The 121,896-nt window shown below is 37.0% G+C and overlaps 2 protein-coding genes across 3 annotated transcripts in view; both read left to right on the top strand.

The window, feature by feature from the left end:
* Positions 1-22,141, top strand: part of IFIH1 (interferon induced with helicase C domain 1) — a 52,431-nt gene extending 30,290 nt beyond the window's left edge. Inside the window, exons 5-16 of the mRNA XM_032755559.2 lie at positions 490-710; positions 6,304-6,514; positions 7,345-7,562; positions 8,769-8,885; positions 10,529-10,652; positions 11,183-11,461; positions 11,929-12,188; positions 14,951-15,100; positions 16,512-16,673; positions 20,941-21,131; positions 21,649-21,739; positions 21,839-22,141. Coding sequence (XP_032611450.1) covers positions 490-710; positions 6,304-6,514; positions 7,345-7,562; positions 8,769-8,885; positions 10,529-10,652; positions 11,183-11,461; positions 11,929-12,188; positions 14,951-15,100; positions 16,512-16,673; positions 20,941-21,131; positions 21,649-21,739; positions 21,839-22,018 — 2,204 coding nt within the window. The 3' untranslated portion in view covers positions 22,019-22,141. The remainder of the gene's footprint in view (positions 1-489; positions 711-6,303; positions 6,515-7,344; positions 7,563-8,768; positions 8,886-10,528; positions 10,653-11,182; positions 11,462-11,928; positions 12,189-14,950; positions 15,101-16,511; positions 16,674-20,940; positions 21,132-21,648; positions 21,740-21,838) is intronic.
* Positions 22,142-46,059: 23,918 nt separating this feature from the next.
* FAP (fibroblast activation protein alpha) lies at positions 46,060-119,298 on the top strand. 2 transcript variants are annotated; one of them, XM_032755561.2, is made up of 26 exons: positions 46,060-46,183; positions 46,513-46,597; positions 63,192-63,290; positions 64,223-64,317; positions 65,260-65,334; positions 66,146-66,198; positions 69,910-69,982; positions 70,653-70,773; positions 71,718-71,872; positions 73,863-73,966; positions 75,787-75,922; positions 79,846-79,890; positions 86,763-86,867; positions 86,966-87,036; positions 89,296-89,349; positions 91,047-91,171; positions 95,176-95,223; positions 100,156-100,254; positions 100,735-100,804; positions 101,537-101,731; positions 106,459-106,513; positions 115,005-115,104; positions 116,183-116,247; positions 116,749-116,821; positions 117,084-117,157; positions 118,906-119,298. In XM_032755561.2, exons 1-26 carry the CDS (start codon positions 46,178-46,180, stop codon positions 119,005-119,007), a joined length of 2,283 nt encoding a protein of 760 aa, XP_032611452.1. In that variant the 5' UTR covers positions 46,060-46,177; the 3' UTR covers positions 119,008-119,298. The 2 variants fall into 2 exon arrangements, with proteins under 2 accessions (XP_032611452.1, XP_032611453.1); XM_032755562.2 differs by lacking the exon at positions 65,260-65,334.
* The last annotated feature ends 2,598 nt before the right edge of the window (positions 119,299-121,896 follow it).

A 121,896-nucleotide genomic window follows, 5' to 3' on the forward strand; every position in this document is an offset into this window, starting at 1 on the left:
CAAAAAAAAAAAAGGGAAATACGGAACTGGGAGGACTAATGATTCCAACTTTCTCAGCTCCTCTTGATTTTGTAGGTGGAAGGGCTAAGTGAAACAAGCAAGGCATAATGGCTCCACAAAAAAATGGGAAGTCTGATGCCTTAACAACTATACCTGCAAATCCCGCACCACAGCCCTTTCCACAAATTCGCCTTGGCTTCACCCGCTCTGTGAAAACACTCCACCATGTTGCTCCTTCCCAGTCCTCTTAATTAGTTGACTCCCTCTGCACCCCCACACCCCCAGACTCCTCCTGTGAGAGGGAGCCGGGGTTGTATTCTGCAAATGCAGAGAGCAGACATTCATTGGTACAGAAAAGAGAAAATGAATTGGTTTGGACCACACGTGAAAAGGAGTTTAAAGCACAAGAGGCCTACGTTCAGTTTCAGGCTTCCTAAGCTCTGTTATTTTGTTGTCCCTTCTCTTATTTTTCTTTTCAACCTTCTTCAGATGAAGAGAATGTGGCAGCAAGAGCATCCCCAGAGCCAGAACTCCATCTCAGGCCTTACCAAATGGAAGTTGCCCAGCCAGCCTTGGAAGGGAAGAATATCATCATCTGCCTTCCTACAGGGAGTGGAAAAACCAGAGTGGCCGTTTACATTGCCAAGGATCACTTAGACAAGAAGAAAAAAGCATCTGAGCCTGGAAAAGTTATAGTTCTTGTCAATAAGGTATTCAAAGAACATATAACATTAGTTGATCATTTTCACTGTATTGTTCTGAAACTTTTATATGATGGCATTTGTGTAAGTTGGTCATTTTCATTGTATTATTCTGAAACTTTTATATGATGGCATTTGTGTCATTGACTCACACATGTTTAGTTTAATTAAGAGTAATGTCAAAATAAGCTCTTTATTTTATTTTTAATCTTTTTTAAGTATATGTAATATCTAAGTTATAAACCTGAAAATAGAAATTTTCCAATAAAACTAGAACATTATACCAAATAGCTATAACTTATGCAGCCCCAAAACCTAGGAGTTAGTTTTGATTCATCTGCTTCCTTTATTTCCCTTATCTGGTCACAGGTTATATTCACCCAGATATACTTTAAGGTTAACTAGCTAATTTATCATTGCAAATGAATATGAATGACCCCAAAATATCACTGGAATCAAGGATCAAATATTGTTTTTTACTTTCTCTTTAGCTATTGACCCTTAGTCAAAGATGGCAAGTCCTCTTTCTCCAGAATACATATAATGTGGTTTGGAGATAAAATTAAGTGAATGTTTGGTATCTACGTCAAGTTAAATAGATTTTAAAATCCTCAAGAAGTATATATACACACACACACACACACACATATTACATTAAATGCAACTGAAGTTTTCCTTCAATAATTTGTATCTTAGGGTATTTGAAGGCCATCTTTGTAAGTAAATATGTCTGCTTCACCTTAAAACAAAATCTAGTCATTTGAGCTTTATTCAGATAAATGAGTTTATTAATTTATAAATATACAAATTGGGGATATGAATATTTACTATTTTATGGAATAAAAATGAGTATACTTTTCCTTGATCAGAAAGTCTTTTTTCCATTCTTATCTATTCCTTTATAAAAAAAGCAGTAGATTGTAAAACATTCTATTTTTTATTTCTATTATGCTAAAAGTTTTAGTTACATCCTGTTTTTCAGTACTTAGAATCCATGATTTGAATGATTCCTATCATGTAGTTCCAAATGCATTTTGTGTGCATCTGCTAAGTCCAAAGAGCTCTCCTTTATACTTGTATACTCACTATTAAAACACTTATTTCTTTTGCTGGTAATGGTGACACATTCAAATTTGTTTGCCCATAGCCTTGCATATATTCCTTTTGTACAGGATATTATTTTTTTTTAATGAAATAGGTTTGAATCCTATTTCTACCTACTGGTAGTTTGAATTAGACAAATTAGTAACTTCTCTAACTTTAATTTCTTTATCTGTGAAATGAACAAAATAATAACTACTCTGCTCTGAAATTTCAGTTGGATAATATATGGCCTAGTAATGACTCTTTCTTTTACTCTTAAATACTGGCTTTCTCCTGCTCCTTTCTCTTCACCTTCGTAACTCATGAAACTAAGTAACATAACCAGGGAGGCTCTTAAGTGCCAAATCCAAAGAAAAGAACCAAGTTAACTGGATTCAAAGCTACTTAAACTGATAATTTTGAAACCATTTGAGTATCTGCCATTTTCTCAAACTCAGCCTCACCATCTGCCCTCCCAAAGGCTCCTCTTCCCCATTTACTTGTTTCTTTGTGAGTAATACCACCTCCTCCAAAGCATGCAGCCCCCACACCTAGGAGTTAGTTTTAATTCATCTACTTCCTTTATTTCCCTTATCTGGTCACAGGGACATAGGCTAATAGAGTTGAAAAGGGGCTTCGAGATTCAGCTTTCTTCCTTTGCAGAGTGGTTCTCTGATTTCTGCAGGGTAACTTCCTAATATCAAGGAGGTCCCCCTGCTAACAAGACATCGACACTGTTAGAAAGCCCTATTTGTATTCATCCAAATCTGTTTATCTGGAATCCCAGAATCACCAGTTAGAGTTCCTTCCTCTGCAACAACACAAAGTCTTAATTCTCCAGCCTAATGACAGCCCTTCACATAGACAAGGCAGCATTATGTGGCTCCTATTTTTTTTTTTTTGTCCCTTGGAATAAATGTCCACAGTTCCTTTAACTGTTTTCCATATAACATGGTTTCTAAACCTGTCATCATTCCTAGTGCTTATACTCCTTCAGACATTTTTCTAGGACACTCTTAAATGCGGTGTCCAGAGTTGGGCAAAATACTACAGATAAGATCTTACCAGTGCAGAGTGTAGGAGAGATGAGATGTGACACCCAGCTTATGACCGCATTTGCCTCTGGCATCCACAGACTTATCTGGACCTTGTCATAAACTCAAAATCCTCAGTTCCTTTTTATCTGAAAATCTCTTAAACTAGAACATTCTTAATTTATTTTTGTGCAGTCAATTTTTGAGCCTAAATTCAAATACTTATTTCTTTAACTATTGATCTTTTCAAGTCTCATATTTTTGTATGTGTCTGTTGCATCTTCCTTTCTATAATATTCCATTCTCTACTCAATGCTATATTCTAGCCAGGAATCTTTCATTGCATTGGATCTACGTGATTCTTCGGAATGCACATTTATGGCTATGTTTAAATATTAATTTATCCTCATTAATTATTCACATTCACTGCATTGTTGTGTGGACACCTGGGGACTTGACTCTAATTACTTATTGCTTTTCTATTGTTTTTCTCCTTAGAATTACTAGAAATCCCTCCACTAATTCTTCCATCTATGTCATAATTGTTTACTATACCATCTTTTTGAATTTTAAATTAATTTCAGCTTTAATTATTTTTGACTGAGTCAGAACACCTCTGGCCCAGTAAGTCTACGTAACCTGAATCTTGTGTTTGGCCCGACAACAAGGTATTGTTACCCTCAATCTAGAAAAGAGAAATCCTGTTCTCTAACACCATTTACTTTCATCTCCCTTCCTCCGTCCTTTCCAAAGTTATAGCCTTCAAATGCAGAGAGAAATGAAAACACCACCTGCGTTCCCAGACTTTCCATTTCCTATCTAGGGCTTCAACATCATGAGAGATAAATCCCAGGTTCCTTCAGATGCTGCAATGCAGCCCCATATGATTCAGCAGAAGTGGGTAGCAGTTGGGTTTGATTAGTCTTGGCAGGCACTCTGTCACATCTCAGGAAAAGGCTCCAAGAGGACCACACACCTCCCAATTAGCCATGTCAGACTTGCATCTGGCTTTCTCTGTGTCCTTCAGTAGGAAGTCAACACCACCCAGAGCGAGTATCAGGATTTCCAGCACCTGCTATCTCCTGTGACAACTTCTTTTTGTTCTGTACATCAGAAGGTGCTGCTTCTTTTGAAGATTTTTGACTCACCTTTTATGGGCAGAATTTTGTGGTGCGATGTCACTCCATAATACAGAGATTCTTAATTAAATCATTCAGCATGAGTGTATTTAAAGATAAATCAAATGCAGATCTTGTCCTTAAGAAATATACAGTCTAGAAGAAAGATTAGGGATATATGTTGATAATATGATAATTAATACTTTATTGCACTTTATAAAGCACTCTCAGATATATTATCTCATTAAATCTACACAGCAACCCCATAAGGTAGTCTTCATTATTCTCATTTTTTCCCCATCAGAAAACTGAAGTTCCAAGACTTTAATTGGTAATTCAGGGATCATCCAGCCAAGAAACAGCAGAAATGAGACATGAACTTTTATCTTCTGGGTCCGCTGGTCTTCCTTTGCCACTGCACCCTCCTTCTAGAATAAAAGGATGGGTGAAATATCATGGAAGTTTTAGTACTGACAATATGGCATCCTCTTTTTCATTTAATTTTCACAACCCTATAATAGGTTAACATTACCCTCATTTTATTAATCTGGAAATTGAGAGCATTAAGATGATTGAGACCTTGTACAAGGCACACAAGAAGTAAGTGGCTGGAGTAGCTGTTTTCAGGGCTTTCTTCCCTCTGCATCATGCTGTCTCTTTCCACTAAACTTAATTTCCATTCTTTTCCTCAGAAGCCTTCCGTCTTGCATAGATGGAATGGTAAGAATACTTCTAGAAAATGACTCAGGAATGGCTTTGTGGAAGAGAGAGAGAAGAGCAGAGCCATGGCTCTCAAATTTTAAAGGCTTAAATGCCATTAAAGTGAAGGTTTCAAGCCTCTGTCCCCAGAGATGGTCCCTAGATTCAGTAATTCTTGAGTGGGTCTTAGGAGTCTGAATTTTCTAAGCTTCTCAAGTGTTTTTGTAACAGGTAGATGAGAGAGAGTTTACTTTGGAAAAAAAAAAAGAACTAAATGAAAGTTTCTCTTCTTACTCTTTCTACCCTTTCCACCTTGTGGTAAGGAAATGTTCTTTCACTCACCAACTTGATTACTGATTTTAAGTCCACTTTGCTTCCTTAGAATTTACGGATTTCATTTTAACTCTTCCCCACCCCTTCTTCCAGCCCCCCAGACATCTACTTTTGGAAGCCTCCATCATTTCCACTAAATAGTAATGTAAACCAGTATTCTTCATAAGGTAGGTGTTCCCCTTAGCCGGGGGATCAGCCATTCCTTATTTAACACCGAAGTGGGGCTACCTCAAGTAAAAAGACGAATAATGCAAACCCTACAGACTAGGAGAAAGGTAACCACTGATTGCATTTCCGGTAGAATTATGGAGAGTGAAGAATATAATGGGCATTCTTTGAAGCTCGCCCTTGAAACTCTTCCTGCCAACTTTCTGTTTCCCATATTGTACACTGCTGGGCTTCCATTGCATAAATCTTCCTAGGATATGACCTTCAAGATGGCTTTATATTTTTTCCCCTAATCCAGAAGGTATTTTGAGTGACTAGTAATGTGTAGCATTGAGGTGTCAACCCAGCTACCTTCAGCAGATGTTACAACATACAGAATCAGCTGAAAAGGACCCGAAGTTTCCCTTCTTTTGCCAGGTCTACTTGCAGGTTTGTTCTTGGTCAGCCACCACAGCTATTCCAGCAGCTTATTTCTTCACTTCACATCTGTTCTCCTAGTCAATGCCCTAACTCCTCACTTGTGGTTCCCTGATTCTTCCGGTCCTGTGGGCCTGCTGCTTCTGGTCTAATCCAAAACAAATAACAGGAATAAATCACTTCAACAGTACAACTTGTAGAGATCCTGTAAACTGTTATACTACATGTAAAATACTCTGCTTGATGTTTACAGCCCTTTATAACCTGGCCCTGCTCTACAAATTTAAAAATGTACTTCTTATTCAACCTTAGCTTCAGTTTATCTTTTCACTGACTCATGGCTTACTAGATTCAACTTCCTTCAAATTCCCCTTTTTTGAGTGGTCAGTTGCTTCTTCTCTTAACTGTCACTTGGTGTGTGTTTCTAGCTGAGCATTATTACATTGTGTTGTAATAATTTGTCTTGCTTTGTTTAGTCTTGGTCTGTATGCTCAGCTAGACAGAATTCCTCAAAGTTGTCAACCATATGTAAACACCTTTGTGTACCAGACATAAATGCCTACACCTAACAAGGGTATAATAAGTGCTTATTGACAGATGAGTGAAAGGAATGATGGGAAAGTTGTTATGCCTGATTCACTGATAATGTAAACATCTCTTTTAATGCTGGATGCCGAACAGGCCTTTGATCAACACTCCTTTGGTCTTGACTAACTTTCTCTCTTTTAAAAAATCTTCACATTTTTCCAGGTACTGCTAGTTGAACAGCTCTTCCGCAAGGAGTTCAAACCATTTTTGAAGAAATGGTATCGTGTTATTGGATTAAGTGGTGATACCCAACTGAAAATATCATTTCCAGAAGTTGTCAAGTCCTGTGATATTATTATCAGTACAGCTCAAATCCTTGAAAACTCCCTCTTAAACTTGGAAAATGGAGAAGATGCTGGTGTTCAATTGTCAGGTCAGTTTAAGTGTTTATTTTTTTAAAAAAATTAATAGTAATATTAATGATAACAAAGGCTGTATTTGTTAATTTTTTAAATGTTTATAAAAATTAACTTTGGTTTAATTGTCTTTTATTGCTTATGGTTTTATTAAAATCCTTCTACTTCCTGGAGGAAACAGAAAAAGTGGTTTTTAATTAGACCACTTTATTCTGCATAAGAATACCATTATTAAGGCATGCACTCGCTGGACTTTCCATTCATTCTGACAAGTTCCTTTATTTGCTAGTGAATGTTGTTAGATCTGCTTCCCTTTCCCATAGAATAAAAATACAAACCTTGTCTTTTGTGGGGTATATGATGAGAAGGTAGGAGAAAAGAATGGGAAAAATGTAAAAATAATTTATAATAACTAAATGCAATGTTAAAACAAGGCAAAATTTTCCCTCTTTAAATAGTGTGATTTTCACTTGATGTAATAAAAATAAAATTCACCAACCTAAAATTAAATATTTTATTAAAGAACAAAAGTATAATCCTGAGATTTGTTTTGTAATAAGCCAGGGTGTGAATTCCACATCTAATGCTTTTTAGCTCTGTAAACTTTCTGAATCTTATTATTAAAGAAGGAGAATGTCTAACAGGGAGTTTCATGATTAGTATATATGAATGTCTGTCTGTACAGGTGCTAGTATAGTTAGATTTCCCTCTTGAAAACTGAAAGTGGACTGCTCTTGTGTCCTGCCCAAGAGAAGCCATCTCCAACGCAGCTCAATTACTGGTCTAAAGCTATTTTCTCACTGTAGTGTGCTGATATGGATAAATGAACTCTGAATTTTCTTTTAAGACTTTTCCCTCATTATCATTGATGAATGTCATCACACCAACAAAGAAGCAGTGTATAATAACATCATGAGGCGTTATTTGATGCAGAAGTTGAAAAACAATAGACTCAAGAAAGAAAACAAACCAGTGATTCCCCTTCCTCAGATACTGGGACTAACAGCTTCACCTGGTGTTGGAGGGGCCACAAAGCAAGCCAAAGCTGAAGAACACATTTTAAAAGTAAGTCATAATTTTATGTATAACCAATGAAAGCAAAGCTAAAACAAATGCCAGGACTTCTTGGTCTTATTAAATAAGATTGAGTTCAAGTGCTGTGATCATCAGTTAAATGAAATCTGTTTGCTTTAGTACAATAAATATACTCAGTCTTCTATAAAATACTAATATGCCTTAATAAATATTAATAACACAAAATGATATCATAAAAATGATGGAGAGTGATATAATTAATGGGAAGTTGAGACAACTAGAATGCCTTCTTTTGAACATCTACTCTTAAAGTTAATGATCTACCTGACATAGAAATACGCATAAACTATGAAAGTTTCTAGTTGTCACACATAATAAAGTCTTACTCCATGAGTTTCAAAACTGCATGTTTTCTGTCTTTCGTATGTGATTCTAGGAATCTAGGTAATTCAAATTAAAGGGAAATAGGGATATGAAGATCTTTAAAGATGAGCTTGTCATCTGCCCCAAAATGGTAACACCACATACAGTGCTACTGTTAATCTTGAGTGTTAAATAAATCAGAGTAGCCCAAGAAGTATTTTGGTACCAAGGCAATTGCATTTGAATTTTAAGTCCCTTACTTTAAGTTGAATTCAATACAAATTATGTAGAGTAGACACAACATTCAGAGATGCAATTATAGGCTCCAAAATATAATTCATTACTAGGATTAAGGCCTAATTCCAATCTAATAATCAAGGAACATGACTAAGGATGCTCCCAGCTTTGTGTTGCTTGCTTTATGTGTAGAAGAAGGTGGTAGTATGATCCATAGATGTCAAGATGACCTTTGGTATGCCTCATGTAACATGGTTATCTCAAAATCATTCTCTGTCAATGATGGTAAATTGTTATACTCTTTCCATGTCAGTTTTCCACCTGGAAAATGGAATTTAAGGAATGAATATCAATACACCTTTTTCTCTGTTATTATCCACCAACTTGATTTAGAAGCTCCTTTTTCCTATATTAGGTCAAATGTTACTGATTGTGGGTTAATGAGATCCATAATAAAACAATGTTAAAATGCTATATTTAGCAAGCAATGCTACATATTACTTTCATGAAATTTTATACCACATATTTATGCTACAATTTAATGTTACATATTTTTTACATGAAAAAGAATTCTACACTGAATAAAGTGAAAGGGAAAAATAATTGCATAAATATTGAAAAATGTCTCTTTTGCAGCTATGTGCCAATCTTGATGCATTTACTATTAAAACTGTTAAAGAAAACCTTGATCAACTGAAAAACCAAATACAGGAGCCATGCAAGAAGTTTGCGATTGCAGATGACACCAGAGAAGTATGTGCTTAACGTTTTATATCTATTTGATTGACAATACTACATTCAGTAGAAAGATGGCAAAGGCTATTTTATACTGACCATCTGAAAAATATTATTTAAAAATTTTAGCAAACAAATTTCAGTTTTTTTTTAAATTGATGTTAGGCAGTAAAGCACTACAGTGAATTCTCCCCTCTAGTCCTCTTTTAGTTTTCTAATTTACATGAGGAATGTACATATGAGTTATGAGGGACAGTGGGGGGCCATGGGCAGGGGGATGTATAACTAAGCTGGAGGGGTTATGACAGTTCGTTTTAGCCTTTTTAATTTTCTTCGTGAATTCCAGGATTGATTTTCTGACATTCCACAGAGCCATTTTGTTGCTATCAAATTACATTTGGCAATGATAATGGGAATCCTATCTAATTTGCATACTTGCGTATTTACTTTCTGAGGAAAACCGTGCAATGGTAAAGAAGTGAAATATTTACTTTAATGATGCTTTTCTGATGAATTTTTCGGGAATTATAAAAATAAACTGAGAGTCACTTTGGACATTATGGCCAGTAAATTATGTCAATACTTTATTTTGTAAAATTTAGAAAGCATTACAAATTCTGGCCATATGTACTTGATAATGCCATTGAAAATAAGAATGTTGGGATCAAATGATATGAAATATGCACAGTAGATAAAACAATGCTTGAAATATAGTAGGCACTAAACCAATGTTAGTAACTAGCCTCCGTATATCTCTTTTTTTTAATTCTGAAAAGGACTGCTATCTACTCCAGCTGCACTAGCACAGTTGAATATATTTTATTCACTTTCCCTTTTTTGTTACTTATTTGGTTTTACTTGATAATTTTAAATGCATATTTCTACTCATAAAGATTTTTAAAACTAAATTTCTCAGGTACATTTTTTAAAAGAATTTGCCATTTTTTAAAGTTTTTTTTTATGTACTTTGAAACATAACATACATACAGAAAAGTACAAATTCATATGTGTACTGATTGCTGAATTTTCATAAACTGAATACACATATGTAAACGAAATCCAAATCAAGAGACAGCACATTGCCGGTACCCCAAAAGCTCCTGGTTCCCCCTTCCAGTCACCATGCCCCAGGAATCACTACTATCTTGACTTCTAAAACAAAAAATGAGTTTTCACTGATTCTGAACTTTATATAAATGGAATCCTATAGCATGCACTCCTTTATTTCTGGCTTTTATTCAGACTCTACTTCAACTTTTTATTTTGGTCAAAATAATACTGAAACCAGTTTTACAAAGAAGGAATGTTTCTTAAATTACATTGTAACCTTTCTAAATAATTGTGGCATTAATGCAATATGTGTTTCCTAAGTTACCTTGAACATACAAGGTTTATATAATTCATTAACTTTACTTTGGTTAACCTTTTAAGTTGGAGATTCCAGCAGAGGCAACAGGGTGTTGGTGTGGGTGTGGCTTGATGGCAGGCTTCAAAGAGAAGCTGACAAAAATAAATGTATAGACAAGTGATGGGACACTAACCTGTTACTTTGTCTAAATGAAGATTCCAAATCAGATTTATTATAACCTAGAAATTATTCTAACAAAGATAATGTTATTCCTATAACAATAAGAATATATAAGTGTGTACTTTATTTTTAGGATCCATTTAAAGAGAAACTTCTAGAAATAATGACAAGGATTCAAACTTATTGTCAAATGAGTCCGATGTCAGATTTTGGAACTCAACCCTATGAACAATGGGCCATTCAAATGGAAAAAAAAGGTAATTTAGGTTTGGACCTAACACTTAGTTTATCCCATGCCAAGATTTCAGATAACTCTATCACAGATTCCCCAAAAACTTGAAAGCAAAAGTATTTCCAAATAGAATTTCTGTGTTCTGTGTAGGACAAGCATAATAAACATGTTCTAATTCCTTTTCTAAGGAAAGAGATTCCAATACTCTCCAATTTTCTGTTTGTCTCCAGAGTCTTGTATTTATTGTATATTTAAGATATTGAGATAAATATTAGTAGCTCTGTCTCCAAAGGCAAACTCAACTAATACATTTTCATACCATTTCTCTGTGCATCAGCTACATGTTTTTGCTGAGGCAGAACTCAAGCAGCAAGTCTAGGAGTTGGAAAACTTGCCCTGTTTCAGAGCTCAGGACACATTTTGAGCCCTACATTGCCCATTTTAAAACCAAGGTGAAGCCAGTTTTGGAGTTAGTAACATATATTCAAGTCCATGGCACAATTTTAGGGGGGTTATATGTTTATTATTTCACTTACATAATATATTTTTTCACAGCTGCAAAAGAAGGAAATCGCAAAGAACGTGTTTGTGCAGAACATTTGAGGAAGTACAATGAGGCCCTACAAATTAATGACACAATTCGAATGATAGATGCATATAATCATCTTGAAACTTTCTATAATGAAGAGAAAGATAAGAAGTTTGCAGTCATAGAAGATGATAGTGATGAGGGTGGTGATGATGAGTATTGTGATGGTGATGAAGACGAGGATGATTTAAAGAAACCTTTGAAACTGGATGAAACAGATAGATTTCTCATGACTTTATTTTTTGGTAAGATTCAAAGTAACATATACTGGTGTCATTCATTTAAATTTTCAACGTGAACTTACTGCTTCTCATAAGCTCTCCAAAAAGAGAAATATCTTTTGAAAGAAGAAATCCCACTCAGATTGGAACTATTTCTAATGATATGACCAGATTAGCTACCAGTTGTATGATCACAGTCAGTCATTTGGTCATTCAGTTTTATTGTCAAGACAATTGTAATGAATTTATTTATTAAACCATCCTAATTATTAGATATAGTGCAAGATTGTAGATGAGCCACAATTCATGAAACCTTCTAGTGTAATTCGTTGTATGTTTTACTAATTTATACTTTCAAATAGTTTTTAAATTAATTAGTTTTTAATCAACAAAACTGTATATTTTTTGGTATACAAAATGTTTGGTATATCTGTACATTGTGGAATGGCTAAATCAAGCTTGTTAACATATCATGTAATTATTTCTTAAAGAAAACAATAAAATGTTGAAAAGGCTGGCTGAAAACCCAGAATATGAAAATGAAAAGCTGACCAAATTAAGAAATACCATAATGGAGCAATATACTAGGACTGAGGAATCAGCACGAGGAATAATATTTACAAAAACACGACAGAGTGCATATGCGCTTTCCCAGTGGATTACTGAAAATGAAAAATTTGCTGAAGTAGGAGTCAAAGCCCACCATCTGATTGGAGCTGGACACAGCAGTGAGTTCAAACCCATGACACAGGTATAAATATCCTTTTGGACTTCTTTTCTTTCTCTTCTTTTCTTCCTCTCTTCTCTTCTCTTCTCTTCTCTTGTCTTCTCTTCTATTCTCTTCTTTTTTTTCAGACGAGGCCTCACTCTGTCACTCAGGCTGAAGAGCAGTGGCATGATCAAGATTCACTGCACCCTTGACCTCCTAGGCTCAAGCAATCCTCCAGCTCCAGCCTCCTGAGCAGCTGGGACTCTAGGTGTGCACCACCACACCCAACTAATTTTTTTATCTTTTTTGTAGAAAAGGTGTCCCACTATGTTGCCCTGGCTTGTCTTAAACTCCTGGGCTCAAGCCATCCTTCTGCCTCTGCCTTCAAAAGTATTGGGATTATAGGCATGAGCCACTGCGCTCAGCCTGGACTTCTTTTCTTATGCTGTTATTACTCTCCTCAAATTGTTTTTAGTCTTTTCTACCAATCCTCTCACCACCCACAAATACATTTACAGGATAAAACACTTGTTCTTGAAATAAAATCTAAGTCTAATAGCAATCAAATCTGTGGTTTTTCAGGGGTTAAGTGTTGTTTTAGGAGTCATTTTTCCCACATAATAATTGGAAGAACTTTGTAAGTTTCCCTTGCAAAAATGAGTGACATGTAAACTTAACAACAAAGTTCAGGAATGATTGCCATGTAGTATCAAGTGGAAAATTCAAACTCCAACAAAAATGTGTGCATTATAACTAGAACTATGCAAAATATGTTTACATAGAATGAGACCTATAGGGAAACTTGGAAAAACTAAGGAATTTGATACATTAGAGATTTGGGATTCTGATAAGCAGGTTTTCTGTTCCTTTTTAAGGTATTTTGTTTTATTTTGTTTACATGTTGCTTACTGTGGGCATAGTAAAAAACACTTGGTTAAGAAAAAAAGGCACTTGTAGACATTACAAGCTTGCATGAAGCAATGATGTCTTGTTAGAGTAAAATATTCTTCTGAGGGCTAAAATCATATTGACCCTGAGTCTTTCTGGACAAATGGATACTTCCTTTCTATTATAGTTATCACTATTCAAGCCAATGGAGCAAATTAATTCTGTTTCAGGGCTTGCTGGAAAAAAATTCTTGAAATGGTTCACTATAACTCTTTGTATACCCTCTACATGCACTCCTGTGAGCGTTGCCAATAAAATTAATGCCAGAGAAAGTACTGTTTTCCTTGGGTAACAAGTTTGCTTCCTTCTTTTTGATGAGATGTAGTTTGCTTTTTATGTTTTTCTTTTTGCCTTAGCTTCCAGAAAGCTAGCAGGCAAAACTCAAGTTCAGTCTCACAGCCTCTGTGTTGATTCTTATGAGTTCTGTTTTTAAATTTCTATTATATTAACTTTAGCGTTACGACTTTTATTGTAAGAGGGCTAAGCTTCTCTTTAAAAAGAGGTAGAGTGCAAATGAAAAGCCTATGTTCAAGCTACTTTCTGCTCCTTATTCATTTCAAACCTAGGGGCTGTGTGCCAAAATACAGAACATATTCCCTTCCTTCCCCACTCCTTGCATCCTCACCTTGTAAACTGGGGTGGACAAACTCCTTAGCAATGGTGTTAGGCATCTACGTGATGTGACTTGAAGATCTGACACTGTCTGGAATTTGTGTTATTAAAGTTACTCCTTCAAATTAAGACACAGGCATCTTCTGCTAAAATCCAATCCACGGACATGTAAGTTTTTATTGGGAGATGTGAGGGCAGGAGGGAGAAATTTTCAGAGAAGACTCGAGAGGCCTTTCTACAGGGTTCTCCGACGGTTAGGAGTAGGAGTCAAATAAGGACTCACGCTGCCTCTGAGAAGAAAGGGAAGGGGATGGAAGAACATATTTTTGGTCTGGCAGCTTTATTTTTGTTTAATGTATGGGGGCAATAGACAGTGTGGACGTGCACCAAATGCCAACTGGACCAACAGCTTTGATGAGAGTGGTTACGAAAATAAAACCACATTGTCCATATCAAGCTAGGTTTGTGCTCACTCATTTCTCCCATGTAAGGATGAGAGGGCATATTTTAATTTATTTATATTGACTTTCAAAATTCAGTGTTTTTTCATTTGAAAATACTTTTAATTACAGTTGTATAACCTCTTCTTTCATTTTTATTTATATTGTCTCTTTGAATCGATAATATATTTACCTCATTCAAAATTAATAAGGCACAAGGCACACCACTGACCTGTAGTCTTCCAGCTCCCCTCCCTAGATGCAGCCGATGTTTTCAGTTTCTCTTGTGTCCTTTTAGGAATATTCCATAGCTTCTCACTCAAATGATTCTTAAAGTGACCAAATGCTTATACAGTGTGCATTTTCTCTGTGACTGAAAACAATATATCAAAGCATCTCTGCATCTTATCCTCTAAATATTGAAGATTCTGAAGTTAATGTAGTGGGGGAAAAAAGCTCATTTTAGCTTCTGATTGTCATATCCTCTTCTCAACTGACAGCTCCTCCTTTCTTCCTCTGGAGTCGCCCATCAATTTATTTCCTTGGCATAAAATATGGTCTTCCCACCTCCAGACTGGATGATGGAAATATTTTTGTTATTGTGTGGTAATCCCAGATTGGAAATCAAATGTTGTCTCACCATTATGTCTTTGTTCAATGCCAAAAACAGATGGCAACAAATCCATGTATGATCTAATCCTTTGATTTACACTGACCAGTTGCAATTTATTATTTCTTCCTCTAATTAGAAGATTTTAATGTGTTTAGCATCACAAAATTTAATTTATTAAAATGTTTCTACAGAATGAACAAAAAGAAGTCATTAGTAAATTTCGCACTGGAAAAATAAATCTGCTTATCGCTACTACAGTGGCAGAAGAAGGTCTGGATATTAAAGAATGTAACATTGTTATCCGTTATGGTCTTGTCACCAATGAAATAGCCATGGTCCAGGTACATTCAGATACGTCTACTTACTATGTTAATTTTTTATTTGTGTGTTCCTATTTTAATTGCTTTCTTTTAGTTAAACAGCACAAAACATCTTTTTAGTTTTTAAAACAAAGCCTTTTTCCTGTTAAAAGAGCATTTTTAAATGCTGTGCGCTGTTGCCTTTCATATTGCTGTCAATTCATATGATAACCAGATACCTGTTGTATGTTTAAACAACAACTCCTCTTTGGCTATTTCTGTACCCTAAGGCTTTCCAGGACCATGACACTAGCCCCATTTGTAAGAGTCAAAAGCAGCCTCCTCATTCTTAGGATGTCTGTGAGCCCCCAGCTGGACCAGGAATCTAAAGTACACTGTCCCACCAATGTCTGATGAAGTAACATGCCCAAACCTGAGGGAGCCTTGCTGTTTCTGCATTTTCTTCCCTTATCCTTTCCAATTTTCTGTATGTTTAGAAGTCTTTATGATAAAATGTTGGTTGGGGGCAGACTTATAAATGAAAAATAAATAAAAGAGTGAGATGTTCTGTTTTCATTCAGATTTCACTTTATCTCTTACCCACCTATGTTAATGGCATTATTGTAACCTTCTGTTGAGTAGGCATAGGTGTTATGCTGATTAATAGATATACTATTCTTCCGATAAAATTAACTAAAGGATTTTTAAAATAATTTAAATTGCATCCTTGAATAAAATGCAAGTCATAGAAGACTAAGATAACCAGACTGCCATCAAATTAGCAAATAATTTTATTTCAGGAGTTTATTTGTAAGTCAGTGATAAACTTAGTAATAAAACTTAGAATACATTTTTCCTTGAGGATAATTTTATAGTTGATAGGCTCCTGAGCCAGGCCACAGAAGTTTCTATTAGTTAAAATATACCTGAATATCAGTTTCTTAAAGAGGCTTGTAGAAAGTTATCACCATGTTAAATATGTTCCCATGGGAAAATGTGCTAAGAATGTAATGTAGGGTGCCAGAAACTGACCTGCCCTCTCATCAGCCCTAGTGTCAAGGTCAGAGATGACCCTTCTCTCCATTCATTCCTCCCAGCTTCCTACCAAGAAAGACGACTCCTCAGTCCAAGTCATTCATCATGGTTCTCATAGTTTGAGAGAGAAGCTCTGAGAGCAAAAAGCCTGGACAGGATGATATTATGTCATTGAGGCCTAACCATCATCACTCTAGAACACTTTTTCTGTATTAAAGCATATTATAAGTTTCAAAGAGCTGACTTACAAAGAATGGATTAATAACTAACTTTACTAACTTTACCCATTTGAAGACTGGCATGCTGAACAACCCAGTATAATTTCATTCTGAGCAATGAATATCATTCCCAGAAAAAAATCAGGAGGATTTGTATCACAGCGTACCCTTTCATTTACTTGATTTATTTGTGTTTTCAGGCCCGTGGTCGAGCCAGAGCTGATGAGAGCACCTACGTCCTGGTTGCTCACAGCGGTTCAGGAGTTATCGAACGTGAGACAGTTAATGATTTCCGAGAGAAGATGATGTATAAAGCTATACATTGTGTTCAAAATATGAAACCAGAGGAGTATGCTCATAAGGTATTGTTGGCCACCTCTGAATTTGATTTTCATTTAAAAATGGCAGCATGTGGTTGCCATTGATATCTCTGTGACTCGTTCTCCAGACAAAAATTGTGCTGAATTATAAGTTTCTGTTTAGTGAACTATGCTTAATCCAGATTCACATGCAGAGAATCAAGATCTATGGTGGGCAGGAAATTATCGGGGAGCCATTGCTCATTCCAGTAAAACCAACCATAAATTTTGATAATATAAATTTAGGGTGCCTTGTTCCAGAAAGACTGCTGCAACTCACTGATTCAATCTAACATGGTTATTTTGGTTTGATCCAATTTGTTTGTAAAGGCACAGTTTTTTCATTTCAGAAATGTAGATGAAGGCCGGGTGCGGTGGCTCACGCTTGTAATCCCAGCACTTTGGGAGGCCGAGGTGGGCGGATCACGAGGTCAGGAGATCGAGACCACGGTGAAACCCCGTCTCTACTAAAAATACAAAAAATTAGCCGGGCGTGGTGGTGGGCGCCTGTAGTCCCAGCTACTCGGAGAGGCTGAGGCAGGAGAATGGCGTGAACCCGGGAGGCGGAGCTTGCAGTGAGCTGAGATCGCGCCACTGCACTCCAGCCTGGGCGACAGAGCAAGACTCCGTCTCAAAAAAAAAAAAAGAAATGTAGATGAAACGCCTACTGTGTGCCAGGTAACATTATAGGAACAGCCAACAGAGGCAAACAAAACACATAAGACTCCTGCTGCACGAAGTTTATATTTCTAGTGTGTGCCTGGTGAGGTTTGGAGGACAGAAACAGTAAACAAACATTAAAAAACAAGAAATATAATATATCTAGATAAGTAAAGAGAATTAGAATAGGATGATATGAAACAACTGACTAGATGGATACTTTCTTTTTTTGGTAGTTTTTGAAATTCTTTTTTTTTTATTATACTTTAAGTTCTAGGGTACATGTGCACAACGTGCAGGTTTGTTACATATGTATACATGTGCCATGTTGGTGTGCTGTACCCATTAACTTGTCATTTACATTAGGTATTTCTCTTAATGCTATCCCTCCCCCCTCCCCCCACTCCATGACAGGCCCTGGTGTGTAATGTTCCCTGCCCTGTGTCTAAGTGTTCTCATTGTTCAATTCCTACCTATGAGTGAGAACATGCGGTGTTTGGTGTTCTGTCCTTGTGATAGTTTGCTCAGAATGATGGTTTTCAGTTTCATCCATGTCCCTACAAAGGACATGAACTCATTCTTTTTTATGGCTGCATAGACTAGATGGATACTTTCAATTGGGTGGTTGAGGAAGGTCTCTCTTAGAAGGAGTGACACGGAAGCTGCATCTGAATGATAAGAAAATACAGAATATGTCATCTAGCTACATTTCAATTTACTAACACACAGTTATTTGAGTTGTGCAAAGGAATGCAGTGAAGAAAGAATGTATTTCTATAGTATTTCAGGAAATCCCCCATACCACTGAATTAAAAACTGTAACTACTATAATAGCAAACAATCCATTTAGAAGAAAATTCACACCCTTGCATATGGGTGTGAATGTTAGTTTCTTAACATTGGAATTGGCTCTACCTTAAATAGAGTTTCACTAAAGGGATGCTTTCAAATTGGTGTGCATTGCTATTACCAACTCCAAGGTTTCCTGACCGGGTTTCTGCACAAACCTTTATTTTAAAACCCCTTTAAATACAAGGCAAAGCAAATATTTTAGAGTATCAAATCAAACTTTTGTCACCAAATTATGCCACTGGAAAGTTACTGTCTCCCAGTTAATGTCCTAAGAGAATTAATCAACTAGATGTTTACAAAGACTGATGTTTTAAGAGTAGTTTTTTTGGGGTCAACACTAGGACCAATCTCTGGAGTTTAAGGGTCATACTCTTCCAGATTCTTTAGAATAAGACTCTGTCCCTTTGGGGGCCCCAGAATGGACTATATTTTTAGGTCTCCTTTGGCCAAGAAACCTGCCCTCCCAAAACTACTTCAGGTAGATGAACTTAGAGTAGGAGTGGCAATGGGGAAGGAGGGGTACATGCCACCAGTAATCTGTTCAAAGCCTGTAGAAAACATTGCTACTGGGAAGATGTTTACTTGCTTCTAATTTGAGCATCTTTCTCAACACAATCTTCAGACAACCACTAATGAATGATAAGAATTGACAGATAAGATGAAATCTTTCTTCCATGTCATAAACACAGTTTATGCATAACAGAGCTTCTTAAAATTAAATCAGACTTCTAGGAGCAAGTTTTTCTCTAACAGTAATGTTTCTCTAACATAAGTGTTTTTCTCTAGCATTGATTCAATTTCTTTGCTACATTATTACACTTTATTTGGACTTAGGCTGATTGTAGCTGTGCCTCCTGTATATTTATTATGAGTTTTTTTTTGTTTGTTTACCCCTCTAGTTACTTCAAATTCCTTTACTATTTTAGAGTTAGTCTTTTAGCTTCTGATGTCCCGATTACAAATCTGTACACTTACCTCGGCTTTATTTTTTTTCTGACTCATTCATACACATTTCTTAATTCCCACATGTATGTGATCCTATAATTACCTTATCAGCTCATTGAACTGTAAATGTCTTATAAAAGTAACCTATTAAAACTTTTAGGGGAAAATAATTCAATGTTTTTTTTGCTATAATTTACATAGGAAATTAATCTTGGTACTTGTCTGATTAATCTATTATATAGCCTCCAATCTTGCTTGCAAGGTTTTATTCTCTTTTCTATGCTATATATGGCTGCCTTGAAGGGAGATCTAAAATGTAGAGTTAGGAGCCAAAGAGATGGGCTTTGTTCAACTGCACTGATGACTTACTTCTACTGAAAATTTCTCCCTCGGTCTTAAAGATAACAATTAATTCCTCCATAATTTAATATAAACATATCATCTATGAGAGGTCAGTCTGGAGGTAAATTATTCAAGAACCAGATTTTTCTACCGTGAAGTTGTGTTGGTATAAACACTGGTCAGTCCCTATGTCAACTTTCATATATTACAAAAACTAGATTATTTCCATTATAAAATAAGTGTTGCTGCTAGTCACAGAGCCTAGAATAAAGAGGTTTATGGGCATATTCTCTCACATAAGGAATCTAGGCAGTATTGGCTCCTTGATGTTATGAGGAATCCAGGCCTTTTCTCTCCGTTTCATGTTGTTATAGCATTGGGCTTTCATTCGCATGGTCGAAGATGGCTTTTAGAATTTCAGCTGCCACATCCTCATTGTAGGCAGGAAGTAAGAAGAGAATGGAAAGGGCAAAAGGTACACATGCCAGCTATCTAATTTTTAAGAAGATTTTCTGAAAATTCCACTCAACAGCTTTTTACATGTCGTTGACTGCTGGTTTGGAAATGTAGTCATTTAGCTAGCATATTTCCACCCAGAATAAAATTATGGCTCTGTGAGGAAAAATGGACACTGAATGAAAAACTAGTAGTTTCTGCTACAAATGTGTAAAGAGTAGACTGATTAAGATGGTGAAGGGTCTGAAAATTATAAAGCATGAAAAAGGATTAAATGAATTTGGGTGCTTAGCATAGATTAGAGAAGACTTTGGTAATGTAATAACAGTGTTTAGTAAAGAGATTCCATGTGGAAGGAAGTTTAGACCTATTTTATGGAACAGAATTAAAACAAATGGGTAGGCCGGCGCAGTGGCTCACACCTGTAATCCCAGCAATTTGAGAGGCTGAGACAGGTGGATCACTGAGATCAAGAGTTTGAGACCAGCCTGGGCAACATTGCAAAACTCCATCTCCACTAAAAATACAAAAATTAGCTGAGCATGGTGGCAGGTGCCTGGAATCCCAGCTACTCGGGAGGCTAAGGCAGAAGAATCCCTTGAACCCAGGAGATGGAGGTTGCAGTGACCCGAGATAGTACCACCACACTCCAGCCTGGGCAGCAGAGCAAGACTCCATCTCAATAAATAAATAAATAAATAAATAAATAACAAATGGATAGGCTAGACAGAGAATTTTTGTTGAATATTGCTAAGGACTTTCTCACAATAGAACTTTTCTGAAATGGAATGGGCTACTTTTTGAACACCTGAAGATTGCACATTTTCATGGTTACAGGAGATGATTATATACCAAATTCTTTGGGGGGTCATTACCTCATTATTTTTATTTCCTAGACCATGAGCTAAGTGTGTATTTTCACAACTAAGACATCCAAATTTCAGGAGACTTACTTCTATGAAACTGAAAAAAGAAAACAAACCTGAAACCACTAACTATTCCTTTCTCTGTCCAGATTTTGGAATTACAGATGCAAAGTATAATGGAAAAGAAAATGAAAACCAAGAGAAGTATTGCCAAGCATTACAAGAATAACCCATCACTAATAACTTTCCTTTGCAAAAACTGCAGTGTGCTAGCCTGTTCTGGGGAAGATATCCACGTAATTGAGAAAATGCATCATGTCAATATGACCCCAGAATTCAAGTGAGTCCAGAAAGACCCATTTTTAAATTTTTCCACAAGGGGTGAAGCAGGTTGCATTGTAAATGTTCTTTCAAAATAGTGCAAATGAGATTCATTTATTTTACAACTTCCTCTCCTTTAGCCTCTGAATTATATTCCTATTTTAAATGTCTATGTTTTAAATAAACTGCACTGGGGCAGGAAAAGAGAAGTGTAAGAACCAAAGCCATTTTGATCCAAGGCACGTATTTTTGTATGCTCATCATTTGTTCTCAAATTTTTGAACAACTAAAGTCAAGTTAATATAACCAACAGACTTGAAGGAAGTTATGAAAGGCAACATGCCCCTTGAGAGGTATGTGTAGAAGAGAAGCATTGCCTTAGTTGCCCTAACAAGCCTGGGAAGCAGGAGGGAAGGAAGGAATGCCGTGTAGAATACCGCAGGCATGTGGATGAGCTCCAGGTCCAATAACCCATGAACCACACATTGGTATTTTGTCAGTTCTCTGTGATGATTCTTTCCCTTTGATACTTATAGGGAACTTTACATTGTAAGAGAAAACAAAGCACTGCAAAAGAAGTGTGCCGACTATCAAATAAATGGTGAAATCATCTGCAAATGTGGCCAGGTGAGTAAATTGCTATGGGCCAGATTTTACTTTAGTCAACAGGAATGTTTAATTACATGTGCATTTAATTTTCCTCTTGCTCTTTCTTTTGTTTTCCAGGCTTGGGGAACAATGATGGTGCACAAAGGCTTAGATTTGCCTTGTCTCAAAATAAGGAATTTTGTAGTGGTTTTCAAAAATAATTCAACAAAGAAACAATACAAAAAGTGGGTAGAATTACCTATCACATTTCCCAATCTTGACTATTCAGAATGCTGTTTATTTAGTGATGAGGATTAGCACTTGATTGAAGATTCTTTTAAAATACTATCTATCAGTTAAACATTTAATACAATTATGATTAATGTATTCATTATGCTACAGAACTGACATAAGAATCAATAAAATGATTGTTTTACTCTGCATTGAACTCTTTTTAAGAACACAATATATTATGCATTATCCATCTTATTGTTGGGCAGGGGTAATGAAAACCTACCAATAATTCTCATTAGTGTGGAGCATTATAGTCCTATTGAAAGAATGCTGAAGTACAAATGAGAATCCAAAGTACCAGTCTCAGGTCTGTCACTAATTTTCAGAATAAAATTAGGCAAATCAGTTCATCTTTCTGAACCAGTCTCCTTATCGATGAAATGGTCATAACATTCTCTGGTTTTACTTTTTATTAATTTTCTATTGCTCTATAACAGATTGCCACAAATGTAGTGGCTTAAAGTAACAATCATTAATATAACACATGTCCTGTTGGTCAGAAGGGCAGGGTTCTCTGCTCAGGGTCTCACAAAATTGAAATTGAGGTGTCAGCCAGGCTGTGTTCTCATCTGGAGGCACTGGGGAAAGAATCCACTTCCAAGTTCATTCAGAGTTTTGGCAGAGTTTGTTTCCTTGCAGCTAGCTGTCTGACTAGGATGGCTGTTTTGCTCTCTGTACACTGGGGATCGCTGTCAGCTCCAGCAATGCCCCTACCACACAGCATGCTCAAGGCTCTTTCCCAGCACAGGTATTTGCTTCTTCCTGGTCAGAAGAAGAATCTCTCTCTCAAGTCTGCTCAGATGGAGTCTTAGACAGGTTAACTGTAACCATAGAAGTGACTGTCTCATCATATCCGTAGGTCCTGCCCACACTCACCACAAGGGGATTATTCAGGGAATCACCCCAGCCTGTGGGAGTCGTGGGGACCGTCTTAGAGCTTTGCCTCCTACATCACTTGCCCAGTCTTTGCAACTAAATGATATCATAGGAAAGCACTTTAAAAACTATGAAGTACCATTAAAGACCGGTTAAGAAGCAGCATCAAGTAGCTTAAGGCTTCCTTCCTAGGCCTTCCCTTCCACAAACATAACACTATGTTGCATAACTACCTAATGACAGAGTAGTGGCTAAATCCAGGCTGACCATTAATGCCAACAAGATTACTCGTGTCCCTGGACAGCCGTTCACCTCCCACTCTAGGATTCACACTGGAGTTAGCAGGGAGCAGATGCTGAGTGTTGCTAGAGAATAAAGAGAAAAATGTCTGTCTCTGCCCCTCCCAGAACACTACGGACAAGTCTCCCAGTAGAAAAGCAGGCTCTTTTGACAAGGAAGAGCCGCATGATTCAGACAGAAGCCACAATTGACCATTTTAACCAAAACTTAGCAAGTCTCACAGATGGCTTGCTCCAAGGGAACAGTTACCTCCTGTGACTAAGAAGAAACAAAATGTTGGAGGGTGTGAAAAGAACATTCTTCTGAAGCTTTGATGGATTAATTGAGTTGATATTACAGTAGTTTTGAATCTTTCCTTGATAATGCCTGATCAGAGATGAATATTAACCAATGAGACATCTGGGGTATACAGGAGGACAAAAGAAGACACGCATAATTGATGGTTTTCTTAAAATACTTTTTTAAACTCCAGCTGACTCCATTTAAAGTATTGCTGTCTTCTAGAATGTTTTGGAAACTATGCAAGAAACCAAATGCATAAAATAGCTAAATGTACTACTGTAACATATGTAGACTGTTTTTGAGGTGTCAACAAATATCAGGTTTTTTCATCTATGTTTTTCAGTAACTTTTTTCAATTAAAAAAGTGTTATTTCTACTTTAAAGTTTTAAAATACATGTTTCAAATAGTGTGAAACTTAATATGTGATGGTACCTGAAAACTTGAACTATGGTGCATATGTTTCATTCAGAAAATAACGATGATTATTGTAGCATTTCAACTGATTGTTACTGAACAGTTCAATACCCATGATATTTTAGGGTCACTTACAGAATATGTTAGACATCAGCCTGTGAGTTAGAATGCCTGAGTTTTAGTCTCCATAAGACCTTCGGCCAGACCCAGTGGCTCACGCCTGTAATCCCAACACTTTGGGAGGCTGAGACGGATGGATCACTTGAGGTCTGGAGTTCAACACCAGCTGGCCAACATGGTGAAAAACCATCTCTACTAAAATACAAAAATTAGTGGTAGCAGGCACCTGTAAACCCAGCTAATCAGGAAGCTGAGGCAGAAGAATCGCTTGAACCCAGGAGGCGGAGGTGGTGGTGAGCTGAAATTGTGCCACTGCACTCCAGCCTGCGTGAAAGAAGGAGACTCCGCATCAAAAAAAAGAAAGACCTTCAACCAGTGGGTAACTTTGAGCAACCTTAGTTCACAGTGTTCCCTCTCCTGGAAAATGAGAGATTGGAAGAGATAATATCAAAGGTCCCTTACAACTATAGCATCCTCATAGTTCCATGCTTCTGGCCCACTTCCCGCTTTCATTTTGAGACCTTGTCCAATGACTTGTAGTAATATCAACCGTGGGCTAAATACCTGCTCAGTACAATACATATTGAAATGTAGCTCATGTATGTTAAAAGGCATTGTAAGGATCTCACAGAACAGGTACCCTGTCTGGAGTCATTTGTCTTAAGGCAGTTTCAAAAGGCCCAAAAGTGTCAGGAAATTATACAACAAGTATTTTCAAACCAAGAGATTATTGGCAGACCTGGTGGATAAGAAATATAAATCATAATCCTAAAAGTTTGATATCATTTCAGACCATATGAAATTAAAATACAGCAACTTAGAGTTTATGTAAATATCTTGAATGTAAGGCATTGATTATGGCAACACAAACATAAATAATAAATGATTTTCCAAAGGCTGATTAATTAGTGCATGTCACAGGTAATTGTTGAAAGTGAGTAATACTGTAGATTCCTCTCTGCAGTCTAATAGTCCCTACGGCACAGTGTTATGCCTTAGAGAAAAGAATTCTGGGGTTTTCAATTCAGTTGACCATAAAGCCAAAGAGGACTGGAGTTTCTCTTATTGTTGCTTTTAAGATTTGAGAGACTCAAACACACATATGTGCCAATGGGGAACAATAATAGAGAGTGATAAAATATTAGCATTGTCCAACTCCAAAATAAACTGCTTATCGGGTATTACTGATACATTCTACCAAATGTTCTTACTATAGTCTTTTCTGGTCTCCCTTATCCTTTCTCAAATGAGTGCCTCCACACATGGTTAGAAGTTATTCTTTGCCAACTCTTCAGCAGACACCCTTTATGGTCTTCAAACACAAAACCCAAATGTCACTTCCCAGAATCTAGCACGTTCACATTTTCTAAACTGGAATGGACAGAAATGTATGGAAGGTATCGCTTACTCCTCCTAAGCATGATAAAATGCTCACTCCCAAAATCTGGCTAACAATTATGTGACTCATAACAATAAAGAAACAAGAAAATTAGTTTATTTCGTTCTAAGACTTATGAAGTTAATTTGAAACTTCCGCATTTGTCAGTTTGTGCATTTCTCCTTAGTCTTACTAGATATACGATTTTATATATTTTATAGGGACAGCCTTTTTATAGGGACAGCAGAGAGTGAGACAAACTTGGGTTAGGATCCTCACTGGCTCTGTGACTTGGGCAAGCCACTTAATCTCTCTGAGACCATAGGGAACCATGGTAATATCAACCTTGAGGGACTATAATGAAAATTTGGATATTTCATGGAACATGTTTAGCTGTTGTCACCTCATAGGAATTAATGTATAGAATATAGGAGCAGGAGTTGCCAGAAGAGTACCAGCAGTTGTAGCAGCCTCAGCTACTACTATGAAAAACATAGATGAAAAAACCTGATATTTGTTGACACCTCAAAAACAGTCTACATAAGTTACAGTAGTACAAAATAGAAGCAAAGAGAGCAGTTAGACTAGGCAAGTCTATTGTGTGGACTAGGGTAATGGTATGGCATACTAATAGTGAATTTTAGATCTATGTTTAACGTTTAAGTAGGATATAAACAAGATTGGGGCCCTCTCCACTTCATCGATGGTTAGCTCAAAAGTCTCATCCAAAAAAAGTGAATAGTATCTGTAATGAAACATGGTTGTTACGAATATGCTATTCAGTGTAGCTGGGGGGCAATTTAATGTCCAGATCTTCTATGGACATAACAAAAAGATACATATCATCAATATATACGTATAAGTATTACTTTCTAAAAATAGTCTTCTTCCCATAGCCCCATCTAGCATCTGGGCTTTAACTTGGATTTAAAAGTTATTAATTAATAAATAGGGCTCAGCACTTTCCACATCTCACCTTCAAGTATATCTGCAAAGCTTTAAAATGTTGTGGTCAGTGTAACCCAATTGAAGCTGGGCCTCTTTGTGGTTTCTCTCAGCATGGAGTTGTATTTAGAAGAAACTCAACATCAGCGTCTAAATTAATATAAAACCAACTTAAAAGTTTATTCCTGACATGCAAATGAAAAAGTTCCAAAGAGAAATTATATATTATACAATATTTTAAATGAATTATTTTAACTCTGTGTTTCCCAAAGAACCATTTATTATAGCATGAACACTACTTATTAGTGTACTTCTCCTTAAAGTTATGTTCCTAAAATCATCATGTGTAGCTCTTTATCTCCCTGGCCCCTTTTCCCAAGGTCTCCCTGATTACTTATTTTATAATGTAAATCAATATGGTTTTACTATGTTTATTTATTTCCATCACTCTGTTCATTATCCCAGACTTGATGGATGCCTGAACCACAAATGGTTTTTATATCTTAGAAATGGGAATAGAGGGAGGGAGAGTTTCTGTGAATATTTATATTAATATTTTTAGTCCCTACAATATCAGAAAACAACAGTGCCAGTTAACAATTTGTTGACTCTTATCTCCAAATTCAACTTTTTTTGTCAGCTCTCTGAAAATGTATCTGGGCCCTTTAAATATTTTTTCTTTGCCTCCTGGCATGATATTAAGCTTTGCAAGTGGGAGGGACTGGAGAGACATTGCAGGAAAAAAGGTTTAGGTTTTGCTTCCTGCTTCTTGTGTGCTTGCTTAGCCAGCTCCTGCAGTGTGGGTGGCTTCTCCAGCATCCAGTTCCTGTAGTCTATGTGGCTTTCTCCAGCAGCAAGCTATTACAGTGCACTGCAGCCAGCAGTGTTCAGTGGCCAGCAACTCTGCTGGCACCTCCTCAAGCAGTTTTGTGTAGAGTGCCTCAAGTGACACCTCTTATGAACAGCTTTCCCTGGCACCCTAAAGGGAACATTTCCAGCAAGTTCCATTGGCGCCACAGCAACTTCTCCACCATTCAGTGACCCACACCCATGATTCCTTCTCCAGTAACGCCTTGATCTTGGCCTTGCATGCTCTCTGTCAGGTCTAACGGTGGTGGCTCCTTCATATATCTGCTATTTCTATGTTCTTTAGAATTATTTTTACTTCTTATTAGGTAATCCTCCGTTACTTCGATACTGATATAGTTCATAATTATTTACATCAAACTTTACCTGTTCATATTACTATGTGGTTTCTCCCTTCAGAGTGGACTCAGACTGATTCAATCATAACTAATGAAATATGAGAATTACTTCATAAGAAGTTATAATTTCCAGAGAGCCAATTGCTCTTATGTATGAGCATTCAGTTTCACACAGGAAATGACTCAAACACATCTGACCAATTCTCTAACCAAATAATTTAGAAACAGCACAGAATGGATTTTATAACTAGATAGTTTAATTTTCTGAATCCAAACAACCCTTTTGCAATACTAGTAACAGAAACAAAAATTTCTATCTCCTATAAAAGACAATATTACTGAACTTCTTGTTTTTTTAAAAATTGTGTTTAATTTTTTTTTAAGTTCCAGGATACACGTGCGGGATGTGAAGGTTTGTTACACAGGTAAAACGTGTGCCATAGGGGTTTGTTGCACCTATCAACCCATCACCTAGGTATTAAGCCTAGCATGCATTAGCTATTTATCTGAATGCTCTCCCTCCCCTGCCCCCCTGTTACTGAACTTCTATACCTTCTCCTGTTCAAAACATGCAGATTACCACTGATAAAGGTAAAATAAAACTATAGAGGATATTGAATTCTCAAAACATGATTAGTGGAAAAGGAACCAACTTTTACTAAATATACCATACGTGCCAGGCACTATCTGCAGTGTTGTACACAAATTATTCATTTAAGGATTCCTTATTTTTACGAGACATATTAATGTTCCCTTTAGAATCCCAAAGCAAGCATTGAGTATCTTATAAAGAATCACTGTGTTGTGACTTTGAGGACAGAAATCCCTTAGGGAGCTCTGACTTGACCAACTTAGCCAATTCTTTAAAATGACACTTTTCTTTTTATAAAATCTGCCTATTTACATGCAATACAAGTGTTTAGAATCTTATGACCTAAGTAAAAAATGGAGCTCAAAAAAAGCAGGAAGATTTTTTTGTTTTTTTTTAAGAAACCGCCAGAACCCACATTTGTAAGTGAATTTTTTTCCCCTCTTGGGAGGTGTATTCAAATTCCAGTTATGCTGAACTTCCTCACTAAGTCTTGGAATGTCTTCAGTTATAAGCCCTTCTGAGCATACTATTGACATATTAAATAGATTGACATATTGAATAGATAGCTAGCTAGCTAGATAGATGGAAAACTAGCTAGATATAGATAAAGATATTAATATAGAGTGAGATATTACATTTGACCCTAGATAATAGTAATAGCATATAACCATTTCATTCACTGGGTTTGGCTCTACATAACTTTTGTCTATTTTCAAAAATGATATTAATGCAAAAGAGCAGAAATTTGCTAGAAGAAATGAGAAAAAATTGAAGAAAAAAATGCATATTGTACTCTCTGGGCCATTTCATAGGAAATATTCAAAAATCTTTTGAGCAACAAGGGCAGTATTAGACTGTGAAATTTCTACCACACTTTAAAAAAAGTCAATCACTAAGCTGGACATGGTGGCTCATGCCTGTAATCCCAGCACTTTGGGAGGCCGAGGCAGGCAGATCACGAGGTCAAGAGATCAAGACCATCCTGGCCAACATGGTGAAACCCCATCTCTACTAAAAATACAAAAATTAGCTGGGCATGGTGGTGCTTGCCTGTAGTCCCAGCTACTTGGGAGGCTGAGGCAGGAGAATCACTTGAACCTGGGAGATGGAGGTTGCAGTGAGCCAATACCGTGCCACTGCACTCCAACCTGGTGACAGAGAGAGACTCCGTCTCAAAAAAAAAAAAAAAAATCAATTACCAACATAAATTTACAATTGCTATATGAACATGTCACTTTTTGTGTCCATCACAAATTGACCCCACATTGTTATTATTATTACCCTCCAGCATAACCTCTCTGATCCTATCAAGTTAGATTTCTTACAGTTTCCCTCTATGCATAAAAATTTCCTCCAGTCCAAAACCATGCAGCATTTTACAGCAAAGTCTCACAACCTCTAATAAATCATCTCTGAGTAAGCCCCATGTTAATCTTCTCTCTTTTATTTTAGCTTCCCTCACGAATCATACTTTTAATCTGTACACACTGGCAAACATTTTTTACATATTACCTTAGACTTGTTTTCTAGTCACTGTATGTATTTTTGCTTTATATCTCCAACGCATCTAGTAGCCATTGCACTTCTCTGTTCAATATCATCTATTTTATATACCCATTCTCCAGTGGATCTACTCACCATTTATTTATCCATCTATTACATAAGAAACAGACATGGCATGTAGCGAATATAAAGGTTAAGCAAGGACTCTGAATGGAGGTGACATTTTAGAGGGTGACTTGGAAAACAAGAAGAGGAAAACAAGAAAAGGACCACCTTAAAGGGTGGAGGGAAGAGGCTTCCCAGACGAAAACAGCTACATAGCATGAGTCCCACGTGAAGAAAGCCTGGAATGTTCAAGGAACTGCAAAAAGGCCAGAGTGGTTGAAGAGTGATGAGTAAGGAAAATGGCCTAAAATGAGGTTGGAAAAAAGGGAAGAGCCAGCTCACACAGGGCCCCATTGGCCACTATCTGGAGCTGGATTTCAGTCTGAGGATAATCAGAAGCCGCTGGAGATTTTCATCCAGAGAGTGACAAGAATTGATATACACTCCAGCTACTCTGACAAATTGGTTGAAAGGGACAAAATAGAAGCAGAGAGAGCAGTTAGGTGGCACTAGGCAAGTCTAATGTGTGGAATAGGGTGATAGTGATGGAATGGACTAGAAAAGAGGCATATTGGTGGCAGATTTGTTGATAGACAGGATATGAGGAAATCAAACAAAAGGAGAAATTGAGGATAAGTCTTATAAAAGTACTGACCTCCCCTTCAGATCTCCGTGAATTTAATATACACAATTAAGTTACGTTAAGTACCTGTTGGGGAAGCCAAGTGAAGGCAACAAGGGAAGGACAGCAATGCTTTCCCTAACAAAGCAAAGAATGGAACATGAGACCCTGGCGGACAGAGCAAGGACTTCAGTAACATTAGTCACCATCTGAGTGACCACAGAAGATCACTTAACCTCTTATGTCTGTTTCCTTCCCTGTGGGCCAGGACAGGAACATCAAGGGTTTGGGCTCTGGAATCAGACTGCCTAGGTTTTTATTCCAGCTCCTTTGCTTACTCTTAGACAAATTGCTTATCTTCATCCCAGTCTGTAAAATGTGAATAATAACAATACCTGTGTCTTGTGTTTATAGTGCAGGTTAAATGAAATAATATGAATAATGCACTTAGAACAGTGCCTGGTGCATAGTAAGCAATAAATGTGTATCACTAGCTGCTGTGAAATGGATTGTTGGGGGTATTAAATGAGAAAATGTTTGCATAGTAGATAAAAAAAATTATAGCTTGCAAAAAAACTAAACTGCCTTTGAGAGAGAGAGAGAAAGAGAGAGACAGAAAGAGAAACTGTCTTTGCTTTAGAAACCCCTAATGTGTGGATTTATTTTTTAAGATGAGACCTTGTTGTGACTCTACTGGGAATGAATCAAAGAAATAGCTTAACTGTTTTGCACAAAACAGGATCATTTAGAAAGAGCTAGAAAGGAAACAAGAAAATGTTGAAGAAAGACAAAGCCCTTGGAACAGGCAGGAGGCTGGAACCCAAGTAGAAGAAATAACTAGTGGAAATTCCACCATCATTGTCCTAAAACACTAGTAAACCTGCTACTTACTTGGGATGGTGTTATTTGGCATAAGTAGTCAGGGCTTTCTGGTAGGGCAATGTGGAAATGATGAAGGGAGAGCATGCACACACACAAAAAAGTGGACTCCGAGAATTCTGAATAACAAATGTTGAACACATGTTACAGTTACTGGCACAGAGGAAGCATTCAATAAATATTAATTTCCTTTTCCGATTTGAGATATAAAATGTAATCTCTGACCTTGGAGAGTTAACAAATTGCTTGAGAGTCCAATGATTATAGGCATAAAATTATTAGAAAAAAATAAGCATACAACAACAACATGGTATAAAATTATAGGCGCTGTAGAGTTTATAAAAGTCAGGAATCAATCAAGAGAAGTTCTGGATTATTTTAGAAAAGATTCTGAATTAGAATAAATAATTCAAATAATGTCTTACATATATGAGGGTGTTAGATCCATATTTAATATAATTTAAAGATAGGAAAAGAGTAAGAAGTGTTTTCCAAAAAGAGATAAAGATCAAGAAAGAAGAAGAAAGCCTAATACATTTTGCTTGTGTACTAGAATGCTATACTGTATCTGGGTTTGATTGGTAACCAATATGAAGTTATTCTTGAGCAGGGAAATGGCATGTTTTAGAAAAGATGACCTACAAGGAGTTAACGGGCTAAATCAAAGATTGAAGAAAAAAGTGGAAGGAAAAAGATCAAGGAAAAAGCTGGTTGCAGTCATTCTGGCTGAGGTTAACAAAAATCTGGATTTGGTCATTGGCAGTGGGAGGGGGAATGGGAGGAATGAGTGGTTCTGGATGATGTTCAAATAAAATCATCAGCTGGGGAAAGCAGACTAGCATGACATTGATGGCAATAAATAAAATAAATATGAAAGTATAGCACAGTTGGTGATAGAAACAAATGCAAGTAATTTATTTGCATCACCTTATTTTTGCCCTAAATATGACTCACAGTTCTGCTTGGTCATCAATTAGTGCCACATGTAGTCATATTCCTGGCATACGGAATAACTATTTTATTGTACCCAAAAATTTGCTCACTGGGCTCCAGCTGTTTCACAGTCTATCCACACTGAGCCATGGCAGATACAATTCTCTTGTCCTGAGGAAAATGTTTAAAGCAAGTCAGAATCTCTTTTGAATAGGAGTAGAGCAAACCTTTCAACTTCCCAGAGATTCTGGTTCCCTAGAAGAGTGACATAATGAGTCTTGAGTACTTACTGTGCTCATTTCCACTCTGTCAATGAGGGCAAACTAGTGGTATGACCTAGGTGCTATCTTGGTCTCTGTTTTGAACTGAATTTTTTTTTTATGAACTCCAAATTCATATATTGAAGTCTTAACTCCCACTGTGATGGTATTTGGAGATGGGTCCCTTGAGAGTTAATTAGGTTTAGATGAGGTAATGAGGTGTGGCCCTTACGAAGGGATTAGTGCCCTTGCAAAAGAAGAAACCAGAGAGCTCCTCCTGCACCCCCACCCCTCTACCTTGTGATTATATAGTAGGAAGGTGGCCGTCTGCAGGCCAGGACGAGAGCCCTCACCAGAACCTGACCATGCTGACACCCTGATCTCAGACTTACAGCCTCCAGAACTGTGAGGAGAAAATTAATTTCTGTTGTTCAGGCCACCCAGTCTTTGGCATTTTGCATGGCAGCCTGCGCTAATACAGCCTCTCAATAGCTAAATGAGGAGCCCAAAAGGTTACCAATTTAGAAAGGCCAGGGAAATGTGTTACTGAGAATGTTACATAACGAGAATGTCCATTATGTTGTTTTTTCCATTTCTACTCTGCTATAGTCTGTGGCCTGAGATAACAACTTTATCAGACTTTAAGATTATCCTGGACCAGCTCTGTCCAATAAAACTATAGTGGGATACACGTAACTAATTTAAAAATTTTTAATAGCTACATTTTAAAATGTCACAAGAAGTAGGTAAAATTAAATTTAATAACTCACTTAATTCAATATAGTCAAAATATTATAAACACACTACCAATATAAAATTATTAATAAGATAGTTCACATTTTTTTCCTACTAAGTCTTTAAAAATTGTTGTGATGTGCTATTTTACTCTTATAGCACATCTCAATTTGGACATGCCACATTTCAAGTGCTCAATAGATACATGTGGCTAGTGGCTACTGTACCAGATAGTGCAGTTCTAGACATTTCATTTTTTTAAGAAAGACATAGACACAGTTTGTTTAAATATGAAGTCCCATTTTTCTTCTTGAGGGTTATTACCTGGCTTTAAAGTCCCTTATTTTTCTCTTAACTCTTTGAAATCTTCTCTTTCTGGTTGCGCCCATCTTTATATCATAAAACAATTAATTATAAGACTACGTAATGGACACTGTGGTCCTGTTTGAAAGTGTGTGTCCCCTAAAGATTCACATGTTGGAACCTAAGACCCAATGTGATAGTATTAAGAAGGGTCTGTAGGAGGTGATCAGACTATGAGGGCTCTGTCCTCATGAGTGGAATCAGTGCCCTTATAAAAAAGCTTACGGGAGTGAGCTATTAGGCTCCTTTTGCCCTTCCACTCTTTGTCATATGAAGACACAGCAAGACGGCCCTCACCAGACACCCAAATGCCAGTGCTTTAATCTTGGACTTTGCATCCTTTCGAACTGTGAGAAATAAATTGCTATTGTTTATAAATTACCCAGTCTCCGGTATTTTGTTATAGCAGAGGAATGGACCAAAACAGATTCTTTGTGAAGATTCCCTCTTCAAGGCCAAGGTACTCACCTTCCTGGGGCTATGAATATGGCTGCTGACAGCTCACAGCTGCCTCTCTTGATGAGTATTGTCCTAGGCTGTGGGGAACTACTTCCTCTCAGGCTATGCCCTCTGGAGGGTAGCCTGAAGCCAAATAATGACGGATGAGGGGCATAAGTCTGTTTCATTTACTCCACTTGAGACAACTCTGAAGGGACAGTCCAAATCCTGAAGTCTCTGCAGGGCTGGCTGAGGCCTCCTTTGCCACTGTACTGCAGTTCAGCATTTCACTCTGCCCCATCCTGTTTCCTTCACTTTCCTACAGGTGTCTCTTACTCCTTCCAAAAAAATAAACTGACTCTGCATCTCTTCATCTCAAAATCTGTTTCCAGGGAACTCAGTTTAAAAGAGAATATAAAGTAGTCTCTTTTTTTTTTTTACCAAGGCAAGATCATTAGCAGTGTTTGAGGTAAGGGAGGAAAAGCAGAACAAGGCTCTGATTCATTTTTGTGTCTTATACTTCCCCACATGTGAGCAAGGCTAGGACATACTCTGACCCTCTGGCTCTTCATGTCTGTTCACTCCCATTGCCTTTCTTTTCCTATATTTTTCCCAAGGATCAAAGTGACAACTGAGTAAAGGGTATAGTCAAAACTGAGGTTCAGCAACAGCATTGGTGAAAGCATGAGAAACATATCCCCAAATGAAAAAGATATCAATGGCACAATATGGTAGCCCATACATGTATTGACACCACTAAAATACTGTCTTGTCTTTACTTTTCCTGACTCTCCAGGGCTGATCTGCATGGGTAGAGATGCAGAGCAGTTCTGCCATTGACACTAGTAGCTTCATCTTCTAATGCAATCATTGCCTTCATTTTCCTTCTTCTTCCTTAGGGAAATTCCACCCTTCTAGGCTTTATATTTATGAGCTGGTGTCTGTGGGTCTCTGCTTTCCCAGAACACTCTCTTCACTGCCTTAGACTGGTAGTCTAGTCCAGACTAGTAGTCTTTTAACACTTTAAAAGATGGGGTGTGGGGAGATCAAGTCGTCTTTGTCTTAAAACTTGGGCTTGTCTGCTACACAAAGTCCTGCCCATGGTAGTGACAGTCACATAATAGGACAGTAAATTAATGCCTGAACAGATTGTGCAGTTCCACAGAGTCCACCTTCCCCGGCTTTCCTTTCTCCTGCCTACTGCTTCCTCCATCCTTCTTCACAACTCCCTCCCCTGTGACGCTTTCTTCCAGAGGATGAGTCTGGAGGAGGAGGCAGCATGAAAGGGAGAACTTGCTGCATCAGAGTTTGTGCCAATTGGAGGGAAAGCTCAATCCCTCAGCAGCCTGATGGTCCAGATGGCCCCATAGGCTTTGCAGAGCTCAGAGGCCCCCAGACAACTCCTTGTCTACATCAGCTTAGCATTGCCACTAAAATTGATGTTATACCAAGTCATCCCCCAAAAGCATGGTAAATCACTTGTTAAAAAAAGAGTCCCACGGTTTTGGCACATGAACCTCACAAGGATTTTTTGAGATTTCTAGCATTTCCAGAATTTAATCAAATGATTGTTCTTATAATTAATTATAGTATTCTAGTACTATTATATATTTTATAAAAATTACAAATTGCTGAAAAGAATCACAGTGGAACACAGTATTATTAGATTATGCATTCATTCAAATTTCACTAATTAAAATGTCAAAAGGAAGTAGACATGGAGTTCAACTAATTCTCAATTTACTAATCCATAAAACAGATACTTCTCATAAATAGCTGGTAATCTTTCCTCAGTTCTCAGGAAAAATAACTGAATAGCTGCAGTAAACTCTCCTATTACTAGTTCTCCACATTACAATTTTTTTAAAACCTACAATTTATCTTGAAAGGCACCCTGAAGCAGCAGCACAAGGATTAAAAGACCATTTTTAGATAATAATGGTTAACATCTAATTGTTTAATTAAAAAAAGGAGCTTGACCCTTTCCTGGTAACACCTGGAAACGCTCCCTCTTGGTGTTGTCTAGCTTGGGCCATGGAGGGCCGCAGGACAGCTCCGTATCCTCTCTGTCATTCATTCATTCATTCATTCATTCATTCATTCATTCAGGCAACGATATTGATTAAATACTTATTTTATGCCAAGCATTGTTCTGCAGCTCTTGGGATACATGAGCAAAACAAACAAAAGTACTTGCCCTCATGGAGCTCCATGCAGGTAAAAGAGGCAATAAGCAATAAAAATAATAAATGTTTTAAGATGTTGGATGGTGGTAAGATCTATGGGGGGAAAAGTAAGATCAGAAAAATGGGAAGCTAAGGGGAGCTGATTTTAAATGGGGAATTGGGCCTAATTTAGAAGGTAACATTTGAGCAAGGACTTAGCCCCTTTTGGTAATGTCTTTATTATTTTTTCATCCATAAATCTTATGTTCCTATCATTCTCTTTTTCTTTCCCAGTGCCTTCTACCAGACACATAAGAAACATTATGTATGCATGGGCTTAAAACTACACAGACCTTGAGTCAGGGCCAGTTAATTTTTTCATGATAGCATCTGATTTATATCTGGAAAACCTGAAGCCTGGCCTTACTCATGGTAACAGTATGATATGATGATATGATGTAAGAGGTGCTACACAAATTTCTGTCTCCTCCTTTCCTAGTCTCTTTACTGCCTTAAAATCTACTTCCTGAAATAGTTACATAACTTTCCCATCAGCCAGCCATGCTGCCTGAATTCACCACCGTTAAGATATTCATTACTTTAGATTAAAGCATGGCATTTTTAGTGATTCTCTTTTAAAATTCAAACTTGCCATGGGAATAAGACTTTAAAAAAAAATCATTCAAGCTCATGAAAGAAAAAGGCTGCATTTGTGGCATGGCTTCCTCTGATGGGCCAGCGGCCAAACTAGAGGACAGGGAGTCCAGGAAGCCCACAGGGGAGACCAGGCAAGGACTGGAAGGTCCTATACTTGACCTTGGTATTTTTTACTTACACAAAGAAATATGTTCTATAACTTTGTTGGCTAGCTGGCCCTCTCACCCAATTTTATTTTCTCACTGGGATACCATATTTTTTTTACCTCTGATGGAATAGCACACCAAGGAAGGGGTATGGTAGGAGTAGAGTTATCTGCCTCAGCAGGAAAAAATGTTCTATCTTGAAAATAGTTTAGAATTTCTGGACATGGTGATAATAAAGAGAAGACCAACTTATAGTGAGAATTACTACTATTTATAAATATACTGTAGACATTGCACCGCTTTTTTTTATCTGCTTCCAGGGCAGACCATGGTACCAAGCCCCACCTTGGTACTCATGGCTCTGAGACACGTATTTCCAGAGTTTTCACTATGTACACAGCTACATAAACATTTCCTTCTTCCCCTCCACAAAAGTAAAGTCATATTATATATACTAAGCAACAGATTGTAGACATTTTCCATGTCAACCAATTTAGACCTGCATCATTCATTTTTATGTGTTACATAATTTATTTGGCTAATTTTGTCTGGATGAATTCTTAAATAGTTTTAATTTCTGGATACTGTAAACAAAGTTTCAAAAAATATTCTTGAATTTGCATCTTTGTACATTTATCCAATGTTAACCTTAAAGTACATTCCTAGAGTTAGGTTTGCTGTACCAAAAAATATGCGAAATTTTGACATTTACTCCTAAATTTCCCTCCAGAAAGTTTTCAGTCCTTCTTCTACCACAGGCTGAGTATGAAAGTGCCAGCTTCTCTACAGCCTTGCTACCAGTGTGGTTCTCCAGTCTTTTTAATCTCTGATAATCCAAATTAAAATGATCCTATTTTGATATTTTATTTTGCATTTCTTTGATTCCTGGTAACATTTAACATTTTTATTTTTATATTTTCACCTTTTGTGAATGTGTGGGTTTGCCTGCATGAACTGCTTGCTTTGGTTCTTTACCCATTTTCATTTTTTTTTTTTTAATTGCACTGTGGAGCAAATGTTCCTAAAAAGGGAAAAAGGTGCCAAGCACAAATTCCATCTATAGTATGAGACTACTTAGGGACAGACCTAATATCTATCACATGAGTTTGTAGACTTATTTTTGAACTTCTGAAATTATATTTAAAAATCATATGCTTCTGTATTTCTATGAACGTAAGTATTTCCCTTCCTACAATGTGTTCTCAACACCATTTGTTGATGACATGGCAGGGACTGTTAAGTGTACCTCCAATTCTTATTCTGGTCTTCACAGGGCAGATCTCTTCACTATCTGCTTTGGGAGATGAGGACATGGGCTTTCGTGCCCTCTGTCTACCTTACCTACCTTTCTTCACTCTTTTTCACTTCCCGACTTTGGTTACATGTACATTTACTTTTATACTTGTCAAGGTTGACAATTTCTCTGACTATAAAGGTCTCAGTGACTTCTAAAAATTTTAAATCAATAAACAGTTTAAATTACTATGGCTACCTAAGCATTACTCTTGAGCTAACTGGTTTGGTAAGATCACATTTCTTTCCCTGTGGCACCAATTCCCATGCTGTTCAGCAGAGAAGGTACATAGAGATTCTGCTTTTACAGTCCATCTAGTACCTCCAAACATTATTGTGACTAACAGAACTCTTGGTTCCAAATGGTATGAAAAACAACCCAAACTTAGAAAAAAGTTACTTACTCAAGAAAATAGATCTGACTTCAGAAGTGGCTGGAGATAGGAAGTCACACAACATTTGTTGTTAACATCTGGTCTCGTCATTTGCTCTCTGAGTGATGGCTCAGTACTTTACTTCTTTATTTTGCTGAAATACACCCTTGAGTTCCTTTCTACAAAAGAATGCTTGGAGTATAAACTCTGAATTATCACACATCTGAAAATCTTTTATTTGGTCTTCATATTTGGCAGTGTCTTAGCTAAGCAGATTCTAGTTTGATTAGCATTTTATTTCAGAACTTTGAAAAATAGATCCATTGTTTTGCAGCATCTGATTGGCAATGACAGGTGTGTGGTCAGTCCAATTCTTGCTTCTTTCACATGATACTTTTTTTTCCTAAGGAAGAATATAAAATTTTATCTTTATAACCAGTATTATAGAATTTCACAATTACGTGTTTAGGTAAAATTCTTTTTATTTTATTTTATTTTTTTTTTGAGACAGAGTCTCTCTCTGTCGCCCAGGCTGGAGTGCAGTGGCGTGATCTCGGCTCACTGCAAGCTCCGCCTCCCGGGTTCACGCCATTCTCCTGCCTCAGCCTCTCCGAGTAGCTGGGACTACAGGCACCCGCCACCGCGCCCGGCTAATTTTTTTTTTTTTTTTTTTTTTTTAGTAGAGATGGGGTTTCACCGTGGTCTCGATCTCCTGACCTCGTGATCCGCCCGCCTCGGCCTCCCAAAGTGCTGGGATTACAAGTGTGAGCCACCGCGCCCGGCAGGTAAAAGTCTTTTCTCATATTTTGTGCTGGACATTTTGTGGGCCCTGAAAAATGTATTTTCTTTTACAGTTTGAGGAAATTCCCTTGCATTCATTCTGTAAGAACCTCTTCCCCTCTGCTTTCTTTGCCTTTTATTCCTCAAACTTCCTGAGTTTATATTTTATGTCTCTTAACTTTCCATTATATTATCCAACTTTGCCTTTCTGTTCTGAGAGGCTTCCTCAATTTTATTTCACAAAACCTATTTTGATTTAAATAAATCTTGATGATCATATTTTCAATACATTAGAGCATATTCATCAAGGTTCTTCAGAGAAAAGAACTAATGGGAGATAGGTAGGTAGGTAGATAGATAGATAGATAGATAGATAGATAGATAGATAGATAGATAGACAAATGATAGATAGATGTTAGATAGGTAGATAAGAGGAAACTTATTATGGGTTGGCTTATGCAATTATAGAGGTTAAAAGTGGGGAAGGGCCCTGGTGTAAGTTTCAGAGTCAGAAGGTCTGAGAACCAGGATCCTAGGGCAGGACAAGATAGATGTTCCAGCTCAAGAAGAGAGAGATAATCATCTTTCCTTTGCCCTTTTGTTCTATCTAGACCTTCAATAGATTGGGTGATTTCCACCCACATTGATAAGGACTGATCTTCTTTTCTCGATACTGATTCAAATGCTAATTTCTTCGAGGAACACCCTCAAAGATAAACTCAGAAATAATGTTTTACCCACTATCTGGGCATTCCTTATCCCAGCAAGTTGACACATGAACTTATCTATTACAAAAAGTTTTTTTGAAGGTTACATTTTTTAAACTTGGTCTCTAAATTGTGGCAATATCTTGTTGAATCTCACCGAGAATGCTAATTCAAACTTTTTGTTTGTTTGTTTTTTGAGACGGAGTCTCGCTCTGTCGCCCAGGCTGGGGTGCAGTGGTGAAATCTCGGCTCACTGCAAGCTCCGCCCCCCGTGTTTAAGCCATTCTCTTGCCTCAGCCTCTCCGAGTAGCTGGGACTACAGGTGTAATTTTTTGTATTTTTAGTAGAGACGGGATTTCACCGTGGTCTCGATCTCCTGACCTCGTGATCCGCCTGCCTCGGCCTCCCAAAGTGCTGGGATTACAGGCGTGAGCTGCCGCACCCGGCCCTAATTCAAACTTTTTAAGAGGCTTCTGTTCCCAGAATTATCTCTATGGTCATTTTGAAAATTTATTCAGCTTGCTTAAAAAATTGTTTTTTCTTTCATGTTTTGGGGTTTGATTCTTTTTCTTTTTAAAAAATATTATTCTTGTCTACTGATTCTTATTTTTGTTGCAGATTAAGAATGAGGTGAGACTGGAGAGATCCTGGTATACAGTTGGTGGGTTTAAGGATAAAGGTCAGAAAGCCATTAAACTGGAGGACTGGATTGACTTTGGTGCACTGACTCCCATACATGCTCCTAGGATAAATGCTTAGCTGCAGATTTGTTTTTTTGTTTTTTTTGTTTGTTTGTTTGTTTGTTTTGCATCCAGAGATGAAGAGTCCATGTATGGATTTCCAACCAGTTCTCTTTTTTCAGCCCCATCTCCCTTTCTTACCCTCAGTGGTAAATGCATCTCAAATATGGAACTGTTTCATGCTTCTGCCAGGCAAAATGATTCCTTTCTAGGTATGGTCCAGGCGGCTGCTATTTCTATTCTGCTTTATCCATTGATGATACTTCTTCAGTCTCTTCATTGTCATGTCAGAATCCTTTTCCTCCTTTACAATCAGCTTAGTGGAGTTTCCAAAGGCAAAGAGATCAATGTATATGTTCAGTATGGCATCTTAAACTGGAAATCTCTTCATCTGTTTTATAAAGAATTGGGGATATAACTCAGGATATTTATCCACTGCCCTTAATTATTGCCATAATTTGAGGTGAATTAAGTTCCCAGATGAACATCCCAAAGGATATCTTAGCCTCTCACTGCTTTGCCAACTATATCTCTAAGGACCTTCACTTCTTTCTTCTATCTCAGCTACTTACTTCTGTGACCATACCTTAGGCCTCGTTGTAACTTGAACTGAAATCTTGAATACAACCTGCTGCTATCTGGTAAAAACCTCTTTTATTTACCACCCTATTACTAGTTACTACTAGGACTCATACTTTGAACTCATCAAAATGTCCAGTTTCTTAGCCCATGTATTTTGTCCTTCCATCTTCAACTCCTCCTAGTTCCAGCTGGATCACACATGCCAATCACTGTGCCAATATATACCCTCCTCTGAGAGACCTAAACATGGGTCAATCAAACTGTGTTATAATGTAAGATTATCTGGGTTTATCCCATCCCTACCACTGATAAATTGTGGGACTTCAGGGAAGTTATTTAGATTTTCTGTGCATCCATGTCCTCATCTGTAAAATGAGGATAATAATAGTATGAATGTTCTGGGGATAAAAGGAGACAGCATGTGCAAGTGCTGAGAAAAAACGTCATGATCAATAAAAGTATTCAACATTGACTAGTAGTAGTAATATTCTCTACCTAAAAATGCTAGTGAAAAAACAATATGTGTTAACAAGTTATGTTAGTCTATAGGTGCTTACGCATTCTATTTATACTATTTAAACAGTCTTCTTGTTGGTTAACCACTTCCAAAAGGATGTAGTATTTCCCTATTTAATGACAACGAAGCACTGATTTATCTTCTGAGTCTTTGTGTCCTCAGCACTCAAAGAAATGGGTTGTGTCTCTGTTCTGTTTCTTTTCTAATCCCATTTTGATAGTTAACCCTTTGGGTCTCCAAGGAGCACTTGCCCTAATTATGATAGGATAATGAAACACTGACATCTAATTATAACATTTATGAAGGTAGTAGATACCAATCACAAACTGGGAGGCATGTGGCTTTATATTCTTCCTTATGTAACAATTGTGGTTTTAGAAAAGAGATCAGATTCAAAAAATAGTTTGAGCTATATCATTTCCCACTGATGCTATATTATGCCACTTCTTCCAGATCTATAACTATGTGATAGTTATTTTGAGCTTTGAAGACCTCAGGACTCTTTCTAGCTTGGAACTCAAAAATCTCTTTGATGAAGAGTATTTTGTTGAATCCTTTCATTTAAGCAAGTACCTGGAGGAAGAGCTTTTAACCCAGGCACTATACAAATAATTATCTGATTAATAGAACCCTATTAAAAAAAACTCTAAACAAACTAATATTTTGAACACAGTCCTTGTAGAGTGAAATTGTGTTCTTTGGAGATATGTGTAACAAAGTACTTTGAGGATGGGAATATCATTAATATTTTAGCCTTAATTATTTTACCCTCACAACCTTAAAGTGTCCCCCAATAGCAAATCAGTGAAATGCCAATTATAATTTAAAAAAAAAATTATCACTTTGGAATAAAACTTTAGGAAGTATCACAAAGAAGCAATGTAAGGTAGTAACACTGGGTCCTGTTAAAATCTTGGGCAAGTTACCCAGTTTTTCTAGGCTGTTTCCTAATCAGCAAAATGAGTTTTGGTATGGATCAAATGAAATAATGCATTAAATCACTTTGTAGATAACAGTAAACAATAAACGTTTATTGAATCTGAGGAATCAAATGGGTAGGATGTTAGGAGCTTTTAGGCTTTATAGAAGCAAATTTTTACTTTAAAGAGTATAAAATCAGGCTTATGTTTACTGCACTTGTATCCTTATTCCCCTTACTTGTAACTTGTCCTTAAATAATTTGTCATGGCTTTTGGTTAATAAACACATCTCTCTTTCATCTCCCCACCATAAAATAAAAAGATAACATCCTTATGCTCTCAGCATGGTCTTACCTTCAGACTCTAGAAATACACAGCTGGATGTGTTTTCTGGGAAAACATATAAATTAAAATCATTTTTGGCAGATATACATTGGCTACTAATAAATAGTTCTAGTAAGCTCTCCTCCTTATAACCTAAGAATTTATGTTATAGCTCACTTGTCCAGTGGGCTTACCAGAATGCACTCATATTCCAAAGTCAGCCTTACAAGGTCCCTCTCTGGAAAGAACTCAGTTGATGAGCCACTACTCTCCTAATTGTTGCCCTTACATTTTTACATGCCAAATCATCATCCTTTCTGGTTTTGCAGCATTTTAATAGACCCAGAGTTGCCTTCCGAGAAAAGTCTCAGTCCTAACAAAGGTTAGAACTAGCAAAGGTTGAACTAAGGATTACATGCATGTGGTATGTGTCCTTTCCAGTCCTCTTCCCAGGTCCATGCAGAAATCACCAACCAGTGAGAACACTCTTTCTACAGAACACAAACGCAGCTTCAGGCTGTTTCTGAACAAGAGCTTTAGGAAGCAAAAGGAAGCAAGTATGTAAGAACGCACCTGCCATGCTTGTACTAGAATTTAAGTTCCTTAAGGGCACAGACTGTGTCTGATTCATTTTTGTTTTCTCAACAAAAATGTTGATTGGGTGTTAACTAATTGTATAAAGCAGGAATAAGAGTCAGTTTCCTAAATGTTTTTAAAAAGTTAACAAAAGTATTTTCATTTTGACTCCAAAGTCAAAAAAGCTAATAAAGATGTTACAATATTTTAAAAATCCAAATTTTATGAGAGTTCTTGTCTGGATGAAAATTAGAATACATTCACATTATCTCAAACGAATGAACATGTGTGTCTCTATAAAAACAATACCTCCCTAAACCATGAAATCAGATGGAAAAACTCGACATCTTTATTTCTGCAGTCAGTCTCATTTTTCTTAAAACAGTTCAAACTAGTAAGAATTTTCCAGAAGTTACAGCTTGGCTCACCCCACCTTCTAAGGAAAAAACAAAAAAACTTAGACATTGTTTCACTTTCATCATTTCCAGCCCTTACTAATAGTTGCAATTTAAATGTATCTTAAAGCACTCCAACCTCTTCATAGAGCCTATTAAATGAGTATCTTGTGGACACCCACACACAGTCGTAGAATCCTAAGTGGTGCTCAGACCAGTCACATGTCAGTGCATTCTTAATTGCTAGAGCTAATATGCTCTCAGCATGGTCTTTTAATTGCACCCTAATAATTTATTATAGTTTCTCTCTACAATGTAAAATCTTGGAAATCACCCACTAAAAAGTGCCTGTGTACTCTGGGGCTTTGGCAGGCTAGGACAGAACTTCTGAGAACACGGTGTGTTCCAGAGAAGACAATCAATCTGAGAGGACTTACACAGAAACAGTTCATTCAGGACCTGGCTGCTGGCTTTTATCTCAGATCTGAGGATTTCACAATCACTTGGAGATACCTACAAGTGTATAGCACACCTTGGACATTACTCTTAATGATTACTTCAGTTTGTAAAGAGGTGACTCCACCAACAGCAAAGGAGAGGGCCCAGCCCCAGCCACCAGGAATACAGTTCTCTGCCAGTAAGCTCCTAATGACTCATTTTCCTCAACAGAATTTTCATAAGGCTGGAATTCAGGGAGGGATGTCTGGAGAATGTCTGAAACGAAGTTCACAAGCCACTGTCCTGCTCTTTGCTGGAGAAAGTGTCCCATGGTAGCCAGACAAGTTGACTAAGGCAAACAGCAACATGTTTTGGTAACATTTCCCATTCACCTTTCACGTCCAATCCAAGAAAGGTTGCCGTGAAGTGTTTTAATCAGGTTGGGAACATCATAAACTTCCAAAAAAGAAAACCATTAGTGGAAAAATTAAGGACACAGTAGGTTTAACAACTGTGTTTACGTGGAACCACAAAATCTATCCAAGTGAATTGCATTAAAACAGACAGAACACTCCAAGAAACTGTTGTATGTGTATTTTTTTTAATTCAGTCAACCATTTTACTAATCTGTCAAGATGACCAATTTCTTTGGAATTATGTAGATTTAGCCAAAATGAAATTGTACATAAGATTTACTTCTCTTTTCAGATGCTTTTTTGTTTATTTTTAAATCTTTATAATTACTAAATGTTCTCCTCTCTCAGAAGATATTCTGAGAGGAAAGCAAAAATACCACTCTTGTAAAGCCATTTCCATTCTTCCAAAGGTCTGCTGGTAAATTATTCTTACTGATCTTTCCATCTTTCTAGCCTGTGCATACACACCTAACCCATACTAAATTTCACCAGATGGCATTTTATTTCTTTAAAGTAAAGCAGCCGTGGGTTTAGACAGTTGAATTTTTAAACTTCTGTATTTACTGAAAGTGCATATGGTGCTATATGGACAAAGAAATTGTGCTGAAAGAAAAACATTTCTGTCTGCAATACCTCATAATCTTCCAGAGGAAAAAAAAGTGCAGTTATATGGTACATTTCTCACAAAATCTTATGTGGCTTCAATGTTCTTCCTCTGTTAAAAAGTAGATATATGTTTAATGTACAGACCTGCAAGTTTCATTATTTTAAATTCATCTTTTAGTGGCAAATAAAAATGTTATGCAAAACCCAATGACTTGCTAAAGCGATCCTTCAGTGAATTCTAGAAGAAAATGCAACATAAACCTGAACTGGTAAAAAAGAAAAAATAAAAACCTCTGTATGTCAACGTAAGCAGATGTTGGTGTAGAATTTACAAGGATGAGAAGGCTATAAAACCTCCCTTGAGTCACTCACAGTTCATTTGAGGGCCAAGAACGCCCCCAAAATCTGTTTCTAATTTTACAGAAATCTTTTGAAACTTGGCATGGTATTCAAAAGTCCGTGGAAAGAAAAAAACCTTGTCCTGGCTTCAGCTTCCAACTACAAAGACAGACTTGGTCCTTTTCAACGGTTTTCACAGATCCAGTGACCCACGCTCTGAAGACAGAATTAGCTAACTTTCAAAAACATCTGGAAAAATGAAGGTTAGTATAAGCAACCTCAAGTATTCTTTAGAAATTAGGGTTGGCTGGATTGAACGTGATCAGAGTTTTCTATTCTTTAGAAGGTGAGAATTTGTACATAAGTATTTACTTCCTGAATGGGTTGGGATTGGAAAATTGTTCTAAATATACTGTAGAAACATTTGTCCTTGCAGAGCTGGAAGAATTCCAGCAATTATAGCCGGATCAGTGGAAAACAATCAAAAGCTTTGTGGGGCGAGAGAAATAGGATTTAGGTGTAAACAAAATCTTGCCATTTCTACTATTTAGCAGGAACTGTGTGTATGCCTAATTCTCTTTATTTTATGTAGACTTGGGTAAAAATCGTATTTGGAGTTGCCACCTCTGCTGTGCTTGCCTTATTGGTGATGTGCATTGTCTTACGCCCTTCAAGAGGTAAGAACTTTCTCTGATTTGCTCTATCTGCCTAGAATAGCTTGGAAAATGTACTAATGCAAGATCACAAGTGGTTGAACATTTCCTAAGTGCTTATGTTCCAAAGTAAGTCTGTTATTTCTAAGAAGACATACAAGCTCACAGATATGTTGTTGTGCAAGACCAGAAATACTGAGGAATTTAAGGCATGGGTAGGAAGAGATTTACAGTGTTATTTCAGCAATAGAAAAACCTAAGAACTATGCTGCATCACCCCCACAACCCCCAAAAATATATGCTAAATACAAGCTTTGACAGGCCTTTAGAGACAACATTTTTAACTAACATTGCTTTTCATTATTAGGTTTGTCTCGTGGAAAGTAAAAATGAGTAAGAATGGAAAAGTTAAAACAGAATCTATGGACTTTTTTTATTACTAAATAGTCTTTCCAAAAATTTAGGGAGGAAGTTGAGAATACAGATCTCAGGAATAGCTGTATAGAAAAAGCAAAGTTGTTGTTTTCAATGTAGTAGCACTGCACATCAAATTAGAAAACCAAACATTGTTAAGCAAGCATTTTGATCAGTCATAAATTGGATCCTTTTACAAAAAAGGCTTAGATTGACATTGATCTCACTTTGCTAAAAATTGGAAGGTACTATGGGCTGATATCAGAGCTAGTTTAAATATAAAGTAGGACTATGTTGACAGATAATCCAGTGATATTAGGGAAATAGCTTTTTATGAAAATATTCATGAAGAGAAACTCAAGCTTCTGAAATGGAAAAAAAATCCAGTAATAACAGATCTTATGTCTTTGTGTCTAGGAAAGGGGAAAAATTTGTACTAATAAATACTAAAAGTTTATGATAACAAATGTGGGAAATATCTTGGTTAAAAGTTAACTGATAGTAAAGGAAGATTAATAAAATAACTTCAGCTAAACAATGTATGAGTCCTGAATGACTGTTGCTATTAAAAAGAACATAGAAAAATGTTTTGGAAAATTAAAAATAATCTTGAGATTTTCACAGAATTACAAAATAGAATAGGTTAACCCATAAGATGAAGTCAGCTGAGATCTTCAGTGTTAATTTCAGTCTTTGTTTCTGTTCTCTGCAAGCACAAGATTCTTCTTAGGCTGTTGAGAGGTATGTAGTGTGTATACATATCTTTCATAAATTTTCATGTTAAAATTGTTTTGAGACCCGTCTCTCAACTCAGTGGTCTTGGGGCCACATTTCCCTCATACTAGCAGTTGTCAAGCAGTGGATTAGTTCATATAGATCCTTTGAATGTTAATTCATTAAAAATTAGCTCCTGATTTTTAAAGAAACTCAACCTTGAAATTGATACTCTGCACTCTCAGAAATAAATGTTCTTGGAACAAAAGTTTGTTAATTTTATAGGGCACTTGCCTCCATGTCCATAGCGAAGGATGAATTTCACTATGGAATTCAAGCTATAATTTCTAATAATACATTATATTTACATATCTACAAATGATGTATAGAGAGATACACATACACAGATATTTGTGTGATCACATATAATCTCAATCCCTACCCTCTTTCCAAGTTTGGTTATGTATAGCTTACATATAAATATACATTGTAAATCATATACAGTATAAAAGTCCTATGTAATTTATAATACAATTATATTTTCAACTAACAGGAAAATTCTAAGAATAAAGTGATTTCTTGATAGGGTGAAATAATCAAATAAAACTCAAGTACTCAGTGAAATTTGAGTTCTCATTCAGAAATAGAAAAATCATAAATAAGGTGAGAACTGTTGTTTTTTGGTTCATTATATCATTCTCTTTCTGTTCTAAATTTGCTGAATAACTTCTTAGAATGTCAGCTAAACAGCTTGTGAATGGCACTAGTCATTCCCCTACTTTCCTGAGCAGGACCCAGGGAAGTCAGTGCCATGGGCAGCCCTGAAGTTAGGCGTGGTGGCCTCCTCCTAATTTTCCTCCTTTCTTCTCACATCTCACTCGTCAATCAATCATCTCCCGTCTGGAGTGCCAGGTCCAGTCCTCACTCTCACATCTGCCCAGTGCCTATGAGAATAGGATCTGAGATGGCAAGGCAGGAAAGGGAAGGAGGAAGGGGTAAAAAGAACAGAGAATTCAAAGCCAAGTGAGCTCCTACTTAGCCTCCTTCTCACACTTCATCAGAAATCCCATTACCTCACATCTGCCTTAGGTGCCCTCGTATCCTCAGCCCAGAATTTTATGCACCAGTGTATGAACTGTCTTCTTCTGAGAAACTTAAAGCCACACTCAGGAAACATTCATTCATTCATTTACATATTAGTGTATTAGTTCTACTAACTCCCTGCCCATCATCATGCCAGTTGCTGAGGATATGGAGGTGCAGCAGTTCTAGAATTCCCTCTGCAAGTTGGGGAGTAAGAATCCAGTGCTTTCTGCACCCAAAGATGCATGGTCAACACCACAGATACCCGAGAAGGATTTTTGTTATTTTACACCAGGTCTAAAGGAAAGAAAAAAGAGAAAGGCTCTTCCATCCCAGGAGAACCAGCCTCAGGATTAAAAGGGTTTAGGAATAATTAAACTGGATTGTAGGAACAAATATGAAATGTAGTAGTGAAATGAGAAAATCCATTTAGCTCACTTACAAAATATTAACTATAAGGAAAAACTTTTTTCAAAACTTGTAAAATACTCCCTTTTTGGTTTTGCCAAAGTGCGAAGCACACATGAATTTCTACCCCTTACTCCCAGGTTGTCCTTGCCTTCAGCTTACACCCCTTCAACTGACTCCTTTCCTCTCTCCTACCTCCATTCATTTTTTCTTTTGAGGTTTTTCTTCACAAGCATCACTCCTCTTCCTCTGTGAATATGCAACAAGGCTGAGAGTGGAAACTAAGCTCCTTGACTTCCCCTTATTTTTGTTCACCCCAAAGACAAACATACAGACCTTCTTGTTTCAAGAGATTTAACAGAGGTTACAAAAGCAAAAAACTAGAAGTGAAAAGTTACAGAGGTTGCGGAATTTTGCAGGTAAATTCTACACAAACTTGATTCATGATTTATATTTTCTGAATACCTGGACCATTCCTCCTTGGCTTATAGAAAGAAATTGTAGGAACTATTTGACCTTGTTTCAGATTCTTTTGAGTATAGAGTTCCCCACATGGTGATGAACAAATACTCAACAAATGTTAGTTATTATTTTTCTAAAATTTCTAACATGTAGTAAATACTTCATAAATGATAGCCAGAATTTTGTGTCTGTGTTCTCCATTGTTGAGAATATGTACTTCTACACTCAACAATAGCAACTATTCCATTCTGTGTGATGTATTTCAATTTCAAAAATGTCTTAATTCTGAGAGTAGACAGCCTTTATCCCAGAATATAATCCCTGTTCCTATCCCCAACTGTTTTGTTTTTAACCAAAAACAACAAATGTTTCAGAAACTTTTGTGTCTGAAGCACTCATACAGAACATTGATGGCTCTAGGGCAAAAGCAAAACAAAAGGAAAGAAGAAAGATATAAGAAGCTGAAGGGTGGAGGAATGGAGAATAAGGCTGAGTGAGAGTAAAAAAGGGAAGGGTGGGTGGCTGTGTTGGCTTATGGCTGTAATCCCAGAACGTCAGGAGGCCAAGACAGGAGGATTTCTTGAGCCCAGGAGTTTGAGACCAGGCTGGGCAACATGGTGGAACCCTTTCTCTATTAAAAAAAAATACAAAAATTAGCTGGGCTTGGTGGCATGCACCTGTAGTGCCAGCTATTTAGGAGCCTGAATATCAGAAAAGTGTTTGGGAAGTTCAGGAAACCAAAAGGAAACTGATAAGAGCTATGAGGCCAAAATCATTTAAACAAACGAACAAAGAGAATATGTATATACGTATGTAATTGTGATTCTACATACATACACACATAAATTTAATATGTAGTGATTATTTAGCTGAGTCTTGCCTTTTATAATGCATTGAAGAAAATACGTGAAGGCCACAGATAATTTGGATAGAACAGAGATCAGTATTTTTTAAGAAGAAGTATCATTTGGAAAGTCTGAATTTTAGTCAGAAATCCATTGTTGTTGTTATTATTAGTATTACTAATTAGTATTCTATTACTACTGTAACTTCAACAATCACCTTTGGTAAAATAAGATATGTGAGATAAGATCATCTTCAAAGGAGATATGAATATTAGTAGTAAAGTTAAAATATTTTCCCAGGACTAACATTCAGTCTATGAAACAGATTCCCTCAAACATCTTAAGAGTTTTAAGCTTATTTTTTCACTATTCTTATGGAGAAAATATGGTGAAGTCTAAAAGGTTAAGGAAAAGTTTCAGAAAGTTCATGAATATAAAAGAGCTTTTTAGTCAAGATAAAGAAATCAAGTTTGCAGTTTATAGTTCTCTAATCTGCACGTGAATTTTAAAATCACAGATGAATCTTGGCAAACTCCCTTTGAGTTTTGCCAAATTCTAAATAATTTAAAAAGAAGACCAAATCTTTGTATGGAGAGGCGTTTACCTGTCTCAGATTTCCAAAGCAAATTGAGTTACAAATTCGACGAGAACATCCAGTCATAGATATACTTGAAAACCAGATTCAAAAGTTTGAGCCAGAGGTGTGGAATCAGGACTAAAAGTTTTTAAGAACCACAGTCAAACTGAGCCATAAAATATAGCAATAATTGACAAATGGGATCTAATTAAACTAAAGAGCTTCTGTACAGCAAAAGAAACTAGCATTAGAGTGAACAGGCAACCTATGGAATGAGAGAAAATTTTTCCAATCTCTCCACCTGACAAAGGGTTAATATCCAGAATCTACAAAGAACTTAAACAAATTTACAAGAAAAAAAAAAAATCCCATCAAGAAGTGGGCAAAGGACATGAACAGACACTTCTCAAAAGAAGACATTTATGCAATCAACAAACATATGAAAAAAAGCTCAACATCACTGGTAATTAGACAAATGCAAATCAAAACCACAATGAGATACCATCTCATGCCAGTTAGAATGGTGATCATTAAAAAGTTAGGAAACAACAGATGCTGGAGAGGATGTGGAGAAATAGGAATGCTTTTACACTGTTGGTGCGAGTATAAATTAGTTCAACCATTGTGGAAGACAGTGTGGAGATTCCTCAAGGATCTAGAACCAGAAATACCATTTGACCCAGCAATCCCATTACTGGGCATATCCCCAAAGGATTATAAATCATTCTACTATAAAGACATATGCATATGCATGTTTATTGCAGCACTGTTCACAATAGCAAAAACTTGGAACCAACCCAAATGCCAATCAATGATAGACTGGATAAAGAAAGTGTGGCACATATACATCATGGAATACTATGCAGCCATGGGACATGCAGGGACATGGATGAAGCTGGAAACCATCATTCTCAGTAAACTAACACAGAAACAGAAAACTGGACACTGCATGTTCTCACTCATAAGTGGGAGTTGAACAATGAGAACACATGGACACAGAGAGGGGAATATCACACACAGGGGCCTGTTGAGGGGTGGGGGGACTAGGGGAGGGATAGCATTAGGAGAAATACCTAATGTAGATGACGGGTTGTTGGGTGCAGCAAACCACCATGGCACATATAATACCTATGTAACAAACCTGCACATCCTGCAAATGTATCCTAGAACTTAAAGTATAATAAAAAAATTGCAATAATTAATACAGTAGCATGTAATAAAACGACCTCCTCATAGGACAGTTAGTCAAATACTAACCAGTCTCTTTTTAATTTATTTCTCATTGCATAGAGAACCCAGAACTTATTTTTCATTTTCAGTATCCTTTTTAATTGACTAATATGCAGTAAGAATAACTTACAATATTTATTAATATTTATTCCCATTAATAATAAAAACAGTATTAGTATCAAAATTAAAATTTTAAATACAGGTTATGATTTATACTTGGTGGAAAAACAGATATGTTAGGACTTTTTAAGGAACAGGATATAACAATTGTATGTTAAAAAAGAAAACATCAGACAACAGGCTGGGCGTGGTGGTAATTGCAGCACTTTGGGAGGCTGAGATGAGGGATCACTTGAGGCCAGGAGTTCAAGACCAGCCTAGCCAACATGGGGAAACTCCCTCCCTACAAAAACACAAAAATTAGCAGTGGTGGCTGACACCTGTAACCTCTGCTACTCAGGAGGCTGAGGCAGAATTGCCTGAACCTGGGAGACAAGAGGTTGCAGTGAGCCGAGAGCGTGCCATTGCACTCCAGCCTGGGCAAGGGAGCAAGACTCTGTCTCCCCGCCACCCCACCAAAAACAAAATCAGAGAACAAATGAAATAGGCACATTGAAATAGGCACATAGAAAGATACTACCAATACTTAAGAAGAAACAGAAAACATGAATGGTGCTACAACACCGAAAAAGATTGAATTAGTCATTTAAAAACTTCCCACAAAAAGAAAAAAAAACCAAATCATAAAAACTTCCTAAGCTCAGATGGCTTCACCGACAAATTCTACCAAACATTTAAAGAATTATTACAAATTCTTCACAAACGTTTTCAAAAAATGAAAGAAAACACTTCCCAACTCATTCTATAAGGTATTACCCGCATTACTATAATGCCAAAACCAAAGATGTCACAAGAAGAGAAAATTATAAATCGATCTCTTATGAATATGGATGCAAAAATTTTCCACAAAATACCAGCATGCCAAATCCAGCAATATATAAAAAGGATTACACACCATGACAAATTGGTTGGTTTATCATTTGAAAATCAACCAATTAATTGAAAATCAATTAATATAATAAACTTTATTAATAGAAAAAAGGAAAAAAACCTCATAGTCATAATAGATACAGAAAAAGAATTTGACAAAATGCAGCACCCTTTCATGATAAAAACACTTAACGGATTAGGAGTAGGAGGAATTCCCCAACCTTATCAAAGACACCTACAAAAAAAAAACAAACCATAGCTAACATCACACTTACAGATGAAAGCTAATGTCACACTGTGTCCAGAATTGGTGCGTTCTTGGTCTTGCTGGCTTCAGGAGTGAAGCTGCAGACCTTCACGGTGAGTGTTACAGCTCATAAAGGCAGTATGGACCCAAAGAGTGAGCAGTAGCAAGATTTATTGCAAAGAGCAAAAGAACAAAGCTTCCACAGTGTGGAAGGGAACCCCAGCCGGGTGCCACTGCTGGCTCAGGCAGCCTGCTTTTATTCTCTTATCTAGCCCCACCCACATCCTGCTGATTGGTCCATTTTACATTGGTCTCTGTTTTACAGAGAGCTGATTGGTCTGTTTTGATAGGGTGCTGATTGGTGCGTTTACAATCCCTGAGCTAGACACAAAAGTTCTCCACCTCCCCACTAGATTAACTAGATACAGAGTGTCGATTGGTGTATTTACAAACCCTGAGCTAGATACAGGGTGCTGATTGGTGTGTTCACAAACCTTGAGCTAGACACAGAGAGCTGATTGGTGCACTCACAATCCCTTGGCTAGACACAAAAGTTCTCCAAGTCCCCACTAGCCTAAGGAGCCCTGCTGGCCTCACCCAGTGGCTCTCACACTGGACCCGCAGGTAGAGCTGCCTGCCAGTCCCGTGCCATGCATCCACACTCCTTAGCCCTTGGGCAGTCGATGGGACCGGGCGCCATGGAGCAGGGGGCAGCACTCATTGGGGAGGCTCAGGCCCTGCAGGAGCCCACGGCGGACGGGGAGGGGCGGGGGGATGACAGAGGGCAGGGAGGGGGACGGGGGGCAGGGGAGCGGAGGCGGGGGAGGCGTGGGGGCGGGGGGGAAGCAGGGAGACTTAGGCATGGCGGGCTGCAGGTCCCAAGCCCTGCCCCACAGGGAGGCAGCTAAGGCCCGCTGAGAAACAGAGCACAGAGCTGGTGGGCCAGCACTGCTGGACCCGGCGCACCCTCCGCAGCTGCTGGCCTGGCTGCTAAGCCCCTCACTGCCCGGGGCCACTCCGAGTGTGGGGCCCACCAAGCCCACTCCCACCTGGAACTCTAGCTGGCCTGCAAGCGTGGGGCGCAGCCCAGGTTCCCGTCCCTGCCTCTGCCTCCACACCTCCCAGCAAGCCGAGGGAGCCGGCTCCGGCCTTGGCCAGCCCAGAGAAGGGCTCCCATGGTGCAGCGGCGGGCTGAAGGGCTCTTCAAGTGCGGCCAGAATGGGTGCCCAGGCCAAGGAGGCACCCAGAGCGAGCGACGGCTGCGAGGGCTGCCAGCACGGTGTCACCTCTCAACACTGTTTTCCTGCTAAGATCAATAACAGGACTTGATATCCTCTCTCATCACTTCTGTTCAACATTTTATCAGTGGTTCTAGCCAAGGCAATTAGGCAAGAAAAAAATATATAAAGTATCCAGATTTGAAAGGAAGAAGTAAAACTCTTTCTACTGACAGATAACACAATCTTGTTTGTAGAAATCCTAAGGAATTCACTAAAAAACTATTAGAACTAACAATACAGTTCAGTAGTGTTGCAGGATACAAGATCCATGATAAAGATCAGTAGTATTTCTATACACTCTCAATGAGCAATCCAAAAAGATCTAAATAAGTGGAAAGACATCCCATGTTTATGGATCATAAAACAATATTTTTAAGATGGCAATACTGCCTAAATTTATCAACAGATTAAATGTAATCTCTATCCAAATCCTGGATAGCTTTCTTTTTTTGCAGAAAGTGACGAGCTGATCCTAAAATTCATACAAAAATGCAAGGGACCCAAAATAGCTAAAACAATATTGAAAAAGAATAATAAACTTAGAGGAATCACACTTCCTTATTTTAAAACTTATTTTAAAACTTACTACAAAGCTCCGTAATCAAGACAGTGTGTTACTGGCATAAGGATAGATATATAGATCAATGGAATAGAATTGAGTGTCCAGAAATAAAGCCTTTTACTTAGTTAATTGATTTTTGATGAGGATGCCAAGACAATTCAACGGGAAAAGTCTTTTCAACAAGTGATGATGAAACAATTGGATATCTATGTGCAAAAAAAGATGTTGGACCCAATTCCTCACACCATACACAAAAATTAACTCAAAATGGATCAAAGACTTAACTGTAAGAGCTGAAAACTATAAAACTCTTAAAACATACGGATACATTTTTATGTTTTTGAGTTAAGCAAATTTTCTAAGATATGACCAAAAATGCAAGAAACAAAAGAAAACATACGTAAATTGGACTTCATCAAAATTTAACATTTTAGGGTGGCCAAGAATACCATTTAAATAGTGAAAAGACTACCTAGAAAATGAGAAAAAAATTTACAAATATATATCCAATAAAGGCCATGCATCTAGAATATACAAAGAACTCTGGCAGCTCAATAATAAAAAGATAATTAACTCCATTAAAAAATGGACAAAGGACAGACATTTTGCTAAGGAAGATATACAAATACAAATGACTAATAAGCACATGAGTGATGCTCAATGCTATCAGTCATTGCAAAATGCAAAACAAAACCACAACAAAATACCAGGAATGAAATTGCAGAGGAGTAATTAGGCATCCGTTAAAGCCTAAAGATTGTGAAATGGCTTGTCCCTGGGGGTGCAGTAGGAATAGAGACAAGCAGTAGACAGGGTTGGCAGGCCTGGGTGTTGGTTAAGGAAGAGGAAGGTCAAGGATCACACCGAAATATTTGTATTGAGAAACTACATGAATGGTAGGTAGTGCCATTTACTTGGAGAAATTTAGAAGAGGAGCACAGAATTTTTTTTCTTAGCATTAAACATATTGATTTTGCTTGTGAGATATGTAAGTGGGGATTTTAAAGAGGAAGTTTAATATACGTGTCTGGAGTTCAAAAGACAATCCAGTGAAAGTCAGGTGTGGTAGTGGGGTCAGGGGGTGGGTCAGCCCAGGGATGTGTAGTAGAAACCTTGGGAGAATAAATGACCTAGGAAAGTTGCTCTTCCTCCAGTCCCATGTAGCAGCAGTAACAGCCGGGCCAAAATGTCAAGTAGAGATTAGAGGAAAATGAGCTGGCAAAGGAGACTGATGTCTTCAAAAATAAACAAGGCTTGCTTTCATCTTCAGGGTCACCAGAGGGTCATTTGCCACTTATGTTCTTACACATTAGGTTGATTATATCTTATCATCTTTGAAAGCCTTAGTTATCCAGAAAAATAAATGAACCCTAATTAAAATAATGTAACAACAATAAAATAACACACAAATGGGTTATTTTTTAAAAGCCCGGCAAATCCTTTGAATAACTTATGTTACTCAGTATTGTTCATAGAGAAAACCATGGAAAATTGCTGTTAGAGCTGAGACATTCTTCAAGTAGGCAGTAATAATAGTAGCAGTAAGTAGTAGTTTGTTTTTTTTTTTTTTTTTTTTTCGAGACAGAGTCTCGCTCTGTCGCCCAGGCTGGAGTGCAGTGGCGCGATCTCGGCTCACTGCAACCTCCGCCTCCCAGGTTCGCGCCATTCTCCTGCCTCAGCCTCTCTGAGTAGCTGGGACTACAGGCGCCCGCCACCACGCCCGGCTAGTTTTTTGTATTGTTAGTAGAGACGGGGTTTCACCGTGGTCTCGATCTCCTGACCTCGTGATCCGCCCGCCTCGGCCTCCCAAAGTGCTGGGATTACAAGCGTGAGCCACCGCGCCCGGCACAGTAAGTAGTTTTATAATAGCTAGCAACCTATTTGCTTTGAAAAAGCTCAAATTGCCTCACTTTCTCTTAACCTAGGTTTTGAGGTGTAATTATTCTACCTCTTTGTGTGTTGCTTGGTTCTTGCCTATTTTTGTGTTTGTTGTATGTTGTTGTTTTATTATGTGTACACTTACACTTTAATTATAGTATAGTGGCAAAGTATCTGAAACCAGATGCAACTGAATTTAAACCCCAGCTTTTCTATGTATTAGGCAAGTTAGCTCACCTTGCTAATTTTCATTTCCTAATCGTAAAATGGTGTCCACAAAAGTATTTAGCTCAGATGGCTGCTGTGAGGATTTAACAGGACTATACATGTAGAGTACTTGGTACATACAAGAACTTATAAATTATGACACTTTCTATTACTCATTTAAGCCGCCTCGTACTTTTTTTTTCAAAGTTGTCAGTCTTGTTCCAATTTGATCATATTAGCTTGTAAATAGTGTATTTCCCATCCTAATATTTCCTGTCCTTGCCCCTGTGGTGCTCACTGCAGAAACAAACAAAACCCAGTGTGATAATTGGAGATGATACCTCCCCACAGGTAGCACCTCTGCAGAGCCAGCAGGAAGACGGTGTTTTCCCTGAGAGCCCTAGTCCCTTTGCTTGGTATGACCTCATATGCATCAATTACAAATCAAGTGCAAAAGTGAGAACAAAAGAACCTGCCAGCCATTTGTATGCCACTTAATTTTCTCATTTGGCTTATGCTGAACATTAGAAATAACATCCAATGTCTCTGCTCTAACACCCATTTCTAATTTTTCAGTACTAGGCAATCAAATGGCAGAAACAGACACAGAAGTCTAATTGAAGCACAACGTTTTAAGAAAGAATTAAGAGAATAGTAAATCATTACTTGCTTGTGAATCATTTCTGTGAATTGTAATTTCTGGGATTCATAATTGAAATAATTTTCAGCTTTGCTTTAATAATTTGAAAATGCAAATAATTTAAAGCATAGTTAATTAGAGTGTTTAAGCAATGTATGAGTAACTATACTAAAGATGGGCCAAAACGAAGTTAAGGGCACTGGCAAAAATTAAGAGCTAATCAAGTAAGTGTTAACATATACAGAGGAGAGATATGCTTTCAGAATTCATGTTTACTTCTGTTCAACCGTTAGAATTTAAAAATTATAGATGTCAAAGCTAATCTTCCAAAATCATCAAATAATTACATTTAATATTAAAACATTATTTGGAAGGGGACATGAAAATTCATTTGTTGATCCAATAATTATTAATGGAATATTTTCTGGGTGACTAGAACATTTAGTGTATTTGGTGCTGTGGAGATATATTTTATACTGATTTACACACAGACACACACATACACAAATTCCAAACACTAGAAAATAATGACCCCAATGTTTTTTCCATAATCTCACTTAAGCCTAGTCTGGGGCAGAATCAATCCCCTTGCCTTTTGTCCACTTTTCCAGGTGTGGGAAAGGGAATATACTTAAAGAAGAGTGCATTTGAAGGCAATGAGCAAGGTCACTGAACAGGTGGACAAACATTAAAGGAGGCTATTTACATTCCTTGGAAGCCATGGTCAACACTCAGTTATCTGGAATCTCTTCTCCATGACATACGGATTGCTCTGCAGACCAGCCTCACCCACCTACCATGAGTTTGTAGTCAAGGAATGATTCCTATAGGCACAGGAGTGCATTGAGCAAAATAGATTCAGTGAAATCATTAAATTGAGATTTTGAACCTTTGCAGAAGAATCATCGAGGAGGCTGGGTGAAAACTGAAACTACCAGGACCCCACCCTCAGAGATTTGGATTCAGTAGGTTTGAGATAAGTACTAGGAATCTGTTTTTTATATAAGCACACTCCAAGGGGCTCCAAGGACCAAATTTTTATAAATATTTAAATGAAGGCAAAAGAGTCTACATATGAAATTTACAACATGTAATAGAGGGTAGAAAGGGCAGATATATTCTCGGGGGAATTATTCAAAACAAGCGAACACAAAATATGTCAAGTTGTTTTTTTTTTTATTCAGCAAATATTTATTGAGCTCCCATGCTATGTCAAGGACTGTCCTAGCAGCTGAACATATAATAGTGAGAAAAATCAATCACTGTTTCTACTTTTATGGGTGGAGACCTATGTCTTATACAATTCTTTGCGACATAAATATAGAGGTGAGAAAAAATTCATGTTCAATAAATTTAGATAAATGTTGAGAAAACAAAAACCCATATATACAAAGAATCAAAGCTTGGATTGAAAATTCTAAGTAATCTTTATGTTTTATTCTTATTCTAACATGTGACTTAATGCACCATCTCAAAGGAGACACATTACTTCACTGTGTTTATGAAAACTGTGTTTATGGTCATGTTTAGCAGGAAGAGAAGAATGCCTAATTTAAATTTCTCTGATTATATTGGGGATGAACTTAATGTACTCAGCCTGACATCAACATAATTACACTTTCCAAGCCCTGGATACATGACATATGATATGGTTTACGAAGCTAACGTGAGGTTAGGAGTAATCATCCCAGCCCAATCTGTGCCTGAAATCCATTCCCACATACATGTAGCTGGCTCATCTGGATATGTTATTCATACATCCACTCATCACTTCTTGGGTGATGGTGAGGATTATTCTCATTATGGCAATTAGTAGTACAATTAGTACATGCTTAAAATTGCTTTACAGATTCTTTGAGTCATATGCTACGTTCTCTGTATTGTTGGCATTTATAGCTACTATGCACTCATATAAAATTGATTACTAACTAGGAAGTAATATGAAATATAGTATCAAGTCCAACCTTCTTGGATAAACTAAATTAGAGGTTTAAAGGAATAAATAATTAATTCTTAGAATCTTTTTGAGAAATCTGATAAGATTAATGATACGAAAAGGAAAATGAGTAGGTATTTAAAAAGTAATTTGAAACTGTTGTTTTTTATGTTTTATTTATTCATTGTACAATATTAGTACAAATTGCACTTATGATTTTAATTGTAACAGTTCAGTTATGGAGCTAGGCAATAGACAAAATGTTCAAGTATAACTGATGAACTTCATTAAACTAGAATAAAAGTAAAGCTTAATTGTATATACTAATAGCCTTGTCTGGAACTGTGTTTCTCAAACTGTGGTTTTAGTAGATATTCCGAAGGAAAAATTCCCAGTGGACAAATCTGTTTGGGAAACATTGGTCTAAAATATTTATTTGAAAAATACTGATGAGTCACAATAATGCTGAAAGGTAACATGTATTGACTGCTACCGTGTGCCACACATAGAGCTAGATGTTTTAGTTGAATTATCTAACTTAATTTAGCCTTCTATGAAAATGAAGATTAATGATAGCTATAAATGTCTTATTTAAGCATAATACAAGTAAGGAAAATTATATGCAAAGATGCTTAAATAGGAAAAACTATGTCACCAGCCATAACTGAAGCATTATTTATACTTTTTAAAAAATAACTAAGGTTATATTCATTTATTGAATTAATATAAAAAACATTCTTTAAAAAAATTCTTATCTTGGTATTTACAGTAAATGGACTTAATATGTTTTTAAATTTTCCATCTAGATATTCAGGATTGTATAGGCACAAACTAAATGCGTCTCAAATGGAAAATAAGTTCCACTACAAATAGTGTTATAATTTTCCCTTTATTACATTAGAAATGGATTGCAACTTGCTCTTAGGAAAGTTAAAATTGAATTAAATACAATACTTGGCAATTATTTTAATGCTATTGTAGTAAATGATCTTTTATTCACTGAATGAGAATTACAAAATCAATGGTATGAATTCTACATAATACCATTTCATTAGACAGAAGATATTTCATTACAAATAACTGTATAGTGTACACAACCTTGTTTTGATGCACAGATAATACAGAAAGGTAATTATTTAAAAAATAGAATAACAATTCTATTAAGTATTCAGTGTCTAGTTGCAAAGGGGCTCACCAGCCGCTATTCTTACAGCCATGGAATAAGTTGCCGCAAATTAAGGAAAGAAATAAACTCATGGTCCTAATCAAATGCATGGAGCATACATGCATCAATGTAAATCAGTTAAAACAACAGAAGATGTTATTATTCCACTTTATTATTTTGCTCTTACTACATACATAGCAGAACATTAATATAACTACGAGGTTAATAGAGCAGGTTGAGTTTCAGATTTCAAAATCTAGCGTGGTATAGCTGGAAGAGATTGCCAACACCTTCTAGTCCAGTACCTCATAATATGAGTGAGCAAGCCTAGGCACCAGAGATCTACTTACCAAAAACCATGCAGGGAACTCAGAAAAGGCACACATCTCATCCAGCCAGCCACCCAACCAGCCATCCAGCCATCCAGCCAGCCTTCATTTCATGCCTTCATTCCATGCCTTCATTCGTTCAACAACTATTTATTAGATGCCTGTATGTGCTAGACACTTGGGATGTGCTATGAGAAAAACGAGACATGATTCCTGGCCTTATGGTAACTGATTTGATTATACAGAGGGAGGTGGGAAAACATTAAGCAAATAATCACTCAAATATACACATGATTACAAACCAAGACAAGTGTTCTAAAAGCAAGGAACATGCTCTATGGAAATTTGTAAAAGGAAACCTGATCTAAACCAGGGGGTCAGAAGGGGCTTCTCAGAGGAAGTATATAGCTTTTGGATTGAGCATTAAAGGAGAGAGACTAGAAAAGGCTGTAGACACCCTACAGAAAGAGTATTTGAGGAAAAGAAAGACTGGCTTGTTAGTGTCCAGAAAGTAATGAGAGAGGAGCAAGAAGAGCTGGCAGGGTAGACTGCCCCACACCAGCCAGTGTCTGTAGTCCATCCAGATCATCATTTGTGGTCCTTACTGGAAGAGTCATGGAGGGCTACGAGTTTTATAGCAGCATAAAGTTACAGCTCCCATCTTTGACAGTTTTGTTTTCACCTGGGCAAATACCAGATTCATAAATGGCATTCAAGGTATAGGATCTTCCTATCAGTTTTAGTGGCCTGTGGAAGGGTAAGGTGGGAGAGATGGAGAATGGCAATATGGATAAAAAAGGGCACTGGGCTTTGGTTGCCTTATTATCTGCCTGGTGTATCTGACTGCTTCAGGGCTCTGTAATGAATGTTTGTTCTGAGAATAAGATCATGTTTGAAAAACACAATGGTTTTGAAGTATTCAAATACAGATTGAATTTGTGATTTGTGAGCTACATTAGATTAGTTTTTCTACAGAAAACCCTCCACTCTTGGGATTTCTAAGATATTTTGTATAGATCAAGGGGTTTTCTTTTCTTTTGGTCTACTTTCTTTTTATAAAAATCCATAGTCAGTATGAGAACATTACCTAAATTCATGTCTCCCTTGAGATTTCTGAAGGTAAGCGTTCTGGCCGATCTCATTTGACCAACTGGGATGCTAAAATACACCATTGACAAACCAGTTGAAATCTGAACCAAACCTATGTGAGGAAATACAGTGAACTGCACAAGAGACTGGGATTTTAGCCAAACCCACATGGTCTGTAATCCCAGCTCTGCAAGGACTAGAGTTGTTGGAACCTCATCTCATCTTCTTTCTGGAAAACCTTGACAACTCTTCACTGCCTGAAGAATCATGCCCCAGCTGCTCTGCATGGCCTTCCTCTGTAATCTTCATCTTCCTCTACAGTTTCCAGCCAGTTTTCCCTTCCAGGCAGTGAAACTACCTCCCTAATTCTTAATTACCCTATCTACAAAAAAGGAGATACTACTATTGATAATAATAGTTATGATGATAGGAGTTCAACAACCACTTAGCAAATAGCAGATCTTATTATTATATAAGAAAGAACAGATGAAGGCCAGGCTTAGAATTTATTTGAGCTGTTAACCTTCTTTTTAATACGGATGTGTTTGCTCTTCCCCCAAAGTTCATAACTCTGAAGAAAATACAATGAGAGCACTCACACTGAAGGATATTTTAAATGGAACATTTTCTTATAAAACATTTTTTCCAAACTGGATTTCAGGTAAGTGTATTATTTATCTTTTAGGGGTTTTTTATGTATTTTGTTTGGTTTTTATTTTAGTGCTAATGCATCTCTATAGTAACTGAAGCCATATCAGCTGAAATGTACAAAAAGAACAATTATGTGAATGATTCAAGTGCTCAAAAAGCGCTTTTGACAAAACCATTCATACTGGATTTGCCCCATAGTAATGAGGCCAATAGGGTTTTAAACAGAAAAGGAAAAGTTGACAATGCATTGTTGAAATAATTTGAATGTCTGTAATCACTTTTGAGAATGGTAGGTACATTCCTAATTAGGAGAAGTCACAAAAATTTTACCAAAAGAGAAATTCCATTATTAATCTGGATAATCTGGAAAACAGACAAATCTCAATCTGACAATGAACCCTTTAAGGGTCATGAAATCGGTATTTTCATACAGCTTTTCAAAATAGGATGTTATAAAGCAAATCTAATCAAATAAATAGTGAGATCAACTAAATAGTCTGTGACATTTTAGTTGAGTATCTTAAGTGTCACTGGACAAAATGGAAATTTTTAATTTTTTCTCTTTAGAAAATAAAATTAATACAGTGAGTTTTAAGTTGAACCAAACACAACCTAAATGTAATTTATTACTGCAAAAGAAATATACATTTCAAACTAGGTTATCCCCTTTGTAACCCAGAGAAAACAAAACTGTGTTCCTAAGCACCCTGAATCGGCTAAAATAGGGCTGCTGTTTGCAAATGTGGCAACTTCGTGTGAAGTAGAACAAAGCATTCTACCTTCTTCCTCTACCACCAACTTACTATTTTACACATCACAGAGCAATACTGGACAGAGAGGAAAAACAAAGTAGGTCTGTGAAATAGGAGAGGTTTCTTTCGTTAGGAACGTATTTCATGTTAAGAGAGATCATTTAAATTTTGTTTTCTTTCTTGTTTAAAGGACAAGAATATCTTCATCAATCTGCAGATAACAATATAGTACTTTATAATATTGAAACAGGACAATCATATACCATTTTGAGTAATAGAACCATGGTATGTATCCAACATAATCTTCCCCCTCAGAAACCTTTGCCCACTCTTCATTGACCAAGAAACAGAGTTCAAAGTCTTAGCACCTGATCTGGATGCAACTTGCCTTCCCAGCTCCATACTCCACTAGAGTCTTCCCGTTCTGTCTGCTAGTCCCATTAGACTACTGTCTTTGACTTCTTCTAATCACCTAGCATCTTTCCTCCTCTTTGAATATAGTATAGCATAAGATAGGAGTTAAGAACTCAGTCCTTAGTGTCGGGCCAATTGAGGTTCAAATCCTGGCTCAGTCCCTTGCTAGTTGTGAAACCTTAGGTAAGGGGTTTCACTACACCAATCTTACTATGCCTCAGTGTTTTCCTTGGTAAAGTGGGAATAATAACACCTCTTTTGGTTAATAAAATAATTAAATGAAATAACATTTGCAAGTGCTGAGGGCAGTGCCTAACATAGAGTAAGTGCTTAATAAGTGGTAGCTATAAAGTATAGGCACTTAACTGTTCTGTCCCCTGGGCTCCCAGTCCGCCAGCTTTCTCCACCCTGAAAAACCTACTAATCTTTTAAAACCAAGTTTAGATAATACTCTCTTTCTCTTTGCAATCAATAACCTTCTCATTTGAATTTAATTATTTCTTTCTTAATAATTTTGCAATGCTATATTGAATCTCTTTTATAGAACATTATAATTTGTAGTATGTTACTCCTTAACAAGTTTATAAGTTTCTTGAAATCACAAAGTATATACTATCTCTTGCATCCTTCTCCCATAGTATCTAGTAAATTTCTTTGAATTATAGTTAAGTTACACAAATTATTTTTTTCAATTGTATTGAAAGTCTATGTATGTAGGAGTATGTTAATAATATAATATTCTTTTAAAACTACAAATTTACATGGCTCTTTGTTATCTTTTCTGTATTCTAATCAACCTCTTCATAATTTCAGAAAAGTGTGAATGCTTCAAATTACGGCTTATCACCTGATCGGCAATTTGTATATCTAGAAAGTGATTATTCAAAGGTATCAACTATTTAATTTGATTATATCCAATTATATCTCCTACTAATCCACAAGGTGGTTTAAAAAAGTGAGAGAAAGCAAGAGTCTGTCTTTATCTCTAAATATTCAGGCTCTGGTCACCAATAATCTTCAGCAAGACATGTTTCAATCTTATGGAGCTTGTTTGTTTTAAGTGTGAAAGCGCTTTAAGAAACAGAGTCCAAAATAATACTTGCATCATTCATTAACAACAGCATAAACATACTTAACAAGAAAACGAAGAGCTTTGTTCAAGAAGAATTATAAGCTAAATATTCTTATTCATTTTTTTCAGTTATTATTTTTAAGACTATACTCAAAGAAAGGCAAGCAATTTGCAGCAAAAAATACATGTTGAATGAAATTCTCTTTACCCAATTTTAAAGGGTACAATTAGAATGAATTATCCAGGTGCAGGGTAATCCTTATAGGCTGTGGAAATCATTGTGGTTTTACTTCAATACAGGTAAAACATGAAGGGAACATTTCTGGGATAGAGTATGCAAAGATAAGCTTTTTATGTTAGGAAATTTCTTTGGGTATGCTTTTTATGGAGTGAGGGTTGAATCACTGCTGAGATTAGTTCTGGAACTTGCACAAACGGCACAAAAGTCCACAGTAAGACTCTTTAAATGAAGACTCATTTGGAATTGAAACATATTCTTCCTAGTGCCTTGTGAAAGTAGTCCTTTTATAATTCTGAACTTTGAATTGGATGATATATGATTATACATTATTGATACAAGCTTTTTAACAATTGCAATTTGTTTTTTGTCTTTCTTCTTTCTGACAGCTTTGGAGATACTCTTACACAGCAACATATTACATCTATGACCTTAGCAATGGGTAAATCACCTCTGTTTATTAATACGACTTAAATCTAATATCTGGAATGATTTCATTCCAAACTATGATTTGGGGTTAAGAAGACTTTATCTTCTTACTGATCTTTGTTTCTTACTTTTTGGTAATACAGTATATATGTACCCATAAAACTTACAAAATTCAAGAAAATACTTATTTGGGATACCCACCTCTTTATTTGACTAATATTTTGTATTTTTATTCACAATATAGTTTTGGATTTTCTATTTTTGAAGATCAAATTAAACTTGTGCTATTTGTGGAAAAAACATATATAGGAAAGCACAAAAGCATCCTTGGGAATGAGACACTATTTTTAGGAGAGCAGCTATTTCACTGACGGGAGGAGGAAGGGAGGGAGACAGGTGCAGCATTAGTTGTGTCTGAATACGTACTCCATTAATTGTTTTAAAATTAATTATTATAAAAATGACAAAATGTTAAAATTATTTTTAAAACAGAAAAATATTTGACATGTAAAATCCTAAATGTTCTTTTGAAGTTTGTTGGTAGATAAATTGTTAGACAAGTACCATTTTCCATATATATATATTATATATATATATATACTGTTTGAAACATTTACCATTTAAAAGAAAAAATTAAATGAATGTGCAGATAGGCGAAGGATTGACGAAGAGAATTTCTGGCAGCAAGAAGAATATGTAAAGGCCTAAAAGGGGGAGGGAGAGCATTGTGCATTTGGGAAATGCAAAGTAGGTCAATTTGTTTGAAATTGAGGGAGGGGCCCACTGACTAGTGGGAGGTGGTGTAAGGTTGGGGAACAGCCAAGGCCAGGAAGCATAGGCCAGATAATAATGAGGAAATCATTAAAATGAGTTTAGATCTTTCTTTCTGATGACAATAAGGATTCATTCAAGGGTTTTAAATGGAAAATGACATGATCAGATTTGCACTTTAGAAAAATCACCCTGGCTAAGTGTGGACAATGAATTGCCTTAGCTACTCATCTTAATGTGATATCTTCTTTGCTGTTATATCAAAGGGGAAATAATTATATGGCTTGAAGAGGTATTGAAAAAAAATCTTCTGGTCTATTTCCCCTTTTGTCTAGCAAGAGCACAAAAATTTTTTAAAAAATTATCTAACTATTTCTTTCAAATGTTCAGAAAAGAATTACTCTGATATACTTAAACTGTCAAATTAAGAAATAGGAACTGCTTCTGAAAGTAGAATCTAAAATCCATCGAATGCATTCTGAGTCCTTCTTGTCTCCGAATCCATATCATCACCAAATTTAAGAAATATTTATTGAGCCCCTTCTATGTGAAACACATATAACAATGAGATGCAAATGAGCTTGGGGCGCCAGCTCTACTCTTAAGAAGTGTTTCGATTAGTGAGTGGGGAATCTTAGTCTTTCAGTCCAATTTCTCAAGGCTCTCATCATGTCTTTGTTTTTCTTTTAATCATTTTGAAATTCTTTTGTGAGGCTCGCCAAATTGAACAGCATTCAAAAAGATGATAATCCTAATATTTTAACCATGGATTATATAAACTTTATGGCCTAAAATCTCATTAAATATTTAGATTCTCTGCAGTGAATTTAATCAAACCACTGGTTTTGTTTGTTTCTTTGTTTTTGGCACAACTATCTAGCATTTCAGATTTTTGGGTGGGAGGTGGTGGTCAGGTAAATACAGCATAATTTAGGAAGTGAAGGACGGATGGCAAACTTGTTTGAGATTCTAGGCATCGCTGAATACAACTAGTTTCAAGTCTTTTATATGCCTTTGAAGACTCTATAAAAATCTAGCATAGAGAAAACAAGACAGTACTGGTTTCAAGCTAGGTAGGCAAAACTGAGGAGATGAACGCCTTTGTAAAGCATCCTCCCTCGCCTTTTCTCATACCTTTAGTGACTCAGAAAACAGAAAATGGCAGCTGTGAAGGCTTGAGACATGCGCTGAGATTTTTAGCTTAGTGCTGCCTGTGTGATTGCATAGATAATTCCACTGTATGTAGAAAACTGAGACAATGTTACAGTATCAAAGGTAACATGAGCACTAGCTTGAGAACAAATTGTGAACCAGGTGAAGAATGTCTTCTTTTTTTTTCTTTTTTCTTTTTTTTGAGACAGGGTCTTGTTCTCTCGCCCAAGCTGGAGTGCAGTGGTGTGATCTCGGCTCACTGCAACCTCCTCCTCCCGGGTTTAAGCCATTCTCCTGCCTCAGCCTCCTAAGTAGCTGGGATTACAGGCTTGTGCCACCACTGCTAATTTTTGTGTTTTTGTAGGGACGGGGTTTCTCCATATTGGCCAGGCTGGTCTCGAACTCCTGGCCTCAAGTAATCCGCCGCCCAAAGTGCTTGGATTACTGGCGTGAGCGAGCAGGCCAGGCCTGGGTCAATCTTTTAACTGGGATCTTGCATCCCTTTCAACATATTCCCGATCACCCAGGGGCCTTGTGCTCATGTACTGCCCTCTGGCGGCCAGGACTCTCATTGCAGCACCAATGGTCACTTTCCATGGGAATCACTGTCCCCACTCAAAACTATGCCATGTTCCCTTGTTACTTGCTAGGTCTCATACAGGCACCTAAAAAGTTACATCAAGGCAGTGTGTGTTACATATCTTCACAATTGTCCAAATACTAAAAGAATGGGAAAGGCAGAAATGTCAGGCACATGTTAGGTCCAGGTTGGAGAGCTTGTTTTGGAGGGGTTGGGCAGGAGTCTTTTTTGAGGCTCTTCAAATTGTGCTTGGGCGGCAGATCTTGCTTTGCTTTCCTACGAAGGCAGTCTTGATGAAACTGTTAATACAATCTTCAAGATGACAAAAGTCAAAAAGTAAGCATGACATCCTACGACTCTGTAACACTTATAAAAGTCTGAATGCATTCTTGCTGAAGAACTACAAAAGCTCCACAATGCAAGTCACTTGAGTGCTTGCAGAGTGACTCTAAGCATCAAAGTGAGAGTTTTGGCCAATAGACTATTTGAAATTTCCCCATGGGTGGAGGACTTTACAAGCTTAAGGCATACTGCCCAGTATACAATCCGTTTTTCAGTTTAGCTTGAGATCAGATGTTCCTTTCCTTTTCTGATTTCAAGTCAGATCCCTGGGGAGATTGTCAAATGGCATCTTATTTTCAAAAATTTGAAATGCATATGCATTCACAGAGATGGGGGTTGTGAATGAGAATGTAGAAGAGCACATACTAAACTTCAGCACAATTATAGAATTTCAGAGCTGGAAGGCACTTCAGTGACCATTTCAGTCTAGTGTGTGCAAATTTTACAATCCCAGGGGTTAAAAGCACTTGAGTTTAATTCAAGGTCTGCCAAGAACTAGCAATGTGGTCTTAAAAAGTTCTATCAGCTCTATAAACCTCATATTTACTTTCTATAAAATGAGAGGATTGTATTAGATAATTTCTAGAGATCTTCTCCACTTTGACAGTCTGTAAGTATTGAATCCATTCACCTCACTCTAAAGGTCAGAAAACTGACACCCAGAAAAGTTAAGTGACTTTTAAGTAACTACTGGAAGAACAGCAATGAACACCTATGTCTCCAGTTATTCATTCCTGCATTCTTTTCATTAGGTTTGTAGGTGCAGAGGGAATGATCCTTAATTTTCACTGTTTGTTTATTTTTTCTGTTTATACAAATTATTTTTTTTTTGCATTAAACAGCAAGGTTTGTTGTTTTTCTTTCTTTCTTTCCTTCTAGAGAATTTGTAAGAGGAAATGAGCTTCCTCGTCCAATTCAGTATTTATGCTGGTCGCCTGTTGGGAGTAAATTAGTAAGTGTTTAAATTTTTGAAGTGTTTAATCATGTAAATAAAAGAGGAGCCATTTGATTTTGGCCTTTGTTAAATTTCCCTGCCTGAAAGAAAAAAAAAATACATTCATGACTATTTTAGTGGTTAAAAACGGGAAGAGTTTTGATAAATTGAAACCCATCTGAGAATTCCGCAAAATCTCAAGCTCATGGATAGACTTCTTTAAATATAGCAGTCAAAAACTTTATCCTTATACTCAGCCAGAATGCGTTGTGCCAGAAAGCTCAGGAAAAATATGGTTTTCACAAGTTTCCCAGACTAGCTTCAGACAACATGAAATTTGGTCCAAGCTCTTATTTAAGGACTCTAAATAAAGATTAGATCTGGCTAGCTATTAATATTCAGAGATTTATTCAACTTTCTGTCAATATACATAATTATTTATTTGGGGGTAATGAAACAACTAAGAAAATAATAGGCTTTATTTTTTATTTGATTCAGACTTTAAAATTCATAATTGATGTTAATGTGAGTTGGTTGGATTTTTTGACCTATTAAAATGATATTTTAGTTGTGAATCTTTTTTGTATCTTTATTACCACTCTGTTTAAAGGTATTAGAGGACTAATTAAAACAAATATACAGCCTTCATTTACTTTGTTGTGGAATTTCCCCTTACCACCACTTTTAGGCATATGTCTATCAAAACAATATCTATTTGAAACAAAGACCAGGAGATCCACCTTTTCAAATAACATTTAATGGAAGAGAAAATAAAATATTTAATGGAATTCCAGACTGGGTTTATGAAGGTAAGCTGTATTCCTTTTCTACTGCTAATGCTTTAGGCTTTTAATTTAAAATAATTTCATATATTTAGTAAGATTTAGATGAGTAGTATCTTATTTCCATGAAGGGTAGCACTGCTGAAAATTGTCTCTAGGTTATCAATAGGGCATACGTATTTTAAAAGAACAAATTCTTGTTGTCAGAAAACTGGTAGAATTGATTCTCATTAACATTACTATGAAGTGGTAGTAATGATTTATAATCCAAAAAAGTATATGGCCCTCAGGTGCTGCGTTAGTACATTTTCTCATGTTTACTTTTTCTGTAGAAAAAAAAATTTTTTTTTCAAAACTAAACAACTGTCTATGTTATCTTATGGGAAAATATTTTTACTTTCTGATACTCTGTTGATTTTGTTCTCATTCTAGGTCATGTAGAATTTAGGACTTAACTGGACTTTAAAAAGACTTCTAGTCTCTATCTATCTATGTATCTATCTATGTATCTATGTATCTATGTATCTATCTATCTATCTATCTATCTAAACTAACTCTGTTTTTGTTTTTTTTTTTAATTCTTAGGAGGGAAATGTAACATTCAATGTTTATGTCACTCTCTAGTACGATTACAGTTCTTTCTGTTTTGGCTATCTTAGGTGACTAAAAAACCTGAAACTTCCCTGAAAGAAAAAATTAATTATTGCCAACATGTTTATTATGTATTTAAAAAATTACATTTCTGATTAATGTCATTTTCTAACAAGGCTAATTCATGTTTGATATAGAGTGAAAGGTTAAACTATTCCTCTTAACTCAGATTATGTAATTTTTTAATAACCAAAGTATGACATATGTTACATCCACATTAAATAAATTATTTCAGTTGACAAATAGCTATTTAGAAGTATTTACAATGATTTTAAGAGTAAGATGTAATTATAGTTAATATCCTAGTACTTATTTTTCAGAGGAAATGCTTGCTACAAAATACGCTCTCTGGTGGTCTCCTAATGGAAAATTTTTGGCATATGCGGAATTTAATGATACAGATATACCAGTTATTGCCTATTCCTATTATGGCGATGAACAATATCCTAGAACAATAAATATCCCATACCCAAAGGTATGTTGAATACTTTCAGCAGATACTTTCATTTTCCTGGTATCAAAATGAGCAATGATTTACCATGAGTGAAGGTGGGATCAACAAGTTTGGAGAGCTTCTTATCCTTGTGCATTGTAAGGCAAACATTGTACTGTGCTCTATTATTTATGTGGACATCTGTTGCTTTGGACATCTGGTTGTGCTGGATGAAGTAGTCTTTGCGAAATCTACTGCAGAATCTTTGAAAAACATATGGTCTTGATCATGGAGGAAAAACAAGCTTAACTTAATTTTAATTTTTTTCATATTTCATGCTCCAAATTCAGGGTAAAGTTCTGTTTTGCAATTCTCTCTTGAATTCTCATGTAAATGCAAACCAGAATAAGAAATACAAATGCTGAATTTGATGTTCCTGTCAGGTAGAAGCAGGCGTGGGTTATGGTCTTTTCTGGATATACAAGATAGGTTAAATTTGTAAGTCTCAATTTGTCCCTTGAAGGAATTAGACATGGTGTGAGCCCATAGTGTTTGGATATTTAACATTGTAGAATTGTTATACATTCTTTTTATTCAGTCTCACGTCTGCAGGGAGGAGACCTGAGTGTGCAGTAGGAGAATGGTCAGGTCTCAGTGAAGAAGCATTATATCCTAATTTCAATGTAAAAATGATATCAGAAAAAAGGGACTCAAAGTACAAATTCACCTCTTGCACAAGGAATCGGATGAGATTTTAGAATTCACTTTGTTCTTTGGATCCTGTTGCTTTTACTTGCCAAGGGGAACATTGTCATGGTTGGACACAGCGGGTCCCTGGGTGACAAAGATGGTTGGATGTGGCATACACACAAGTGAATTCTAAGCAAGCCAAAGTGGCCATAGAGAAAGAAATAGAATTGCAGACAGTGTAATATTTATGTTAAAAGCCTAAAAGCTGTGTAAAAACTCTAAAAGCTGGAGATGTTTGGGAAAGGCCTCACATTTTGGGGGAACCCAAGATGTAAAAGAACTCAGATCTTTGGGAGGACCTATGGGAGTAGGAAGAGATGGGGAACCCAGAACTGAAGAGTGACTGACACTGATTGGGAAGTTGGGACCCACATTCTCATATTTCCTTGCGGCTTAAAGTTGCTAAAACATCTGGCGTTAGGTGGAGATGTGGGAACATTCCAAAAAACTAAGGGAGTCTCTGATAAACTTGGGAGTGAAACAGGGAGGTCCTAAGAGACGTTGAACAGTTCTTTGGATGAATTCAAACAGCACTGAGTCATTACCTACTGTGCACCTACATTTCATGAATTTAAATTTTATTACAACTCCAAGATTCTCTCTTTCTACAGCAAAATAACAGAGGAACTCTAAGAAACTGTCTAGGTATGAGCTATACTGTCATGTAAAGTTTAAGCATACAGTAGTATAGAAAGCACAAAACAAGAAAAGTATCTCATGGATACTTCATTTGGAGGTGAAATTTCCTTAACCTTTTGGAGATGGTGGCAGTAATAATACAAGCAGGTAGGAGACTGAGCATTTGGTGATTGTCCTAGACCAAATCATATGGCAAAAGCAAAAAGTGTCTTTCATTTATTTTTCTTTCCATTCTCCTCTCAAATTAATCACCCTCTGAACTCTCCTTGGTATACAGAGATATGATTATTATTATAATTATCCCAATAACAAAAATGAGAGAGATATGTCTTGGAAATCAGAAAAGAGAATATGTTCACAGAACTGCATTTTCATATCCAAAATTATTTTCCCTATAAATTTTAAAGCTCTCTCATTAGGCAGTTAAAACACCTAGTTTCACTCTGGTTGACACAACATTTGTAATTGCCCTGCAGGTAAAATTGAAATGAAATTCCTTGTCATGTTATAAATAGAATGTATTCCACAGTGATATACATAAGATTGTTCGCTTAGAAAAATATGTCTAAATTCCTAAAGTTTCTTTAAAATATTGGTGATAATTGGAATTTTATGAGCTTATACATCTCAAGTTTTTTGGCAGGCTGGAGCTAAGAATCCTGTTGTTCGGATATTTATTGTCGATACCACTTACCCTGCGTATGTAGGTCCCCAGGAAGTGCCTGTTCCAGCAATGATAGCCTCAAGGTAATTCATCTCAGATCCCTCCCAAGTTTCTATCCTATATTCTAGTGAGTTTATGCTGTGCATGCTAGAAGCAAAAACAAATAAGTAAATAAGAGTTGCACACAAAGCTGAAGACATACAAAATTAAAATTGACAAATAAATTTCCTTAATTGGTTTTTCAAAATTAGCCCTTTTATACATATAAACGTAACCTCGGTGATCAGTCTAAGTGAAACTTTCCTCAGCTGTACAGATGTGAACTTGGGACCAACAAGCAGATAGTAAAATTCATGTATGTCCTCACCCTGGCTTCTTTCAAGTTTGGCTGACTTTATCCCAAGCCAGGGTTTGTGGATCTATGTGGATCACATGTGTATGATAAATAAGAGAAGGTAAGCTGACCCTCTCCAAAAATCAGCATTTTTCACAATGTAGCAGACTATTCTCATTTATCTGGTTTTAGAATTGTCTAGAGATGAACTGTAGGCAGGCAGGGACGTGAAGGATTCTCACTTCCCCAGCGTGATGCCCTATGTCTGATTGTCTGATTAGTCCAGACTACAGCGACCTTCAGTCAGTCCTCTGTGGTCTTTCTGGTTGAAGTGGCTAAGGGGAAGAGGTGCCCAGGCCCTGCCTGTTGGGCTTTCTTAACACTTCCCAGTGCCTAGTGGGCCAATCTTGGGTCTTCCCCTTCTGCTTCATGAAGAATGGCCAAGCTCAAATGACTGATCACTAATAGGGAAAAGAACCCCATGAGAGGCTTCTACTGGGCCTTGCTGAGTCCACTCTTGTGTAATCAAACATGACTTTACATTTTTGAATTATCTGCTATTCCCCACCCTGATCGAGTTGATGAAAACTTGACTCAATACATCATTTTTTTAAAGTGTCATTCTCCACAGGTGGCAAATGAAATGAGCATAACACAAAGAGTCCAGAGGCTTGTTTGAACAGCTGTAAAATACTAACAATAAAATAGTAGTAGCAAACGTATTCTGAACACTCATCAAGTAGCAGACATAGTTCTTAAGCGGTTTAAGCACTCTCAGCCAATCTTACAGCAATCTTTAAAATAGGTAATATTATTATTCTGATTTTATATAAAAATAGAATAGTTAAGTAACTGGCCTAAAGGTATATAACTATTAGGACATAAAGCCAGGATTTGAGCCTGAGGCCCCTTCCAGCTCTGTGATTTCCTTTACAGTGATTTTCCAGAAGTTTGTGATTCATTTTACGTTGATGTTCTCTACCTACTAGTTCATCCTCAGAGTCACGGAATCATTGCTGCCATTCACTGACATCCAGTATGTGCCAAACACTATTTGAGTTATTTTGCATACATCATCTGTGATTTATTCCACAAGCCTGAATTTCAATACCTGACCATAGTCACAGCTAAAACTTAGCTTCCAACATGAATCTGCTGAGAGACAAAGATTATCCTTTTATCACACTTGTCTCTCTCTCAACTAATTATAAGGTGAAAAATGGAGTTTACTTGTGCAAAATGCAAGTTTAATGCTTTTTTTCCCCTCTAGATTGATCAGCAGCTTTGTCATTATGTTTTAAATTCTTTTCTAAAATGTTAAAATCCAGAAACAGGGAGAAAACTCACATATGAAATGATTTCATTAGATAAGAAACTTCATAGATATTTTTTAAGTAAGTAGAGATATTTAAACTTTCTCTCCAGAGAAAGGAACGTTTTGTCTTCCTTACCTATTAAATAAGTAATGTATAACAATGACATATACCCTTTAGAAAACAAAAATTAAGAAATTATTTGTGTGCAAAACTGGTTTATGGTTATGACTACCTGTTTCTATTTTATTGGCAGTGATTATTATTTCAGTTGGCTCACGTGGGTTACTGATGAACGAGTATGTTTGCAGTGGCTAAAAAGAGTCCAGAATGTTTCGGTCCTGTCTATATGTGATTTCAGAGAAGACTGGCAGACATGGGATTGTCCAAAGGTAGGGTATATTAAGATCACGGATATGTATTTCTGAAGATCAAGACACAATAGTGGGGACTCATCCATAGCTAACATTTTATGTTGTAAAGCCAGGATTATTGCATTCAACTTCCAACTGCTTTGCAAAAAAGCACTCAGTATTCATGGGTCCATCATTATATTAAATAAATAGGATCCCTTTTATTTTCTTGAATGACTTAAACCTTGAAATTTAATAGCCAAAAAGAAAAAATGGGACAACATGACATTGGGAAAATCAGGTATCTGGTTCTCAATTACAATGGTAAACCAGCCCTTTGAGATTATAACATTGGCAGTCCAATAAAAAGCAAAACAATGCAGATGAAACCATAACATGGGTCTACTAGATAAATATATATGTTTTAAACAAAAGAACCAGAGAGGAAATGCAAATGGGGCATGTTCTATTCAATGTTAAAACTTAAAAATGAAAAATTCTAAAGGAAATGGATATTATCAAAGGAAAGCCAGATACTCTGTTTTGTTTTTTTTTCTGTTTGTTTTGTTTTGTTTTGAGATGGCGTCTCGCTCTGTCGCCAGGCTGGAGTGCAGTGGCGCTATCTGGACTCACTGCAACCTCCGTCTCCCAGGTTCAAGCGATTCTCCTGCCTCAGTCTCCTGAGTAGCTGGGACTACAGGTGTGCACCACCAGGCCCAGCTAATTTTTTTATTTTTAGTAGACACTGGGTTTCACCATGTTGGCCAGGATGGTCTCAATCTCTTGACCTTGTGATCTGCCCGCCTCAGCCTCCCAAAGTACTGGGATTACAGGCATGAGCCACTGCACCCGGCCCAAATATTTTGATTTTAAAATCAAATGAGAATTACTGAGAATGTGACATAAGATATTAGATCAAATTATTCTGTTATCTGGTTATCTTAGGACAGTACCCGATATGTACTAATTTTGGGCAGAAAAAGCCTTAAAACTAAGCACAGATTTATTGTTGAGTTTTAATTGTTTCTATTACTCAAATGCAAACATAATCTGTTGAATTAATGAGTCAGAAAAACCGCTTAACCAATGTATAAGCTTTAAAATAAGCCTGTTCTTAATTACTCACATTAGAGTCTAAGAGATACAGAATGTTTTCTTTAAATAGGATATTTGATGGGTACATTTCATGAGTCTTCTAATTATGAAGAAATGTTTCATTAAAACAAATATAGAATAATCATATTTTATAAAGTAAAAAGAAAAGCCCAGAACAATCAAAGTAAATCACTAAATTTCATCTAGAAATTAGGACATTATGTTTTGCAAGAAAAAAGTCATATGAGTCTGTTTGGAAATATATCAGGACTATAATAGTCAACATTACTCAGGCTAAAAATATTTTTTTAAATCACTACTGTGTCTGTGAGAGGCTTGACTAATTTTGATGGAATATGCTAGAAGCGTATTTTTATCTTATATATATTTTGATATACAAAGCAGGATGATTTTGGCTTTAATACAGTATCATAGGCAAAGAAAGGATAGACTAATCTTGATTATGCCAGTTAATTAGAAACAATTGGTCTGGTTAGTCAGCTTTGGGTGACTATATCTTTAAACTTCTCAATGAATCTAGGTATTAGGGACTATTGCTTTAATTTTATTAGTTTGAACATAATGAGATTTATAATTTAGACACAATTTTTAGCTCCTAAAACTAGGAATTTTAAAACTGTGATTGCTTTGAAATCTGAAATTCTAATTTATCAAAATCTGAGACAACTTTAATCCAAACTGACAGAACATTTAAGATGCTCATTCAATGAGGTGTGGAAGTCCCTGGAATATAAACTTTAGTTTTACAGCCAGAAAACAGTGCTTAAATTTAGAATATCATGTTTGAATAACCTTAGAATTTCTAAACACCTCTGTTTCAAAATAGTTTGATAAATACATGCAACACATTTTGAGATTTGAGAACAACAGTGTTGAATTTCCCAGAAACCATCCTCATGACTGATGTGTGTGTGTGTGTGTGTGTGTGTGTGCACACTTTGAAAACAATATTTAAGGTTAAGTGACCCAGCAACATTTTATTCATGCTGAGAGTCATGCCCAAAACAAAGAGGCAAAGGAAACTGGCAACAATGACTTGTAATAAAATTATATTAGTGAGATTTATTAAGAAATTTATAGTTAGGGGAAGAAATATCTTTTATATTATGCTTCCTCCTCTGAAAAGGGAATTAAAATTAATTTTACTTTTATGGCTAAAAATAATAAATCCAAAAATTTCACTATTTTTTCTGAGTCTTATCTTACTTGTTCTCTCTGAGGCATTGGTCTGTCCCTGTAAGAGAAAATCCAGACTGTGTTCTTAAAATTTGTTATTCCCCTGCCTTTTATGACAGTACACCCTCTCATGGTTCTCCTTCTGCTTCATTGACTGTTCTTTTCCTTTCCAGCTCTTCTTCTGACTTCTCTAGAAATCTTATTATTCTCCAAGTTAATGTATTTGCAAGGTAGGCTAACTGCTATAACAACAACAATAAAAACCTCCAATAATTCAGTGGGTTAATACAGTAGAAATTTATTGCACATTCATGTAACCATCCAATAGTGAGTCCAGGTAAGTGGGGTATGGTGAGGGTTGGGGAATGGTGTACTCTGCTTCATATAGTCATTCGGGAACCTAGGTGATGGCATTTCTGCTAACTGGCTTCCAACACTATTCCAAAGTTGGTCAAACCTGAGCATCAACATCCAGCTGAGGGATGGAGAAAAGAATGAAGGATAATGTAAGAGAGAGGCTTTTGTGGGCTAGGCCTAAAAGTAGCATGAGTTATTTCTGTTCACACACCATTGACTAGAACTTATCAAATAACCATGGTCAACTGAAGGAAGGCTGGGAAATACATTTCCTACCCGTATCCCTAGCAAAAAGAGGAAATGGTCTGCTGATTATCCTGCTGTCTGTCTCAACTCTGTACTTAATCACTTTGGGTAATTTTAATCGATACCAGAGCTTTTTGGTATACTTGCCAATAACTCTCAGACTTATTTCTGAGGATTTGAACTTTTCAATATGTGTGGCTTCATTTTCTCTGTTCCATTCTCACTGCCATGAGCTTGATTAGTCTTTATCATTCTTTTCCCAAACATTACAATAGCCTTCCAGTTGGTCTCTCTGCCTCCTTCCCTCTTACCCACTTCTAGTTTATCCTCTGCATCATGTTCATAATTATATGTTCCAAATTGTGAATTGGAAGACCTTCAAAAGATTTACCACACAGGAGAAATTGAAACTTCTTAAGGTGCCATAAAGTTTCTCCAAAATCTTGCTCATAAACATGCATTCTCCTTCATCTTCTAACTCTTTCCTGTAGTCACTCTCCACTCAGCCATACTGAACCATCTGTTGGGTGACTAAGCTGGTCTGGTCTCTATGCTATTTATTTTACCTAGAATGTTCTTCTTTTTCTAATTATTTGTCTAGAAAAGTCTATTCATTCTTTTAGGATTACTAAATGTTTGTTCAGCAAATGATCAATTACATTATGCTAAAATATAACCCAGAATAAGATTCAGTGCAAATTTTAAAATTTTAGCTACTTCCTAGGACCCAGAAAAGAAAGAATTTAACCTAAACTCCACCGTTTCACCTACACCACATCAAGTGGATTGTGCTGGGCCTCCATAGATGTTGTGATAATGCCAAGTCACTGCCTCATGGAAGATTTAGACATAATTATTAAGGATCTGCAATAAAATTACCCATGTGTATACAACAGTGCTGTTATATGATATTTCTAATATTGTCCTTTTAAACTCAAATTTGGAGTTAGTTGACTAGTAATGATATACTCTGATCAGGCAGCTTAACTGTTTCCAAATGTCCAGATTATATTTAGGAACAAAATGTTCTCCTAATACTATGTTCGATGTGATCTTTTGTCTTTTAGACCCAGGAGCATATAGAAGAAAGCAGAACTGGATGGGCTGGTGGAGTATGATTTTGCTATCTTTTTCTTATGTTTTAATGAAACTTGACAGATTCTCAGCTATCAAAGGACTATTTGCAATGTACCCAAACTGGCACTACTTATTTTCATAGAAAAAATAGCAAGGTATAAAACACATAGGTAGTGATCTCTTGAGTGATTTTGTGCCAGACAATTTCAATGTCCATCTTTTTAGAATTCTATTGAAAATAACTCATACTCCTCATGTCCCAATTTTAAGTTTGTCAACTGAATCCTTGGTATCTATAACTAATATTACTTTTTAAACAAATACAATATAGATCATTTTTCAAAAGGAAACAAAATCCCTGATCTGTTAAAATCATCTTAATAATTACCAGCCACTTGAATCCCAAAAAATAAATACATTGGGTATCCTTGTAATTTAAAGACAATCTACCTCTTATTAAATTTCATATAACATGTACTAAATTTCATATATGTATACTCCTTCCAGTATTTAAGTAATGATTTGGTATCAAATAGGAAAATGTGTTTTGTTATTTGTGATCATTTATATTTGGAAGTTTCGGATAGGTTTATTCAATAATTTATGAGGATTTTTAATGTGAAATGATGCTTGAGGTAAATAGCAATTGTATTTTATATTGTATGTGAAGAATAAAAATTAAGACAAGAGAATAAGTGAAGGTTGGTAGATGCTGCCTGCCACTTACCACAAACACATAATTCAATTCAATTAGTATTTGAAGAGGAAAGGCTACTTCTCTAAGATTTGGACGCATTATGCAATGAAAAAGGAAACTCTTAGGACCTGGTTTAACACATTAGCCCATGATCCAAGAACAAAAAAAAAGTCAGAAATCAATTCTAAGATGATAAATTACATAAAAATTTAAACTTAAATTGGCTGGGAAGAAGATAAATTGTAGAGTGATAATCTTCAAATATTAAAAACTCTTTATTGTACACTTTTCTGGATCCAGTTGATTTTGGCTTACATGCTGTTTAATTTATACTCTGTCTTTAATTAAAGATACTGCAGTTTTATTTATTAACTATGGAATAGTTACTTTATTTATTATATACAGTAAATGTAAATTACATTCTGAGGTAACAATTTAATAAAGATAAATATGTAATTCAGAAAAAAAAAAACCTCCTATTTGAACTCACTTTTCCTACTGTCCTAAATATCACAGGAAAAAAAGAGTAGTATTCAGTGAAAGAAAAGTATTCTCTAAATTTTATGTATTCTTAATCAATCTGAATCGCACCTTTCAGAAAGGTAATTGTTAGATCGGTATTTGAAATTTTGAGGAAAAAAAATTAATCTACCAATTCACTCCCATTACAAATATTTCTAGTAAAGAATGAACGGAAGGAAGAATGCTTGAAAATATTCTTTAGTCATGTTCTCCAAGATGATAATATAACTAGATTTACTATACAGTTATATGAATAATTTGATTTTATAATTATATCAGCAATGATACCAAGAACCGTTTCAAAGACATTATCTTGAGCATCTATAAACATTTATTTTGAAAATGCTGCAGTGTTTCAAACACTGAAACACTTTAGAATGCATCTTTCGAAAGCTCGTATTTATAAGCATCTTCAGTATCTTAATAATTTAAAAAATCTGTATTGCACTAACCTTGCCTTCCCATCAAATTGAGCTGAATGAATGAATGAATTGCCTGCAAAGCTTTAGAACTTTTTTCTGTTTCTTTTTCTTTTTCCTTTTTTTTTTTTTTTTTAAGACGGAGTCTCACTCTGTTGCCAGGCTGGAGTGCAGTGGCGCGATCTCGGCTCACTGCAAACTCCGCCTCCCGGGTTCAAGCGATTCTTCTGCCTCAGCCTCCTTAGTAGCCGGGATTACAGGCGCCCGCCATCACGCCCAGCTAATTTTTGTATTTTTAATAGAGACGGGGTTTCACCGTGTTACCAGGATGGTCTCAATCTCTTGACCTCGTAATCCGCCCGCCTCGGCCTCCCAAAGTGTTGGGATTACAGGCATGAGCCACCGCCTCCAGCCCAGCTGTAGAACTCTTAAAAAAAAATACCCTCAGTGTCAGGAGATCGAGACCATCCTGGCTAACACGGTGAAACCCCGTCTCTACTAAAAATACAAAAAAATTAGCCGGGCATGGTGGCAGGCGCCTGTAGTCTACTCGAGAGGCTGAGGCAAGAGAATGGCATGAACTCGGGAGGCGGAGCTTGCAGTGGGGCGAGATCGCGCCCCTGCACTCTAGCCTGGGAGACAGAGTGAGTCTCAAAAAAAAAAAAAAAAAAAAAAAGCCCTCAGTGGAGGCATATATGTCTCCTTTGAGAGAAGATGAGGTCCTTACATTAAATAAAAAATCATTCCCAACTAAATGGCATGGGCCACCGCGCCCAGCCCAGCTGTAGAACTTTTTTTAAAAAATACCCTCAGTTGAGGCACATACCTCTCCTTTGGGAGAAGATGAGGTCCTTATATTAAATTAAAACTCCTTCTCGACTAAATCTAGAGAGTAAGTGAGTTACTTATCTGGGACATGTGATTTTGTGCCAGATCATTTTAATATTCTTAGTTTTATAATTCTATTGGGAACAACTTATTTTTATGTGCTAATCTCAATCTCTTAACATGTATTCAGTAGTCAGTAAAACTTCTAAATTCCAGAAGAGAAATTATCAAAAATTATTTGCAATGATTGTTTTCAAGAGTAAGTTTACACCCTCCCAAGGCACCTGCTTTAAATGGATTATTAATTAGCTTTTGTAAGTTCTGACATGCCTTTTGAAAAAGTCTGGCCACAATTTTATATAGCCATAACTCATATGTCATAATATATTGTATATTTAATAGCTTCCTTTGACCTATAATGAAACTAGTGACTTAATAAAATTAACCAGAAAAAACCTAGAAATGTATATGTATTTAGACATTCGTTCAAGTAACATTTATAGGGTCTTTAGATAAAGTATACAGGCTAGTCATATTAGTATAAATTTTAAAAGCTATTTTTGATATGTAGTTTCTTTTGAGTTTGTCAGAGATATTTAAAATGGAAAAAGACTCTCAGAAATCACCTATGAATTAGAAAAGGGAGATTAAATGACTTGCTAAAAGTAACTGATGTGTTAGTTGCAGGCACAGAACTAGAAAATAGGTTTCCTGAGAACTTTACTTACCACTTTTTTCCTCCAGCACTGACACATCCAGTCTCTTAATTTAGGATTAATAACCTAACTTCTTTTTTGGTATTTAATCAGAAAAAATAACAACAAAATTGCTTTTAAAACATGTTTGTTTTGTTTTGTTTTGTTTTGCTCTGTAGAGAACAGACAGAAAAGTGAAGAGTTAATTGAAGGAACCTAGTGCTTAATTCCTTAAATTTGGAGAACAAGCACTGAAGGCATCATGCTTAGACTGCAAAGTCACATCAATTATTTTAAAATAATTTAAGCAACACACTACACCTTCTTTAGGCGGCTGGCAAAATCCCTTGGTTCAAAAAAAATGAATTTTCTTCTTGATGCTTGAAAGCTTGTGCTTTTGACCGAATGTGCACTCAGTTTAGGGCATCCGCTTTAGGTCATTTAACAGCTATGGCAAGATATTACATGGCGGTAAATAATCTCACTTTCCAGGTAAAATATTTTAAATGGCTTTGCACTTCATATAGAGATGAGTAATCTATCAGAAAATCTAAGCATAATAAAGAAACCAGTGTAAGGACCTCATTAAATCTGAGGACAACTTAGTGTGGGTGCTTATCTAGGGTCCAGGTGTGACTTGCAAGAAGCACTTAACTCAGAACACTTTATGGGCCTAGCTCTAGCAAAATGAATGTGGACATATTTCACACTCTCTTTACCTCACCCAAGTTACCTGTTCATCTAAAGCAGCTGTCTTCAATGTGTGCAATGAAAGGGGAGAAGATAACAGTCTTTGCTTATCAGAAATATTCTTCCTGTTTGCCTGATTCTAATATCTTAAAACATAACAGTCTGCCCTGTTTTTTTTTATTTTCAATAAAAATGAGATGGTAAGTTTTAATCTAGAACAAAGCCCCTTAAAAAGTCCCTTAACTAACTGACTGCAGGCTTGCAGACAATTTTTCTTTTTATTGTGGTACCTTAAAAAATGTTGTGACTCAGGTTTTATTTTAGTGATTAAGGCAATGTAGAACCAATTTTTGTGTTTCACAGTGAGGAATAAGAAGGAGACATAGGCCGGGTACAGTGGCTCACACCTTAATCCTAGCACTTTGGGAGGCCAAGGTGGGTGGATCACCTGAGGTCAGGAGTTCAAGACCAGCCTGACCAACATGGTGAAACCTCATCTCTACTAAAAATATAAAACTAGCTGGGCATGGTGGTGCATGCCTGTAATCCCAGCTACTTGGGAGGCTGAGGCAGGAGAATCACTTGTGCCCAGGAGACAGAGGTTGTGATGAGCCAAGACCACACCATTTGCACTCCAGCCTGGGCAACAAGAATGAAACTCCATAAAAAAAAAAAAAAAAAAAAAAAGGGAGACATTATAAGAGGTTACCAGTAAGTATGTATATTATCATTTAGCTAAGAGGGTGAAACTTCATTCTGAAATGAAAGAAGGATTTTGTCAAAGACTTATAGTAATAAAATTTTACCCACAAAATTGCTAATCAGAGTTTCCTATTCCTGGGCCTCTTGGTTATTAATTTCACTTGGAAGCATTAGTCTCAATATGCAAAATCCTACCAAGGTTGGTCTTATTATTAATGAAACTAATGCAGGAATCATGTAGAGGCAGCTGTTTCTCATTATTCCATTTTTTCATTTTAAAGAACACTTTAGACAAGTTAAAAGTAGTAGAGTTTATTTGAACAAAAACAATTCATAAATCAGGCAGCACTCAGAACCAGAAGAGGTTCTGAGAGTTCTGCCCAGCAATGTGAGCAGCCACCTTTTATAGGCCAAACACAGAAGCAAAGTAGATAAACCACTGATTGGCTACACTAGGAGTCGGTCTTATTGGGTCATAGAGTGATGAGCATCTACCTTATTTGGATGTGGTGTGATATGATGGCTGCCTATGATTGGCTGAAACACTTTTGCTGGACTCGTAGTTAGGTTTTAGTTTGTATATATACTAAAGTTGTGTTTCATTACATAGGAACTCAAATTATAGAGACAGCCTCAGGTTAATGGCCTTCTGCTTATTTGATTTAACGATTTATTGATTCTAGGTAAATGTGGTGAGACTTAGGGCACTGTATTAGTTTCCTAGGGCTGCTATAAGTTATGGCAAACTTTGTGGCTTAAAACAACAGAAATTTATTCTCTCACCATTCTGAAAGCTGGAAGTTCGGAAATCATGGTGTCAGCAGAGCCGTGCTCCCTATGAAGGCTCAAGAGAAGAATCCTCCCTGTGTCTTCCGGCGTCTCATGGCTCCTAGAAATCCCTGGGCATTGTTCGGTTTACAGCCGTATCACTTTAATCCCTACTTCTGTCTTCACATAGTCTTCTTCCTTGTATCTCTCAGTGTCTCTTTGTGTCCTTCCCTCCTATGAGGACACCAGTCATTAGAGTTAGGGCCCTCTTTAATACAGTATGAGCACATCTTTAATTTCTCCCTTGATTACATCTGCAAAGACCCCATTTCCAGAAGGGTCACATTCTGTGGCTCCACGTGGACATGAATTTTTGGAGAACTTAGTCCACTACAGACATCACATCAAATTAGTTGCATTTTAATGTCTCACAATGATAATTATTTCATGAGAAATAATGATCAGTTGTATCAGAAAGGCATCAAATATGGGGTCATCATTAAAGGAGCCTACAGTGACTTCCCCCACTGTCTTCTTGCCCTACAATGGGTCTCACGTTAGGTCTCACCAGGGTAGGTATTTGTAGCTAAAAGATGCTAGCAGCTTTTTGTTGTTGTTGCTTGATGCAGTTCTCATGTGGAGGGACACCAACTAGAGAGAGTTGGCTTTAAATCTGCTCTGCATGACGTAGAGTAGCTTTTTCCTCATGTAATTCTTTTAATGATTTGCCATCATTTCACCAAACAATGACCAATGGGGAAAAAAAGTCTGCAAATGTAAGACAAGTCAATTAATTTTTTAATGGGAAAAATATGAAACTATTTTCTAAAATTTGGTGTAAGAACATTTGCAGAATTTCAGTAATATCTATCATTTAGAATGTTGAGGTGTGGCTTGTTCTGTTTCAAGGCACACTAAAGAGCCTAGCATGCCTTAGGTAGTTAAGTGGTTCCCAGCAAGTTCTGCATTTACCTGTTAGAGGTCAAACTAGGGCATTGAGGTCAGTCTGCAGTCGGCTTCCTCTGCTCAAGGAGTAAACGTCCCCCAACATAGGCAATTTTTTTCTCTCAAGTCCAGAAGCCCCTCCTCACCATTAAAAACTGTGGTTAGCAAGCCATGATCTTTTCATCTTTAAAATGTCTTCATTGAATCATTGGTATTAGGTGCTTGGCATCAGACAAATCAAGAATTAAAAGAGGTATAAGTCAATGAGCATCAGACTTTGGTCAAATACCTCATTTTAAGTTTGGTTTGGTTAAATATCAACATTCGTTTGTGATTCTTTTAACTCCGTTTCAAATCACATAACCTTCAACTTAGAAATTTAATCAAATTAAGCATTGTAAATCCAGGGGTATGCAGTAGCAGCCAAGCAGTGGTCAGAATGTTCAAGTGCCTATTAGAATCACTACATAAGCTGTTTATCTGAAAGAATGGGATTTCAAATGTGAATGACAGAAGACAGAGGAGGAAAGACATTCTGATTCCTATAACTATGACCATACATCACTTTTATATATTAAAACAAAATCTATGGTTTTAGTTTGGTTTGTCTTTTGAACATAACCTCTGCTAATTTTTTTCAGTTCTTTGTTTCAACACCAGTTTTCAGCTATGATGCCATTTCATACTACAAAATATTTAGTGACAAGGATGGCTACAAACATATTCACTATATCAAAGACACTGTGGTACGTTCCTTCCAAGATTTATCTCCTCAAAGATCATTCACTTGAGGTTGCTCAAATAACGCTCAGTTTCACACAACATAATGTTTGTCTTTTTATAGGAAAATGCTATTCAAATTACAAGTGGCAAGTGGGAGGCCATAAATATATTCAGAGTAACACAGGATTCACTGTAAGTATTGCACGAAGCACGATGCACCATTCAGGTTTTAATTGGCACCGATGGACATAAATGATACTGTACCAACTCTCTTAGTTAAGAAGATTTTTGTTACTCCTTAATTCAGACAGTTGTGAGTTCAGTTATGATTGCACATTTTTAATAACTAGTCAAAATGATTTCCTTTTGGAAAAAAGTCTTCAGTAGGTGATAATTTCTCTTCTGATATTTGGTAGGTAATTATATAAAAAGTATACACATTTTAAGATAATAACTCGTTCTAAAGGCAAATTTTACCCTTCAGCACTTGAAGCAATGAACAAGTTTCAAAATTCCCTGGAGGGCAGCCCATAGATATGGAGCATCTTTTGTAGTGATTCATTGTTATATAAGTTTAACATTATTATTTATAACAACTATCATTTATGGAGCAATTACTGTGTACCAGATACTGTAAAGTAGAAATGATTATCCTAAGTTTGCAGATGAGAAAAGGGATACTCATAAAATTTAATTAACTTGGCCAAAGGCCACAGTTAGTTAGTAGCAGACTAGGATTCAATCCTAAAGCATTAAATCTAAGGCTGTTATTATCAACCTGAACACGGGACTGCTTTCTTACAGTTCTTTCCTCTTCAGTCCATTCTGCATACTATTTAAATAAACCATCTTCAAATAATCATTTATGATAAAACTGATCTAATCACAAAAGTATACTTTCTTTCTGTAATTTCTAATACAATCTGCATCTAGGGATCCTCTCTTAGTGCTGAAAATCTGCCAGCTATTAGCTGAAATTCTAGGAGCAAAAAGGTGAGGACCATTAGTCCAGGCTCATGGAATAAAAGCCTGTCAGAAATCTATTACGAATCTTTGGAATTCTTTGAATGGAAGGCAAAGGTGTTTGGACTTTCTTTGGAGCAGCCATTAAAATCACTAGAGTGAAGGGGGTTGACATGTTCAAAACAGGTGGGAGATTCATTTCAGGCATGATGTGTTGAGGAGGTGGGGAAAAACTGAAGCGGGGAGCCCCAGCTCTGGTCATAAGAGGCCTGAACTAGAATAGTGGCAATGTAACAGATGCTCTGAGGACAAAACTGCACCTCCTTCTTTGTTTGAGTCCTTAGCACTTAGCACAGCGCCTGACCCAGAGGAGTTCAATACACATTCTCTAAATGGAAGAGAGAACAGAGTGGACGGTAAAAACAGATGGAGGCTAAACAGGACTGGCGAAGGGAGACCGTCAGGAAAAAGAGAGAGAAAAGAGACAAACTGGACCCGGCTGCAAGGGTTAGAGAGGGAGACAATCAGGGAAGCTTCCACATAACAAGGAAGTGGCCGGGGGCTGTTGGGGAAAGATCCTGAGTCCTTTATTGGCAGATAGTTTTAGATGATGTGGGGAGGGCAAGGGCAAGGGATGATGGGAGTCATGCAAAGGTAGTGAAGATGCATAGAAAGGTGTTAGTTTAGGAGATAAATTTCGTGCTATAAACGAGTTGTATTCCATTGCTTTTTTCTTCTACTTGGTGCTAATAAGATTTTCATGATACCTAGGGCATAGTGAGAACTGGACTGCCTAATTGTCCTGAGAATTCAACCAAACTTCGGTTATCCCAAACTTTTCACATTCGTGGGGGAAAAATAATGACAGTTTCTGATACACAGATGAACATACAGCAGAGTGAAAATCATGTCACGAAACTGAATTTCCCACTTCATGGCTATTTTAAGACAGGTTGGAATCAGAACCTGGATACTTAAGCAACAAGCATGTTCTCTTATGACTTGTTTTGCATCTGGCTAAATTGACATGCCCTGTATGTGGTATCCAGTGTGATATCCTCAATTTGTAGCAAACCTGTCTATTGACAGGGCTTCTATAAAATAAATTCAAGGTGTGTTCAGAATCACAGATAAAATTAAATAACATAGTACAGAGAAACAGGTAAACTGTTCTTAATCGTAAAAAAGGCAAGGTATGATATTAATAAAATTTCCTAGTTTATTTTGCATGGCTCATAATGAATCAGAATACAATATACTTATAATAAAAATAGTATTCAGCATAATTTAATCTTCCTCTGATGATTTGGAAGCCAGGATAAATACGCAAAGTTCAGTTATGAACAGCAGTTATTTGTGTACCTAAGCGCCAATTAATAGTTTCATTAGATGAATGCTTACCTATATTGATACTATATTAGTATTAATACTAACAATCCTATTATCACTTATTTATTAATACCTAATACTTTCTGAATATATTTTCAGGTTTTATTCTAGCAATGAATTTGAAGACTACCCTGGAAGAAGAAACATCTACAGGTAATTTATGTCCATTCATTCTGGTATTTCTATATATTGATATTTTAATATAAAAAGTCATCATCCCCAGGAGATGCAAAATATTTTTAAAGTGGGGCACATAATACAAATCATTTACGAATTGAGAGAAAACATTTGGAGAATGGGTATACCACATCAGTATAAAAAACGCACACTCTCAAAATGTTAGCCAATTCAAAATATTTGTTTTCAAAAGGAAAAAACAAGACATTCTAATGTTCACATGAATACTAAAGACTGTTTTGGTACTAAACACTTTAAGTACATATAGAGGTAATTGAGGACATTTCTTTATCTAACACACACTTGTTGAATACCTAGTATGAACCAGGCATTGTTTTTATTCTGATAATATGTGATTTCCTTCACTCTGGCTCACTTTGGCACCACCCATGTCTGTTCCTATATTAGTGTTTAAATTCAGTCCAGTTGTCCCCTTGATGACTGAAATGGTGCCCTCGACAGCCCTTTCTGGATATGGAAAGGGAGGCAATAGTTACCACATGCTGGTAGTCTATTATATGCCAGGCACCTTGTAATCTGACTTACATATGTAATTTCATTTAACTCCTACAGTACTATGAGGCAGGTAATGTTGTTGGAGCCAGGATTTGTACCTGGGCATGCTGATCTCTGAGCCCTTGCTGTTAACTGCCTCCCTAATGTTTCCAAAGTTACACCCGAATAGGGACATATGCTAACATACTAACCCTAACAGAGGAAATAAGAAATTTTCCCTCTGTCATATTCCTCTGTTCCCTCCTGGATCGTGATCTTACTTTATGTGTTAAAAAGAATCACTCTCTGGGTCCAGTGATGTCTCTGGCCTGGCCATCCTCTGCCATGCCTAAGGCAAAGTCAGGGACAGTAGCAGAAGAAACTCAGAGGTGGCACAGGAGACCCTGACAGCCACCATGGGGTCCTGACCTGTCCAGACCCTGGCATGACATCCTCTAAACTCCTCCACATGGAATTCTGATTCTGAGGGTGTAGGATAAGGTCCCTGAGTCTGTGTATTGAAACCAATCACCCTGTTCAGAAACCACACAGATGACTCTGCAGGGTGAGTGTGGGGCCAATGTGGGCAGTGCAGACTGGCTTGTGTAGACTGTGTGGAGGGGGGCATTCCCAGCCTGAGCTTCCATGAGCCCAAATTTGCTGCTGAAAGGAATGAAGGCACAGAAGGCACTTAGAACTGTGATTTCTTATTTCCAATTTGCTTATTATTAATTTCCCCATCCTGATATATGGTAAGAACAGGGACTCTTTCTTGGTGATACTGCCAGATTTTCTTTCTATGTTTTGCCATGGGGTGGAAACAGAGAGATAGAAAGATGAAGAACTATGCATTCCCAAGCACTTTGTGAAGTGTAAGAGATGAATGGTTATGGGAAGTGACTACCTCACTGCCATTTGAGGTGTTAGATATTTCTCCCACTCCAGGGAAACCACATAGGGCTTCTTCCTCAAGGTTTGTGCCTATTAAGGCAAAGATGGATCAAAAATCAAGCTACATCAAAATACTGTGATTCCCCTTTACTTTAAATGATATTGGCAACAGAAAAATAGAGTGGGTTTGATGTCAATATGTAAATTAGTCACTTTACATGGAGTAGTACATTTTGATAAATACAATCTCAAAATTTCAGCTTAGTTTTATTTTCATTTCCCTCTAGAATTAGCATTGGAAGCTATCCTCCAAGCAAGAAGTGTGTTACTTGCCATCTAAGGAAAGAAAGGTGCCAATATTACACAGCAAGTTTCAGCGACTACGCCAAGTACTATGCACTTGTCTGCTACGGTAGGTAACGGACCTCACATAAGCACACCATCCCCACAGGCATGGTTGTCATCCTCCTCACCTCTATCTGATCAATTCTTAGCTACAGTTAATGAGCATTTGTTATATGTAAGAAACTTATCTTGTGCTTATAGAAAAAAATGAAAGGAAGATAAGAAGGTATTATTATCTTCACTTTTTTGCAACTGACAAAACAGAGCTTGGGGAAACAGGGTAACTTGCCAAAAGGTCCACACTGCCCCTAAGCATCAGCCAGGATTGAAGCAAAGGTCTGTTGCCTCTAAGTCCCATGCTGTTAATCACCACATTCCACAGCACTGAGATTGCATACAGAGGCAACGTATCAGCTAGCCTTTGCAAGATTTAGGAATAGCAAAAAAAGAGATGTTCTCTGATAAAATGGTTGCTGGACTTTCGGCCCCCTTTGCCCAGAGAAATATCAAACTCTCACAGCCAGGGGAATGAACAATGGCTTGGAAACCTGAGATGCCCACCTTGGAGGTCAATCATTCCTCAAACTGTAGTTTCAATGGGGATAGAAAATGAACCTTTGTCCTTTCTAAATTTGGAAAACATCGTAAGTAATGCATCAAATTTAACAAACCATAAGTAATAAAATCTACAAAACATTTCCTGGTTGTTTAGGACATACGTACATTTAATGAATAATTTCTACCCATACAATTTTATTTTATGCACAACCTTTTATCTATATCTTGAGCATGTGGCAAACAATAAAACAGGTTAGGTTAAGAGGCCAATGTAGATCAATGAAATACATTGGGGTCTAAGTAGTCATTATAGAGATTTGGAAAACTGACTTGGGAATCTCTGATTCTCCAATCTCTGTCACCTCCCTCCAGCTTATTCCTAATTTGGGGCTGGGAGTTAGAGTAGTTGGAAAAGGTAATACAAAATGTATGCTACCCTCCTGTTTTGGTATCAGCTCCCCTGGTAGGGGTATGTGGCTTAAAGAACAAATGGATTCTTTGACTGCTCGATCTCCCTGTTCAGTTGCAGAGGCCCTGAAGATCCCATAAAGGGAACCAGAATGAAGGCTACCCTAACATGCCACTTCCCTCAGTCCAGCCACCTGGCCCCTGAACCTGAGCTGCAGCTCATTTGACTATGTGGACATGAATAAGCATTTTAACCCAAATTCTCCCTTCAAGATAGCACAAAGATGTCAGTTTGAAATAACACTTTCATAAAATGTTTGGTCAGTGGCATCTTTGAAATGTCAAGAGATTGTTGTTCATGACCATATGTGCTGATTGTGGTTACTGGCATTTAAAGGTATACATTAAATGTCCCTCTCAAGTTATATGCAACATTTTTCAACCTAAGCTATGTATTTATGCAACATAGATTGAACGCTTACATGCCAGGCACATAGTATCATTGAGCTAACTATACTGAGTCATCTGTTTATCTATCTTTTTCTCCTGGAAGGCAGGGGCTACTTTCCTTTAATCTTTGTATTTCTAAGACCAAGAAGAATGTCTAATACATAATAGACATTCAATGTTTGTGGAATTAACATAGATATGAGGTAACATTGCTGTCCCTTGCAAAGTCTACCAAAAAAACTGGTTTTATGCTGATGCATTTGCTGATGAATGCATCAGTGACACTACATTTACATCCATGCATTTATATGTGTATGCATTCTGCATTTGTATAATGCTTTAACGTTTTTGGAAGGCACTGTCTCACATTTTATATTACTTTGTCTTCCTAATATCTACTTGAGCCTGTGTGCCCACTGAAGAGATGAAGAATAAAAGCCTAAGCTCTCATCAAAAGTTGGTGGAAGAGTCCTTTCTAGAACTTGAATCGCCTGACTTTTCCACCACTCACTCTTCCTCGGCAGTATGGTAATTTCCCATTTAGCAAAAAATATACTGTGTGGGAAGCATCACATCGTCTGGTGTTTTTGAAGCTCCAGTAAAATGAGTCACTGCGCCATCATAGGAAAAACCTTGAAATCTTTCCCTTCAGGACTAAGAGTAAAGCCTCATTATGTAACTTCAAACTCTCCCGAGGGATGGTTAGTAAGTCCCAGATGATAGGATCAAAACAGGTAAAATTATATCGATGATGCTGATGGAACAAAAGCATGCAAGGTAGGCTTCTCAAGGACTGATGTTTAGGCCACTAGGATCACACCTTCATCCAGTGTCAAATACAGTTAGTCATTTATCTGTCTCGTTTTTTAGGCAAAAAAAAAAAGATATGCAAGTTTCCATTATTGAAACTACACACCCATGAACATTCCACAGGGTAGATGCTGGTTGATTAGAGTCTAGAAATTTATATTCATGTCTCATTTCTTTGCATGCTGCCTGAAAATGTAATATGTGTATTTGTCCTTTTTCATAATTTTGATGAAAAACTGGCCAAAATGAAAATCTCTGCAATAACATTCTATAAAATTCTGAGATTCCACACAGGAACTTTTGGGTCTTGAGGGAGCCTAATAAATACTATCCTTTTTCCTCATTTCCAAATTAGACTAGGATTCAGGCAGGAAACCAAAATATTATCTTTACTTGTAAAGGCTAGTTGGAAAATGTGGTAAAGCTGTGTGGTCTCCCAATATTGCATCCCAGAATTACATTTACACAAATATGGGTATGACAGGGCAGCCACCATCTTCCTCCATGGGGCTTGGCACTGGCGCAGGTACAGCACTGAGGAACAGATCAAAAGCATGTTCTCTGCAGGCAGAAAGATGCCAGAAGCAAGACAGAAGGAGCTACTCATACCCAAGTCTTCTCAGAACTCTACAAAAAATTCATTTCTCCTCTGTTTAGCATGAGCCAAGCATGCTACTCTAATGGGTTCCCTCCACGTAGAAGGTAGCATCCTCACCCTATCTGGGCGGGGGGGGGGGGTGGGTGGCAAATGAACATGTACCACCAACCTCCATATTTGTTGCTTTTAACCTACTGACTGAGCAAATTTATGCTTAAAAGGTATATTTCCAGACATTATTTGATCCTGTATTTCAAGTAAGGATTAATTCGTTTTTAACTATTTGTAGATCTTGCTAAAAATGGCCAGTTTCTGCATGGAGAAGCTGAATGTATGTTGGAATATGTAGTGGACACTGGTGTGCCAGCCAGATCCCTTCATCCCCATCTTCAGGACTAACTGACTCAGTCATTTCTTCAGCTACTGAGAGTGATAGTGGCTGACAACTTACAGTTGAACACGCCCTCCAACCCTACCTCCCCCCACCACACTGGAGTTTCCTCTTCTCCCAGGCCACATCCAATGCTAGGGGGTAAAGCTCCATGCTAGGGGGTAAAGGTCAGCCTTGTTGCCCCATTGGAGACAACTCTACAAGCTATCTAGGGGTCTCTATGTGACAGCAGTGACATCCACCTTCCTTCCCTGCCCTATCCTTCCTCCCCTTCCCCCACAAGTGTGCAGCCCAATACCACCCCCACAAACCTCCTTCCAGGACTGCTTCCCAGGGACCTGCCACAGCATATTTTAAAAGGAAGTATATCCTGTATAGATTTCTGCATGTATTACTCCATGGAAAAAATACTCGGTTTTACCCATCTAAATAAGCTGAACATTGAACCAAGAAGCCAGATTGAAAATCCAATCTGGGTACTGGTGAAGGTTGTTTGATAATAAAGACACAGCCAAAACTGGCCCAATACAGCATGACATCTTCCCAGAAGGCCATTTGTCACTGCAGCTTCTGGGGTGCATTTGTGTAATTAGATATTAACGATTCAGGATTAGTCTTGGAAAAGTGCACAGGCAAGGCTTCTCTCACAGCTGTTCTTTGAGTGGGCTTTGATCTCATGTATTGTTTAAATGTGACTTAAAAGTGATGTTTTCTTCTCTATGGGGAAAAAAATAGCTGCAGAATTAAAAGATGTACTGGCACTTGACACTAATCACAAATACTACCAGCAGCCCGTCTTGAAAACGAATTGTTATTTTAACACTAAGCCATGATTTTGTTTTCATCCTGCACACAGGCCCAGGCATCCCCATTTCCACCCTTCATGATGGACGCACTGATCAAGGTACTCTCTCTTGCATGCTATCTATCTTGTCTCAAGTAATCCTGAACTCTCTGTGATGCTCCGCTAGAGAAAGCAAGCAGTTTCTCCATACCACCAAGGGGAACTGCGATGGAATCCTGTTATCACATCACTTATTATTGCACAGATTTGGATATTATTTGGGTCAAATATGATCCTATGAAATTTAATAATTCTTTGCAGTGAGAACCTGGCATAACACAGATGAGTTATATCAGAGGGTTTAATTCTATCTTCTCCAATCAGCCTTATAAAAAGCACAGATTAGAATTGGGAAAAAACTTAGCACATTCAGTACGATCTTCCTTCCAAAATAGAATCCCTAGGGTGTTTTTTTTTTCCTCAGGGGTTGGGGGTAGGGGGTTGTTTGCTTGTGTGTGTGTGTGTGTGTGTGTGTGTGTGTGTGTGGTAACATCCCAAACTGGAAACAAATTCTGCATGTAACTTCTTCAGTTCAGAGCAGAGGGTGACTGTCACGCCAGCTTTTTTTGTTTTAACAGCTACATCACATTGTTGCCACGTATGAACGCCCTGAAATTTGGAGGCTCTTTCCATTTTCAACTGCTATCAAGACAGTCCTCCTCTATCCTGTATTTGTGATATTGGTTCAAAATAGTTCACATCTCAAAGACGACCAGTTTTGCTCGCAGCAGAGTTGTCCAAGTGTCTAATTGCTCTGATACTCTTCCTGCTGGCTCTCCATTATCTTTTGATTTACTATTAAACAACATTACAGGGTTGGAGTTGTTGGAGGCCAGGGACAATGAGGCAGATGCCACTTTCTTCAGCACTCATGCCTGCGATTGTCCCTGGACAGCTTGGGTGACAAGTCAGGAGACTGCCTTGGGATTACTTTGGCTGTCAGCTCAATGGCTCAAGTGTAGGTGAAAATAACAAGAAAAAAAAAAACAGAATCAATTTGGGAACTCTGGACAGGACAGGCATTGTGATAATGGGACTGTGAATTTAGTTTCATTTTAAGGTTTTTTGAAACCTTGTGTCTAATAAGGAAATACTTTTAAGAATAACAGATTATATTTCTTAATTTGACCATCTCAGTCAGTGGGATTGATTTCAAGTCGACAAGGTTTTGTTTTAATAGAAATCACCATCTGTGTATAATTCTCATTTTATCAAGGCTGCAAAATATTAGCCAGCCTTTCTTTTTCCATAGCATGAATTTCTACTTTCTTGAGATCCTTGTTAGATTCCTGGCAGATCTGTGTACTGATTTCGAAGCCCTATTACTTCACTCACTATTTACAAAATAGGTACACCCTCAGATATGTCAGATGTAATTAAATAAGTACTAACAGAAAAAATAGAATTCAAATTCTTTCAGAGCACAGTTCCACAACTTACCTAATGTGAAATTATTCTCCTATGTTCATTATAAATACAGATTCCCAGGACTTCCCCAAAGATTTTAATGTGGTACGTCTCAAGTTATGCTTGGAAATTTGTATTTTTAATAGTAAATGTTCAGCTGCTGTTTTGGAGCAGTGCTGTGTCTCTTATTTAGATTGCATTTGGTGTCAGCAATCTCATTCAACAAATATTTATGGAATTTCTACCACATTAAGCCAGGCACTGTACTAGGTCCTGGATCTATCTATAAAATAAAGAGATACTGGGTTAGACGATGTCCTTGTCCTCAAGGAGGTTATAGATGAGTGGGGAATATGAACATGGAAATGGGCAGTTACAATATAGTGGGGTGCGTTCTAAGATAGGGGAACTACAGAAAGCCTGGAAGCACACAGGAAGAGCAGCTCATCTGGGTTTTGGGGGTTAGGAAATGTTTACTAATGATAACTACCACAAACCCGAGACTCATGAATATGAAGTAGGTGATGATGCTATTTGGATGATTGGCTTGATACTAATGGTTTTTTACTGAAATAGAGTAGTCATTGTGGAGATCAGGTTTTGGGAGGATGATGAATTTTGTTTTAAATGTTGAGCTTGAGGCACTGATGAGATATCTAAGTGGAGCTGCTCTGTAGTGACATCATTTTGGATCTGGATGCCAGAAGATCAGTTTGGACTGAAGATAATGATGAAAGTCATTAATTTATGGAGCATGTGGTAACTAAGGCCTTGGAAGTGGATGATATGAGCCAAGTGGACAAAACAAGAGTGGATAGAGTTAGTGGGGAGTGAGCCTACAACAAAACTATGTGGAACATCAACACTTGAGAAATGGAAGGAGAAAAATGAGCCTGGAGAGGAGACCAAGAAGGAACAGAAGGAGGGGGACAAACTTGAGAGTATGGTATTGTGGAAAGCAGGGGAGGAGAAGAGCTCAAGGAGGAGGAAATAATCAGCTGTACCAGATGCTGCAGAGAGTGAGGGAAGACTTGCTCTAAATTAATGGACTTAGCAAGAGGGAGATTGACATTAGCTTGGCCAGAGCCATTTCAGTGGAGCAGTGGAGGTGGAAGCCAGATTAAAGCAAAATTAGGTCTGCATAAGTAAGTTAAAAAAGACAGTATTTCCAGTCGGTCTGAGTGTGATGAGAAGAGGGGATTGGTGGGATGATGGCTGTAAAAGATTGATGTAGGTTTAATTTTGTTTTTGAAAGAGGATAAACATTTGAGTATGAGTGGATGTTGATAGAGGAAATCAGCAGAAAAAATGGAAGGAAAACATAGAGGAGGGAGGTCCCTAAGAAGTTGAGAGAGGATGAAGATCAGAGACAGGTAAGGGGATTAATCTCTTGTGATGTGATGGGAGATAATAAAGAAATTGTTGGTATAATTGTATGAAAGTTGGAACACAGTGAAGTGGCTTCATTTTCCCTGCAAAGAGGGGGAAGTTTATTTGAAAATAGCAGGTAGTACTTGAACCAGATTCTGTGGGAATCCAGAACAGCTGGAATTGTCAGGGAGGGCCCAGTTAAAGCTTAGTTGCTTTGGGCACAGAAAATGCTTATTCAAATTAACCAATTCATGACATGCCCTTATTAATCAGCCTTCCCATGGATTCTTCCCATAATTTAATCAGCAATATGGGATTTTAAAACGATTCAAACAGAAATCAAGTATAAGATCCATCATTGTTAAAACTCAATTTCATCACAATGAAGAGCCTACAAATACATGTGGAGCAGATACTACAGGCCAGATACTAGGTGCTGTGTGTGCTTGGTACTGGGTATACAGTGATGGGTGAAAGAAAGTAAAATGTATGGTCTGACCTGTACTCCCCTTTCTAGGTTATGGGTTTTTAATGCACAGCCTTATTGAGAAGCCCAGCTGCCACCTCTCACTCTTCCCACTGCCCCCTGTGAGATTCTGTTTGTGCTCCAAGAGGTGGAAAAATTGCCCACTCACTATCCATAAAAATGCAACTCTGAACCATAAAAGCATTTAGATTAAATTTTGCATGTCATTAAGTCATGTATCAGAAAAGTTCGATAGCTAAGAATAGAATGAAGAAAGAGTCAAAGCCATAAGCACGTGACAACACCCAGATACTGTCTCCCACTTCCAGTGCTTGTGGTAAAATAATACAAATAGTAACGAGTCAATCAATCAGCCACTCTGTGCACTTGATCCACACAGGAGTCTCTTTATCCATGGCAGCTCCACAAACAGAATCCACGCAAGAATGAAGGGTTGGCTCTACTGTACTTAGAATTGTGTATTCATTTTACTTTTTTGGTTTTAACTTTTAAGGTGTCACAAGTATCTCTTCCCTGATGGATTACCCAAAGTTAATGTGAAATTCATTATGTATCTTATACAAATCATACCCAAAACATCTATACTTGTGCTAAGATTAAATATAACATGTTGGAGCAAAATGCCATGAGTATATGAAAACTGAGAGTTACAAGAGAAGTGGTTTGGCAAACTTAGTATAGTCACAAGCACTCCTCCAGCACTCTCTCTTCAGAGACCACTCTTTCAAAAAGGCATAAAAACAAGAAGTCCATGGACATCTTTCGTAGCAATAAATATACCTCACAAGTCATCCAGCCCCTCTTTTAAAACATAAAGCTAAAACTCCACATATTATTTGAAAGGCTAACTTTTCTCTAGAAGATGCTGATGTCAATCCCAGGTTCAAAATAAAGTCTATAAAAAGCCCTCTATTGCTAGAAACCTATTTGCATGTATTACCAATCTACAGATTCAAGAGATCAATGGATTTGTTCCTTTTCAAATATTAAGGTGTGAAATATAACTGAGCTCGAGTATAAATAGCAGGTTTTAGATTTTTTAAAGATTTAAGACAGAGAAAGAGCATAGTGTGTGTGTGTGTGTGTGTATACACAACATGTAGTTGTCTTACTCAGATATATCACTATCTTGAGAGAAAGGATCTGAAAGAATAGCATACAACTAATTCAATTTCCAAAAACAGGAGAATATCCTTTATTAAACAAGTACAACAGGAAAGCGTAAGAAAGAAAGATTTTAAAAATCGCAGAAATAATATTCAACTTTACACTTTAAAAATTAAAAAACAAATTTTGGAATTACACAATTAATTATTTTAAATTTGAGGCCCCAGCAATCCAGATTGTATTTCCACTACATTTTTTTAAGTATATGATAAAAGAAATATCACCTGCTTAGGTCATGGCTTTAAACTTAAAAACAAAACAGCTTTAGATGGGAAAACGTGATTGAATAAACATTGTTGCTCCTGTGATTTTTGCTCAAAATGTGTTTTGATGCTATTAGAATTAGTTAAAGACACAGTGATTAAAATGTGATGTCCTTCATAAGCTTATATCTGCTCTAAAGGCTGGATTATAAATACATTTGTCAATATGAAACTTCACTTCTTAAGCAAGCTTTTCACAGTTTCAGTTTCACCCATATTGAAGTCAAAGGAATTTTAAGGAAAAAAATTGTTTATGGAAATAGTATTGATTACAAATGAACATTTAACTTTTTTCAGAAATTAAAATCCTGGAAGAAAACAAGGAATTGGAAAATGCTTTGAAAAATATCCAGCTGCCCAAAGAGGAAATTAAGAAACTTGAAGTAGATGAAATTGGTAAGATCTTTTAAAAACTTCTCATTTATAGATATGAAGCTGAGCAATTTTCTTGCTTTTAAAAAAGCATAGGGTGAATGTTACAGTGCAAATTCTGTGATCTATTAATATTATAGGATTTCATTTAAAATAATCTTACTATAACAATTCTGTTTTACTAAATATCTTTAATATGTTTGTGAACATAGTTGATCTTATACCTTTTCAATAGCTTCCTTTCCACATTGACATTTTTTTAAAAAGAGCTTATCTAATTTTAATTTTAAAATGTATCCTTCTAGAACAAATAGTAATTCAAGGTTTCTAGTCATTTATACATTTAACACAAAAATTTAATAAAGTTACTTTTAAATATATCCTAAATTCTTAACAATTTAGTAGTTGAAAATTGATTTTATGGCATATATTGTTATTAAAGACAATAAATTATGTTACTAGTGCTGTGGAATGAAGATTTTTCTCCTTTTTTTTTCCTCAAAGCTTTATGGTACAAGATGATTCTTCCTCCTCAATTTGACAGATCAAAGAAGTATCCCTTGCTAATTCAAGTGTATGTAATATTTTCTTTGGTGTAAAAACTATTTACTGAAAATATGTTAGATGAAATACACATTTATGAAATAGAATGAACCATTCTCCTTGGTAACAGTTCCTATTGATGCTGTTTTTATGTATTCTTCAACTAATCAGAGTAAATAAAATATGGCTATTTAAAATAGATTGAGGAAGTTTTGAGATTTTAGCTGGACTTGCTTGCATTTGCTGTGTTAAATTTCCTTTGTATGGCAATTTGCCGAATGTGTCAGAATACCTTTGAGATAGAGAAACTGCAGCCAAAAAAATATTGTAAATCATCTTCACATCTTATGTAATTGAGTTAGAAATGAAATAAAGGAATAGAATACATTTAGTGGAATCACACCCAAAATCAGTGCTGACCTACACACAATTTGCTTAAAACACCATGCATTTTTTTTAGTATATCTTATGTCTGCTTTTAGCAAGTGGCAGGTGGCAGAAATGACGAAAAACCCACACATATTCCTTGAAATGCCAACCCTAGATGTATCCGTTTTGGGGAATAGGAGAGGCTGTGTCCCAAAACAACTTCCTTGTAGCAAACCTCTGGGAAAAGCCTGGACTCCTCTTGATTTTGAGCCAGTTCTAACGCCATTGTTATTTTATCACATAATTGTACTGGAATTACTAGAAGCAATGCTTGGCCAGGATGGGAAATTGAGTTTTACAAAGCAATCAAAGATTCTTTTTTTTTTTCCTTTAGGTATGGTGGTCCCTGCAGTCAGAGCGTAAGGTCTGTATTTGCTGTTAATTGGATATCTTATCTTGCAAGTAAGGAAGGGATGGTCATTGCCTTGGTAGATGGTCGAGGAACAGCTTTCCAAGGTGACAAACTCCTGTATGCAGTGTATCGAAAACTGGGTGTTTATGAAGTTGAAGACCAGATTGCAGCTGTCAGGTGAGCACCTTCTCATTCAAGCAGATGTCAACATGCAACAAAAGTCATGCAATCACTATTGTGTTTCTCCATTCTTCATGACTTAATTCTTTTTTTTTTTTCTTTTTCTAACTTGGTCTAAAACTATCACTAATCTTAAAGGGGTATTTCTGCCAAATATGAAAAAAAAGTATTTATAGAAGAGAGCTAACGAATGTGTAGAAAAATGATTTCAAGTGCTAAATGACAAATACCCTCTTTTGATGTGTTGTCATCCACTCTAATATCTTTTAATTTAGTTCCATTTCTTACAATTGATAGAAAAACTTCGAACTCTAATGATGATCTTCAGGAAAACAAATATCTGAATTTGCTCAAGCATTGTGGATTCTACCTCATAAGTTTAGAAATAGTTCCAGATTTTATCAGCACTACATATTTTTAGATGTTAGACATTCATTTGTGGTTAAACTAGCTATCAGTCGGCCATGGTAGCATGAAAGTGTTTGCCTGTTTTCGTTTGACAAAAACAGTCATTTTACACAACAGAAATTATATTATGAAAACATTTAGGGGAAGCACAGATTCATAATCTGATTTCTTCTTCTCAACTATATATATTTTCAACCGTGATTTATAGTTCAATCATCTTTTCCTGAAACAGGACTATATAGGCACCAAAACTGTGGCTTTTTTAGAAACACTGTGCAAATAATTCTTGCCATGTCTCTATAGTTGTTGGGTTTTGTTATTATGTTATGAGTATGTGAAGCTAAGAATAATAGTTTGTAAATTTAAAAGGTAGCAGGCTAATTGCACTCTCAGTCATGAATATATGTGCATGTGCGGAGCTAAAGGTCAAACACTGTTTCACAGGCAAAGATAAATTTAGAAATTTCTTTAGTACATTTTTTATCTCCTTAATGTCATTAATACTTAATGATGTCACTGCAACATGCAGAACAAAGATTGTATTTAACAGCCAGGAGCCAGGCCTAGACAACACTTTTCTATATTTTTGTCTCTAATCAAAGCAGAAGAGTTTAGACTCACAAGTAATGATTTTTAAAAATAGAAAGGTGTCCATAACCCATACATTTTCAAGTGCTTCTCTCATTCTGGGAACACACAAAATGTTCAATAAAAAACAAAGTCTATCTGAGTACAATATAACAAATTAGTAAGTAGGTTACTAACACTAAAATCTGTAGCTATCACTCAATTTCTGGAAGCTCCCTCTTTCTTATGGATTCAGACTTTTGGCCTTTCAACTATTCACTTGTTTGGAGGAGATAGTTCAAAGAAAAACCCCAGTGAGACACCATTTTCTCATATAAAGACTGTAGTGTGCCTTAATGAGAATATTAATGCCATCCACAGAATTGTAGCCTAATTCCATGGGGGACTTCTTTTTAGCACCATGACTCACATCTATTTGCATTTAAACCATGCAATAAACATCAAGGGCATGTAATCCTGGGACTACATGAAAACAGAGATGAGAATTATATCTCATTTATAATTTATTTAGATCTTTTCCAAAGCTAAAAGAGCTAAAAAGTGGTTTATTTTGGCATTGGTTAAAAAATCATTGTCTTCATCATCATCATCATCATCACAACCCACCAGTAACAACAAAATATGTCATTATACTTTTATGTGTTTATTTACCAGAACAAATGCACCATTTGAACCTAAGAAGAAATAGCTTCTTAATATTTTCCTTGGATGAAATGAAATTTTAAACCTGAGCCGTGATATTCAACATACAGGACACAAAGCCATAAATTCTACCTTCTACTGATTTTCGCAGTAGTACCAATTTGTCTTTGGCATTTAGAATTGAAGATGGACTAGGGGTGGTAATTGGATACCTCTACTTTCTCTGAGCCATTTTTAGGATGGAATCTGAAGAGTCTTCCTGCTATGGGGAAAACATATGTTCACCCATATACTCAGCCATTCAACAACATAGCAAATAGTAATATTAATACATGCCATTACAGTACACTCTGTATAAAATTGTGCAATTTGCAATTTCTGTTTTCAGTGTGCTTACAATCAGGTAAAAGTAAATAAGCCACCTACACTCTGAAGGGACAAAATTGTTGTTAGATCAAACTTTTAGTAAACACCCCAGAGAATATGGGCAGCTGCGTGGCCCCAAGCAAAGTCTATAAACAACAGTGGAGATGACAGCCAGAGCTGGCCTTGATTTTGCTTGAAATCGTTCTTATGCAACTGTGAAAAGGAAGCCTTATAATCCAATGCTTTGAGAAAACAAAAGCTAAATAGGATAGACTCAGAATAATAATCCTGGGGATGATTCAATATACCTCCTAAGGAAGTGTTTTAGGAATCAGACACTAAATGCCTGACCTGGGGAATTGAGATTATAATACTTCTACTGTAGCCCTTAAGTTGCCTCTCAGAGAATAAAATTTGTCCCCTGAATCTTTTACAAAATGCAATCTGGCTAAGCTTTTGACATACCAAAAGAAAATCGTACGTACATATTTGGAAACAACAGTAAATACTACTCAAGGCCAACAAATAGATTTAAACAAAGCAAAGTAGGGGAAAACAAGAAGTCATATCGTCTTATAACTTCTGTCTATATGAAAGAAAATGCGTCAGAAGAGATGCTTGTGAAGCTGCAGACAAGGGAGACTGGAACCTGCTGTCTTTAGGCATCTCTTCAAATGGTACATATGTGAGACCCTTAAAACTTTGGTGGTTATAAGGGCAACTTTGCTCATTTGGAGTATATTTGGCACTTTTGATATTCCCACAACTTTAAAATTTGATATAACTTGAGGGTTAGTGGTGGGGAAGAATTACATGAGATGAAATTTTCTATCATGCTTTTATAGATGGTATGAATAAGAATATTTCTAAAATAGGATAATAATTGATCACTACGATTCCAAGTTTACCTTGGCCTCAGGCCATCTTTATGAGAGAAAAGTTATAAAGTTCAATCCAGACTCCAAGATTAGAAAAACATCCTTTTCATTTGTTACTGACATTTTGTTGATATAATCACATTATCAACAGTATTTACAACCCTCTGGGAAACGCTTCAGAATTTGAAGGTGAATTTGATAGTGCCTCATTGGTCTGGAAGTGCTAAGATTATCTAGCTAACCTTTAACCTAGTCCTGCCACATTCAGTGTTAATGTTTCATTTCCATGTTAACTATTGCACTATCATTTCCTGTAAATGTCATCCTTTCAGAATAAACCTAGGAAGAGAGCTGTTAAGAGTTTCCTGTTCCCATGTATCACCTGTTATTTGCTCTTTACCCCAGATGTAAGGTAGTATGATTGTTGGCTTCTGGGAGATCATAAAATCACAAATGGTTTTATGTCTCAGAACTGTCTTCAAGCACTAGTAGCAAGGTTATTTTTTTAAACAAGAAAGTGAACCTTCTCTTCTTTCATTTGGTTTTTGAAGTTTGTGCAAGAATTGCTCAAGTGTCACAATTTGCTGCACATTTTCTCTTCTATATCATGAGCAGCATCCACACAGGTAGCAACTTTCCATTTGCTACTGCATTTCTTCTCTGTAGACTCCTCAGTGTCCTTCAGAATCAGTGTCGGGTAAGCTGTGACTAACGGGGCCTCTTCCCATCTGTTTGTCCCGGGCATTTGCCCAACTTCTCTATGCATCGGAAACGTGCATGTTGAATCAATGCAAGAGCGAAATGGTTGCTGTGAAATCCCTTTAAGAAACTACATTATTCAAGTAATGAAAATCACTCAGTTCTACTTTCAGAGAAGAACTGATGAGAAAGGTCTTTAACAGTAATTGAATGGAACAAGAAGATAGTATTTTTCTGGGACTGTGTGTCTCCTTTGGTCTTCTCCTCTCCTTCCTGTCACTGTTGCATACAGTGGTTTCTGCAATGGCTGATCCAGTTTGCTACATTCCAGTCCAGCTGCTGTTTCTCTGAGATTTTCTTGAGTTTTTATCAAACCAATCCCCAGACAAATCACAATTGCTCTAGAACACCAGCCCTTAGGGTAATATGTTAGAAATTAGCTTGAAACCCTCAATTTTGAGAGTTTCCCATGACTTTTTAAACGTTGTCCTTCAGTATAGCCCCTTGCTCCTAAGGAAAGATTTATTTTCAAAACAGTTTTCAAATGGATGCTCTTCTGTGATGGAGCTAAAAAGGAATTATTTCCATATTCTAAAAGACATATGTAATGGCCCCATGCACGATGAATTGAGGATGCCTAAGTATGAAATGGAAGACGGTTGTATATTTCTCCCAGATGTCTCTGAAAATGAAGTGGTGATTATCATTAACAACTCAACAAACAATGTGATAAGAAATTAATATAATTTAAAACAGCAAGAACAAAATCCTTCTTTCCAATAGCTGGGGATTTGGAAATTTGGTCCTGCTCAATACTACTGCTACTTCTTGTGTCACTATGAACCCATCTTTTGGCCTCTCTGAGTCTCAGGTACACCCCCACGATTAGACTACAAGGCCTTACCGCTCTGAGATTACCACTCAATAACTGTACAATAGAGTCTAAGAGAATCCTTTTATCTCTTTGCAGGAAACATGATAATATTATTTTAATTATTTGTAAATGCGGCCTTATTATGCATGTGTTTAAACAAAGAAAATGTAGCGTTTCTATTAAATCTTTGGATTAAATATGGTTGTGTAATGAAGTAAATGTCATGTGTACACACTTAACATTCTAAAAATTTGTTTCTTTTACTTTAGAAAATTCATAGAAATGGGTTTCATTGATGAAAAAAGAATAGCCATATGGGGCTGGGTGAGTTGTTTTATATTTTTTATGCCTGTTATTCAGTTCAGCAATCATCATTTTCTGAAGTGTTCGTTTAGAAGGTTTCTCATGAAATGTTAATGTTGCAACATAATTTAATCTGTCAATGGAAACAGTCAGTTTGGATAATCTGGGCTTCAAAATGGTGGTTTTAAGTGTTTGTTCCTTTTTTTCAATCTTTTCTTCCCTGTACTGTAAGTTAACTCATAATTGACATATTTTTACTTAAGTCTTTGTTACTAGATTATAGCATACTGAACTGAACCATATTCATCAGAGGGTGAATTTCCTTTGTTATTTTAAAGTTAAATATATATCTTTTATTTTATATTTCTATTTTATAAAAATCGGAGCTACAATTTGAAATCACAGGGACTTTCAGAATATAAATTCCTTAGTACCTAGCCTAGCAGTCGTATCTTAGCTGTTTAATTTTGTTTCTTTTTATTTGGCAATCAAATTATTTTAGTAGACCGAATGTTCGTTTGTGCTAACTGGAGAAAAGTACTATTTAGTTTCCTAATTATAGGTCATGGAGATAACTTCTCACATTTGAGGAGCTGTGCATATTTTGAAAATACACATTTAAAGAAAGTGACAAAACTTATCATTTATGGGCAATGAAGTCACTGGAAAGTTTAGAGAAATACTGGAAAGAGTTTAGATTTGCCCATTATAAATTATGATAATTACCCTTCAAAGAAGATTTCCTGTTTCACTTTTTGGTCTGAATTTGTACATTTGCAAGTCAATTTGCAGCCATTTGTGCCTGGGTTGTTTTTCTTGGCTGTTTTCTCTGAGAGCGGCCCGCACGAGAAGAAGGGAATGAAACCCAATATTGAAGGGAATCTGCAAGATTCAGCTCCACTCAGCTCAGTGACCAGATGAAGAGCTGTTAGGAATTTGAAGAAAGTTGTTACTTCAAGCCATTTGGTCCTTCTTAAAACTATCAAATGTTAAATATCTAAACAGAATGAAATTCAAATGAGTAGAAATAAATGAAATATTTCTATAGTGAAATATTCCAGATAATACCTTCCCTATCATCCATTTTTATAAAGTTTCCTAAAGCAAATCCTTGAAAGATTCTAATTTTGAGTTGAACATGTACATATAATCATTAACATTTCTCTTAGAGTTGGACTTTGCTTTTGCTGCAGGCTTTGAAATAACCATAAAGTAGAACTTTTTATTTTATTTATAGAACATTCTAGGTATTAGTTTGGTAGAAAACCATCTACGTGGGATGATTTTCTAAAAACCCACTCATCACCCAAAAATATATCCCTATCAGCCTGAAATTCTTCAATAATAGATTCTCACCACATCCAGTTGGGCAAATGCCACTGAAATAGTACATTAGAACCCCCACCCCTCAATTGCTTATTCTCCAACATGGTGACGACTGTGCGGTCGACTCTGAGAGCAAATTTGAGCAAAGAAAGTAAGAAACGGGCTGCCACGTGATATAACATCTGAGCAGAAGGAACTAGTATGTGGATAAAGACATTAATAGTATACTGGGTTTTAAAATCAGCTCTTCAGGTTTAAGATGTTTATTAATCCATCTGTCTAATCACTGACTTGTTCATTCTTTCATCTACATAGTACATTTTCTACAAGGTCTTGTACTAAGTTCCTTAGGGGATGAAAAGATGAGTAAGTCATAGTCCTGGCCCTCTTGTGGGGGAAACAGACAACAAAATAAGCAATGGCTCAGCAATGTTCCAAGTGTTAAGAGAGATGCAACTTGCTATGGAGTACAGGGGGACAAGAGTGGATAATTATGGCTGTGGGAGCTAAGGGAGGATTCCAAAATAAGTTAGCATTTGAGATTGGTGAAGATAGCTGAGGAACGGAGCATTCCAGGCAGAGTGAAAACCACATTGCCCAGGACCTGAGTTAAAGAGCATGGTGCACACGGGGAGACTGAGCTGTCCAGGGATGCCTGAAACTTCAAAAGTCTAAAGTATCTTGAGGAAAGTATAGGAAATGAGTCTGAATAAGTAAGTATACAGATAATAGTCTTTTAGGCCACCTAAAGGAGAGGGATTTGTGCATGCCTGTGACACCTTTCTCTTCATTCTTCTGTGCCTCTACGATTGTTACACCTTTTTTTTTCTTTTTTCTTTTTTGAGACGGAATTGCTCTCTGTTGCCCAGGCTGGAGTGCAGTGGTGCGATTTCGGCTCACTGCAACCTCTGCCTCCCAGGTTCCAGCGATTCTCCTGCCTCAGCCTCCCGAGTAGCTGGGATTACAGGCACATCCCACCATGCCTGGCTAATATTCCTTTTTTTGTTTTTGCGACAAGATTTTGTCATGTTGCCCAGGCTGGTCTCAAACCCCTAGGCTCAAGCAATTCACTCACCTCAGCTTCCCAAAATGCTGGGATTACAGGCATGAGCTACCGCACCTGGCCTCCATTTATTATTTAAGTATTGGTGTTTTTCTGGGTCTGGATCTCGCCTTGACCCTCATTAGTCTTCCTTTCCTTTGGCAAACCCTTGTGGTGTCAAAGATAATGATGACTTCCAGATCCCTGGCACCAGCACACACCTCTCTTCTGTGCTCCATGTTTCAAATGCCTGCTGATCATCTCTCCCACATGTCTCACATGGGCCTCAAACTTAACTTACGCCTAAGGTAAACTTGTTAAAGCCTATTTTAAAACAAGTCTTAATCTTCATTAAGGCTTCTCCACACACTCATTCACCCAAATTAGTAACCTGAGAGCTGTTTTCAACCTCCCCCTGTTCCTGACTTCAACATTCCATTGATTAGTAAGTTCTGTCAATTCTACCTTTAAACGTCAAAGTCTGTTCTCATCATCCCTACTGACACTGCCTTAGTTTGAGTTTCTCCATTTGTAATTTAAGCCAGAAATTCTCAAACTTTATCTTGCACAAACATCACCTGGAGAGCTTGTTAAGACACCAGAGATTCTGAGTCTGTGCTTCTCGGGTGGGGCCCGAGAGTCTGCATTTCCAACAAGACCCCAGGTAATGCTGATGTTTGGGTTCACAGACCACAGTTTTCACGCTTCAATTTATTCTAATTGCTTCTTACCTGTCCTCCTGCTTTGGCCTCACAAGCTCCAATGTGGTTAATGAAGTTATCCTTCCAAAACAATTTTCACCGTGTGGCTTTTCTGCTTATGTATTTTATAGGACTCTGCATTGCCTGCAACACAAAGCCCAGATACCTTTCCTGGCATGCAAGGCCTTTGGCAATCTGACTCCAGCTTAGTTTTCCAATCTCATCTCTTGCCACTTCTCCCTGTACCTTAAGTAATTTAAATTATTGCTGGGAGTGGTGGCTCATGCCTGTAATCCCAGTACTTTGTGAGACCGAGACAGGCAGATCATAAGGTCAGGAGTTCGAGACCAGCCTGTCCAACATGATGAATCCCTGTCTCTACTAAAAATACAAAACTTAGCCAGGCGTGGTGGCATGCGCCTGTAATCCCAGCTACTCAGGAAGCTGAGGCAGGAGAATTGCTTGAACCCGGGAGGTAGAGGTTGCAGTAAACTGAGATCACACCATTGTACTCGAGCCTGGGCAACAGAGCGAGACTCCATCTCAAAAAAAAAAAAAAAAATAGATAGATGATAGATAGATAGATAGATAGATAGATAGATAGATAGATAGATAGATCCATGCTTCCTTGTTCCCATGTTTTGTACATGCTATTTCTCGCATCTGCAATGTCCGTTCTCTCCTTCCATTCCCCACCTTTTACTCACTCCCAAATGGATAACTCACACTTGCTCTTTAAGATTCAACTTAGATATTATTTTCTTTGTGCTCCAGTAGCTCTTTGAATTTTTCTTATAGGAATTACCATGTTGTGTCTTGTCTGTCTGTTAGTTTCTCCCAAAAGAATGTCAGTTCATCAAAGGAATGGACTGTGTCTCATTTTAGCTTTGTTTCTGAGCCCAAAGCTACAATTGTGTTTGTTTAGCACAATGCTTGGCCACATCAAGCATCTATGATGTTGTTTAAACTGACTTTAATCCTGTAAATCAATGTCTTCCCTCAAATGTGTCCCGCTAGTACCAGGAGATGTTTCAGGAAAATGTCCTATAGTCTAATAATTTGGCAAATCACAAATTCTATGTAATAGAGTATATAGGCTCTAGAAAGACTAGCAAAAAAACAAACAAACAAAAAAAAACCAAAAAACCTGTCAAGTTTTGTTTAACACAGTATTACCAAAAAAGTATTTGATTCCACAATTCCTTATTCCTCCACCATCCCAGAACATATACTGACAATGTTTTCTATGGACATCAATATTTAAAGTGCTCTTGAAGTCAATAGGGCAAGGTATTGCTGTCTTAGAAAGATAATCTTGGCTGCAAAGTGGAGGATAATCTGAGATTTAGGGAGAGGATGGGCCAAGGGGCTAGGAGAGAAGTAATACCAGGGACAGATATCAAAGGCCTGAATTAGTCAGTGAAGTAGCAGTTGGAAGAGGTCATATCTCTGTGTGATCTTATACAATATAATAAGCAGGGACCTGTGGCAAATTGGAGATGGAAAAGAGAAAGACATTGAAAATTACCATGAGGGTTACTTAGCTCTTATTGCGTTTTGAATTAGGGAAGAATATATGTGTTTCCATGAAGTATTAGACAGTATAGTAGTTTGGGAAATACATCACACCCAACAAAATTTTTTGGAGTCAATTGGTCAATAAGCTCCAAATCCCACATTACTCTCCATTATCGAGTTCAAGAAATGGGGAATAAACCCTTTTATCTTCCCCTTTCCTTTTCTGGCTCACATAAAACAAGGCCCACTAGTCCCGGTTTTAGCCCCTTGATAAATATTCACTATGTGCCCACCACAGTGCCTAAGAAGTATCAGTTTATGACAGTGGTTGTTAAAGGGGCGATTTTGCTCCTTGGGACATTTGACAACATCTGGAGGCATTTTTAATTGTCACTCTGGGGGAGTGCTACTGGCATCTAGTGGGTAGAGGCCAGGGATGCTGTTAAACATCCTGCAATACATAGGACAGCCCCCTATAACAAAGAATTATCCATCCCAAACTGTCAATAGTGTCAGAGTTGCAAAACCCTGATATGCAATGAAAACTCAACACAATTATTCTGACAATCGAAGAGTAGCGAGGGTTTTGCTTAAATTATTAGAATAACAGCCTCATTTCTGGGCTTCGCTTTGTTAATATAGGCCTAGCCAGGTGGTGTTGAATAAGCATTAGTTCATGATTTAATCTTAGTTCCTTTCTCTCCCAGTGACTAATTATAAGTAATTTGAATTGCTATGTGTGATCAACGATGTAAAAGTAGGACAAATGCACCTCTAATGAGACTATATTAGACTCTGAACTTACAGTTTCCCCAAAAGAGGTTGCCCTAAGTATAGGGATACAGAGGAAGGGGCATGGGTTGCTGAGTCAAGTGTCCTGAGTTTGAGTCCCAGCTCTGCTGCTTACTGACTCCATAGCCACTATAAGTTTACTCTGAGCCTCAGTTTCCTTATTGTGAAATGCAGCAATAATTTCCTCACCAAGACACCGTGAGGATTAGACAAAGTAATAGCAAAGTCATATACTCAACAAATATTTATTCTATTCCTATTGTGTGTCGGGCCATATTTTCAGCGCTGGGCATACATTCATTGACGGGACAGACAAAAATATCTACCCTTATGGAGTTGGGAATGGTTGGACAGAAAGACAATAAACATGATAAATAAGTAAAATATAGAGGGTGTTAAATGAAGTTAAGCGCTATGGAAAAAGACAAAACAAGAAAGAGGAATGGTGCAAGTTGGTACAATTTTAAATCAGAACGGCAAAGAAGGCTCATTTGAGGTGACATTTGACTTTGAAGAGGAGAGGAAGTGAGGCATGCCAGTGTCTGTGGAAAGGGCATTCCAAGCAGAAGGTCACAGCATTTGCAAACGTCCTGAGGCCAGATCATGCTTGGAGAGTTCAAAGAACGTCAAGAGAGCCAGTGAGCAAGGGGAATAGAAAGGAAGGGGAGAAATGAGGTGGGAGAATGGAGACAGATTGCGTGAGACCATAAAGGCCATTACAATAACCCTGACCACATAAATGTTAGCTAGTTATTATTATTGCCTATAGGTAAAATGTTCCAGTGTGCATTACGCCTCAAATAAGAGTGTTTCGTAAACCCTCCTTCAAAATCCTGTGCCCTTCTAAGAATGTTTTTAAAGATATCCCTCATTTAAACAAAATGGCAAGGCGTCTAAGTGCAAAGGACAAAATTCCAGAATTCTCATGGCCAATCTGCTCTGTGGGTTCTTTTCTTGCAACAGCCACCCACTCTGCCTGGGAGCCCCACTCATGGAGGGGGGGCAGGAAAAAGTCAACTCGGGTTTTCTTTTTTCCCCCTCTTCATTTCTACAATAGGAATAGCTTCTCCAAGCTGCCCGAGAATTTAAAGTACACCTTCTTTTGTTGTGCTGCTGATACAGTCGCTTTTGCTCTTACAAATTCCCAGAGAAAATTTATATTCATTCTGAAAACAGGAAAGTTTTATTTAAATACAACACTATCACCCAATGACTGAATAGATACAGATTAATAATTCCTGAGATTTTCAACAGAAATGTTCAAAAACCTTTTCATGATATGCAAAGGCTCTTATTTTAATCTCAAGTCTCACTTTATTTCCTTCTCTGGGGCATAGGAAAGGAGAAGCAGGACCCAGTATTTTTATTTGCAGTAAACACACTTTGCCAATAAAATAATAAACGATAATAATTTTTTTCTAAAGGTCTCTGGGTTACTCTGCTCTCATTTGATCTTGAAATTCAGAAGGAAGGAAAGCCTTCCCATTTCAGCAGGAGTTGCTGCAAACCTGCTAATCAAAATAAGTCGTTTTTTAAATTATAAGTGAAAGTTTAAACCAGACAGAGAATTTTCACTTGCAATAAGGATTTTCAAACCCAAATGTATCTTCTGTTTTTAAAATATACTTTTTCCCTATTAAAACATGGTTCAGTTCTCCTCCAAGTATAATAAAAAGGGTCCACGGTACAATCCGAGCCCCCTGTTTTATTCTGTGTTTTGTAGCTAAAGGTCTTCAATACAATTCCCCAGAGCTAAAAACATAAAACTGTAAATTAGTTTGAGAATTCTTCATTTAACTGTTAGATTCAGCAAGATTGTTTAGCTGATTCTCCCATTCCATGCATTTCATGAATTAAAAATAGACCCCCGCCACTGACCTATTACCAGCACCAGGTCTGTCTACATCTCTCTCTCTCTTTCTCACACTCTCACTCATTCTCCCTCTCTAAAGAATGACCTTCTCTGGTAAAGATGATATGATCTATCCTGATCTGAGGGAAGTGATTCCCAGAAATCTGTGGTCATAAGGTCCTAAAAACACGGTATGGCTTTAGCTGGAGAGTCACGCTGTCCCCTTATGATTTTTAGGGACGTTCTTGCATCAGGGCAAGAATAAACACAGAGAATCACTTCCTAATCTAGTGCACACATTTTTTTTGGTCCATGTCCCAGACAACTGCTTAGTCCACGTTCCCAGGAGAAGCACCTCTCTCACAGCATGTTTGTACAGACCAAATTTGCTTCTCACGAGGCAATGCAACCTTATTTGGATGCCCTGTTCATTTCTTCATATTTAAGAAAAGGTTCAAATTTCCATGTGACATGGGCAGAGATCTCTTTCTCTTAACAGGATCCCATTTCTGAATCACCTCTTGATTCCTTGGAGAAGAAAATCTATGAGAGATAAACCTACTCCTAACTCTGCAAATTGCATCCTGTTTTGTATTTATTTCCTTTTCCTTAAATTTGCAGGAAGAAATATAAGGTTTTTAAAGACATCGATGACTTTTCCTCCTTTGAGCTGCTATGTCAGAAATCCTTAGAACTTGTACCACTACATCATACACAAACTATGGCCATGTCTTAAATTATCCAAAAAGTTCTTATGGCCTTCCTTTGGTATTCTGTTGTGAAAATAAATAAGTAAATACAAAGATACATGTTCTGCCTCACAGGACTTTTGCAAACTGCGAGGATGTATCTTACATTTAAATTTTGGTAATTTTTTTTTTTCTGTGCATCTCTTTCAAGTCATCTCTTTCAAGTAAAATCCTGTTTTTGTTCCAGCACGGTCCTAGTTGGAAAGATATAGAGAAAAAAAGGAGAATTTTTTTCTTTTTGCAAAAGAAAATTGAAATTCTATCTATCTCTTAAACTGCTCCTACCATGTTTTAAGAGGGTCTGTTCTGATCAGCACACCAAGTATTTCTGATGCATTAGGGATGAAATTACCATTATGTCTGGTCATTTATCTGAAGCTTGCTGCCGAGGATGCAAGATAGACATGTAATCCACCCTTAGCCATATTCTCCAGCTCCCTTCAGTCCGGATTGTGAGTAGAGTTGCTATAAACATAGGGAGGAAAGCTTATGAAAGTAAATCTGAGTCTGACTCATAACAATGTCTCTACAGTCCTATGGAGGATACGTTTCATCACTGGCCCTTGCATCTGGAACTGGTCTTTTCAAATGTGGGATAGCAGTGGCTCCAGTCTCCAGCTGGGAATATTACGGTATGGAAACATTCATGAATGTTACCGTGAAAGCATTTGACATGTAATTACTCTATATTTGATGTTGCTAGAAAAATGGATTATGCAGTAAAATTCACCCCAGCATCACCGGGGAAAATATAATTTATAAACAAAGTTGTTTATATCATTTATTATAAACATGTTGGAACAATCAATGAAATCTCAAGAGTGAGGAAAGCCTCTTCCATAATCCACTCTATCTTATTTTCTCCCAGAAACCTTGAGACCCTGCCCAACCAAATCTTTAAAATCAGAGCTAACTCTGTTTTTGCAGGCACACAGCTACAGCATAATTGGCTTTTAAGCACATCTTCTGCACGGTCAGGCCAGAGGCCAAGCAATTCACCTCCATGCCACAGTTAGCAATTGCCAGCTCCATTGCTCCAGAAATCAAAGAAACAAAAACTTTGTTGGAGAAATACTCCTGTTTGTGCCTATTTTTATCATTACACCAATGCAGGATGATTATTTGGAACGAACTCTAATAATTATACAAAATAACTCTAATAATTATACAAAAATTAGCTTCATCAGATTCTCTCTTCTGTATTGGGGCAGAAATAAACAGTTGTGACTTGTAGGGGATCTTGATTAAGAAAAAAGGTGTGTACATCTATGTATGTGTGTAGGGGGAATGGATTTGAGGAAAATATTTTCATCCCAGATGAAATAAGACACCAGTAAAAGTCCTAAAGATGGCTGGATTTGTGATTTTCTTTAAAATATATTGAGACCATTCTACAGGTCATTCCTACTACAACATTCTTCCCTAGGAGGGTAGAAGTGAAAAATATTAAGAACAGTCATAGAAAGAAAATGTTTAGACACTCCTGTTTCCATAATCTCTTCCTTCATACTTCTCTAGCTCTATTGAGGCTAATTGCAGAGATGGCACATATTCTTTGAGGCCAACCATTATAGCAAAGTAAAGCAAGAATTTACCTCAAGAGCTCAAGACGGGAAAATTGAGAAACAGTTATTAAACTAGAAGGTCTTGTTGGTTAATGAAATGACATGCATCGCATGCAAACAATGCATATTCTTATATCTTTTATAGCGTCTGTCTACACAGAGAGATTCATGGGTCTCCCAACAAAGGATGATAATCTTGAGCACTATAAAGTAAGTGTTTCCATTTTATTTAGGTTAATAATTAATTTCTAATATGCTAAATAATTTAAAAGCAGTAGTTCAGAATTTACAGTTTTAATTCTGGGTCCCCAAGCAAATATCATCTTTTGTTAATTGCAAAACACATCACTAGAAAGGGTTTTACTCCTTTTGGATTCTGTTCTTTCTTTTCCCATCCTCCCTTCCCTAACCTCTCTTTTCCCAATCTTCCTCCCCACCCCCAACCCCTACACAGCTTGAGCGGGCATCATTTATGCCTAAGGTCTCACTCATATGTAACATATGACACATAAACTTTCAGTTTTTCAAACTAAGAATCAGATGGAAGTAATGCAAATGATGATGAAAATGTGTTGCTCTGACTCTTAAATATTTATCAACCAAAGCAATACATAATTTCAGTATTGGTGCTAAGTCCATTGCACAATGATTTAGCTAGTTTTCTATTAGAACTTGCAGCAACTAAAATGTTAATTTTTTTCTCTTTTCCAGAATTCAACTGTGATGGCAAGAGCAGAATATTTCAGAAATGTAGACTATCTTCTCATCCACGGAACAGCAGATGGTGAGGTTTAAGCAAGACTCTTACACATAAAAATACTGAGCCAGCATCACTTTGTTTAAGAAACATTAAGCATCCTCCTATGCCTATGCTCAGGGTCAGTACCTAAGAGTCAGGGACATTTCCATATCTGAGTGTGATTACTCACTGCTGACAATGTCAAATGCATGACTAGATAATTGTTGGTGTTCATTTCCAGGCAGTACATTGTCACTCTATGCTTTCTGGTATTTAGCAGCACTTTAACTCTCTCTCTTTGTTGCAGATAATGTGCACTTTCAAAACTCAGCACAGATTGCTAAAGCTCTGGTTAATGCACAAGTGGATTTCCAGGCAATGGTACATAATTTTGTTTTGCTCATGTTCATGGCCTTAGACCCTCAAGCTAAAAGGAGGGGTTCATATTTTTATTTTTTTTAACTTTTAAAATGAAATCTGACAAAGAGGCTGCAGGATAGAGTAGGCAGAACATTAGCAAATGAATCTTGGATCTTTCTTTAACTCCTGAAGGACCTGAGGCAAACCAGATCACCTCTCGTGTTCCCAATTGAGTCATGTAACATAAAGGAGTTCACAAGATTAAATTATCTTCTTGTTCAAACATCCAGTAGTTCTGAAATCCTGTGTGAATAAGTGCAACTATATGCTTAGAGTCCCTGCAAAACCTGATCACCCTTAAACAGCTAGAAGATTCTGTTTGTTCAGTAAGAAGCAGTTGCAAAATGTCATCACAAACCTCCAAGGCTCCCTGAAATCATATGGCTCCATTTGGGGTTAGAGAACTTTTCGCCTGTGTATTCTCATCCCCTGGCATACAACCTGGCCTATCACAAATGCTCAGCTTCTTACTGAGTGAATGAATGAATTAGCTAAATGTAAAATCCAGGTTGCTTGAGGAATGAGAAATGGAACCAGAAAAGAAAATAAAGTGAAAGCCAAAGTTGGGGGTGGGGCGGCATTCTTGGTAGCTACCTTTTCCTCTCACAAATGCTCCCTCAATTGCTTAAATTGAACAAGAACCCCGAGAAGGAGACCCCCATCTTTTCAACATTTGTTTTAAAAAAATGTACTGGCTTGGAAGGAAATGGGGGAGGGGGTATAAGAAGAAGTTGGTTAGGGGGTACAAAAGACAGTTAGACAGAAAAAAATAAGTTCTAGTATTTGAAAGTACAGTAGGGAAATTATGGTCAATGATAATTGATTATATAATTCAAAATAGCTGGAAGAGAAGAATTATAATTTTCCCAACATAAAAGGAAATTTGTTTGAGGTGATGGGTATTTCAGTTACCTTGATTTGATCATTATACATTGTATTCAGCTATCAAAATATCACTGTACCCCCAAAAGATACACAACTATTATATATGAAATTTTTAAAAATATACAAAGAGTGAGGTGAGCTTTTTCTGACCTTTTTTATTGTGATCCCCAAAGTAAATTCAACTTAGTAAATATATATTATTACATCGTGACCACTGCTACCTTTATTCAGTGAAAGCAATAATCTTGGTGGCATCCCTCCAAGAGTGAGGTTTAAAGTTATAATACTATCTTTCACTTTTTAAAAATGCTATTTTTAACTCCTATAAATACTCCTATAAAGGGTATTTATGGCTATATATGAATACATTATATTGTGGATTTTCTGCAACAGAGAGGAATTAGATTCACAGGCTGAAAGCCTCATGGAATTTTTGAGCTACAAGGAATCTTAGGGAAAATCAACTCCAACCCCTTTGTTTTTCAAATGAAGAAACCAGACTCCAAAGAAGCAAAATAACAGACCCAATGCATCACTTCTGGTAACTCTGATTCCTGATCCTGATCTTCCAGGATGCTGGATGATGCGAGATCTCAGCCACTGAGATCTAAAATATGTTTAAAGCATGTGAAACAGTAGTGGAGGTTAACAAAAGCTCTTCCTGCTATAAATATTTACATGTAAGCTATTTTATTTATTTGAGTGTTCTTAGATAGAATTTCCCCATAATAGAAAGATTATCGGTCCTGAGAGCACAAAAAAGTCCAAGCTAAATGCATTTTGTGACTGCAGGAATAAAACAAGCTTCTTTCTTTGTGTTTCAGTGGTACTCTGACCAGAACCATGGCTTATCCGGCCTGTCCACGAACCACTTATACACCCACATGACCCACTTCCTAAAGCAGTGTTTCTCTTTGTTGGACTAAAAACGATGCAGATGCAAGCCTGTATCAGAATCTGAAAACTTTATATAAATCCCTCAGACCGTTTGCTTGTTTTATTTTTTATGTTGTAAAATGCTGGTATAAACAAACGAATGTTGTTCTAAAGGCTGTTAAAAAAATGATGAGGACTCAGAAGTTCAAGCTAAATATTGTTTACATTTTCTGGTACTCTGTGAAAGAAGAGAAAAGAGAGTCGTGCATTTTGCTTTGGACACAGTGTTTTATCACCTGTTCGTTTGAAGAAAAATAATAAAGTCAGAAGTTCAAGTGCTACTGTGTTGTCTGTATTCATTGATTTCAGGTTCCAGGTTTTATCACAGAAAGAAGTGTTTGTGCAGAGCAATTGCATGAATAATATTAGGGTGGTCATGGAGGAGAAGAATCTAGAAGTGATTTTGGATTTCTGTCATGAGAACTCCAAATACTGGAACCAACAGCTCAGAGTAGGCAAAAGCATTGTTCAGAAAATGCAAGTGAATCACTTTTGAGATGTTTGCACTCTATGCTGTCCCTCCAAGAAATGTTTATTACATTTCTCCCAGAAGATTTCTTCAACATTGCCAAAAGCATTTGATAAAGATAAAGTCAGACTTTTGAATTCAGGCTCCTTTTAAAAAATGCTTCTAATTTGGAAGTGTTCCTATTTTGAATCCATTTTTAGAATTAGTAATGGTAACTGCTTTCAGATTGCTAACCCATAACCAAATCAAACCAAACAAAAATAAATAAATAAGTAAATAAAATGACAACAATAGCTAGAGAGGAAAATTTTATATCTATGAGATTTTTCTGAGGTTTTAGTTCTACATTATAAAGTTCATATTGAAAAAAATAGCTGTAAGGCCTACAGTCCTAAAGCAATGCATTGCCAGTTACTACCACCTTCAGTTAGAAATTACTGGTGACCTGCCATCTCTGTGATTGCCTCAGAATTAAAAGATCCATACCAGGTCACCAGAAGATATTTATTGAATGAATGTTGGAAGTATCCACCACACTGCTGTCTAAGGGATTTTTCGTTGTGTAACCCCCAGCACTGGATTGCCCTGGGTAATTTCTCCCCATCCCTAGCTTAATACCTTCTTTCCAGTTGCAGGTTGAATCCCCTCATGCCTTATACCCAGAAGAACCAATCTTGGCCTGGAACATTACAGCAGGAAGACCGCAAAGAGCACAAATGCAGTCTTCTCTAGAGTTTTCTGACTTATTCCAATCCAGCATCGTTTCCACTTCAGCTTTCTGAAACCATTGCCCCTAACTCAGGCCACATAGCTCCACCTCACACGTCAGGAAGGGATGTTTTGTGGTGGTCAGGAATTCTGGACAACAGCTTCCCAGATTCAGGACTGGCCACAGACTCTCTTTTCTTCCTCCATGCAATGGCTGTTGCCCTGAGGACCAGAGTAAGCTACCACCTTCTCTCTCTGTTCTGCACACAGCAGCCTCTGAAGCAAGCCCAAGAGATTTTCTCATAGTTTTCTCATCATTCACTCTCTCCATCTAGGGAGAGAAAAATAACCAGTCATTTTCTAATACTCTATCTAGGGATACCACAGGGTCATTACAAATAGAAAGACCAAAAATCCTATTTCTCCAACTTATTTTCTGCCTTTGTGACATTTGCGAAACTGGATTCTAATATCGATCTGCAGTAAGTGGTCTCCAGCCTCAGGCCTTTGCTCCCACTGCCACAGAGGGAACTGCTGAGACAAAACTAATAGTGTCATTTTCCCACTTAGAACCCTTCGATGATTCTCCATTGCCTAAAAAATAAGATTCAAAATCAGCATGACACAGAGAGCCCTTGACGATCTGTCCCCATGCATATTTTCCAAACCCTTTTCCTGACACCAGCTTCTATGGACCCTTAGATTAAAATTAGATGAAATTACAATTCAGCTCTTCAGTCCTACTTGCCACATTTCCCTGCTCAGTGGCCACATGGTTAGTCAGCACCATATTGGACAATGTCGATGTAGAACATTTTCATTATCACAGAAAGTGCTGCTGAACACCCTAGTGCTACCTTAGAGAAAATCTTCCTAATGCTACCCTAGAGAAATCTTCACCACCCTTGTCTTGGAATGTGGCATATCACAGAAACTCACCAATTGTTGAATTAATGAACGCCTCTGTGTTCATGGAAGATTCTGGTTTTCCACATTACTGTTGATGAAGCCTTCCCTGACCCCCTCAGGTAGAGTCTCCCAGGTCTTCCTCAAAACTCTAAATATGTTTTCAGTTATTTATTCATTCATTCATTCAACAAACATTTACTGCGTCTGATTGTATATCAAACACTGTGCAAGACTTCGAGGATGTAGTAAGAGCAAGGCAGCGGCTTGCATGGCAGTTTTTTAAGTGTTCACCTTTCATACAGCTTTATTAGATTCTTATTTTGTCTAGAAAGATAAAAGGTGCATGAAGTACAAAAGGGAGAGATTTTAAGTAGAAAATGCCAAGCTAAAAGAAAAATTTAAAAATATCTTGCCTTTTCTATCTGTAAGAAGCTGGAGTATAATAATAATTATCATTTACCACATTTTATTCTTGGATATGAGACATGGAAAAGGGGGTATCCCAATAGCCTAATTAAAGCTGCAAAGTATAATTATCCTTCACACACAACAAACAAGATTTTCATTCATTCATTCACTCATTCAGTGACTGCAATTGCAAGCCACTATTTTAGGCACTGTAGGTAAGACCTCCCCCCAAAAAAAGTCTAGTGGAAGAGGGAAGCCATAAAACAATTAATTTCTAAACATTAGTTCAAATTTTAGTCCCACACGGCTGGCCTGAGAGCTATTTTTAAAGGTTTCAAAATTCTAGATGACCATCAAATATTTCTTAGAGTAAATAAGAAAAAAA

Source organism: Hylobates moloch, unplaced genomic scaffold, assembly GCF_009828535.3.
Source record: "Hylobates moloch isolate HMO894 unplaced genomic scaffold, HMol_V3 SCAFFOLD_1, whole genome shotgun sequence".
Lineage (NCBI taxonomy): Eukaryota > Metazoa > Chordata > Mammalia > Primates > Hylobatidae > Hylobates > Hylobates moloch.

Excerpts from the sequence above, each read along its gene's own strand:
- FAP (XM_032755561.2), top strand. Across the intron at positions 71,873-73,862 it reads TAAATATCCCATACCCAAAG|GCTGGAGCTAAGAATCCTGT; the intron begins GTATGTTGAATA and ends GTTTTTTGGCAG. Across the intron at positions 116,248-116,748 it reads ATAATCTTGAGCACTATAAA|AATTCAACTGTGATGGCAAG; the intron begins GTAAGTGTTTCC and ends TCTCTTTTCCAG.